Source organism: Podarcis bocagei (assembly GCF_964188305.1).
Source record: "Podarcis bocagei genome assembly, chromosome: 8".
Classification (NCBI taxonomy): Eukaryota; Metazoa; Chordata; class Lepidosauria; order Squamata; family Lacertidae; genus Podarcis; species Podarcis bocagei.
In genome coordinates, this window is record NC_138133.1 from 56,902,021 (window position 1) to 57,046,199 (window position 144,179).

Consider the following 144,179-nt stretch of genomic DNA (forward strand, 5'->3'; position numbering starts at 1 on the left):
CACAATGAGAGATGTGATCCATAGTAAAATATTGATAGAATTGTTTTAATATGATTGCCTAATTATGACCACATTGCCTCCTCCATATTTTTACCCAGTCATTCCTGGCATAGAATAAATGGTAAACTAGAAATTATAAAGCCTTTAAAAAGTGAAAAAATGATTTACCTGCTTGTATGACACATTTGACGGATGCTTATGTAAAGCCATCATTTTGAGGGAAATATGCTATAACTAGGAAACTTCCAACTCTTAAATAAAAATGCACGCAGTGTAAATATTTTATTTGCAGCATTGTAACCTATTTAGACCTTTAGTTTCAGTGAATGAAAGTAAAGCTATCTTGCACATAACGTATAATTTACTATACTTTGTATACATAATGTCAAGGCAAATATTAGCTATGGATATCATACAGGGAAATTACTATTATGTTTATTTCTGCCTTGGCTGTATGATTAGGATCTTGGCTGTATGATTAGGACCGAAATACATTGACTGTGTGAATAGGACCAAAATGTGCAGTTTATTTCATGCTTTAGTATAAAGTTACAGTGGTAGCTTAATGACTTGCTTAGTACTAAATGATTTTCAAAATGTAAGTCCATTTATTAAATGTTGCAAAGTTATGCATGCTGTTTGGCCACCAAATAATTTTTCTATCAACTCACCAGGCATGCACAAATGGTGTATTTTTAAATGGCTAAGTGAGATCTAGTCCTGCGTGCCTTGATCAGTAAAGGGTATATTTTATTACGGAGGTCACAAGATTACAGGCATGGGAGAGATTATGGAATGGCTCATCAATAGCTGGATTCTCACCATTTATTGTATGAAGCTACTTGGATTGAAGTAATCAGTCTATTAAAGTCAATGGGATTAAGCAGGCTGGAATCAGAACTATTCCCAACTGAATTAGTTTGTGGATTGTACAGGTATATATGTATACTTATAAGAACTGCAAGTAAATGTTATTTTTTCATTTTACTGACTTATATGGCAGAATGTAACACATGTACCATCAACAGCAAAATGTCCACAGGTAAAGGATGCAGAAAGATTACCTTTATATTGAAGTGATTCCTGGAAGGCAGAAGGCAGAAGCACATACTGAGATTTCTCTAAGTGGAAGATAGCTCAGCCAGCAGCCTTTGAACCTGCTCCTCCACCCAAACGGAGTACTTTTTTCTCATCCAAGGGCATACCAGTTGTTTATTTTTCAAAGTATTTTTCAATCTCCTCCTTACATCATATTCTCAGGGTAATTCACAAACATACTGCAAAATGATGGTCTCCAGCCATTTTTGGACTACAACTCCCATCTTTCCTCGCTAGCAGGAACAGTGGTCAGGGATGGTGGGAATTGTAGTCCAAATACAGCTGGAGACCCAAGTTTGGGAAACCAGGTGCTAGAGTATGATCACCATCACCACTGCCTCCAGAAACTGGTTATATTTCCTGCTATCTGCCTATATATTGACACATTAATAGTGGTATGGAGGAATCGATCAGTTAGCTGGCATTTTAAAATAGATAATTAGCATCTCAGATGTGTATGTCAGTTTCAGCCTAGTTTGTCAGAAATGTTCAAGTATACCTTTTTGTCATGATACAAATGAAAAGTAAAATCAAATGGTATTGTTTAGAAATGCCGGTTTGTGGTGGGGGTCTGTTAATGGCAGAACAGTTAATAATAATGAGGCAAACTTTTATGAGGTCAGAGATACTTTATTAGTAGAAAAAATAGTAAATCATTGATTGAGTTGGCTTTAAAGATTTGATACAACTTATGTCAGTTTGTAAGAACATCCTGGTAGGGATGTGGCAAACATAAACACATAAAACTCTAGGAAGATGCAGTCAAAGGAAGGCACTATTGAGTCCAATGAAAGCAAAGGCAAAGCATTTATTTGCTACATTCTCCTACTGAAATAAATTACTTAATACGTACTCTGCATTTTGTGCCTCTCAGTTTCATAAGACCAAGCGAATATTCCAAAATAAATTTGGGCTGTAATCCTATGCTCACATATCTGGGAGTAAGTACTGTTAAACACAGTGGGTCTCCAGAGTCGATGTGCTTAGAGTTATATTGCCTATGAAAAAATTTAGGAGAACTGTTTTGTTAGCATCTGTACATGCTTACTGTTTCAAAAAGTTTTACTTTACCTTACAGCGGACTTCTTGATTTTTGTGAATGCTCGAGGGAATGTTCATAATAATACATTTCTGTCATTTAGCTTCATTGCTCTGTAAGGCTGGCAGATGTTCACCCGGAATGTATTCCTGTATCCTTAAGAGGACACATATGCCAGGGAGTAGGGAACCCCCTTCCCCAAATCTCCTGTCATGAAACTCCTCTCCCATACCACCCCTTCATTCTGACAGGCTCTTGCCATGAACTGGCTGCCATGGGGGAAAAAACAGAAGACCAGTCCTGGAATTTAAGTTACAGAGAAAAGTTGCTGAAAGAATTTCCACAAACTTAGTAATTCATGAGCTGGTAAAGTGGCAGCAGTTATAAAAATACAAGACTCAGCCATAAGCACTTCAGCAAAATCTATTTTGAGATCTGATGAGTCTATTCTGTAGGGTTGGGGCTCTGTCTAGCACTTCCCAGTATGTTCTATGCGCAGAGAGGGTTTGAATGGCAGCTGGGCACCTAGCAGCCAATTGTGCTTTGAGAGATCTCTTCTCTAGTTTTCATTTGCGCATTTACAAATGCTCTACTATTGGTTCCCACAGAGGCACTTCAGCATCAGAGCTGTGATTAATCTGATGTATGCTTTGCCTTTGACAAAGTGCCATAACATCCTATCATATTATATTCCAACTCGTGATATTTAAAATTCAAAATCCTAAAAGCACAGCATGAATCAAAATATGGGTTGTGCTGAAAACAAATACCTGCTTTCATTTTTCACAGTTGCTAACAAAAAGGATGCCAAAGAAGGATTGATCATAATTCTAGTAAGAGACATCTTACAGCCCACACTGACACAAGAGTGTCTGTGCTCAACATAATAGGGTGTAACAGATGTGAGCTATTATCGGATATGTAGTGGTAGAACTTATTTGTCCATAGACTTACAACACCATCAGTGTCTAATATGATCATGAAAGTTATATGAAAAAAGCAAAGCCTATTTCAAAGTGCAAGCGTCTCAAAAGCCACAGATATATATAAACACTGCCCCCAAATATTTAGAGTAAAGCAAAACAAAACCCCCAGTCCCTCCACTATATTAATTTCCAACTAGAAAAGTGCTCAAAATCCCAAATGAGATTCTATGTGAATTTGATTCTTTGATGAATTTGAATGGGCATTAGAAGCAAGTTTTGTTGATGTTGAGTAGTGTTCTTACGGAAAATAGCAAGTGCCAAAATAAGAGAGACTTTGTGGAAGAGGTAGACAAAGGTACTTTGCCAGCCCAAGCAGCTATACCACACAATTCAATAAGTGTGCCTTCTGATCTCCTGCTCTGCCATACAGCATGTGCGTTAGGAGCTGTACTACAAAAAAGTAGCCACACTGAGGGCACTGATGCAGATAGAAAACTTGTAGAAATAGAATATTTCACCCATCCCATCAAAACTTTAACTTAAAATGGCAGCAATATGGGGGGGGGGGATCAAAATGTGGCAGGCCTCATCCACAATTGTTTATTTTTCAAAAAATTATTTGCTTTCTACATGTTGAAGAAAAATGGAACAAGGCTATCAGGTATTGTTGAATATCCATTGTCATTTAAATGTTGGTCTATAATGATCACAAATCAGAACCCTCATCCACAGTTGTAAGGACACCAGAAAGATATGGCAACTGTAGTGCAAAAAGACAGAACAAAACCTGAGTAAGTTATTTGTAATGTTGGAAACTGTATTAGAGTATTAATTTCTTAGTTTGTAACGAAAGGCAATGTCAGTGTCTGGCAAGAGTATACCAAGACCTATTCTACTCTTGTCTTGTCCAACTTGCTTTTCTTCTGTTATTTCCACATCAAAATATGTCAACAATAAAACCAAGAACAGCTTAATTTCATTCATTGCAAAGAACCTGCCAGGACACTTGCTGATTCCAGAGCCAAAAGGCATCAGAAAGTATTTCAGCTTCCTTCCCTGTTTGTAGAAAGTGGTTTTCTTCTTGCCATCCTCTACATAACGATCAAATTTATACCTCTGAAAAACAGAGAATGTGAGCATTAATATAGTTGTATAAATATAGTGATTACAACGATGTCAAGATTGATCTGAAAAGCAAAAAAGAATAAGCAGTGGATTTCTTTTTTATATGTGCTACTTTTAGAAGGCCAGGTGGTACCTCTGTCTTAAGCCCTGTGAAAATGCTCTGGGGAGACAGCTATGAGTTCAACTCTGGAATCACATCCAGAGGCTGCACATTTTGCCATATTACTTTCCCCACATATCTTAGACTCAACTCATGCACTTTTGTTTCCCAGAATGCGGTCAACACAAGTTGACTCTTACTGACTTTGCTCCTTCTGATCTTGAGTTGAGTGCGCACAAACAGTTGATGACAAGCTACATCCAGTGGCATAACTAGTCACTCGGGTGCCCAGTGCAGCGCACATACCCTGCAGGGCGAGCTGCCCATGGGGGTGGGGCCAGCTGCATAGAGCGTCTCTGCCTCTCTGCCGCCTCCCCCTCAGCTGTAGGGTGGCTCAGGGAGAGGCGGTGGGCAGATGCATGCCCCACACTGCTGTTTCAGGCAGCACAGAGCCTGCATGCGCCCAAGCCACCACGTCACTCCCAGGAGAGACGCATGGCTCGGGCAAGCTGCAGGCCCCGTGGTAAGTGTAGGCCCCTGTGGTGTGGTGCCCAGTGCCAGCCACGTTTCATTACATTTGTTGACTGAACTAAAAAGTTTCATGAGCCCATTTTAAAAAAACCAACTCATTTTGTCACACACACACACACACACCCACAGTGATGACATCCGGCATGGCCCACAACTTCCTGCACCCGCCTTCCTCCGCCACTGGCTACATCCTTTCATTTTTCCAACACAACCCTATGCATATCATTCCACAATTAAGCTGAATAGGACTTTCAGGAATGTGTGTATAGGACTGCAGCCCTAGTACACTATTTATAGGCTGCATTAGTCCATTCATGACAAACGGTGTCGGGCAGAAAGGCTATTGAACTGTGATGATCCTGGTTTTGTCAGATCCTTTCCAGAACTAAAAACTATGATTAGTATTCCAAAACTTATAATACATCCTTATAATAAAAAAGGAGAATTGACTCTACTTAATGTCACTAATTAGAATTCATTTCACATGAAACGATGGAACATAATACCTAAAGAAGTAATGGAAAACAATTACAATAGCTGTGCAACCCTGTAAACACACGTGTCCACAGACAATATTTTTTGTGTGAAAATGGTGTATTGTGAGTCTTGAAGTGTATCTCTGTAAAGTAGCTAGGAAAATCCAAAGTGGGACTAATTTCCCCTCAACAATCTAAGTTAGTTAATTTTAAATTAGAAAAGTAGTTACTGCAAAAACAGGAAAAAAAGGTCCAACAATTAAGGATTACGGGTGGAATATCATTGAGCATAAGGAACTGAGACTTTTGCCCAAATTAAGTAAAGGTTAGTACCTCTTTAGTGGAGAACTAAGTAACTTTCATGTTAAATAATCAGGAAGCAAAGTGGTAATCACAAATTATCAGAGACAGGACACAGAAGGAAGTTGACTTCTCTAGCTTCTTATGTCAGCGCCAGTTTGTGTGAAAAATGAGCTGCTGTAAATATATATAAAAGTAATAGCCCAGATTGAAGCACCATATTTCCCTCTATTGGAGCCTAAAGCCTACAAATACTAAATGGCTCTAGTCTGATCTCCATTTGTCTTGTTTTCAGGAACCTAATTTAAAGCAATTAAAGAATTAAAGAATAATTCAAATTTGATTGATTATACACAAATTCAACTTAAGCAGAAGTGGCAATGGTGTACCCCATCATAGTGGCTCTCACAGCAGAAGCTTTGAGAGATTTTTTTAAAAAATGTAAACAAAGCATATCCTTCAAGAAGTTCTGGAAGATGCAGACTTCCTCTGTCAAGGAAGTGCTTCTTTAGTGAGGAAAGTCGAATTCCCATTGCAATAAGCAAAAAATTTGTTTATTTATTATCAATTTTCAATTTTACTCACAGCTAGCTTTTGTAGGTTTATCCAGAAGTTGACTCTGGAAAGGTAGAATTGCATTTAAATCAAGTTTACCTACGGTATGTATGTGACATTTTGCACTACTATCTGAAGGCCGAGAACCAAAAGGTTCACATGGGCTTTGTACAATTGCAGGTAAGAATCAAGAATAAAACTTTTAGATATTCCAGTGGAAAGGCTTTGGAAGATCCAGCAGATCTTGGTGTCAGAGGACAAGAAAGTGGTATACATCCACCTTAATCCTTATACTATGGTTGCCAGATTTTTTTCAATGAATTGGGGGGACACTTTTTTTTTTTAAGCTGAGTAGCAACAGGGAGTCAATAGTGGGGATGGTGAGGCAAAAGACCCTGGGCCCAAAGGTGCAAAGCCCTTCTTTCACACCCTGTGAAACATAAATGCGCAGTTTTTAAAAAACTGGGCAACAGCGTGCCACGCGCCCGTGACTCCCAAGTCTCCCCTGATCTCCTGCCCCCTTCCCCCTTTGTTTTGACAGATTGGGGGAGGCTTGGGAGTCGCGGCCGGCCAACTGTTGCCCAGGAGGGGCGCAAGGTGCACGGTTTCTCTGCCGGGCAAGGTGCTAAGCCCTTTTGCACCTTGTGAAATATAAATGCCCAGAGTTTTTTAAAAAAACTGGGCAGTGGTGCACCACCCGTGGCTCCCAAGCCTCCCCCGTTCAGTCAAAACAAAGGGGGAAGGGGGCAGGAGATCTGTACCATTGGACGTCCCCAGTTCCCCTTTGGCAGTGGCGGCTGCAGCGACAGTCAGCAGCCCGGAGCCAGCCTGGTAGCGCAGTTCTGGCTTCAGGAGCTGCTCGCTGCTCTCTGCCGTGGCACCCACCATTTTTCCTCACTGGAAGTATCCATATGATGCGTTGCGACATATCATATGGGGACTTCCGGTGAGAGAAATGGTGGGCGCCACGGCAGCGAGCAGCTCCTGAAGCTAGCCAGAGCCAACTGCGCTACTAGGCTGGCTCCGGGCCGCTGAGGCTGCTGCTGCCATGTTTCCCGGGGACAGATTTACAAATCTGGGGACAGAATTTGTCCAGGGACAGATTTGCAAATCTGGCAACTGTCCCCGGAAACCTGGGACATCTGGTAACCCTACCTTATACCTGTGGTGCAGGGCTGGATTTAGGTTTGATGAGGCCCTAAGCTACTGAAGGTAATGGGGCCCATTATATCTCCAGCTGTCCTTTGTCAACAACAAATTGTCACTTTTTGTGCTGAATATATGCTATATTGTAATTTATGGACCTAATAAGTATTTAATGCCATTTGCACATAACAAAATATGTATCTTATCAAAGCAGGCGGGGCCCATTACTTACCTCATAGGAGCCTACACAACATAAACCACTGCTGCTGTATGCAGGTTTTATTTTATTTGTTTTTTATCTTATATTTTGGAAATTTACATCCAGTTTTTTCCCCTTTATTTTTTTGGGAGGTCCCCAAGAGAGTGGGGCCCTAAGCTATAGCTTGTTTAGCTTATACGTAAATCTGGCACTGCTGATGTGTGAATAAAGCTGACTGTTTTGTTATAAGGTCTGTTGCTTGGACAAAAATGGATCATTTAGTGTGGCAGAATGTACTCTGAAAGTCTGCCTATTGACACCAAGCAGGTGCCTTCACTGTACAGTCGTACCTTGGTTTTCAAACAGCTTAGTTCTCAAATGTTTTGGCTCCCAAACGCTGCAAACCCGGAAATGAGTGTTCTGGTTTGCAAACTATTTTTGTAAGCCGAACATCCGATGGGGCTTCCACGGCTTCCGATTGGCTGCAGGAGCTTCCTGCAGCCAATCAGAAGCCACGCTTTGGTTTCCAAATGTTGTAGAAGTTGAACGGACTTCTGGAACGGATTCTGTTTGACTTCCAAGGTACGACTGTACTCTTTTTGGCACCTGCTGAAAACATTTTTGTTTAGACAAGCCTCCCTAGACATGTAGAAGGTGGATGCAGGTTATGACAGTATCTGCTTTTATTTTATTGCTGATTTTAGCATTTGAATGTCTCAAAGTGTTCTTTTCCCCCTGATAATTTTATTGTTTTATTTTATTTGTATACCAGTTCAAGGTGGTTTTTGTTTTTACAGTTAAGCTGTGTCTTAATTTTATGAAATAAATAAATAAGTGTTAAGTAATGCTATGCTCATATGCCATAACTAGTGTGATTGCAGACTCAGTCAAAAAGCCACACAGAGGCAGTACAGTGGTGCCTCGCAAGACGAAATTAATCCGTTCCGCGAGTCTCTTCGTCTTGCGGTTTTTTTGTCTTGCGAAGCACGGCTATTAGCGGCTTAGCGGCTATTAGCGGCTTAGCGGCTATTAACGGCTTAGTGGCTTTAAGAAAAAGGAAACAAACTCGCAAGAACTCGCAAGACGTTTCGTCTTGTGAAGCAAGCCCATAGGGAAATTCATCTTGCGGAATGACTCAAAAAATGGAAAACTCTTTCGTCTTGCGCGTTTTTCGTCTCGCGAGGCATTCGTCTTGCGAGGTACCACTGTAGTACAAATGTAAGAAGGGCTTTTTTCTGCCTTCTGAGTTTAAGCAGGAACAATGGCTGAAAATAATAATAATTTAGTTACCATATTAAAACACATTAAAAACATTTTGAAACAACTTACAATGCTTGTTTTCAGATCAAAGACCTGTGATATTCTGTGTGATGCCACAAGTAAAATTTCCGCAGATAATCCAAGTGATTTTACAAGTCTATACAGTGGCAGGCAGTCTTTCAAGTAACCTGGTGCCAAGTTGTTTAGGGTTTTACATGTTAGTATAGTGTATATAATCAGTTATTTTATGTATCATAAAGGAAAAAAGCTCTTCAGAGTCATACATGACATATGTAAATCCACAGTAGTCATTTCATGGCTTTGTTTGTTTAATAAATACATAAATCTTTGTTTGCCTGTGGCCATCTTCCTCCAACTAGCAAGAATTTCTCAGTCAAAATCTAGGAAACATGACTATGTAATTTGCATGCAGGTGATGAACTTCTGGAGCTGTATTAAGGCTGAGCTAGGGTGGATTAATTTCCAGCCTTTGATATTCATTAACTTTTGCTTCAGATGGGGAAAAAATACAAGGAGATGACACAATTACCCTCAAAGCTTCACTGCCGAGCAACAGCTTTACAATCTTGAGTTCACAACGCCATACTAATTGACCACTAAAGGGCCAATCCCTATAAAGAGAGGTGAAAAAGCATAAGGCTCAAGAAGACACCGCTATTATAGGGGCTTTAGAGAGTCAATGATGCTTTGGGGGCACTTAGCTAAATGGCCCACATTATTTGCTCTTTAAGCCACCTTCTATTATCCAGCCTTCTTTGGGCATCCAATGATCCACTTCCAAACAAAGCCTAGATTTAGCCTCAAGTTTATGGTAGTCAAGGCACAATTGTCAGTCTCTCAAAGGGGTAGCAGTCACCCTCATCACCATATTTCTCTCTTCAGGCCAAGAATCCTTTGACCTGAAGGCACCTTGAAAAGATCAGAAAGTAGGAAGATTTGTTCCACAAGAAGGAACAACCCCCCCCCCCCGCTTTCTTTTTCTTCTTTTTTTAAAGCTCTCTATATTACAAAATGCCTGGCTGCTGAAATGTGCCTGAAGTGGTATGTCTAATAGCAGCTGAATGTTTACCTTGGGATCTTCGTAGACCTCGGGGTCCATGTGCAGAACTGGAGGATAAATTGCTACCAAATCTCCCTTTCTCAAGCTGACTTCCTGGTTCCCTTCAAGCTTGAGAATAAAATCTTCGCTGGCGATGCGGATGTTTGTGGAAGATGAGCAAAATCGGAAACTCTCGTTGATAGCACTTTCTGAATATAAATAAAGGGGAATTTGGGGGTGGGGGAGAGAGAAAGAACCCCAAAGCGTTAAAGATATAGAAGGAGATTGGAAGTTATAAGCTGCTACAGCTGCCAAAATTCGACAGGTCTACTAGAGCAGGCTGGCAAAGAAAGCAGTGTGTGTGTGTGTGTGTGTGTGTGTGTGTGTGTGTGTGTGTGTGTTAAAAAGAGGTAATAAACTTTCCCAGAGGGCTAGAGAAGAAGCTAAGCACTTCTGAACTTTAAAATATAATCTTTCCCGATAGAGTCAATGAATTTAGTTAGGCTCTAGGCAGTGCAGTGGGTTTTGGGTGGAAAAACCATTATTTGGGCATCATGTTGAAAACGCCACAATCAAAAGAGATGAATGCTTTTATGCATTTCCATACATTTCAGGGATTGGGAACAAATACCAGGCATAGCTTCAATGGCTCTATTCTGCCTGGTTGTTTTTTTAAAAAAACACAACCATGCAAGACTGCAGCCATGCATTACAAAACCATCTACTTGAATAACCCAACAGTCATATGCGAGGCAAGAATATTGGGAATTAAGGAAACCTTCATAATATCTACTGCTGGCTGAGCAAATTCAAATTAGGTGTGGAGCTTTGACAAGTTAATGGGGGGAAGCCCATATACAGCGCAACGTTTTGACACAAATCCCAAACCTTTTTCCAGAAGCCCACCTTAACTTGGAAGGCTCTAGAAGGCAAATGTCCTTGCTTTCCCAGTGGCCTTCACCTCTTGCTCCTAGCACGACAGATTTTATGGCTAATTTCCGGCAATTTATCCTGGCAGTTTGAGGAGGAATTCCTTTGGGAATAATATGCATAATTTGCATAAATCATTCTGATAGCATGCATACCAGCATGTAGCTGCTGTCTGGGCCTGCATCTCTGACTTTATAATCAAAACTGACTATCTTTCCACCAGCGAGGCTGGGCGCCGTAATAGGCGGCATGACTCCTTCAAGTCATCAGTGTGAAAATTAGTATTTACATAAAAAACAAAAACCCTATGAAAAGCCCCAAAGCAGAGCTTCCCTCTCACCAAAGAGTCAATAGATGGTTGCTTTCATTTTTTATTTGGAATATATGAGAAACCTAAGTGGTATGTGAAGCCCTGTGACCCACTCCCTCACTTAGCTTACTAGAGATGGTAGACCCAAACAGCTAGTTTACTAGAGAGAGTAGCATCCCCAGCATGGAAACATCTGAAAAAGATAATAACAAACGTTCTTTCACTAAAAATTAAATCTGTTGCAGGGCGCATAGCAAATAAAGTGGCCTTGGATGCTTTCTCGCAGGAGTTTTTTCCTTAAGCGTGCATTTGTCTAAAGAAATGAGGCTGCGGTCAGCTCTGTGTGGCCAGCGCCGTGATTCAATGTGACGTACTGTGAGGCTGTGCATATTCTTTTGGACTGCCTTCGTTACTATAATCAGGGAGAGTCAAATCGGCTTGTTGGTGACGAAGCCAGAAAAGAACTCTGGTTCCAGAACACGGCCTCTACTGCAGATAGCCACAAGGCACCTGACACGATAGATTTCAACTGGCAGCACTCTGGCAACAAAAAACTTTACGCAGTACAAAGGAAAAAAGGTCCAGACTCCACTCCTCGGCTGCCTCCCGCCGAGGAAATGCGAAGCCAAATAACACCCTTTTAAGTCGGCAGTGTGGAAATGGTAGCTGACATACGTAACGCCATTGTGCGCTGATGGATCCAAACCGGTGGGAGGGGAATGAAGAAAGCAGAGCGGTGACAACAACAGCCGTAGCAGCAGCGAACGAGCAAAACACAGCGAAAGTGCCGCCGCTAAAATAGGTTTATGCTGAGTAGCACGAGCAACACAGCCATGTCAGATTGGCCGACATGCTCCCAGGAAGTATGGCAAGTCGTGTTGCCCATTGCGGTATCGCAAATGACAATTGGGCAAGCACATCCGATGCGGGAGCTAATCACAATAATGGAGCTCAGAGTGTGGCTTAGTGGTCAGATCATAAATGACAAATCTGTTTTACCTTCCAGGACCAGCTATGTGGGGGAAGGCGAGCTTGGCTCTAGCTCTGAGCGATCATGCCGATAATCCTTAGATGACAAAAGTAATGAGTCACATTATGATCAACAAAGGAGGATGGAGCTTGTGTGGCTCTGCGGCAGCCTACCATTAAAATAAACAAACAAAAAGGACGTTTGTTTCGACGTTTCACCCCCCCCCCAAATAAAACCCCTTCCCCGATAGCCTCTGTACGGATGCCCAAAATCCACATCGAGAAGAATGACAACTGGATGATAAAACTACAGCCTGTACTTTCTGTTGTCATACTTCAGTAGCCACAAGCCAGTGCTCCTGTCAGACCAGCTGGGTAGCTGGGGAGGTCTTCCATTCTGCACCATGAGGTACAGTAAATTATCCAGCACGGTAGAGCAACATCTGTTTCTGTGCTAGTGCCGAACAAACAAGGCAATTTAAAGCATACCAAGGGATAACCAAGCAGCAAATGAACATGACCCTCGTTTTTCCCCCTTCCTACACGCGCGCGCACACACACACACACACTCGAGATGCTGAAACTTTCAATGCTCACAAAAAGGGGTTTTCAGGAAAGTCGACATTTTCTATGCATCGAGAGACCACAGGCACCTCACAGTAGTTTTGGAATTTTCCCACTTGTCTCTCCCCCCAAACTCCGCTCACTCTTATATACTCTTTCAATTTCACCCTGGATCTTTTTTTAAAAGTTGAAGCTGTTTCAATATACTTATAAATATTCAGTCTTTAAACCTAATTTGCTATACTTAGTTCACATGCCTTCAAGCATTTGTCTTCCAATTTCCACTGAATAAATGCGTACTAATGAGAAATAGAGCAAGCTGCTGAGGCAAAGCTGGGCGACTTGCGCCTGGCCTGCCACCAGCTTGTGATAGGCAGGCAAATTGAGTTAAAATGAAAAGTCTTGTCAGCTGAAATACAACACGGTAGCCAAACAGCAAGCTGTCAATCATCCAGCCAAAACAAGGGACTGCAGGTAATAAAAGGTCATTGTGAATCATTAGTGCATTTGGCTTTTGTAAGCAAGTTAATTTTAATTAAACATGATCTAGATCTGTAACTGTTTAATAATAACAATAATAAACCTTACAGTACATAATGGATAGTTAATTTTATACTAAGCATTCTGCAGGTAAATAGGAGGACCCTATACGTATCAGGAGTGGCATGGAAGAAAAAAAGTTGTCGGGGTATGCAGATATTCTAGATAGGTATTTTGTTCATCCAGGGTGATATGACTACATAATGTCTAGAGAAAGAAGTGATTCTGTAGCTGAGAACTGGAAAACCCTAAGTACATTATAGTATACAGATGTATCCCTATAACATGTCCGTTCAGGCTTTCTGGGGTGTTTGCACCCTGACATACCGGCTGGTTTTTGTTCTTCTGCATCTTGCTGAAAATAAAGTCATTATTGAAGTAGTTCTCTTTTTTTGATGGAAATGCCTGGAACGCAATAATGCTCCAGGGAAAGAATAATTTACAATAGGAATGTATGCAGCAATTAAAATTTATGCAAATAAAACATGACCCAAGCTAAATGCGCAGTGATGAGGCATAACTGTTTAATCTGTTTTGCTTCCTTAAATCTTGGTGGTAGTTGTAAAAAAAATTAGACCATTTCTGTTTATCAGTTTCTAAATTAAAGCTCTGCAGCAAGCCATAGTGGCCAATAATACATGTCACTGGGAATGCAAAAGTCATTTTCGGATTTCTTTGCAAAAGAACATGTAGCACCAAAAAAGTTGACTGGAGAGTTATGGAGATCCCTGAGGGAAGAAATGTAAGCTAGCAAATGGGATCTGGTGAAGTAATATTTTCCTGACACTTTTAATTCTGTGATAAAGCTGGCTACAGCGATTCCTAAGAAAGAAGGTTACCAGCACCTGGAAGATTTCTCCTGATCTGCTTCAAGAATATATATTATTTGTACCAAGAAGTAATTCTGTAGTGGCTCTCAAGCAATTTATAAACACTTGGGAGTAAATAATCAACAGAAAACTGCTCCCCCCTTTTTTTACTAGCTTTCAGCATCACCCATGTGGTGATTTGGTAGTTGACACACAGTACTCCTCACAGCTCAGTGGTGAGCATGGATTCACCATCTTTTTAGTCATAGACTGTTATGTCTAGAGGGACGGAATGGAGATGAAGGAATCACAGCATGGAAAACAAAAAACAAAGGGCAAAAATGCTGTTTGGATTTTTTATATATACATGTATGTAAGGAGGATTGTTCTGATAGAGGAAAAGCTTTGACTGAAGAGCTGTACGGTGTTTCTAACTGTTTTTATAAATGGTTACTTGTACACCACTTAAGAGATTGTCATAATTAAGTGGTAGATGAATTGTGAAAAACAACGACAAATGATCATCTGTACTGTTTTATTGTTTATTTATAAAAAATATTTGGATACCGCTGTGTCCTTAAAAAAAATAATCAAAGTGGTTTACAGCAATTAAAACATAAAACTATAAAATTCAAACCATAAAAAAGTTTGAAACAGACTTGTTTTATATGGGATTCGATATGGAATTGCTTTAAACTGCTTTTAATGGTTTTTACACTTTTCTTGTTTTATGGTTGTAGCTGTTTTATCATTGTTGTGACCTGCCCTGGGAACGTCTGGTAAAGGGGAAGTGAAAAATATAATCAATAAATAAATTATTAAGAATTTGTGCATTGAGGGTCTTGCAAAATGACAACACTGATTTAGGCAGCAATACCTGAGAGCTCTACAAGTTCTTCTGCAAACAAAGCAAACCTGACTCTATTTGTATGGTCAGGAACCTTGCTCCTGACAGTAGCTATACTGTGGAGCACAGAGGACTATCACTCATTAAGCTAGAGAAGCAAGATTGGTGTAATACAATTGCACTCATCTTAAGACACATACCCTTACACAGCTATTTGCATGTCCCAACAGTTATGCTTTATTTGATGCCAAAGGTCTTTGAATATAGAGAGGGTATATTACAAGTCCTGATGAGTAAAAGTATTAGATCACTTGCCCCATGAAGAATGTATCACCGTCCAGTCTCATTGCTTCCTCTCACATTTTTCACTCGTCTTCTCTTACAAATACAGTGGTACCTCAGGTTAAGAACTTAATTCGTTCTGGAGGTCCGTTCTTAACCTGAAACTGTTCTTAACCTGAAGCGCCACTTTAGCTAATGGGGCTTACCGCTGATTTCTGTTCTCATCCTGAAGCAAAGTTCTTAACCCGAGGTAATATTTCTGGGTTAGCGGAGTCTGTAACCTGAAGCGTATGTAACCTGAACCATCTGTAACCCGAAGTACCACTGTATAGTCTGATTACACTCTGGATTTAACCTTCATTAGCAGATTTCTTATAATCCTATGCACTTGCTCGAAATAATTTTATGTAAGCCCCCATATAAAGTATATTTTATCTTTAGCTAATCAAATACTTCAGTAATAGCTGGGATAGCATTCCCCATCTTTACCAGATGCAAAGAAGAAGCGTTTGTTTATTTATTTCAGGGCCAATACACTGTGGGAAAATCATTCCTTGAGGGCCTGTTATGAACAGCACTTCTCATCAAGTGCATAAAATATTATATTAGAGCCATTAAATCAAATCTTATTTGCATTGTAATAGAAAGCACAAACTATTTATTTATTAGAGTTAGCCTGTTTAGTATATATATTTAACAGGCTTACTCAAATAAATAAATAAACTGATTAACTCCTAAAAACAGAGAGAATGAGTTAATTCTTCAGTACATAAAGAATAGCATAGAATGAGTGAGAGTGATGTAAACTTGTTGCTAAGATGTCTCAGTCCAGAGGCGGCACTGAGTTGTGGAGTCAGCAAAGCACCCATGATCCATGGCTACAACACCAAGCATATTTACAAGTACCTAGGCATAACTGTCTTGAGCATCAGAGTTGCTGAGCTGTACTGAGATGACCAGGAAGGTTGTTTCTAGAGATATACCTGAGTACTTGAATTGAGGCTACATTCCTACGCTACTTACCTGCAATTGGTTCTTTGAACCAATTCAAATACTTGGAATGGGACTGCACTACTTCAGAATGCAAGAGGTCAGCGGCAGAGGAAGCTGCTCGGGCGCCTGGCGCGGGGCGCCCAGGGGCAGGCTGAGCTGCCCATAGGGGCAGGATGAGGGCGGGGTGCACCGTGGGGCCTCCGGAGTCTGCCTGCCTCCTCCCACTCAGCCGACCTACAGCTGGGGGGGGGAGCAGTGGGCGGACCGTTTGGGCAGTGTGGAGCCTGCGCGCACCCAAGCGCCCAGAAGAGACGCGTGGCTTGGGCACGCTGCAGGCCCTGCTGTGAGTGCCGCCCAACATTTTGTCACCCAAACCCTCCTTACTACTACTACTACTAATTTATTATTTGTACCCTGCCCATCTGGCTGGGCTTCCCCAGCCACTCTGGGCAGCTTCTAACAAAGATTAAAAATACATAAAAATGTCACACATTAAAAACTTCCCTAAACAGACCTCCTGACCTAGTTTTGTGCATCCTAAACATGGGTTTTCACATGCAGTGTGTGATATATATATATATATATATGGTTTTCATATTTCCATTGTGTCACATTTCATGCTAATTATTTATTGCTTAAAGACAGATGAGGATTGTACATAATCCATTTCTATCTAGAAAAGCTACTGAGCAAAAAACAAAACAAAAACTCTTCCCCTCCAAGTAACCATGCTTAAAAAAATGGGAGGCTAGTCAAGTTTCCTCACACACCTAATGTTTGTAAATAGCTATTTTTGTCCTGAAGATATTTCCTTCTCTTTCTGCTAAGCTAGCGAGCTGCCAATCTGTGGCTCAATTAGAAAACACACTTTCCTTTATGCCTTAAAAGCTATCATCATAAAATGTAATTATATTTTTGGGCTAAATTGATAATTCCAAATACTTCTTTTCAATTTGTCTTCCCAGTATAGCACTGATGTCTCTGAAATGCATTACCACTTCAGCAGATGTTTAGAATCAAACTTCATGTGCACAAACTTTTGGTAAATAACTGCAAAGCTTTGATTCAGCCTTTTCCATACCTTGCCTACTTAATTACCTGGGATTTTTATGTTTACATGCAGCAAGTGTATCTCCAGCTATAAACTACATAATTCATAATTGATGTAAATGGTTGTTATTATGTCAATTAAGCAGCTGTGTTCTCCACCTTCTCACTAAATAGAATGAGTGATAAACGGAGTTTACAGGGAAATACCTACTTTTCTTCAGGAGGGATAAAATAAATTACCTAGGTAGACCAGGTTGTCCAATTGTTCTCTGGTGAGGTGGATGCAGTTTCCAGGCTTCCTTTCTTGACCTGTTGACTGCAGCAAATGGTCAATTTCGTCACGCACCACTGCAAGAGCTTCTGGGTGCCGCAGAAGATAATACATGGCCCAGAATGTAGCTGGAATCGTGTTTCCTACAGAGGCCCACATGAAGGCAAAATGATGTGCTGGGAGAAAATAAGTGAAAAGGAAGATTAATAGCGTTTATTACACTGATTAGATTTGCAGTGTGCTAATTAAAAGATGTTAGGACACAGACCCAGCCAAGGATCAGTGAATGCTAATGAGGACCAATAGGCTTCTGAAGTCTAATTTTCTGCTTAATGAGAATAGTTTGAAATGTAATTTCAGGGTGGGGGCGAAATAAAGGGAGGAAATGCAGCTGAGTTATAATCTCTCTCATTATCACCATTAAGTATCTTGTTTTACCACCTCAGCCAAAAAGAGAGAGAGAAAGAAAGACAGAGAGAGAATCAATTATCATACAGGGTTGTTTAAGAGTAAAACATTTTATCATTAGCCAATTAGAAAAAACATTAAAAATGTTCAAGGTCGCCATTTTGCCATTTTATTTCAAAGGTCTCTAGTAAATTATCTGATTCTAGACAAGCAATCATTAAAAAGTTTGCTACCTGCTTTGTTGCGATCGCTGAGTCCTTCATACATATCAAATAAATCTTTTCTGAATTGGACCACTTCTGAAGCCCCCAACCATCTTGACATGTTTTCAGGTAAAAACACACGGATAAGTTCTTTCCGGATACTCTTGGCCGCGCCTAATAATTCAATGGGTACATTGGCAGCTAAATAGGAAAAGCTGGCATCAAACTTATTAAACTTGTCTCCAATTGCTTCCACAATGCTGTAGTCAGCTGCACTGGGATCCTTTCCGTACAGTGTTAAAAAACTGGCTTCGAACATTAAGGAGAAGCAGAACTTGTTCATGTTCCCCATTTCCCAGTCTGTTGCTTGTGAGTACATCTTCTCAAATAGACCCTGGAGGTTTTCCATCATGCTGTCAGAGAGCACGTCCAATGGCCTGCCCAGAAGATACTGATAAGCCTTGTGTACATTCTCATCCATGTCTGGGAGACTGAGGGTGGTTGGATGGTCAAATGCCTTGGTCGATATCTGATCAGCAAGTTCTTTAAATTGGAGATATTTTCCGGTTTTGGTCACATAAGCAAACTGCAGGGGGTTCATTATGAATGTAATATATTTGCCTGAATGAGAGAGAGAGAGAGAGAGAGAGAGAGAGAGAGAGAGAGAGAGAGAGAGAATGGTTAAACTCAGTGTGACAGTTTAAGGCAACAATTCTTGTTTGAGGATTTGCCTATGTGGCAGTGGTGGAATAATCACTATCTTCCACGTGTGAGAAGTGAGATTATTTGCAAGATATGCGCCACAGATACAGTGCATTCAAATAAAATACAGGAATTAATACAGAGGCTTACATCCACTAATAAATAAAACAGTATATACAAATGGATGCCTAATCAACAAACTAATGCGACAAACTATAAACCGTTCCTGAAAACAAATGCATATTAAGCATTTAAGTATTCCTCAGCAGTAATAAATAAATAAATAAATAAAAATTCGCCATATTGCCGCGGTAAATCTTGCCATTTAGCTAATTAGCCTGGATGATATGGTAAGCTAACCACTCATGACAGTGAAAAGTCTATGCACAAATAATAGTCATACTAGTATTAAGGAAAGCATTATTATAATGGTTGTACTCAGTCACATGTACTTTTAGAAAATCTTCCAAAGTTCTGTTTTCACATGCCAGCTATAGGCCTCAAAACATGACTTCATTACTTGCATGTTGCGCCTGCTGACAAGCTATGAATGGTTGTTCCAGGTTCTTTTCATACAATTATTTATTTTTATTAAACAATATAACCTGTATGGAGAATTCAAACACATCTATGATTTATTGACTAGACATGCCAATCCTAAACCCTATTTACACCAATAAGGTTTATTACCTAGTAAGGTTGGTTTGAGCAAAGATGGGGAACCTGGACTTCCATCAATCCAGACAACATGGCGTTGGTCAAGGATTATGGGAGTTCTAGTCCAACAACACCTGGAGGGCAGTTCTATGTATTCAGGAGGATGTTCAATGGATTGCATGAGTTTAGAGCCTAAATTATAATCAATCAGGCTCAAGATTCTAGGAATCTCATGATCATTGTAGCTGGTTGATGCTAGTTATTGATTCTACTCATACACGCACACTTGGAGTCAATTAATACCTTCAGACTGAGGAAAGGGGAAATTGCATGCCTGACCATTCATCTTCATAGAAAGATAGGCTTATTCTGTGGACACAATAGCTTTCCACATATGGGGAATTAAAAAAACCCAAACAAATCACAAATGAAAACAAGCATTCAACAATTTAAGCCCCTGAAGCCTTTATTTTTAAAATGATTTCAAAGTTCAAAGAGAGATGCTCTAAATGCTACTGCTGAACATACAGGTCATCTGTCTACCTCATCTTTGTGGTGCTGTCCATTAGGTTTGGAATATTTCAAAAAGTGAAAATCAGGACAAAAAAGTTGTTTAGCCTTTTTTTTATTATTTAGAAAATCTCAAATAAAAAGGTAATTCGCCAAAATATACCCAGAGAGAGTGCTACATGGCATAAAAGAGGTTTAGACTGTTCTGCCAGTAAGTAAGTGCTAAATTCTTATTTCTAAGTAAATAGCCCTCAGCAAGTACTGTGTGCCTTCAAGCAGGTAGTCCCCAGCAACACAATTTATTGCCTCCCCCTCCATTCCTTGTTTTCCTCCTAATTTTCTCTAAACCGTGTAATTATTTCTATCTTAAAATAATAAAGGTTTAATAATAATAATAATAATAATAATAATAATAATAATAATAAAGGTTCTGGTTGGTGTTGGTGTAAGATTTAGCACAGGATATTGGGACACCATTACAGTTTCCAGACATAGGATGAGAGGTGCAAAAAGAGAACCCCTGTATTCTACAATTTATACCTTTTCCTCCTGAAGTGCAAGGTATTCAGACTATTCCCTACCCCTCTTCTATGCAACCCTGGGATCCTGCCCACTAATTCTGTTGTGTAAAATGACTCAAACTGGTACAAGCAACCTTTCAAATACCATCTCAGTGCATCTGAACAATAAAAATAAATAAATACTCTGAACAGTTTGTATTCAGAAAAAAATAAAGAAGAAACGTCTTCAGAGTTTTGCCCAAAACTCTTGAGAGACTTGAGCATTATTTTTTTTCCTGGCTCCAACCCAATCTTTTACAATGAATTCATCCTGGAGTCGCTTTTTATTATAGGCATTAAAGTTGTGACCGAGAGACTGAAAATACTACATTCTGCTCTGGTATTTAACAAGCTGATTTTGAATGCTATTAACCTGAAGATGTCAGCTAGCTTCCCAACTTTGAGCATTCAGGGTAAACAATTTAAGATTTCTTTAAAAATTAATTAATATTAATTTAAACCATCTGTCCACCATCTGCTATTTTCAGATGAAAAAAAAAATGAGCTGCTTTTTTGTGATCTTCACTCCAACATTTTGCAAAACAATTCCCAATTCTTATATATTTAAATATCAACATAATTTCAAGTGAATAATCTTTCCAGGATGGGTGACTATTCTAGTATCACCCCTGTTTTGAATGCACTAGATTGGAATAAGGTCCTATATGATATTAATATGAGCCCCTAAACTGTACTCCCCTAGGAAATATCTGAAACAGGTTCCAAGTAAATTTGTTTAGGACAGAGCTTACAGTATCTTTATAAACACTTGTTCATTGCAAGTACATTCAAAAGCATGCAATACAATCCTGACAAATAAAGTGTCAGAACATCAACACCTCAATTACTCTGCTGCGTTTTTGGTTATCACATGCCAAAAAGTGAACCCCCAGTTTTTGCAAAGTCACTGCTGAAGTCAACACAGTCACTGAAATGGAAGAAATAAATTGAAAAATGTAGTTTGCTTATTAATTTAATATGGAAAAGTAATTGCATGCTGAATCAAATTTAGTTAATTTACAATAACAAAGCACCCACTAAAAACCATTTCCAAATCATTACTTTAAAGGAAGAATGGGGGGAAAGATAATACAACCCACAAGCATAGCATTTGGGGACAATCTCTCTGCACAAAGTTCCACAGATCAAATCCTTTATTATAAATGAATTACATGAAAAGGGTAAGGCTACAATCCCACATACTCCTCTGTAAATATGTCCAGGATATTGCTGCATGGTCAATTCATTTCAATTCATTTAAAGGCTTTGATCAGAATCATACCCATATGGTTTATAATTGTATTTGTTTTGACACTACCTGCCACAAAGAAGCAAACTTCACGTTACCCCAGCCCTAAATTTGAAAGCACAAGACATGTTAGGCGCAAGGCCTGCTGGACTGAACATGTGAATAATAATGCCCACTGAACTCTGTGAGTCCAGCCTGGCTCTCAGGATTGAAGCCAACACATTCTGGACTGGGCAAATCAGCCTGTTTAAAACAGTCCTTTATGTCAACCTGACCATTCTGCTTTGCATTACAGAATTGAGTGGGCATCACAATAATCTCATGATTGCTTTTATTTACACATAAAAACCTGTCACAGCAGACACTAGATACTGAATTTATTCCACCCCAAATAATTTAATTAAAAATAATTTAATTAATTTTAACAATTTTTAAAGCATTATAATACATTTATACATGCATTTTCCATAGCTCATGGTGATTCACATAAAAAGAAGTAACATAAAAATGAGCCCAGGCAATAAAAAGCTCACACAAGCATAACTTAGCTGTGCTTATTTCTGTTGGCTGAAAAGACTTTGTTCCACTCCCCACCAGTAAACATACATAGATGAAGATAGATTCTCTTTCTACATTTACTTGAAAATAAGCCCATTCCTTTCAAACTCATCCTGACACTTGGCCAGTCCAGTCTCAGCCACAAATACCTCAGAGGAGCTCTGTTTTGTGCTTTAAAACTCCAAAATCCATCACCGCAAGCTCACAAGCCGGAGTACCCGTCTGACTGGTTGTGGGAGCAGGTTCCCACATCTGCCAAGGAGTTCAAGGGATCAGAGCACAAGTCTTCCTAAAAGCAGCCTGCTTTCTGTATTAAATCCATTTATACTAGGTCCACAGTGACAGTTTAATGAAGTTCCCCTTACGAGTCTGGCAATGTCTGCTGATGCTAAAATCTCTTCTCCCCAGTGGAATATGAAGAGACATGTCTGTATGGGACAGCCATGTAGAAACTCCTTACTGCCTAATAAGCAGAGTCAGCTCTTCTATTTAATTGCATGAAAAGAAGTAAGAAAAAAAGAAAGAAAAGCCACTTCTAATCCTGGAGAGTAAAAGGTTCTTAAGGGGTTTTGTGGTGTTTTTGTTTGTTTGTTTGTTTCTGGTTATTGACGCTGCTTATTTGCTCCCAAACCTCCGACTTCTGCTACAGTTTCTATTACAAAGACTTCACAACCGCTAGTTTGTATTGTATCTTTGTAGCAAAAAAAGCATAGCATGCAAGATAGGAGGAACGAAGTCACTGGAGAATCCTGTCATTTTGGAAGTACAGTGGTGCCTCTCAAGACGAAATTAATTCGTTCCGCGAGTTTTTTCGTCTTGCGGTTTTTTTCGTCTTGCGAAGCACGGTGTCGGAAAAGTTTTGGAAAAGCTTCAAAAATCACCAAAGTCTTCAAAGACCTCAAAAAAGGCTACCACACCGCGTGCTATGAGTTGCTCCTCGAAGTCAAGTCGCAACTGTATTAACGGTTTTAAGAAAAAGGAAACAAACTTGCAAGATGTTTCCGTCTTGCGAAGCAAGCCCATAGGGAAAATCGTCTTGCGAAGCAACTCAAAAAACCAAAAACCCTTTCGTTTTGCGAGTTTTCCGTCTTGCGAGGCATTCGTCTTGCGAGGTACCACTGTAGTGCCGCAACACTGAGTATTTTAATACTGCTAAGAATAACACCACATATAGCATATAGCTGTAGATGATAGATGATAGATAGATGATAGATAGATAGATAGATAGATAGATAGATAGATAGATAGATAGATAGATAGATGATAGATGATGATAGATGATAGATTGATAGATAGATGATAGACACGACACTGGTATCAGAGCCTGCAATAAACCCAGATGCCAACTTTGTTGCCACATACACCTGGACAACACCATTACTGGCCCCAACAACATCAAACATACCATCTCGGGACTATTTAATTGCTCATCTTCTAACATTGTGTTTGCCATCAAATGCCAACAGTGCCCTTCAGCTCTCCATATTGGACAAACAGGCCAAACCCTATGCCAAAGGATAAGTGGATATAAAACTGACATCAGGAATCACAAGACAGAGAAACCAGTAGGAGAACACTTCAACCCCCCAGGACATTCTATACAAGATCTCAAAGTAGCTGTCTTATTACAAAAGAATTTCAGAAATAGACTGGAAAGAGAAGTTGCTGAATTGCAACTTATTACCAAACTTAAAACCATGGAGAGACCTGCTCTGAATAGAGACATTGGATTCTTATCTCATTATACATGATAAAGCTATTTTTAGCCATCTCACCCCTTGCTTTTTCCTGTAAGACCAATTGCAGTCTTCAACAGTCGTCAACAGGTTTACCACACCTATCAGCCAATCACCCATTCCCACCACCCTTCTGAGTAATACCCCTCCCCACCCTCTTACTATATATAAGGGTCTGGTGACTTCTGTTTCAGTGTATCTAAAGAAGTGCGCATGCACACGAAAGCTCATACCAATAACAAACTTAGTTGGTCTCTAAGGTGCTACTGGAAGGATTTTTTTTTATTTTGTTTTGACTACAGCAGACCAACACAGCTTCCTACCTGTAACTAACTAGATAGATAGATAGATAGATAGATGATAGATAGATAGATATAGATGATAGATGATAGATGTTGTTGTTGTTGTTCTTTAGTTGTGTCCAACTCTTCGTGACCCCATGGAGCAGAGCACGCCAGGCACTCCTGTTTTCCACTGCCTCCCGCAGTCAAACCCATGTTAGTAGCTTCGAGAACACTATCCAACCATCTTGTCCTCTGTCGTCCCCTTCTCCTTGTGCCCTTAATCTTTCCCAACAACAGGGTCTAGATATAATGGAATGTTTGGCATGGGCTACAGCATGATCAAGTAATATTATATACATTGATGGGGGTTTTACTGTTTTAAATGTTTTAGCAATGACTGTTTTAAATAGACTGACCCACAAGCAAATTATGCCGGTGTGTTCAAATTCAAGCTGGCCTATTCCTGAACAACTTGATAGGACCTGTTCCCTGGCACAAAGCAAGCTAACTTGGAAGTAAAGTCTCTATGGTTGCAGGAAGAGTTACACTTCAAGGGAAGAAGGACAAACACTCAGAGGATGAACTACAAAATGGCATCCTCCTCAAAATGGCATCCCCCCAGCAAAGAAGGGTTGGGTGAAGATCTACATCAGGAACAAGGAAGGAATAATTATCTACGTTGGGAACTGCTGACCCTGTGGATCCTGCCACCTGAGGCACACACACACACACACACACACACACACACACACACCTCATGACTGGGCCAACTCTGCTTCAGGCATATACAACAGCAAAGGTATTTTAAAAATATCAGCAGACAAAGCGCACTTTTGTCAAGGCTGTAATAAAAGGTTTGATTTATGCAAAATATGCAATAGGTTCATCACAAATACTGCATCTGAGAAAAGAGGCTCCAGTTCATGAATGCTTGTGCCAACATATATTTGTTACTCTTTTAACAAACCACAGAACTCTTCAGGAACGCCAGCTTGGCCCCGCAACTGTGGGTGCCCGGTGCTGTGGGTGTCATGCAACATGGATGGCCCAGGCACCAAAATTTGTGGGTGCCTGGCCCCTTCAAGGGGAATTTTGTGGGTGCTCAGGCACCTAGAGCCCCAGGGATTTGGCACCTATGGGGATCTTGGTTGCTTTTCTTATGACAGATTAACATGTCTTCCCCTTTGAGGTTCTTCGCAGCATTTCGATAGAGGCAGACATGGCATTATGACAAACAGAGCAAACTTTTAAGATTTGCAGCGCTGTCATCTACCTGGAGGATCAAGAAGTACAGGTTGAGTCTTTAAGTACCATTGTATAGAAATGACAGGGGTTTTTTGGAGGGGAGATAGGGAAGATGATCACATTTATGTAATAGTGGTCTTATTAGGAAGATTTTGCTGAACTGCTGACAATGATGTACAGTAGCGATTCGTTGGAATGACGTTTGGGGAAAACGATTCTGCTGCACCACCACACAAAACCAATTAGAGAACTATTTTCTGCGACAGGTCAGGAATTTACATTGTTTCTTGTGGAAAGATGTGCTTTTTAATTTCTTTATTAAGATGACATCCATGTCCCTTGAGACTTTTCGGGATGACAATCATTTGCTCATCACACGGGAAAGTACAATCAGTGAAATCATGTTACCAGTCCAGGGCAATGCCAGAAACTCCAAGCATCGTTCCACATTTTCCAAATGAACTACTCCGGGAACCAATAATTAGAACAATATATATTGGCAGTAATTTTTGACAGGACCTTTAGCTACACACCAAGCAGAGAAAGTAATGATAGAGCATACACATCAGAACTGCTGTAGATTATTTGATCGTTCTGTATATGTCAATTTTGCCAATTCAAAAAGACATCACGAGATGCTGCGTATATTGGTATTGGGGGTCACGATGCACAGTGCTTATTACGGCTTATTACTCTTTCTACTTTATGAGCTGCAGATATTCAGTATTAACAAAAACCAGGAAGTGTCATGAAGTAATAAAAACTCTGATGTTCCTGAGAAACAATACTATCTATAATTCAGTCTATTCTGCTTACTATCTCATGGTATCATAATGCAATACTTTAAAAAGTGACTTGGCTTAACAATGAGCTATTAAATAATTATGTTTGAAATTGTAACTATACAAAAAAAGGAGGAGGATGCTGTCACACCTATAGTGTGTTTACATCATTTCTTTCTCTCACTTGCCTATATTAAAAAGGAAATGCTACTCTTGGGGATTTGGGGAGGTGGAATTGAGTTTCTAAAACAAATTTACTGACCAACATTTCATAATTTGCAATTAAAATTAATTTAAAATAGTTTATGAAAAACATGTTCAGAAGTACAAAATGTTTTTGTTTTGTCCGGATGTCAGTTCTTATATTAGATACCTTGCTGGAGTGTTTATTTAGCAGCCTGATGAAAGTCTGACAAGCTGAACTTCGGCTTATATTTTGCAGATTTTTTCATTGCTTTTGCCCACAACATTATCTGCCCCCTTTTCCTCCCCACAATCTCTCCACAGGAAAACAGATGTGGAGCACCCAAGGGACCATTGCTGCCTCCCCCTTCTATCCACCAAGCCTGCTTCCTCTAAATCACTAAATTCCCCACCACCATCATTTTGTGCCCACCAAATCAAAGTACTGGATTAGTAGACTGCTTATTTTATGATGCATGCTGTATACAGAGTTCTGTGTTCCCTGTGTGATAAGCACTTCAGCTGCAACCCTGTGCAATGTTAGGATGCTTAAATTCCATCGTTGTCAGTAAATTTAAGCAGTTTTTTTTTATTGCAGCTCTGATCTTTAGAAATAATAAAAAAGCAAAGTCCCAGTTTGCAAACCTAGGTTCACCCTCGCTTAGACAGTAAAACCTGTGTAACTTTGATGCATGATGGTATGTAACTACAGAATTGTGTACAAAGTAAAGACTACAGAGATAGGAGCAGCTCCTGTTATTCTGCATTTATGAAGATGTGTGTTCAGAGCTATGGGTCATTGGAGAAGTAGTTTCACTGTTCTCATTCTAATGAAACAATGAATTAATGTGTCAGTCACTTTTCTGTGCTTCTGTCAACTCCACTGTAAAAAAATAGACAGAAAGACATTTTGCTTTTTTTTTTTAAAGCCATTGTCTAAATATGACCTAGCAATTTCTGCTGTAGATGATGTAATTTATCAGTTTAGCAGAGAGCAGAATGTAAAGAAAATACAGATAATTCATGTTTGGTAGACCAAGTATACAAAATATATTGTGTATCTATACATTTTATGCATATGTGGTGTATACATGCAAATACCCAACTATGCAGTTAGTTTTGCATATCCTATTGTGCTCTGCACTGATGTTCGTTAAAGAGTACAAGACAAAATAGACTCAGTGTAAAGGTAACTCATGGCAAAGAGCATAAAGCAGCCAAGGGCTCTATTCAAACTGACCTCAGCAAATCATACCTCCTCATCTTCAAAGGTCTAGTGCAGGTATGTCCAAAGGCCGGCCTAATCTGGCCCACCATTTGGTTTAATCTGGCCCCTTAAAAAAGCTCAGCAACTTTCAACTTTGGAGAAAAATCCCAGCAACTTCAATCCTAAAAAAAGGTCAACAACTTTAGTCGGCCCTCATGCATGTTCACTTCATCAAATCTGGCCCTCTTTGAAAAAAGTTTGGACACCCCTAGCCTAGTGGAAGAAGTACATCTGCCCCCGCCCTTGAAAGAGCACTGAGGAAAGATACTCCTCACTGAGGAGACTGGCATCTCAGTTAAGGTGATTACTCCCAAGGTTCTCACATACTTAAGCATATCTTCACACACTCTTAAAGAACTAAATGTCTTTCTCACCAGCAAGGTGGACGGTAAAAACATCTCCGTATTTCTGTTGCAAAGATAACAAAAACTTGGTAGGGTCGTTTCTAAAATTCAGGGCTTCTCCCAGGAAAGGAATCCAACCATTTATTAAGGGCGCCTCTCCTGGTCTCCTGTAAAATAAATAGATACATAGAAAGCATTGTTAATTCATTTGCCTAAGGAGATGAACATTTCACAATTTTCTGAGTTGGGTGTGGAGGATCTAGTCCAAAGCTCTTTGTGTTTCCAGGTGTGCATAGGAGAAGTCCTATGCAAGGAAGAAGCCTGTATAGGGCAGCCACACAGAGGAATTCCTATGTGCTTGTGGGAGTTGCATATACATCAAAGCTTCTAAGAGTGTCATAAATCCATGGATTGGGTCGATTAACTTCAGTGTAAAGTAAACATTGGAAGAAGAGAGAGCTTGATTCTCTAGGGGACAAATTCAAGGGGTTTGTGGGAAATATAACTGCAATTATCCCACAGCTCCTTTTAAAAATCTAAGGAAACTTTCCAAATTAAAGTAAAATATGCAAATGTAGACAATCAGGTTTCTTGATGATTTTTATCTGCATAGACATACAAACCATACGTTAGATTTTTAAAATATCTGAACATATAAATTTCAATGGGATTAAAACAAATATCCAACTTGAATACAATTAAAATAGAAATGTAATAGCTAAATAACACAATAGCTAACCATTCCAAGTCATTAACAAGTTCACAATGAAAGCAACATTTGTCTCCTGAGTAGCCCTGCTTAGCTTCCTGAACCTGATTTTTTACAAAGATGCCAAGTCTTTTATAGAAATGATTAAAACATATATATAATGCATTAAAAAGCCTCTGATACCATAGTCCCATCTGGAAAAGTGACTTACACTACATACAGAGCAACTCAATTTGATTAATCGCAAGATATTTACTAGCTTGAATCTAATCAAAGATCAAGGGATCACAAGCATTACTACTACCATACATGGCATGAAAATTTATGTGGCTGGATTAACCCTATCATAGCCTCTCATAAAATGAAAGATTTTTTAAAAAGAAAAAAGAAACTTTTTACTTACTATTACTATTATTTAGTTTAAAAAACCCTGGTGATTGAACAATATAGGTGAAAGATGAAACCCAATATTATTTCTATTTTGAAAACTTTGGTGATCACTTAACTAAAACAAAAATGATTTAATTCTGCATAAATTTGCATATGAAAAGCACAATAGTTCTAAGGAAACTGTACTTTGTAGATACAAATAATTATAGAAGATGCATTATTTCTTGTTCACACAATCCTCTTTTAAGATGGCATTTCACAATTAGAGTTTCAGTCAGTACTTGTAAAAATAGAATTTAAGCAAAATCTGTTACCCAATTAATTTGGGGCAGCTTTCTAGCTGAGCAAAATGGCTAAATGAATCAATAGCTCAAATCAAGCTATTGATTTAAACATTGCTGCCCTAAATATTTTATTAATATATAACTGTCAGTATACTGGATTTTCACAATGAAACAGAGAACAGCTCTGCCCCAGTAAGGTTACAATATATAGTCTTGAGAGATGGGAAAGATGGAACAGGAGAACAGAAGTGGGAGAGACACAGCTATTGAGATAAAAGTGAGCAAATTCTGTTACACAGACCTAGGTCTTGTCCATTACAGATGAAGACTAAATATTAAGAATAAGGATTCAAAGGGGTGTGGAGGGAGAACAAAAGAACTGGTAAACTAACTGCCAAGTTTGGCTCACCAAACATTTAGGGAGTACCTCAGAATATTTTTCATTTGGGTGGCTGTGCTTTAAAGCTGACTGCTGACTAGCAGATGCAGGGGAAAAACAAGCTGTTTTGTTGTTTTTGACACTCTGAGTTTATAGAGCTAGTATACTAGAAAATCTCTAGCAGTTACTGTCTGTTGATTTGGCACAAATATTGCCCTGGACACAGAAAACTTGCTAATGGTTAATTCTCCGTGAAATGACAAAATCGAGAGAAAAAGCAGAGAATAGATGGAATCATCTCTGCCGTGTTATGGCAGCCCACATCCGACCTACAATTAGTGTCTCACAGCTACTAACCTATTCAGATGGTATACCTGTTATTCCTTTTGGGGGGGCGCCAGTGGCCAACATTCGCTTTCGGACAATACATTGCTCAAGTAACATTGTGACAAATCCATTTAGATTGGCGGTTTGTCATATTCTAATTTAATGCACCTCGTTTCAACCTCCCTGCTCTGTCATCCGGTCAAAAGCTGTATTCTTCACGGGCTTTCCACCGGGTAGAAAAGACACAGCTCAGAAATCCAGGAGGAAATTAACTTAATGCTCCAAGTCTGGAAGATCACATCGGGGAGACATCTTGCCATTGCAAAGACGTGAGGGTCATCGTTTGCTTCAGACAAGTTTGGCTCAGCAGCGATAAGCTTAATACTGTAAAACAACGAGGGCCTGCAACAAAATATGGTAGTGTGTTGGACTCACTTTCAGTGCTCACATCCAGTAAGTCATACCCTCTCCCAGGACACTCCATTCTCCCCCACTTCCCTTCCCTGTTTCTGTATCCCACTACCACCACAGACACACAGCACTCTGTGGCCATTGTCCAGACTAGGTCCTCATGGGTCTTCTTTTCCTCAATAGTTTCCTCCTCTAAAATCTTTGGGGTTCTCTTGTGCATGCTGATATCCCTCTCTTATTTCTAGTACAGTGGTACCTCAGGTTAAGTACTTAATTCATTCCGGAGGTATTAACCTGAAACTGTTCTTAACCTGAGGTACCACTTTAGCTAATGGGGCCTCCCGCTGCTGCCGCACCACCAGAGCACGATTTCTGTTCTCATCCTGAAGCAAAGTTCTTAACCTGAAGCAATATTTCTGGGTTAGCGGAGTCTGTAACCTGAAGCGTATGTAACCTGAAGCGTATGTAACCCGAGGTACCACTGTAGCTCCATTTTTTGCTACAATCCTGGCAGCACTCACCGACCAAGATTCACTATTAGGTGGAGCAATACTATGACAAGGCTTTGCATATTTCAAGAGGAAAGTACAATACTGGTACCACTTATGACCCATAATATACTGATAACAGAAATGCATCTTCATTTCTGTCTTTGCTTAGGAGGATAGAGGTCATTTTGATGACTTATGGCTTCCTGCCAACTGAGCCGAGATGGCATGCTACTATATCAATAATATATTAATATATTAGCCTTCAAGTGTGCGCACTAGAATTAGATGTTTCACTCTACAAAACTTATAAAACACATCTGGACTGAGTTTCTTATGGCCTCCTCTTATTCTTATACTTCTTTTAAAGTATAACACAAAATCCATGCATTTAATTTAGAATTTAAGAGCTTGGCTGACAACATCTGCTGGCCTATGTTTTTGTTAATGTTGTGAAGGTGTTGGTTCTATAATGGGAAAATACTCTGAAGAAACAGCCGCAACATGTACCAGGTGCAATAATTTATTCCCAGGGAGCATTGACTAGAACATTTCTAAAACAGGCAATGCTAGCCTATGCATATTTACTCTCAAATAAGTGCCACAGTATTTAATGGGGATTTTCCCCTAGTAAATGTGTTCAGAGTTGCAGCCTTCCAATGCAATGCTTGCTTCTACTCAGATGTAAGTCTTACTGTATTGTGTGGGAATTACTCCCAGGTATTAAATTTATAAAATTTGTATACCACTCTTCAGCCAAATATCTCAGAGCAGTTCACAGAATAAAAATACAAGATAAAAACACAAAATACATAATAAAAACAAGAACAAAAAATTCCAGAACAATAACCTCCCACCACAGCACTTTATAAAGGTTAATAAGCAGGATGAATTGATCTATTTCAGTCGCTGGCCAGAGTGGATCAGCAGGTTAGGTACATACTTGCACCATAAAGCAATTTGGGAAATTCCTCTGCAGAACTATATTTTATTGATCTATTACAGAGTAGGTTGGGATTTTTTATCATGATGCAAGTACAGAAGTCACTACTCAATACAGTAATCCTCCAGATGCTTCAAACTCCATTGCCCATCAGCCCCAGCCAGCATGGCCAATAGCCAGGGATGATGGCAATTGTAGTCTAGCAAAATCGAAAGGTCACCAGACTGGAGGGGAAGGCTGTAACAGAGATAGAGACAGGACTTACAATATTTAGTACAATATAAACATGCATGTATTACCTTCTCAGAATTGATATGCCACATTTATTTATTTACAGAAGTATTTATATACAGTGGTACCTCGGGTTACAGATGCTTCAGGTTACAGACTCTGCTAACCCAGAAATAGTACCTCGGGTTAAGAACTTTGCTTCAGGATGAGAACAGAAATCGCACGGCGGTGGGTTATCGGCAGCGGGAGGCCCCATTAACTAAAGTGGCACCTCAGGTTAAGAACAGTTTCAGGTTAAGAACGAACCTCCGGAACGAATTAAGTTCTTAACCCGAGGTACCACTGTACTGACCTCTCATAAAACAGCAGGGCAGTGTGTTACAGTATGCATAAAATAAATAAAATAAAATAAAATATGAAAACCATTAAAATGTCTGGCTCGTGAGTCAAAGGCTGTAAACAGCTGCCTAGGCCTGTTGGCATATAGAAGACTTTAAGAAACACCTGAAAGTCAAAAGTGAAGATGCCTGGTGATTATTTGCTGGGAAAGTGTTCCATGGCTTGGGACTGGTGACACTAAATGCTGGACTTCTGCTTGAGGCCAGCCAGGTCTCTGTAACACAGGAGACAACTAACAGCCCTCTTCCAAATGATCTCAGTGATCAAGCTGGGATAGAAAAGCTCAGGAAGTCTTTAAGATATCCTGATCCAGATATGTCCGTATCTGCCATAGCAGCTGGTAAAAGACACTCCTAACCACACAGCTCACTTGGGCCTCTGACGACAACTATGCATCTAGCAGCTATGTACCTAGAATCATAGAACTGTAGAGTTGGAAGGGACCCTGAGGGTCATTTAGTCCAACCTGCAAATTTAGAGAGAGTGCAACTCCCTCCAACGCAGGCAACTAGCCAGTTTTCCAGTTGCTTTGATGCATGTCTAAGATGCTGAAGTATTTATAGCTCAGGGCTGCCCGGGCAAATGGTTTCATCAAAGATTTTAGAGCTTTATGGAAACTATTGATTTGATCTGTGTAGATGGGCCATAGCTTGGCAGGAAAGAATCTGTTTGCATGCAGAAGGTCTCAGGTTCAATCTCTGGTATCTCCAAATAGGAAAGACTCTGCTATCTTTCCTACTTAGGTTTCATCACAGAGGAAAAGGTGTTTGTAATTCACTTCCAATATACCGTATTTTTTGCTCTATAAGACTCACTTTTTCCCTCTTAAAAAGTAAGGGGAAATGTGGGTGTGTCTTATGGAGTGAATGCAGGCTGCACAGCTATCCCAGAAGCCAGAACAGCAAGAGGGATTGCTGCTTTCACTGCACAGCGATCCCTCTTGCTGTTCTGGCTTCTGAGATTCAGAATATTTTTTTTCTTGTTTTCCTCCTCCAAAAACTAGGTGCGTCTTGTGGTCTGGTGCATCTTACAGAGTGAAAAATACAGTAATTCTCAGAGCAGGAATTGAACAGGTGAATTCTTCTCATGGAATATAATACATCATAAATGCACAACACCTGTAGTTGCCATTCATGAACATAAACCTTCTGTTTAATAATGTCTGTTTACAACCAGAAACAGACATATAGTAATCTCTTGTTTGGGATAAACATTAATCCAGATCTGTCTGCAAATTGTCTACAATACATATACACACATTCTCTCTCTCTCTCTCTCTCTCTCTCTCTCTCTCACACACACACACACACACACACACGTTCATTACTTATGATAATCTCCGTTGTGGCCTGTTCTTAACCCTCCATTCTCCTGCCTGTCCTAAATCTAGCAAATCCACTTGTGGCGAGTGATGATTGACATCTGCTCTTAACATAACTTTTGCGGTATGAAAAATAATTGAAACAGCCCGCCATGGAGATGCCACCCTGATGGGGACCAGTGATATCTCTGAATAGTTTTCAGGAGGAAAAACAAGAATGCAAAGGGCCTGAAAAAGAGTCAGTAAGAAGGCATTTCCCTGGAGAATATCTTTTTCATTTTACAAAGTGGCACTGGCATCACACAGGCTGAAAAGAGCTGGTGGAAAAGAGCACTCTTGTGTAGAATTCCAGTTCAGGAGGCAGGCAAGGCATTTCCTCTCCTCATCAAAAAATGATGCAAACATAAATCTAGCAATCTAGAGGTTTTCCCCCTCTCTTTTAAAAGGGGTGTGTTTGGGGTGGGGGCAGTGCACTGGTACAGATGTATAGCAAAAGCTAATGCGAACATGTCAGAACAGTTTGCATACCTTCACTCACGATCATAATATTTAAACAGCTTCAACATGACATGCAGAAAGAGTCCCGAGGGCTTCTAACATTATTGAACACTTGGGACTGTAATGTGTACAATGAACCCAGAGGCTTTATGCCCCAGAAAGGTACGCTATAGAAACATGGTGCAGAGCCTTTCGTTTTTTAATATGATATTTTGGAAGCATGGACACTGAAGAGAATGGACAATGCTTTGTATTTTCTGAAATGTATCTGTTATGCAGTAGTCAAAAAGGACATAATATTATTTATGTTATTTTTCCTTTCCTATCTGCTAGTGTGTATCACAGAATCATAGAACTGTAGTGTTGGAAGGGACCCCATGAATCCAACCCCTTGCAATGCAGAAATCACAGCTGAAGAATCCCTGACAGATGGCCATTCAGCCTCTGTTTAAAGACTTCCGGTGAAGGAGGGCCCAAAGGAGTCTGTTCCAAACAGCTCTCAGCCATGGGTGTAGCCAAGGGGGCAGGCGGGGGGCAGCTCCCCCCCCCAGATCAAGTACAGTGGTACCTTGGTTCTCAAACGCCTTGGTACTCAAACGCCTTTCTTTTCTAATGCTGAAAACCCAGAAGTAAGCGTTCCAGTTTTCAAACGCTTTTCGGGAGCCAAACGTCCGATGTGGTTGTCGCCTATTATTTCCTGGACACCTGCACCAATCAGAAGTTGTGCCTTGGTTTTTGAACATTTCAGAAGTCAAATGGACTTCCGGAATGGATTCAGTTTGGTGCTTTTGTTTTTGCTATTTATTTTGCGTTTTTGTTTTTGAGGCTTTTTCCGTTACAGTCTTACCTCTTTTTGTGACCGCTTCATGTTGCATTTTTTCAGGTTAAGAACACGACAAACCCGGAAGTCTTTACTTCCAGGTTTCGCCGCACGTGCACGTGCAGAACCGTTCTGCGCGGTTCACACATGCGCAGAAGCCCCGCTCTGGTTGTGGACTTTTCGGGGTGTGAAGGGCACCCCAGAACGGATTGTGTCCGCAACCAGAGGTACCAATGTAATTTGTTTTTGTGGCTGTGTGAAACCCAGTTCAGCTACTGACTGATTGATTGATTGATTGATTGAGTGAGTTAGTGACTGTGGAAATGGATAAAAGCGCCCCCCCCCATCCAAACAATGACTGTCATCAGTGTAGGTAAGATTTTTTTAAAAAAAAGTTTTATCACCTACAATACTGTCTTATTTATTTTATAGTACAGTACATTGATTATTGCCTTTCATTTTATGGATCAATGGTCTCGTTAGATAGTAAAAGTCATGTTAAATTGCTGTTTTAGGGGTTGTTTTTGAAAGTCTGGAATGGATGGATCCGTTTTGCATTACTTTCTATGGGAAAGCGCGCCTTGATTTTGGAACAGACTTCTGGAACGATTAAGTTTGAGAACCAAGGTACCACTGTAGAACAACAGAAATACTTGACTAACTGATCAATCACATTGGTTCTCCCCACACACAAAAGTCCTGCCCCACCATCAAAGTCCTGCCCCCCTCCTCAACAAAAATCATGGCTACGCCCATGCTCTCAGCATCAGAAAGTTCTTCCTAATCTTTATTCAGAATCTCCGTTCTTGTAATTTGAAACCATTGGTTCAGGTCTTGTCCTTTGGATCAGTAGAAAACAATATTTTTAATCATTTGATATTATGAGAGATATTTTTTGTTGTGCATTTCCCTGAAATTCAAGTAGGATGAAGGATGGTATATAAATGTTTTAATGAATAAATGTGTTTTTTTAAAAGGGGGGAGGAAGACACACTGGTTAACACCTGATATTTTGACAAGACCCTGGAAAGCAGCTTGCTTGATCATTTGTACCTCAGAAGTGATAATCTCCCATCTATTGGTTAATTTTAGCATGTGTCTTGTCTAGTTGTATTAGAAGAAACGAGTTGGGGAGGAGGGGGAAGGGGGAATCTCAAGACAAACGTGAGGCTAAGAGAAATGGGCAATCCAATAATAATAACAAAGAGCAATGGGGGGGGGGGAGTGTAAGTTGCATTCATTGAGTTGGAGTTAACCTAAATTAGTCACACTTCAGTGTGAAATCATGGCTAATTGATTTCAGTGGGGATAAGTGTGATTAACTTAATAATTAGCAACTGATAATTATCTATATATATGCATCAAGGGCCAGCAGCATCACACAGATGGCAATAAAAGCTACAAACAATGCAACAAGTTGCGCACCCAAAATCCTACTGAATAGCGCAAGCACAGCACCTCCAACTAATATAGCAGAAAGTGGCATGTGTGAAAGTTTGTGCTATATTAGGAACAGGGGATTTCATTTTCTTGCCGTGTCTCAAGACATGGTCTGAGGATAAACAAGCAGGCAGTTTGCTGCAGTTAAGTATGGCATGCTCTGTACCTGCATGGGAGACCCCATGCATTAACCACCTTTAGTTCCATGATGGAAGAAAGGGTGGGAAATGATGTCCTAAATAAATATGAATATTTGCATCTGTAATTATTTATTATTTAGATTCATATTCCAGCCCTTACCTCAGCATCTTACAGTTAAGGTATTAGTAGAAAGAAAGAAAGAAAGAAAGAAAGAAAGAAAGAAAGAAAGAAAGAAAGAAAAGAAATAGGACTGTAATTTCTACTGGTTTAACCTGAGAATTAAGGACACACTTGTTTATTTGATTTTATTCTAGCCCATTTTTGTTTTGGTGTGTTAGGCCATTTTTAATCATTTATCATTTCCTATTGCACTAACAATGAGCATTAGCTTTTGGTAATATAATAATAATAATTTTTTATTTATACCCCGCCCTCCCCAGCCAATCCCGGGCTCAGAGCGGCTTAAAAGCAATAATAAAAACAAGATGAATGATTACAACTTAAAAACAAAAATAAAATACAACATTAAAATAATGGAACATTAAAATATTAAAATGTAGCCTCATTGCAGGAGGAGAAGGAAAAGAAAAAAGAAAGAGAGGGAGGGAGGGAATCAAATTGGCTCCAAGCCAAAGGCCAGGTGGAACAACTCTGTCTTACAGGCCCTGTGGAAAGAAATCAGATCCTGCAGGGCCCTGGTCTCATGAGGCAGAGCGTTCCACCAGGCCAGAGCCAGAGTTGAAAAGGCCCTGGCTCTGGTTGAAGCCAATCTAACTTCCTTAGGGCCCGGGACCACTAGGGTGTTGTTATTTATGGACCTTGAGGCTCTCCGTGGGGCATACCAGGAGAGGTGGTCCCTTAGGTACGAGGGTCCTAGGCCGTGAAGGGCTTTAAAGGTCAAAAGCAGCACCTTAAATCTGACCCTGTACTCCACCGGGAGCCAGTGCAGCTTGAAAAGCACTGGGTGAATATGCTCCCATGGCAAAGACCCCGTGAGGAGCCTCGCTGCAGCATTCTGTACCCGCTGGAGTTTCTGGGACAGCTTCAAGGGCAGCCCCGCGTAGAGCGAATTACAGTAGTCAAGCCTGGAGATGACCGTCGCATGGATCACTGTGGCCAGGTCGGGGCGGGAAAGGTAAGGGACCAACTGCTTGATGCGGCGAAGGTGGAAAAATGTCGCCTTGGCTGTTGCTGTAACTTGCACCTCCATGGAAAGGGAGGTGTCAAGGATTACACCCAAACTCTTAACGGAAGGCAATGGCACTAATTGGGCCCCCGCAAGAGAAGGGAGTTGGTCCCTCATCCCCATGCCATCCCGACCCAGCCATAGGACCTCTGTCTTCGAAGGATTTAGTTTCAATCGGCTCCCACGAAACCATCCAGCCACAGCTTCCAAGCATCTGGTCAGTGTGTTCGGGGCCGAGTCGGTGCGGCCATCCATCAGCAGATAGAGCTGAGTGTCATCAGCATATTGGTGACAGCCCAGCCCAAAGCTCCGGATAATCTGGGCAAGGGGGCGCATAAAGATGTTAAAAAGCATCAGGGAGAGAATTGCGCCCTGCGGCACTCCACACACTAAGGAGTGGCGCGACGACATTTCCCTCCCTAGTTCCACCCTCTGTCCCCGACCAGAGATAAAAGAGCACAACCAGTTACGGGCTATGCCCTGTATCCCCACGTCTGCGAGGCGGTGGTCCAGAAGATCATGATCGACCATGTCAAAGGCTGCTGACAAATCTAAAAGGATCAGCAGTCCTGACCCGCCTCAATCCAGTTGTCTACGGATATCATCTGTTAGGGCAACCAGAGCCGTCTCCATCCCAAAACCAGGACGGAAACCGGACTGAAATGGATCTAATGCCGATGTTTCCTCCAGAAGCCTACCAAGCTATTCAGCAACTGCTCTCTCAATTACCTTACCCAGGTATGGAAGATTTGAAACTGTGCGGTTATTGGATAGGTCTAAGGGATCTAATGAAGTTTTCTTTAAGAGTGGACACACCACTGCTTCCTTCAATTCCCATGGGAATGTCCCCGTGTCAAGGGACAAATTGATAATTTCAACCAGGGGGGTCCACGCAACATCTGGACACCCCCTAATCAGCCAAGACGGGCACAGATCAAGGAGGCAGATGGTGGGCCTACCAACTTGGAGGAATCTATCCACATCAGTAGGGAGTATCCGATCGAAATGGTCCAACACTGGACCTGAAGTCAGTCGAGGGGCCTCCAGTTCAGTCACTGTATCTAAATTGGCAGGGAGGTCACGGTGGAGCAACAGGACTTTCTCCGCAAAAAAGCTCGCGAATGCCTCACAGCTGTGGGTCGAATTTGTGCTTAAATTTGGTTGTCCTCCTAAGGACGTTATTGACCTAATTATTCTAAAAAGTTGTGCCGGGCGAGAGCTAGCAGATGCAATGGAAGCTGCAAAGTAAGATTTCTTAGCAGCTTTCATAGCCATCTCATAGGCTTTCATAAGCGTCCCATAAGATGTTCTTGAGGCTCCGTCACGAGTCCGTCGCCATACTCGCTCTAGCCATCTGAGATCCCACTTCATTTTCTGGAGCTCCTCAGTAAACCAAGGGGCCCGGTTTCGACGGGGTCGCAGAGGGCGCTTAGGCGTGATCTCATCAATGGCTGCCAATATGCCAATAATATGAAAAGATATTTAAATTTTGTTGATTTATCAGTTCATTAGTTTAAAAAAGTCAGCAATTTATTATCGTAAAATACTTCAGTCAGAAAATAGTCCCAATAAAAGTGAATGCCCAATCAGCAATGTTGCATCTATGCATGTTAATACCTGCCTGGGTTGTGGTTGATAGAACATATGATTATTTAATTCATACAATTTTCCAGAGGGCAGCAATGACAGGCGGCCTTTTAAATTTCCAACTATGCCTCTGGATGGAGTGTTGTTCCATATCATAACTGGAAATTAAAATGCTCACTTCCCATTGTTCAAATAAGTTTGAGGGGCAGGGGCCTACTAACTTAGAAAGGAGCTTGTCCAAGGGCACATTTTGAGGGTCCCCCTCAGATCTGAAACCACCCCTTTATTATAGTCTGTGAAACACAGCAGCACCTTCATTCATCTAGCTCCTGTTTTTCTAATCTAGGAACATTTATTTTGCTTATGCAGAAGAGCAATATATGTTTGAGAGTCTAACTCAATGTGTGCAACAAGATGCATTTCCAAGGATGCTTTTTTCAGTTTTCTCACTATTCGCTTCCTGAACCTTTACTTTCCCAATTGCCCTCTGGTGCCACTTTAAAAAGTTCTGTACTCATTTTTTTATTTCCACCCACGGCCACTTTATTTTTAGTCTGCACTCTTGTATGGTTTATAATTACTCCCATAGGAAAAGACAAACATTTTAAGTGTGTTCAGAAAATATGGATATACAGATACAGTGGTACCTCGGGTTACATATGCTTCAGGTTACATACACTTCAGGTTACAGACTCTGCTAACCTAGAAATAGTACCACAGGTTAAGAACTTTGCTTCAGGATGAGAACAGAAATCGTGTGGCGGTGGCGCAGCAGCAGCGGGAGGCCCCATTAGCTAAAGTGGTACCTCAGGTTAAGAACAGTTTCAGGTTAAGAACAGACCTCCAGAATGAATTAAGTACGTAACCAGAGGTACCACTGTATTGGTTCTAATATACAAGGCCCTATGCTGCTCAGGAAAACCAGGTTACTTGAGAGACCGCCTTATACTTTATATATCCAGTAGGTCACTGGTGGTCTGCCAGAGACCTTCTTAAGCTCCAAAGATCTCAGAAGCCTGTTCCACAGTAACTTGGAGCAGGGGTTTTAGCATAGCTGCCTCTGTTCTTTAGAACAGCATTCTTGCTGAGATTTGACAGGCCCCATTATCTGCATTTCCCAGAAACAACTGAAGACATTTCTCTTCTAACAGGCTTTTCCAAATGGATGACAAGGTCTCTGCTATGGGTGTCTACATGGCTCATTCCCTTCCCATAGGTTTCAATGGGAGACCAAAGACCGATTTCCAGGGCTGGTGCAATTTGTCTCCTTTCTTGGCAAATGGGAAGGATTTGAGGCCTCCCCTGATCCACCCAACACCATTTTTTAGAGCGCTGGTGGTGGCTGAACTTTCTGCTGCTGTGGTGAGGAGGCCTCTAGAATCAGGCCTCCTCCTCTGCCCACAGATTTCCTACTCAATCTGTAGAAAGGAGGAGTCTGCAGGATTCAACAACCTCTTTCCGGGAGCATAGGAATCCTCCCTAAATTACCAACAAGAGGTACTATCTTCATTGATGGTGGATGCATGCTCAATTAACAGTCAAAGAGTCGAGATGAAAGGTGAAAAGAAACCTACGACATGAACCACTTTGGACAAAATATGTGAGGAGCCAGAAAATGCACATTATGACTTTATGTAATAGTTTTATAGATACATGATGGCATGCTAAGCTAGCCTTGAGCCTGACACAGGTGCTAAATAATCAGTTCTTGCACCATCATCTCAATTTTTCCAATCAACTGCAAGGATGAAGAACATCTGTTCCACAGGCTGCATGCTTCCTTCAAATGCATGAAAATGGGGATAATTTTGACCATGAATTTAAAGAAGATTGGAAGGAATTTATTGCATATATACAGAAGCAATGTACACAGGTTAATACATTAGCAGATTTTAAAATAAAATAAAATAAAAATAATAACAATAACAATAATTTATTATTTGTACCCCGCCCATTTGGCTGGGTTTCCCCAGCCACTCTGGGTGGTTTCCAACAAATATTAAAAATACATTAAAATGTCACACATTAAAAGCTTCCCTAAACATACTTGTAAAGACATTATGACTGGACAATAAGTAATTTTAATGATTTTGTAATTTAAAATGGACATGCGGTATGATGATAAACAATGGAACCAGGGAAGGAAACAGGGGGAAGTCAACTCTATTTTTTTCTATGTATTTTTTATTTTTTGTTGTTTTTAGAAAATTAATAAAATATTTTAAAAAGAAAGGAACAAAAAGAAAATGGGGATGATTTAATAATTCCAGCTGGAATTACTAGTTAGTCAGCTTATGGATAGAGCCACAACTGGCTTGCCAGAAACAATGCAAACTAGAGAACTAAAATAATGCTAATGATGTATTGACTTGTCTCCATTCACGATCAAAGTGGCCTATAGTTATGTCATTCTAAAATATATCCTCTTCACAAACTTAATAATGATTTAGATCATCCCTGCTTTTATTTGATATGTGAGTTGCTCAGCGAGGGCTATATCCCAAACTCTACCAAACCAACAATCAACCAAGGGAGCTGACTTGTATCAGGTAAGGATATGAATCACCCTGTGATCTCGTGGCCAGGGTTGTTGGATCTCGTTCGATACACCTACTAGAGACAGGTGCCAAAGACATACTGTTAGAAGTTAAGAACGGGGGTGGGGTGGGCAGCTGAGTACATTCTGGAATTCATTTTGGGTTTCAGAACTCAACTGAGCCCCTAATTCTTTCACAAAAATCTCGCCTCCTGGTTAGCTCAAGCTTTCTTCATTTTACCATATTCAACAAGGCCAGCATCACTCCAAAGGAAGAGAGCTTGTTATCTTGAGTCCTATTGCACTTTCCAGATTGCTTGCAGACCTATACTGTCCCCTCTGAGATGGTTGGCTAACATCCCTGGCCCACTAACTCCACTCAGGGGCAAGTGATTAAGCACCCCACTGGCACATTTTCAGTATCAACTGTACTTTCAGAAGCAGGTTTCCATATTTAAGAAGGGGATAATGTGACCTATGCCAGCATGAACAGTCTAGTTTGCAAATTCTCTTTAAAAAAACAACAACAGCTATGACCGTCCTTAGCTGAGCAAGGTTTCTTTCAATTTAGATATCTCTTGCATTCTGACTATACATCAGAAAGCCATAGCAAAAGGGCCATCTGCACTCTTTTCTAAAAAAGCAATTGCTTTCCTAAACAACCTCACACCCATGCTACAATACTGGTAATATCTAAATTAATCTGCAGCAATAGGCAGCACTGAAAGGTTTATAATTTACAACACAGATAACACTGCTTCTCAGAAATCGTGGCTGTTTTTAAACGGTCCATGCTCCAAATATTTTTCTTTAACACATCAAGAATGATAGAAGCTTCTTTTTGCTGTCAAAGTGATCAAAGAGAGATTGAGAAAGCATCTATAAACAGATGCTGCCCAGTGACAAACCTTAAAGAACAAGATTGCGGGGCCAGATGTTTGAGTGACCTTCGGACTACAGAATATGTTGGCATGGTGTTGATTTAGATAGCTGTTGGCAGGGCCTTTCGATCTGGCAGATGAAAGGGGGGGGGGAAACGAAACCTAAATTATGGAAATATTTCCCCCCTTTTTCTCTTTTCTAACTACAAAACCTGAAACTACTGGTCAGTGGGGCTGATGGCTGTCAAAGAAGTTGAATTCACCACACAACTCTGCCAGTAGGTATCACATCAAAAAGGAGTTAGCTGAATGAACACGGACATCTCGAGGCTGTGCCATTTTACATCCCCCTCAACTTTCAACAGCTGTTTCTTGAGTGAATACAGATGCAAATTAATTATACAAAAATGTTTTACATTTTCAATATTGAAAACCATGTAAAGCAACAGACACTACATAATTGCAAATCACTATAATTAGTAAGTGGGTATCTACCAATAGTCAACATTAAAACAAAATCATACTCTTATGATGATTGTTGAATGATATATAAAACCTAAGCTGAACCTTCAGCAGGTCCTGATGAAGTGCATAAAATAAGAAATTTTACCTGCCAATAAAAGTTTTTGGGTTGCCTCACATATTTTACATCTTCATTCTATTTCAAAAAGGTTTCTGCTAGTTTTCAGTGCATTCAAAATTAATTTTTACATTTAATTTTGACCTTTCTGAACTCAGGTTCTGACATTCTCTCCAAGAACTAACTGCTACAAATTGCTTGAACAAATATAGAAAACAGGAAAGGTTTTGCTTTGTAACATTAAATGTGATGGAAGACTGTGCAGCTCTTCTTACGCTTTTAGACGTTTTGTCACTTTACCTGGAGAAATATACACTGCTTATTCTGAATTGCTGCTGATGTCCAGCACTTGTCAAAACTACTCTCTGTCAAGCATTTCACAAAGTGTTGCAAAATGACAGATCAGGATGTCTGAATAGATGGAGCCCCAGGAAAAACAGAACAGATAGAAAATTCATGACTCTAAACTACATCAAAGCGACTTCTGTCAACATCATGTCAAAAGAAGAAGGGGGGAAAATGAACTGTTCATTTTAGACAGTTTTAAAAAAATATTATATAAACACTTTTTCAAGTATGAGCTAAGTGTAAGGAAAAAATTAACTTCACATACAGTATGATATCCCATATGTGCCAAAAATACATTTGATATAATCTAGGAATAACAAAAATTTTACAAGTAGATACTGTCTGGCAGTTAAATCAGTGACATCCAAAAGAAATGTATGAAGTATCTATCAGTTTAAAATAGGACAAACCATCTGTCTATAACGAAACAGAAACTCTCTAGCCTGTGTGTTAGCTGGATTCTCAGAATCCCTTCTACAGGTTTGCTCTCAATGTGTCAATTTCCCCAGTGCTCTATTTAAGGAAACTAACTGAGCAATCTTTTGATATTAGCAGGACACATTACAGATATTTTTCTTTAAATTGTAGCATTCCCAAATTATTTTTGGTCCTGTTTATTTATTTAAAACAAAGTTTCCTAAAGAGCTCTCAACTATGTGTTAGCATGGCACAGGACCATTTAACTTCAGAGACTGGGCAGGATCAGGGCGTTCCATTTGTTTCTTTAGACAGCGCTCTCTTAAAATGTGCAGTCCTTCATATTTAATATCCCGTTAAAATTCAGTTCAATTAGAACTTGCAATTAACTCACAATCATAAAATAAAGCAACAGCAATATAGTAGCTTAACACAGAAAATAGGCTACAGCATTAATCAAACTGAGAGCTGATGAAAACATCATAAAGCCTGAAAGAACAATGAGGTTTTGGCTTGATGGCAAACAGACGTAAGATTATGTGCCAAGCAAGTGCTTCTGGAGAAAGAGTTCCACAGGTCGGTGGGAAAGCCCTCTCTCCCATCATCAGCTGCCTCAGCTCACAATTAAGAAAGGGGCTTCTGAAGATGACACATGTGGGAGTAGCTGTTCCTTTGAGTTAATCTAAAACCTTTGGGCCTCCAAATGTTGGAGGACTTGGATAACCTCAAGCTCCAGCCAACATAGCCAATGATCAAGGATGATGACACCTTGGAGTCCAGCAACATCCTGAGAACTACAAGGTTTCCTATCCCTGATTTAAGGAATCCTCTTTCCTTTTAATCCAGAATTCATATCCACATACGTGGATGAGAACCTTTGCCTCAAAATGGTAAAGGGTTGAAAAAGGGGGAGTAAAATTATTCTCACTCACCCCCCCCCTTAAATACCGCTCCTAGTTCTGCAGAAGCATCAGTGACAGGAAAAGTTCTTTCTGGTTGCCTACTTCTCCACAATTTCCCTTGGAACAATGCTCAATGATGACACAGCATCATTCCCAAAGAATTCAGTAGTGTGTGTGGCCATTAGGATAGCCTATATTAACACTACCCCATGTGAAACTCCTGGTTTCTCCTACATTTTTTCCTCTCTTCCTGAAAAATAGCAGAAATATCACCCCTCCCCAATTTTACTAGTTACCAATGGGCATGAGAAAAGCTAGATAATTTTTGTTCAGCCCTAAGGAGTACCGGATTTACGTATAAGCTAAACAAGCTATAGCTTAGGGCCCCACTCTCTTGGGTCCCCCAAAAAATTTAAATGAAAAAACCCCTGGATGTACCTTTCCAAAATATAAGATAATAAACAAATAAAAGAAAACCTGCATACAGCAACAGTGTTTTGTGTTGTGTAGGCTCCCATGATGTAAGTAATGGGCCCTGCCTGCTAGCCTGCTCCCTAAAATATCACTGGTTTGCTCATTTCTGTATATAGGGTGCCTACATTCTGCATGGATTGGTTGCATGGCAACATGTACAAATGGCTTTAGGTCCATAAATTACCATATAGCATATATTCAACACAAAAAACAGCGACAATTTGTTGTTAACAAGGACAGCTGGACATATAAAGGGCCCCATTACCTTCAGTTGCTTAGGGCCTCATCAAACCTAAATCCAGCCCTGGCCCTAAGATTTGTTATCAAAATTTGAAGCCTTTTATTTTGTAGCTGGGTCTTCTCTGATGAATGCAGGCTGTGATTTAAAGAGTTCCCTGCCAACATCTCAACATGCTCATTCATAATATGTTGATTTGCATCTCCAAGTAGCTGTGCTGATCGGGTTACAGGTAGATAGCCGTGTCGGTCTGCCGTAGTCGAAACAAAATAAAATAAATTTTTAAAAATTCCTTCCAGTAGCACCTTAGAGACCAACTAAGTTATTGGTATGAGCTTTTGTGTGCATGTTATCTGAAGAAGTGTGCATGCACACAAAAGCTCATACCAATAACTAACTTAGTTGGTCTCTAAGGTGCTACTGGAATGAATTTTTTATTTTTTATTTATTTTGTGCTGATCTGGAAAGCCTTGTGAGCTTCAGGAACAAATGAGGGTGGCAAATAAATGGGTGGAGAGGTTTTGAATAGCCCTAGTGTGAAAGCAAAAGACCACTTTTGTATCCCATCTCGCAATAAGCAGTTTAACTATCTCTTAAGGGTTATATATATATATATATATATATATATATATATATATATATATCTCCCAAATAACCTTTGGGATCCAGAAGAGCTTGGGACATGTTTCTAATCATGGGTTCACAGAACTCTGCTTGCTTCTAACAATACAGAAAATAAACCACCTTGTAAATCACTTTTGGGTTTGTTTTTTTAAAATCAAACATTTTATAAATTTCATTAAATAAAATAAGAAAGAAAATTGCAGAACCAAGACTATTATAGTGCCTATGGGACAGTGTAGACTTAACCACAGCTAAGAATGGGGAAACGGCTTGCATTCTCTTTAAAAAAACCAAAAACCCAACACAAAATGCCTGTTTTCAAGAAATCAGTCTCTTTATCAAATGATTTCCTCTAGGTGAGCTGTAGGAGAACGCTTCCCAAGAAGCACTGAAGAAAATCCCTTGCCCCAAAGAATAATTCTCTAAACCTTAAATAGCTACTTGCACAGCTGTTTGCATGTACGTGGCCTGGTTCTCCAGCTGTTTTTGATCCTCCTTTGTCTTCTTACATGCTCTTCCCCCTCCTTCCTTTTAATTCCCCTTTCAGAGAGAATGGAGGTTATCATTAGGCCAGCCTTGTGTCAGAGGCCAACTAACCATAGTCTGTTTCAGACAAGAGTTTGAACCTATGGTTGGAAAAGTGACTTTCAAACACAGGTTTTAAAATAGAAATGGAAACCTACTTCTAATCATGGTTTCAAACTCAGATTTAAAGCAGGAGCCTTTCACTCTACATATCATTGCAAAAGAGAGGGAGGGGATTTAAGTTGGGGAGAGGAGAAGGAGAACATGAGTGAGAGGGAGGGGGGGAAGGATGAAAGAGGAGGGGAAGAAGGAGGTGGGAGGAACGTGGAAGCCAGAAGACTTGAGAGGCCTCTTGGGGAATAGGAAGTCTGCAGAGAGCCAATGGCACGCACGTTTCCTAATTGCCATCTGAAATATGGGACCCATTAGCCGGAAAAGTTTCATTGGATTCAATACAGTGTGAAATATATGGTTCCAAGCTGTTGTTACTGTTTTAAAAAATGCTTTTTGGGTGCCCTGTTGAATGTGTAACATGTGCAAGCATTGCTGTCTGTTGATCCTTGAGTATGCTCGGAAGGACCACCGTTTTACTGTATGCAGAGCTCAATATATCTTGCTTCCTACTTATGAAAAGATGTTTATTACCTGTAACTGTACAGAGGTATGTGCTTCACAGCAGCAGAGATTGGTAATAAGCCTCCTTTTCTCATTTACATTGATAGCAAGCATTAGTGAAGATATATGCATTTCATTTCATGGTTCAGAAAGAACAAAGTATATGTATATGTGATAGCAGTGGGTGGTTAATGAAATGGTCTGACAAACATAAGCTAATACATAAGCATACCAGAATGCGGACAAGAACACCTGTTCCCACTTCCCAGACTTGCGTTTCTTAGAGAAAGTTACTGTATGCAGGAACTGAAACTGCTACTATTTAGACATCAATATGCTCCAAGGAAATTTTAAGCCTTATTTTTTCCAAAACACTAAAGGAACGGAGGGAGGGGGGATTTTTAATGATATGAAATCTCTTTTGCTTGTGTCCTAAGAGTAATGAAAACTTCACACATGCATGAAGCTCCAGTAATTATTTTAAACTGCCTTCTGTTGTCCCCCTGAGGAACACGGTGGTATTTGTTTGATGCAGTTTAATTAGTGTCAGGGTAATTAATGCTACGCTATCTACATGAGATCAAAACCCTTCCTTTGTAACGTTCTAGTAACTAAGAACCAAGGCAAGGCATAGATTTGAAAATAGGGAAGGTACGATAGGTAGGAGAGATTCAGAAGAGCCAGCATGTTAAAAACAACACTCTTGACTCAGACATCAGAAACTATCCATAGGGGGCGCAAACAGTCATGTACCGTTGCTGTGCAGGTATTCATTTCCATGGGGCCACCTACTCAAGCCCCACTGAAAATGGACAGGTTGCTTGTCGACATCCACATTCATTGCTTTCAAATCCATGGCTAAAATTCAAATGTACTCAAATCACAGTATTAAGATACAAGATCTACTGCTTTCAGCACAAGTTAAATTCTTTCTCTATGGCTGTAATCAAATTAAGTGAAACATTCATGGACACCATGCACCTTGTCAATTGTCAAAATCCTTTAATAATTAAATTATATACTTTTGCAGAGCCAGATCCCCACAGCTATTTATTAGAGACATGAGGAGCTATAGTGTTGAGCTGTGCGTTATTCTAGACAAAAGCAGTGTTTATTTTAACAATTTAGTGCATTTTTTCCTTAATGCCTGAAGAAAATCTGTCTTGCATGGTACACATGCACACACAACACACTTAAATGCCATCATGGTAGAAAAGTAAAGTAAATACGCACACACACCCCAACACACACACACACAAAATATGATCTTCATAAATTATCTTAAGCTTCCCCTTTCCTCTTGGTCACCAGCAACTGCAGTATAAATCTCACGAAATACAAACTCAGGCTGATTACAGGCTTAAGGAAATAGCTACAGCTATCTTTACTGGATAAATTATATCCTAAAGGTTGTTCCAGATTTTCTAATAAAGCTTCAGTTTGTGGACGGGGGCTAGGCGGGCAGTGAAGCAAAAGGGAGGGAGGGAAAATGCTTAAGAATTTCACTCTCTTTTGCAACCATGAAATTACAAGCTTGACATAATGCCTTTGTGATTGCTTTGACGTCAAAAGAAAGAGAGGGGAAAAACCTTGACATGTTTAAAGGAGAAGAGTCACTGATCTGGCACCGAATGATTATCCGTGAGAAATAAAATACTATCATTAATGCATTAATAATGGCTTCCTACAATATTAATTTGAGATGTGTAAACCTTATTTTAAAAGGGATGGTACCTATTACAGAAATGCCCTAGGATGAAAACAATAGCCATCCTGTTCAGATTTAGTGACTATCTTTCCCCAAAGCAAACAATATTAACTCTATGGCTTGTTTGAAAAACTGGACTAGTGCCCACTGCTATGAAATGAAGCCGTTGCTTTCTTGCAAAGAATTCCACTTAGGCTTGCAGCATATATCACCATCTACGAAGGAAGGTCTATCCTGAACACCTCCACCTTCAAGTCATTCATTACTAGGTGCCTGCTGGGATCAGCTGACTAGCAAAATATGCTTTTCCACATCTTTAGTTATGCTTCCTGCAACCCAGTTGTTTATCAATTAAAGTGATAAATATAAGTGACTTTGATAACACAAGCAACACATTATGGAGTAAAGGAAACCCTGCCATAAGAACTGTATGCAAAGTTCAACAACTGTGAAAGAACTATTAAAGAGGACACACAAACAAGTGACCTTGACTGACAAGCGCACTTCATTCCAGCAATAAACAGCGGCGGTGCTGATAAGTGTTCATTGGCGCAGAGAGTAATTACCTATCTGTCAGCATTGCTGGTGTATGCGAAATAGTATAAATGAAACATACATAATGTACAGCAATAATATCAGGCATGCAGAACCTAATGTATTATCATCATTCTCAGGGCCCAGGTTTATGTGGCTGCCACCACTGAGCAAATGGCTTCAAGCCATGATAATTTCATTCTAATCTCTGTTCCATATTATAATTTTCATAGCTAAAAGATACTGAGGAGCAATACGTTTCAATCAAGGACTAAATAGAACACAACCTGTAACCGGATATATTTTATACACCTATATCTTTTATCTATCTATACATATATTGTTTTATTTATTTATTTTTGCTTTAAAAAAAAACCAGTCAAGTTATGAATAGGGCAGAATAAGCTGTAAATTTATGGATGGCAAACACTGTCTACAGCAGTGAGTGTCACAACGTCTGGAGATGGGCTTTACATATCATGCGTGAGAAATTCTCTCTCAGATCTTTAGAATACAATTCAGTCTTTCAGGAAATTTCAGCTCCCTCTCCCACTATTGTACCCTGACCAGAAGAAATGCTGTTTTGGTTTTTAAAAGTGGGCTTAGAAATTAGGTGCACCCCTTTATTTAAGTGTGGCAAATTCATTATGAAAGAGTGACAGCTGCTCTGTTACTGCCATAAAGCAAATTTCCTTTTTTTTTTTTACAGCCAAGACACTTTAAAAGCAAAGTTACCTTTTAAGATTTCCACAGTTACCTGAGGAAGGAACAATTAATGGTTCAGTGGTGGAGAACATTTCTTTCAGACAGGGGACCCCAGGTCCAATGACATCCCACGTTGAAAGGTTCAGGCAGCAGGTGATGAAAAATACCCTGTGGCTGAGACCGTGGAGAGTTGTGGCCAGTAGACAATATTGGGATAGATGGACAAACACTTTGGAACAGCAATGTCCTACCTTTTTCTCCCTATTTTGTTGTTTAGAAAGTGCTATAGAAAAAGACTTTTTAGAAACAAAATGGTTATCACCAATACCAAACTATGTAGTATACTACAGCTTTCTGGTGACTTCAGAATTACATTTTAGAACACATAAATGACACCATTTGAAAGCTCTTATTTGGAGTCTATATGATAAATGTTTGACCTGTGGGAATCAAGGAGCCTACAGCAGACAAATATATGGAGATATAATGCCTATGCTTAGATCTTTACATATGCTGTAGGATGAAAAAGAGGCATCTGAAATGCTGCAGAAGGTAACACGTGTAACCTCCCAAGTCTGATTCCATCAGTGGCAAGACACGTGGGGCTTCAATGTAAAACCTACCACCCAAATCTGAGGCTAAGCTAAGGTATGAGCTACTGCACTGCCAAACAGATTTAGGGCAGTGCTATTTGCACCTGCATAATGCCATTATGATGATAATGATGATTATATTTATTTATTACCCGCACAACACCAGCAGGTCCCAGGGTGGGTTACAACTATTTAAAATTCAGAATTGAAAACATTTAAAACAAATTACAGTCACAGGAATAGGGTGGGTCCCCAAAACATACATCTCGTGCTGAAGGCCAGGGTAAAGAAATGTGTCTTCAATGTTTGCTAAAAGCTGCAGATGCGGATAAATCTCTGTGTGGAGGGACACAGAAAATGCCTTCTTCCAGGCCATCAGCATCCTAAACGTCTGAGGGTGGTGGAACTACCATGACATGTGCTGCCAACATTGACTGACCCAGAATGCCCTGAAGATGTCGTCAATTTGTGCAACTGTGCTTTTCTATCAAAGGAAATTGTTGCCAAAGTGCACAGAGCTCATTCACCTAAATGATCATGTGGAAACAGCAATAACCATATACAAAGGTAAAGGTAAAGGACCTCTGAACGGTTAAGTCCAATCAAAGGTGACTATGGGGTTGCGGCGCTCATCTCACTTTCAGGCTGAGGGAGACGGCGTTTATCCACAGACAGCTTTCCAGGTCATGTGGCCAGCATGACTAAACTGCTTCTGGCACAACGGAACACCGTGATGGAAAGCACAGCACACGGAAACGCCATTGAACTTCCTGCCACAGCGGTAACTTTTTATCTACTTGCACTGGCGTGCTTTTGAGCTGCTAGCTTGGCAGAAGCTGGGACAGAGCAACGGGAGCTCACCCCGTTGCAGGAATTCGAACCGCCAACCTTCTGATCGGCAAGCCCAAGAGGCTCAGTGGTTTAGACCACAGCACCACTGGAGTCCCTGATATACAAAGCATGACTGTAGAAATAAGTACTTTTTAGTTCTTACCATGTGAATCATTTGATATGATAAAATATATATCACCTTAACTTGTTTAGCGAATTAGCTCTTAGACTACAGACCATAGTTTCCAGCTGTACACAAAAATTGTGTTTTGGTTTCCACATACACACACACAAACCACCACATTAGTTTTTGACTTTGAACAGAAAAAAGCATGCTCTAGATCATGAATAGGGAAGCGGTGTCCTTCCAAACGTTGTTGGAATCTGACTCCCATCAGCCCCAGCCAGCATAAGCAATGGTCAGGGATGATGGGAGTTGGAGTCGAACAGGTTCCCCATTCCTGCTCTGTGTCTAAATTCAAATAAATTACCAGATCTGGATATCAGCTCAGTGCCACTGGCAGGTTCAAGAGCTGGACCAGATTTTAGTTTATACTGAAGCTTCAACATTGGTTGATTCTGCTTGGGTGGAAGTTTCATTATGAAGCTTTCACCACCCCAATTTATAGCTCAATGGCAATATTAACTTTGCTTAAATGCTTCAGAACATCACGTTTGACAGAAGACAACAGACTGGAAAATTGCTTATTCAAAATGCAAGAAGGAGTTGCAGTATTTTCTGGCTGCAGCATTTCTTTCTAACTCCACTGACATCCATATTACTTGCTGCATCATAAGTCCTGCTGCTCTCTCAATGAAGCTCAGCCACAAGGTGAGACTCTGTAATAGTAGTAATGCAAGGACCAGCCTTCTCATATTAGATAGGTAAGTTTGGGTACTTCCCCAGCTTAATACTTTGCATGCAGAACTAGCACAATAGTTGCCAATTTCGATTTAAAGCCCATCTTGGAAACCTGGGTGGGCAACAAATATGAAACATACAGAATCAGAACTGAAAAACTCTCATCAAAATCAGATTAAAATGAAAAGAGCTGCATTAAGAAACATACACCTTGCTAAACATTGCTTGCCTAGCAACCAAATAGCCAGTGAAGATTTGGTGGGTGGGGCGAGAGAACCTAATTATAAAACAGTTTGAATAGTTAACCAAGAAAGAAGATTGAAACAACGGAAGAAAACGTATTCTGCTAAACATAGTCTAAGATATTTATCTACTACCCAAGCCAACACTTAGCAGACCTCGCTTTCCATTCCTGGAGTCTGGATCTACTGTAGTCCTCTGGTTTCTGATTTCAGCTGTTCTTTCTCCAGCAGTATTCATACTCCATCTCTATGCCCTATTTGCCGGCTTTACCCCCCCCCCTCTCTCTCTCATCCACTGCTCTTTCAACATCTTGGCCAATCAGAACGACAAAAGAGTTTGGTCTGAGTTTCTTTCTTCCGGGGGGGGGGGGGAGGTTCTTCCTACCCCTTCCTTTTAGTCTTTAGGATTCATTTCCCCCTTCAGGGTCAAAATCCTGGGCAGAAACTTTGACCCTCCTATGCTCATTTTAACCTCCTGGTTGTAACAACTTCTGAAACGGAAAGGAACCACTGTACAATGAAGTACAGAACTTAAAATGGCGGATTATGTTTCTTCACAGTTGTAAAAGAAAAAATAAAGCAAACCATGGATTATGATGTATCCTAAGTATCCCAATGGTCACAAACCACACTGACGTGGCCTTGTGTCGAACTTACATAGGTGTGAATTAATCAGAGTACTAGAGCAAAAGCATAAAATATGCTTAAAGAATTAATGCTTTTACTTTATCCAATTTGATGCATAGGTTGTATATTTTGTGACAAGCTCTATTTATTTATTTTTTACATAGAAAACAAATCCTTTTACGGTATTTCACATTGTTCTTCTTAAACCCATGGACATCCTGCCATCTTACAACATGCTTTGGGAGTGGACTAGGGCAAATCATACTCAAGCCAAGAATATGCTTGTGCTGGCTATAAACTTCATATTTGAGGTCAAGGGCATTCTGCAGAGTAGCTGCAAGCTAGAAGGGAGATGCCAAACAACTGCATTTTGTCGAACATAAGAAAAAAATGCATGAGTATGCAAATAATTTGAGCTCTTGACTCCTCCACCACACCCCAAACAATACTTCACAACAGAAGGTAATCTACAGCCATATAGCAGTTTTCCTATGTTTAGAATAAACCCTATTTTTCCATCTACTCAAATTAAATTACTTGCAGAATCTGAAGCCTCTACATCGTTAACATTGACTTAACCTTTAGCATTATCACAGGCAGATCATTCCTATTTATTTATTTTCATTATTTCTGGAATTTAAATCATTGCAAGCGATCTCAGTGTGAGTCAAAAAATAATAATGCAATATGAACAATATTATAACAATTAAAACCACATGAACAGAACACTTTAACACTCAATTTGCTCCTTTATAAACAAAAAACAACAACGCTGAATATATCAGTTCTCACCTCCACGAAAGGCCTTGAGGAAGAGAGATGTTTTCAGCTAGTGCTGAGAGCTAAGCCACTTTGTTGCCAGCTGTACCTCTGATTCCACATCTAGGGCACCATTACTGAGAAGGCCCTATCATACCATTGGAATATTTTGACCATAGTCCAACACAAAGCTAAAGGCAACAAAGCCCAACAAAATCAATGTGATGTATTGTCACAATTATGATGGTTTCAGAAGAAGGCTGTGAAGGCCACTGGTTTCCCATCCTGATTTAGTTCTAGGTCTCCCAACTGCAGGTCTTGTCTATAGTCACTATACTACCAGTTCTAAAAATGTGCATAGTCCTCCAATACCTTTAGCATAACTCTCTTGTCCTTGGTGATTTTGATACCAGATTACTTGGGATTAATGTGGTTCGAACATCAAATGCAATTCAGAAGTGCTCCATCCACAAAAAGGAAACATCTGATTTATGTCATATTTAGCACAAGCACAACAGAGAAACTTGTGAATCACCCTGAAATCTTTGAATGAAGGGCAGTACAGTCGTACCCAGGTTGTCAAATGGAATCCATTCTGGAAGTCCATTCAACGTCCAAAAATATTTCACAACCAAGCTGAGGCTTCTGATTGGCTGCAGGAGCTTCCTGCAAGCAATCAGAAGCCATGGGAGCCACGTCGGACATTCAGCTTCCAAAGAACGTTCACAAACCGGAACACTCATTTCCGGGTTTGCGGTGTTCGGGAACCATAGTGTTCAACTCACAAGGCATCCAGCTTCCAAGGTATGACTGTATATAAATTTAATATACGATAAAACAACAATAACAACAACAACTCTTAGCATGCTCCACAACAATTTAGTTGTCTTCTTTGCGCAAAACCAGTAGAGAAGATAGCTGCAAATACAGATTCAAGCTCCACTTTAGCCGTCTTCAGGTACTTCAATGTGCTGAACAAATAGCATCATGTGGGGGAACTGGGAATAAAGGTGCTCAGTCTCACCCTCCTACCATAATCCTTGTAGCCTTCTATGTGATTTACAACCCTGATACTTTGGGGTTCTAATTTGTACAGGGACCCTCCATAAGTACAGCAGCATCCCTGCTTCAAATGTTTACCCTCCAGCTTGCAGAGGGCATGTGTTTATCCCCATTTTTCTCCACATAATGTTTCTCATTTGGGAGATTATTACACTTGAAGCAGGCTAGCAACACTAGATAATTCATTTCTTGGTTACAATGGCTAGATGAAAGTTCTTTAAAACAAAAACAAAGAAATAAAACACCTCCCCCCCACCAAAAGGTAGGTGAGCCAAAACAAATAAGAAGACATTCTGAAGAAAATACTAAAATGAAGTTTCATTCATAGGTTTTGGAGATATACAGATAGAAGATCCCAAACTTTTTCAATGACAACAAAATTAATAAATTAGGCATCAAAGTGTAAAATGCCTGTCTAATCCTTTTTGCCCCCTCATTGTATTGAGAGGCAAACCTTTCAAGCAAACATATTCTCAGAGGAGTGAGGATTTCAAGCCACTCTGAAGCTTTCAAATGAGCTATCGAGCCCTTTTCTGTTTGGGTAGAGTCTTCAGGGCCTTGTGTGCCTGCCAGATTGCAGTTTGCCTCTGGCTAGAAGGCCATTATTTGAAGTTGGGTAAAGTGTTTAGAAATAAACTGGGGTTTAGATGCAATCCATTTACAGTTCCTCCTAAGCTTACTCTTGCCTAATATCAAAAGTATCCTAAAGGTTAGTCTTATTGTGAGGGAGTAGTGACATGGACATTATGTGCTTTATTCAGAGAAAAATTAAATAAACTCAAATCAACGAGGAGAATGACAAATGCCTTGATCAAGACTCACCAGATGACACCACTCCTGACAGTCACCTGATCTTTGAGCTTTTGCTATGTGAAAAATGGGACAAACTCTACAAACATAGTACTGCAGTTTGCTAATCCAAAATGAAGAATTTTGCAGTGGACAGGTCAGATCCTTCAGCCACCAAATGCTGTTCACTTGGCAACCCAGTTTTCCTTTGACCATGCAGTTTGAAATCAAACCATGTGGGGAAAAGGCACAGGGTTTTGCAAGGACTGGTGATCAGCTGGTTGGCAGTGCCAGCAAACCTCGTTGCATTGGCCCAGTGCAGCTTGAAATCAAAACACATAGGCAAAGGCACAACGTTTTCCAGGGGTTTGGTGATCACCTGACTGGCAGTGCCTGGAAACCACACATCCGATGCCCTATGCAGACAGGTGGGCATGGCTTAGAGTCTGCTATTCTGTGCAATGAAAGTGGCGGGAACAATTGGAAAGCAAGTGCATACATCTTCACTTGTTAAAACACATGTATGGAAGCATTTTTTATCTTACATTGACACATGACATACCCTCCAAGTGTCCCAGTTTTTCAGTCCTAGATTTCTTAAAGCCATCCCGGCTTCTAATTTGATCCCTATTGTCTCTATTTACCCCACCATCAAGCTTGGATGTCTCTATTTACCACACAGTCAAGCTTGGAGAGCAAGATGAGCCAGAGCTTGTCTTGAGTGGCGGCTGTGAGGGAGCATCACGTTGCCTCTCCATGGCAGAAGAGGCTGTCGCTGCCAGTCTCCTTACTTGGGCAGCTTGGAGCAGCTGCTGGAGAGCAGGTGAGGAGGAGGAGAGGCTATTGCTGTTGAGGCCCTGCCCTGTGTGATGTGCCAGCTCTGAGGGGCAAGCAGAGGAAAGGGCTACCCTGGGCGCGAAGAAAGGGTGAGTAGAGGGGATCACAAGAAGTCTTGGTTTTTTGTTTTGGTTTTTTTTAATGCTATGTGTGTCCACGTCTAATCTTGCCCCTTTCTCAGATTTATTTATTGGTCTGTGTTCTTTTTGTAACTCTACCAAAGCATAAAATAAAATTGGAATTAAGGAGTGTTCTCAGGACGGCGGAGAGCATGTGTACTGTTTCCTGTTGGTGTAGTGGATGCGGGTGGCACTGTGGTCTGAACCACTGAGCCTCTTGGGCTTGGCGGTTCGAATCCCCGTGACGGGGTGAGCTCCCGTTGCTCTGACAAAGCTCCTGCCAACCTAGCAGTTTGAAAGCACACCAGTGCAAGCAGATAAATAGGTACAGCTGCAGCGGAAGGTAAACAGCATTTCCATGAGCTCTGGTTTCCGTCATGGTGTTATGTTGCACCGGAAGCAGTTTAGTCAGGCTGGTCACATGACCCAGAAAGCTGTCTGGCTCCCTCGCCTTGAAGCAAGATAAGTGCCACAGTCGCCTTTGACTGGACTCAACCATCCAGGGGCCCTTTACCTTTACCTAGTGCTGAAGCCACTCACTCTTCTTCTGATAGGAAATACTCTGTGCAGGGGATAGGAAGATAAAAATGGGGTGGGGGGTCAAGGAGGGTCAGTTGGAGGGGAGTGAAAAACATCCCTATTTTCACCTGAGGAATGTTGGAGGACATGACATGGCTTTTTTGGGATAGACAACACTGCCACCAGGAAAGGGAGAGAGAGCACTGCTGATAAAGGAAATTGCCAAATATGGACTGCAAATGAGTTTAGTACCATGGTGTGAAATCTGAGACCTTCCATGTTATTGTTGGATTCCCAACTCCCATCAGTCCCAGCCAGCATAGCCAAGGGTCAGGGATTTGGAAGCTGTAATCAAGCAACATCTGGAGGGCCACACACACTCCCCCCACCCCTGATTAAGGGAACCTGGGTGCTAAGACAGTATGATGGAAGTGTAACCCTGCACCTCAAACGCTGCCCCAAACAGATTAGTCAGGAGTCTGTCACCTGTCTAGCAACACTTGTTTCCACTTGCCGTGCCAATAACGTCTCTTCCAAATGAATCGAAATCAAGTGAGGTGGTGCCAAAAAAAGGTTGCCTGCCTGACTCTAATCACTCCAACTGTCACTCCCTGAACTGAAACGCTGCTTTGAAGAGGTCACGGCTAAGAGGATATTAATGCTCTTGTTTATTCCTGGGAGATGAATATGTGATTTCTCCTTGTGTTGCTGCTTCTCATTTAGCTTGTAAAATAAACCTCAAAAGTGTGGTGCAGTTTTGCTCTCCAAATTGAGAGCAAAGGAAAACAAACTCTGTCTTAGAAATTATGCTTCCTCCCCCACCCCAACTGATAGATTCAGTTTCAGGAGGGAAAGCAAAAAGCATTTTGCATTACTTTTAAGGCCTGGGGCAGAGCAGCTTGGAGCACTCCTCAAAAGACTGCAGAAATACACAAAGGGATAAAGAAAGTAAATGTAAGCAGACAAAAGTACCAAATGAACGAAACAAAAGTTGTAAAAGAATCCCTTGAAAACATAAACAAAAAGTTATACAAAGTGAGGAAAAAGTAGCTACAGGTAAAACTGCTACATAGTAAGTTAGAAGATAGGAGAAGTATACAAATGTTGTGAATGGTAGTTTCCGTCACCCAGGTCCCTTTATTTATCTGAATAAAAATACATGTGGTGTAAATTGATGATGACAAATCTTGAGATTAATGGCGGTTTTATCACTCAAGATTGTTGCATCTGAAACAGGTCCTTGCATGCTTGAGTTTGTAAGCAGTGATTAATCCACAGTTTCACAGTATGCACCTCATTCAACTGTAGTTTTACAATTCAGGTTAGAAGAGCACCAAAGCTGGGCATGTAAGGGAAGAGGTATGCAGGGAATGTGCAAATATCTAGCTCATTCTTAGGCTGGTAAATCATGGTCATGTCAGTGACTGGTTCTGCAACAGTTACATTTCATGAAGGGTTAAGGAGTTGCAATGCTCCTTGCTCTCTTATTTTTATTTCATTGATTTTGGTTGGAACGTTGGCAAAGCTGCACATAAGGAATTTCAAACAACAATGGGAGAAGCTACTATTTTACCCAGAGGTAAATTTTACCTATTTTACCACAAAGGATTATATGCTCCCAAAATGATCAAAAAGAAGAATGCATGACAGTTGAGTGATTAATGATTAAAATGATTAAAACCCATTTAGGTTGTAATCCTATCACTATTAACTAGGGACTAATCCCCAATGGGACGCAGGTGGTGCTGTGGGTTAAACCACAGAGCCTAGGGCTTGCCGATCAGAAGGTTGGAGGTTTGAATCCCTGTGATGGGGTGAGCTCCCGTTGCTCAGTCCCTGCTCCTGCCAACCTAGCAGTTCGAAAGCACGTCAAAGTGCAAGTAGATAAATATGGTAGGTACCGCTCCAGCAGGAAGGTAAACGGTGTTTCTGTGCGCTGCTCTGGTTCGCCAGAAGCAGCTTTGTCATGTTGGCCACATGACCCGGAAGCTGTACGCCGGCTCCCTCGGCCAATAAAGCGAGATGAACGCTGCAACCCCAGAGTTGGCCACGACTGGACCTAATGGTCAGGGGTCCCTTTACCTTTTAATCCCCAATAAACTCAATGGAATTTCCTTCTGAGCATGCACTCCAGATTAATTAGGCTGCAAAACTGTTTTTTAAATAAAAAAAATTATATTATTTTTATTAGTTGTTGTTGTTGTTGTTGTAATTTGTACTGTTACAATGTGGAGTGCCACAAAAGTGTGTCATGCATAAAGGAAAGAGATAACAGCAAAGGTTGTGATGGCATATTCAGGTCTCAATATGTGTCAACTCTGGGAACATATAAATACACGAAGGAAGGAAGAAATGAGCATATCTCAGAGCTGATGCAGAGTGCATTCCACTTATTACTAGGCAACTAAAATAGCCCCTAGAAGTTAAAAATTTACAGGAGGGATTGTGTTTCCGCACAGACTTGAATCCTGGTATTTATTTTTCTACAAATTATGCACTGGGAGTATTATTTACAAAGGCAAAGAAAAAGAGGAAACAAGCACTGGGGATATTACTTACAAAAGCAAAGAACAGCAGCGGGAGATGTGCCTGGCTACAAGGGGTTTAAATAATCAAGCAAAATGTACAATTAGGCAGACAGCTTGGGACTAAGAACATTTGACTTATGAGAAAACATGCCTAGGATTGCCTTGCTACTTTAGGAACAGACCTGTATTTCTCCCTGCTTTTCTAAAATACCCCAGTGGCCACAAGTCCCTGTTTACCTGTGATAAAACCTAGAATGATAGACTTTGGGAGGGTTCCTTTGAGATCCTCTAGTCCGGCCCCTGATCACTGCAGGAATCCTGGAACCCCAGTATCCTTGACAGATGACTGCCTATCCTCTGCTTAAATAGCTCCAGCAAAGGAAAACTCATGATGTTTCAAGGCAGTCTGGTCCACTGCAGAACAGTTCTTACCATTTAGCTCTTACTGCTTAGCCAAAGAGGGCAAGGCTATTGGTATTAATAGATGGCAGGCTCCAGTGGGCCTATTTTGCCTCTAAAGGCTTATAAGCTTTACCACAAATGACAGGTTACTGAATTGCAAAATAGCATCTGCTTTATGGAAGAGAACAAAATACATATCTAACCCTATGAACTGTTGTTTTGAAGCTGGTAAACCCATGTGAAGTCAGCTAATGTATCTATGTCTATATTTTACTGAAACATACCCCAAGTTAACCCCTTTACATCAGCAGTTGGGATCTTATACTTTCTGCTAGGAAAATTGGAACCAGTTGGTGCTGCATAGTTAAAATGGGGATAACAACAAAACTCCGCAGTTCTGTAGCCTCGAATTATATGAAAACACAGCCAAATGTTTCCCGACAATTCCATGACTCAAGTATATCAAGTATTCCTCATGGGCATAATAATGAATTCATACAAAGAATTAATTCTGCAGCACTGAGTTTCTCCCCAAATAATTATCACGCAAATCCTATCATGGAAATTCTGGGGGCATAAGAGAGTGTATGGTTGGAGATCATAGGGAAAAGGCGAAACAGGCAAATAGGGGTAAGTATAGACAGGCAATATGCAGTTTTGCAACCAGGCTGAGTTGCGGCTGACATATGCAGCCTCTGCTTGCCCTTTGTCATGTATGCATTTCACCTCAAAAACTGTCAGTGACTTGTCAGAATCAATCAGAAAATCTGATGCTGTTCTGCAGTGATGTACAAGGTTGGACAGCACGACACCAAATTTCTGGTGGTCTGTGTCAAGAACCATATGAAAACAGATGTCCCTGTTATTCCATTGCTTGGGTACAAAGGAGGACCAGTCTTACCTTTTTGACCCACATTTGGCATCAATAAGAGTCAAGTAGGAGAAAAGCAATATAGTACACAGGGGTGGGGTGGGCTATCACAGTCTAAACACACCAACATATAACTTTTTGTCTTTTCAGAGTGATCAGAAGAATGCCGTGGCTCCTGAAAGGATTTTCTAAACAAAATGATTATTATTTTCAGAAAAAGCAAAATGTAGTCTTTTGTGTTTATAAAAGAGGGGAGAAACTCAGATTATTTCCTTTCATTTGCAAGCACAAAATATCCCTCATATTACGCACATTTGACTTGCGCAGTTTCAACACTACACCGCCGAAAGGAGGCTGGTTGAAATTGCACAAGTTAGGTCCTAAGGAGGGCAGAGAGCTTAAAGGCTTTTTTTTGCGCCAGGTCTCTTTGGGGTTACCCAGCATATTCTCAAATAATGAGTGTTCATTGGCACTTTATGTAATTATACACAATTCCGCTGAGGTTGTGTTCTGAGGAGACAAAGGCCTTGTGGATGTGTTTCCTGGGTCCAGGAAATTGAGCTGTACAGTGGTACCTCGGGTTAAGTACTTAGTTCGTTCCGGAGGTCTGTTCTTAGCCTGAAACTGTACTTAACCTGAAGCACCACTTTAGCTAATGGGGCCTCCTGCTACCGCTGTGCCACCGGAGCACGGTTTCTGTTCTCATCCTAAAGCAAAGTTCTTAACCCGAGGTACTATTTCTGGGTTAGCAGAGTCTGTAACCTGAAGCGTCTGTAACCTGAAGCGTCTGTAACCTGAAGCGTATGTAACCCGAGGTACCACTGTATTTTAATTTGACCTTTCTAGATAAGGATGCACTCTCCATGGAGGAGCAGGTGCATACTTGGGGTAGGGAGAGAGATCCTTTGCCCAACATCGTCACTGGCAGCACCATTTCCCAGCTATGGCTAGATCTATTTGTGGGCAGGGGTAGCCTGGCAGCAGCGAGCAATGCATTAGAAGCTTCAGCAATGTAAAGCATTACATATGGGGCTGCCCTTCAGGTTGGTCCGGAAGTTGCACATATACCACTTCTGACAAACTCATCCTTGTCTCCATGCTTCTTTGGGTTCAAAGAAAAGCACAGGAGAACCTTCCTCTACTACTTCAAGGATGGCCAACATGGTGCTTTCCATGAGCACCCAGCCCCAGCCAGCATGACCAATGGTCAGGGATAGGAACTATAGTCCATTAACATCTGGAGAGTACCACATTGACTACCCCTGTTCTATGTCTTTTCCTCCTTGGCTTATAGACAGCTCTCCAAGCAACATGCTTTTCTGTTTCACCTTAATCTCCTACATGTGATTAGGCCCTCACTTACAAGCAGGCTACACTCACTCCTCACAGACAGTGTTTTTGTGGAATAGTTGATACTGAATGCATTTTAAAAACACTGTCTATATATCATTATCTATCTATCTATCTATCTATCTATCTATCTATCTATCTATCATCTATCTATCTATCATCTATCTATCTATCTATCTATCTATCTATCTATCATCTATCATCTATCATCTATCATTATCTATATCATCTATCTATTTATCATCTATCTATCTATCATCTATCTATCTATCTATCTATCTATCTATCATCTATCTATCTATCTATCATCTATCATCTAAACTCTGTTGTATGTCCACAGAGTCACAAAAAGGAATTGACATTTTGATATATTTTTTTTCCATGAGTTCCTTGTCATTAGTATGTGCGGGGGGGCTCTCCAAAACAACCGAAGGAGAAAACTTTCCCTGCTTAAACATTTTTCAAGGCTAGTTAAAGGTCTAAACAGTAGAGCTATTTATTCAAATTTAACTTGGAAGACTACTGGTTCAGAGCTAATGAATGTATGGTTTATTAATCAAATGTATGTAGCTGAAAGCAGCCAACCACTGTTCACTTACAATTGAGATTTAACCCCGTTTTTAACATATTTTAATGAGCTACAGATTTGAATGTGGGCTTTGTTCATCTGTTGCTTCCACTCAATTGCAGTCTCGCCCTAAGAAGACACAAGACAGATTGATCAGGCTTCCCTTCATTGTGAGACTTAAATGAAGTGAACAGGGCCTTATGTTTCAAAACTAAATGAGACAATTAAAAAAACACCCTATCTGTCTGATGTTCTTACATTTGATTAAGCTACTGGTACTAAATGTTTTTGCTATACTGTAAATAGTCTCTAGAAACACTTTTTTTGTTACCACTGCTGCCAATGAATAAGTGTGGCTGGGTAAAATTTGCACAATGAAGTGATTGCTTCACAATGGAAAAACTTATTTTTCCAAAGCAGAATTTGATAAAGATAGATGATTTCTCACACATACTTGTTGGAAGCTGTCATCAAGTGAGGATCAGTACCTGGAACGCACCTAGGAATTCAGAATTAAGTGACACTTCTGATTGGTTTGGTTTTGGAAACAAGAGTTGTTAAAGTTTCCTTCTGTAGAAAGTATTAATAGAAATAATGGTTATCCACTAGGAGAGGGATACCCAACATGGTGCCTTCCATTTTGATCTGTAAACCACCTTAAGTCCCATTAGGGAAAAAGATAGTATTATTACTAGCAGCAGCAGCAACAACAACAACAACAGTGTTGCACACCCACTCACCAGTCTCTGAGCAATAAAAACGTTTTCGATTCTAGTATTTATTCAGGGTTTGGTTCCTCTGGAATGAAGAGCAATGTAGACAGAGCATAAGATTAGGGGGCTCACTGCATTAACATTCCAGCAGATCTTGCCTCCCTATGTGGTTTTTAGGAAAGTCGCAAACTCGGCTTTAGGTCCAGAACAGAGTAAGACATGCCCCTGTGTCTCCAGTTCCCAGTATTAGCTAACACTTTGACTATTACCTATCAACTCAGTAAGGACAACATAAATGGCAGTATTTAACAAAGGAACTGCTTTGGGTTATTTCCTCTTATATATTCTACCCTCACCTACAAAGGATCACAGGTTTCGAAGGGATCCATGGATATCATCCAGACTGAATCCCAAATCTATAACTATCTTCCTTGACCTCAGTGCCTGAATTATTTTTTGCTCCATCCCCAGTTTACTGGGGATACTAATCTTGCCACCTTTTCCCTGTTCATTCTACCTGTACTAAGTATCTGAAAGGTACTCATGAAACAGAGTGCCTTAAATGAGTAGTAATCCAATTAAAGGAGTCTATTGGGACCTCCCTCTTTTATACATTTCCAAAATATCTCATGTTAACACCCAAACTTTGCTGCTGGGCTACATTCATGAACGGAACACAATATACAGCCTGGGCTGTCCAGAGACCTAGAGGCAAGTCCCCTGATTGTGATGTGCTTTTGTAATCATGGAATATTCCCTGGCCCTCTGTGACGCCCCGGACAAGCTGAGTTACATTCGTCATAGTAATAGGTCCCATGGGGCAAGTGATGTGCAATCCTGTTTTGTTTTTGCATATCTGAACCATTTTCTTCTAACTGTTGACGGAAGATTCTCTGTTACATGCTTGCTCCCACGCTGGCTATGGGCTATGATGAAACTCTTTCCTCCACATACATGAAATCCTGTGTACCCCCACCCTCTTTGATAAAGTTAGAAATATCTAAACCAGGGCTTTTTCTGTCTCCTACTTCTACCTCTACACTCTAGAGTACCATTTTATGGCTGAGACTGTACAATGCTAGACTGCTGGCAGGTTTACAGTTGTTTTAATACAGGTAAGAGAAACTGAGAAGCAGCCAAAAGCTTGATAATCATACAATCACAATTTAGCTGACCACAAACTGGGCTTCAACAACATAGCCGTTGAAGAAGAAAATGCAATCTTGGACTGCAGTAACAGAAGCTTAGTGTCCAGATCGTGAGAAGGAATCATTCCACTGGGTAATAGTTTGGAAAGAATCAAGAGCCTGGAACTTGGAGTCAGGATCCGAGGACAATCAGAATCCAAGGGAAAACCAGAAGGTAGGATCAGTAATACTAAGCCAGAAGTCAGAATCATATTCAGAGTCAGATGGCAAACCAGAAAGCCGGACGAGTATAACAAGTCAGGAGTCAGGACTGAAGAGCAAGGTCAGAAACACAAGACATGCTAGAAGACATTGATGCTTAAGCAAAGTTCCATTGAGTCAGGAAGTCATCTTCTACACCTTCCTGCCCAGAAGGAGCCAATGACAAGTCTGGGTGGAGTCAGTTTGGAATATATATTTTTTTCCTGAGAAGCAGTAGTGACACTTTTTGCCACCACACAGGGGAGTGGTAAGCAGTTCCTGGAGTGTTTACTTTTTTATTGACTCTTGTTCCTTTTTAGGAAATAATATATAGATTTATATTAAAATAGAATTGGAATATCCTATTAACCTTCCAGATCTATTTACTTTTGAAAATGTGTGTTGTACAGAGTACAGTATTTTATTTTGGCCTTGGAAGTTGTCAAAAAGTTGAATTTGCTGTATTATATTTTAGCAGTTTTGTGTCTTCAAAGTCAATGGCAATGTTACACAGCCGGCTGGTTAGCAAACCAGTTTGGTTCTGAATTCTTGATGAAGTCATTTTATAGCATTGCAGTGAACTGATCCTGCTGCCTAATAGTGTGTTTGGGCTGAGTATATTTTTATATAATGAGGTTTGAAAGCAAGACTTTGAAAAAGATTGTAATTGCTTACAATCTACTAGAAGTGGACTTAAGAGTCTGTATATTGAAAGGCATCTGAACACATAAGGACATGATGTAATGATTTTTAAATAATGTTTTTGGATTCATTTTCCTCCACTGTCAGGCTCTTTAGTAGCAGACTCAGTGAATATTTCTTTGTAGCTGCACAGTGTTAAACAAATTTCCCTTGACATTCAGTATATGTATGTAACTGAGAATATAGTTCATTTCATTTAGTGTTCAATCATCTCCTTCGAAGGCAATTGGAATATTATTACTTAGCTTTGATCATGCTTTGTAGATTGCACACTTACAGGCATGCTGTGTGTTAAATAAAAGTTTCCATGTAGCGCAGGTTACCAAGTGTGGTTTTTATATTATTATTGCCCTCATAATAAGTTCAAGGTGAGGTTTTCAGGCAGTAAGCTGCAAGTCAGTTTGCATATAAACACTTCAGAAAAGCTATCTTGACGTCTACCGCTTATGCAGTCTTCCATCTATAATGCAAATGACTACACCTGGGTTATGTTTAGCTTCCTCTACTATTTAGAGGGCATCCATCTAATTTGGAAGAATGTTTAAAAATCTGTACAAATACATGTGAAAGCAGCCCGTTGTTCTTTCCCCAGTCACCCAGATAAAAGAGATGTCGCCAAAATGATAAACATAAAAGGTCCCTGAGTTGTTGTTATAAGGTTTACACTGTCTGCAGTAAGGATTGAATTCTCATTGTGCTCTGAAAGCCTCAAAAAGACATGGGAAGGAACCAAAGTTTGAAGTCAAATAGAAAGCACTTAAGCCAAGACCACATGAATGTATAGCTGGGTAATGGACCTTTCATCTCCTAAATAAAAACAGTTCAATTCAATTGGAATGGAGGTTTTCCCCCCTTTTGAAAAAGTCCATTTTAATGAGTTTCCATTTTATGCGTGGGTTGCTCTTTAATCGATGCTGCTCCATTGAAGTTTTACCCCAATGAAGACACAAGACAGATTGTCCAAGCTTGCGGCTATTGTTGAGAGTTGATGAAGTGTGCGGGCCCTTATGGTTGATAACAGAAGTAGATGGTCAAAGCCAATAAATAAAACTTTAATTCAGATTGTTGGGAGCTTTCCACTGAAAAGCTTTCTATTAGCATGAATCTTTGGTTTTGAAGGACTTGTGAACCCAAAGGCAGCTCATAGCTCTGTCACACAAACTAAGTCGGTCAGACAAGCAGCAATCTGTCCCATCTGATAAACACCGTTTTGTCTTTTAAAAATTCTCGACTTCTCTTCAGGAATCAACATTGTTAATGTCTTGACAGACTATTAACTTCATAATACATGCCTGTTGGACTGTTGATTTTATCAGAAACGTGGTTGTTGTTTTTTATGCTTGCAGAAATAAAATTGTTTTGCCCTTGACAGGATCGTAATGCTGTAAATACAAAAATAAACAATTTAGCCATTGCCAGTTTGTCTAGTATTGGGGCACAAAATGTTAGCCTACCCTCAATGATGGCACTAACAAGTGTAACAAGTTCAGAGACCTCTTAGGAAACTATTTTTGCTGTGATTGCAGCAGGAAATCCTAAAGTTAACCTATTTTTTCAATGACAGATGCAGTTCATTCTGTGGAGGCAGCCATGCTAGAGCTGGTCAGTTTTGCTTGTCACTTGGATTGACTAGATCACTGCAGACAGGAGGGAAAATACAAATGCAGTTAAATACACTGCCACATTGATTGAAGAACTTTTCTAATTTAATTGCTCAACGAGTCAGTTTCTCAATTATTTGCTGCATATCAGCGTCTCCCCTTTGAAACAGCAGATAAGGTTTTGGTTATGGTTATTTCTGACTCACAATCAGAGTTGCTTTGGGAAACATTCAGCCCTTGAAAGGCACTGCACATCTGCTTTTGGTACCCTCTGATTGATATGGAAGAATGCCACTGTTGCAGCTCCCAAACCTGGTGACTGAAAGGAGAGGTGGGAGAAAAGAAAAGGCAAAAGGAAGCAGTGAGGGCCGCCAACTTAGATGGCTTTAAAAGAGAAATTCATGGACGATAAGGATATCAGGAGACAGTAGCCATGATGGCTCTGCTCTCCTCCAAGGTCAGAGGCAGAGGGGACTTTGCTTGTGGTGCGTCCTGCTTGCAGGTTCCTCACAGGCATCTAGTTGGCCTGTGTGAGAACAGGATGTTGGACTAGATGGGCTACTGGCCTGATCAGGAAGGCTTGTCTTACGTTTTTATGTCATTAAAATTATTTTTACTTCCTTCTGCCTGTTCACTCATGTAAAATAAATAATGCAATTGTGTATAGTAGCGACATTCTAAAACTAAGCTCTCTTAGTTGATTTTATATCTTGTTACATTCATGCTGTTGTTGTTATGCTATTTGAGACAGCAAGGAGTGTGTCTAGTTGTAGCAATATTTGAGACAACACATGGCATGTAAGAGACATTCTACAAAGGAAGTAGTCCTAGAACCCAAGGACCCTCCAGATGGGCCTCCAGATGTTATTGGATTACAACTCCCATCATTCCTGACCATTATTATCAATGCTAGCTAGGGCTGATGGAGTTTGGAGTCCCAAAACATCTGTGGGGCCATACGCTTCTCATTTCTGCTTCACCACAACTTGTTTCAGGGACCGCGCATCACATTTCACCACTAGAGGTGAAATGGGAAGTGCTACTCACTCCTCAGTTCTATGCTTACTGAATTATTTCTTGTATGCAAGGGCCAAGTAGATTTGTGGATATTATGTTGCTGTCTCCGATAGAGGGACGTGGGTGCTAACCCCAGAAAATGTGCTGTGCTCTTGTTCCAGTACTACTGGGACCCTTCCGTCCTACTTCATTATCTTCTTTACTAAGATCATTTGCCTACTATTGTTACTCTTATTTAGGCTGAGTAAGAATGCCATGAGGCAAAGCTACTATTGTGTCGGCCAGTTTAGCAGTGTGGTTGAGAATATTAGAATCTTCACTTGCATATTGGATGCATAAACAACAAATGTTTTGTAAGTGGAGAGAAATCCTTGGTGGCTAAATTTAAATAACTCCATAGCTGCAGGTCTTTCCCCCCATGAGTCACTTGCCTACCTCTGCTAGACACATCCAAGCTTTGGGGGAGACCTCATTCCTGATTAGTAGCTTGGTGGCTACAGGCATTTCCTTCTTAGTATACAATCTGACTAGAGCACTTGGAGATACAGTTTAATTTTGAGCTATTCCACTTTCCAGACAATCGACACACTAATGCTTATTTTGGGAAGCTTCATTTCATATCAGGTCCTATCTGTTGGCCACCCCCACTTTCCATTTGTACTTTCCATTGTGTATCATAAATTTCTGACAGGACATCCATTGTACCTTAAAATGTGTTGGGATGCTCTTCACGTAACAGCTTTTTTCTTCATATCAGAAATATTCTTAAAATATTCTTAAAACTTTGTTAAGAGTTAATTTCTCAGTTCAGAAACACTGAAAATCTGTGCAGATATAACATTGTAAATGTGTTTGGTCTATGTAAAATGAACTGCATGTTAGTTAATATCAAATGTTAGTTAATACCACTCAGTATACCACAAATGTTAGTTAATATCAAATGTTAGTTAATACCACTCAGTGGATTTGTAACTGGCTGACTGACCAAACCCAAAGGGTGCTCATCAATGGTTCCTCTTCATCCTGGAGAAGAGTGACTAGTGGGGTGCCACAGGGTTCTGTCTTGGGCCCGGTCTTATTCACCATCTTTATCAATGACTTGGATGATGGACTCAAGGGCATCCTGATCAAATTTGCAGATGACACCAAACTGGGAGGGGTGGCTAACACCCCAGAGGACAGGATCACACTTCAAAACGACCTTGACAGATTAGAGAACTGGGCCAAAACAAACAAGATGAATTTTAACGGGGAGAAATGTAAAGTATTGCACTTGGGCAAAAAAAATGAGAGGCACAAATACAATATGGGTGACACCTGGCTTGAGAGCAGTACATGTGAAAAGGATCTAGGAGTCTTGGTTGACCACAAACTTGACATGAGCCAACAGTGTGATGAGGCAGCTAAAAAAGCCAATGCAATTCTGGGCTGCATCAATAGGAGTATAGCATCTAGATCAAGGGAAGTAATAGTGCCACTGTATTCTGCTCTGGTCAGACCTCACCTGGAGTACTGTGTCCAGTTCTGGGCACCACAGTTCAAGAAGGACACTGACAAACTGGAACGTGTCCAGAGGAGGGCAACCAAAATGGTCAAAGGCCTGGAAACGATGCCTTATGAGGAACGGCTAAGGGAGCTGGGCATGTTTAGCCTGGAGAAGAGGAGCTTAAGGGGTGATATGATAGCCATGTTCAAATATATAAAAGGATGTCATATAGAGGAGGGAGAAAGGTTGTTTTCTGCTGCTCCAGAGAAGCGGACACGGAGCAATGGATCCAAACTAGAAGAAAGACGATTCCACCTAAACATTAGGAAGAACTTCCTGACAGTAAGAGCTGTTCGACAGTGGAATTTGCTGCCAAGGAGTGTGGTGGAGTCTCCTTCTTTGGAGGTCTTTAAGCAGAGGCTTGACAACCATATGTCAGGAGTGCTCTGATGGTGTTTCCTGCTTGGCAGGGGGTTGGACTCGATGGCCCTTGTGGTCTATTCCAACTCTATGATTCTATGAAATGTGTTTACCTGCTTATGTATGCCGATATCATCAAGTCCCTAGATGTTATTTCACTATGCCTGGATTTGTTCTTCGAAAAGCAGTGCTTCTTCATGAGTCTAAATCATATCCCACTGGCTAGGGAGCATTCCAGGAAATCTGAGCGATGTCAGGGTATGAGCAAGAGATGTGTTTATACATCTGGAATGAGTTTATACAGAATATAGTAGACTATATGTATTAGGATAATAACACTATATCAGTTTATGTAAGAATGTATGGGAGTATATTACGTGTGTGTGTGTGTGTGTGTGTGTGCATCTTTGTTCTTTTCCACCCTTACTTTATTTCTTTATAATTGTAATTCTTTCAATAAAAATATTAATAAAAACAAGCAAGCAAACGAAAATTAGGCCCTCTCAAAAACATTATTTGCAAGCCCCCTTCAAACAATGGCTTCAACATCCAATTTATGAAGATGCCAGGATATGTGTTCATGCATGTGCAACATGCAGCCATGATTTAGGCTGCAAGAGAAGACTCTCTAGATAAAGCAGGCCTGGGGAAACCTCAGCAGCTGGGGCCAAATGTGGACTTCTGGGCCTCTCTATGTAGCCTGTGGGACTCTTCTCAGGCCACACCTCCATTGTAGGTCACACCTCTCACTGGTTCTACTCTATGCTCTCCTCAAGAGTTTTTGCTTGGTTGGAATGTGTTCCTGAACTGAAATACTGCCTCTTGCTTGTTTGAATGAAGAATGGATGGATGTATGCATGTATCTCTATCTAAAAACCTCTAACTTTTGTCACATCTGTTGCTGTACCTGCTGGTATACAACCCTCAGAAGGTTGACCAGAAGGAGATGCAGCCCCTGGGGTAAAAAAAAAGTCCCTCACCCCTGAGTGTGAGTGAGAAAGGGCATGGTTCTTGACTTGCATCCGCCTGTTTTCTAAGCCATGGTGTGCATAAGTACTGTACTGCTTCACCTGACTTTCTGAAGCTGCTGTCTGCTTCTTCCAACCAGTGACTGCAGACAGATGGGACAGTGTGGTTACCAGAGTAATATACAGATAAAGGGATAGAGGACTGGCACCCTCTCCAACTTGGCTGGTTCTGGGCTTTTCTCTCTGCATCAGGCTGTTTGCTTCATTTGCTTTTCTAAAGCCAAAACTGGAGATCTCCTAGAAATATGGTGGCTGGTTTCACTAGACTTCTGGTGCATATTTTCCTACCATAATTTCCATTTAATTTCAATTTACAATTCAATTTCAGTGCATTCAATTCATGCACCACTGCCAGAAAGAATCTCAAAGCAAATTACAGAAACTACAACTTACAAGATATAATGTACAATAAAATGCATTAAAACAAAGCAAGAATACTGCAGGTGTTCATCCACTTTTGGTTAAAGTTGTAACCCGATATTTTTCTTACTTTTAAGTACAGAGCCGTTATTCTCCAAGTTTCCTTTTTCTTTTGGGATATTAGCTCTTCCAGGATGCACTGGGGGCAGGGGCAGGGCAGGGCAGGGAACACTAAGCAAGAGTTGGGATGGGGGAAGGGGTTGCTGAAGGGACTCTTTTGACAGTGGACAAGAAAATTCCCTAGGTAATGCACTAATGATGTTAAAATTGGCAGGAAAGGTGGGGGATATACACAGTGGCGTAGCAAGGTCAGGTGGTACCCAGTGCAGAAAATTTATTGTCACCCCCCTCACACACACATTGAATTATTATTATTTTTTGCCAGCAAAAATGGTGTGACTCTGGGGGAAACCAAAGTTGTTGAGGTTTTTTTTCTGCGATGAGGAGTCTGCCTGCTGCCCTATATCTGAGGGGGAGCTGGCGGGTGGACCGAAAGCCATGATCTCTCTCACAGACATTGAGTGCTGCACAGCAGTTTGTCACACACACCCTTGGAGGTGACACCCAGGGCAGACCACACCCACCTTGCTCTGCCCCTGGACATGCAAGAGGTGGGAGAATGGAACATCTCAGCTTGGAATGCTCCAATTATTTGATTGATTGATTGATTGGCTGTACTTATATACCAACTTTTTCTCTAGGTCCAAGTCAGAGGTTGAACCCCTGGCATCTCGAGGTAGCAGTGGGAATACCCCCCCCCCAGGTGAAACCTTGAAGTGCCATTGGGGGCAAGTGTAGACTAAAGGTAAAGGGACCCCTGACCATTAGGTCCAGTCATGACCGACTCTGGGGTTCTGGCCGACTCTGGGGTTGTGGCGCTCATCTCGCTTTATTGGCTGAGGGAGCCGGCGTACAGCTTCCGGGTCATGTGGCCAGCATGACTAAGCCGCTTCTGGCGAACCAGAGCTGCGCACAGAAACGCCGTTTACCTTCCCGCCAGAGCGGTACCTATTTATCTACTTGCACTTTGACATGCTTTGGAACTGCTAGGTTGGCAGGAGCTGGGACCGAGCAATGGGAGCTCACCCCGTCGCGGGGATTTGAACCGCCGACCTTCTGATCGGCAAGTCCTAGGCTCTGTGGTTTAACCCACAGCGCCACCCGCGTCCTAAGTGTAGACTATGATGAGCTTAATGTACCAATGGGTTGACTGGATACAAGGCAGTTTTATATGTTCCTATATCTCATATGAAGAACTACAAGATTATCAGTGACATTATCAAGTACCGTATTTTTCGCTCTATTGGACGCACCGGACCACAGGACGCACCTAGTTTTTAGAGGAGGAAATCAAGGAAAAAAATATTATCCCTCCCCCTAGCCCCAAAGAGCAACGGACAGGCTGCGCGCAGCCTGTCTGCTTCTCCCAGAGCTTCTTGGGGCTGCGGGGGAAGCCCGGGTTCCCCCACCAGCCCCAAAGAGCAAAGAAGCCAAGACAGCTCAGGGGATCCATAGCCGCGCAACCTCTCCAGCCAGGAGCTAAACCTCTCCAGCGCGGCTAAAGAAGAAGACAAGGCAGTCCAGGGCAGGCACTCACTGCCCTGGCTTCCTCTTTAGCCTTGCACAGCATCTTTAGTCTTGCACAAAGGAATGGATTGCGCCCGCTGTCCACCGGGGCTGGACTAGATGACTCCTGGGGTTCCCTTCCAACCTTGCAATTCTATGACCTCGGAAGGTGTTGGGGGTCTCCACCACTGGAGGCTTTTAAGCAGCGGTTGGGGGACCATCTCTCTGGCGTTCTTTAGCTGTGATTCCTACATTGTGAGGGGGCTGGGCTAGATGACCCTCAGGTGGCCCTCCCAACTCTATACAGTCCTACAGTTCTGCAGCAGGAGATCCACAGCCACTTAGAATCATAGAATCATAGAATTGGAATAGACCACAAGGGCCATCAAGTCCAACCCCCTGCCAAGCAGGAAACACCATCAGAGCACTTCACACAATGCCCACACCATCAGAGCACTTCACACAATGCCCACACCATCAGAGCACTTCACACAATGCCCACCATCAGACCACTTCATACAATGCCCACTCCCAATTTTCATCTGAGAGACATGTGGCTTCAGTGTCTAGGTAGGTACCCCCCTACTTGCCACACTTCCCCCACCCCACTTAAGCTGAGGGAATTCCTGCCCAGAGAAGCTCCCAGGTGAGGCAAGGGTTAAGATCTACCTCTGGTAGATCTCTTGCGGCTGGAGAGGCACGCAAGGCTAAAGAGGAAGCCAGGGCAGTGGGATGGATTTGCGAAGGAGGCTTTGCGAAGCCTCCTCCCCCCCCCCCCTGGAGAGGCGCGCAAGTCTAAAGAGGAAGCCAAGGCAGAGAACGGGATGGATCGCGTTCCCTGCTCTGGCTTCCTCTTTAGCCTTGCGAAGTCTCCCCCCCCCCCCCCAGGCGCGCAAGTCTAAAGGGGAAGCCAGGCAGCAAGCGCGATCCATCCCGTTTGCTGCCTGGCTTCCCCTTTAGACTTGCGAAGCCCCCCACCCCCCCCACCCCCGGAGAGGCGCGCAAGTCTAAAGGGGAAGCCAGGCAGCAAGCACGATCCATCCCGTTTGCTGCCTGGCTTCCCCTTTAGACTTGCGAAGCCCCCCACCCCCCCCACCCCCGGAGAGGCGCGCAAGTCTAAAGGGGAAGCCAGGCAGCAAGCACGATCCATCCCGTTTGCTGCCTGGCTTCCCCTTTAGACTTGCGAAGCCCCCCACCCCCCCCCACCCCCGGAGAGGCGCGCAAGTCTAAAGGGGAAGCCAGGCAGCGAACGGGATGGATCGCGCTCGCTGCCCTGGCTTCCTCTTTAGCCTTGCGAAGCCTCCCCCGGCTGGAGAGGTTGTGCAAGGCTTTTCTAGAGGAGGGAGAAGGGACTGACTGGCGGCGTCAGTCCCTTCTCCCTCTTGGGGAAAAGCCCGCAAGAGCCGCGCGAAGCTTGTGTGGGGCTCTTGAGGGCTTTTCCTGCCTGCCTCCTCCCTGCATTCGCTCCATAGGACGCACAGACTTTTCCCCTTAGTTTTTAAGACGGGAAAAGTGCGTCCTATGGTGCGAAAAATACGGTATCTCATCAGCTGGGAGCCCCACTGGTAACAGACGATGCTGGTGGGAAAACGAAGTACAACCAATGGCAACAGATAAAAGGATAACCCAAACAAATCTGCAAATCATGACACTCTCCCTACAGAAACTGATATAAACAGACTAGACAAGGCAGAAAGCATTAGCAAAGCTATTTTAATGCCATGTTAGTCAGTGCAGATGGTCATCATTTTAGTACATCCCACCTTCCTTATTTAGTGTTACCAACACAAAGTTGTTAGTACTTTAATTTTTTACTGCTGCACTTTTATTGTTTAGCTTTCAGTTCTTTATTGCTGGCAAGATACAGCCGATCTAGGCCATGTGACGCATGCTTCCTGATGGTCACTTGAACATACCATCCATTATCTGCATTCTGAGATGCTACCATTCAAATAAGAATTTGCCATGTGCTTTTCCCTAACTTAGCAGAACTGGGTACAGTGTGGCGAACAGTCCGCTACAATTTGGTTACATTGTAAATTGTTGGGGTACATTACCTAACTACAACTGGAGTCAGGTTTGTTGCACTCATTTCTGCCTTTGGATTTTCTTTCAACAACAAATAAAGTCTGGTAGTGGAAATCTGTGAGAAAACAACTAAGTTACAACTTGGGGTCATAATTGCATGATTATTTTGATTTTTGGTTTGGTAACTTAATCCATTCCAATGAAATTTGTTGATTTTTATGGTATAGTTATAGTTACCAAGTCACTACTGCCATTTTAATTGGAGCTTAAAATATGAAATATTCAGAACTAAATAAAAACAAGATGTCCTCATGTATAGTAATTGCCTGATCATACAAATACTTATTAAATATAAACACATATGCTTTTGTAGATTTGTTAGAAAGATTTGTTAATTGCTTAATGAAAGATGTCTTTCAGCCACTAATGTCTTCATTTAGTTCGACAGATTAAATTTTATATGAGGAGATATTAGTATGCAAGCAATGAAGTGACAAGGCCAACTGAAAAAGCTTAGATGTTAATGGATGAAGTGCAGCTATATTCTAAACTAAAATCTATAACCTTCAATGAATAAGCTGAAGATGATCTTTCATGGATTTTTATTTATTTATAAAAGCCATATTTAATATAGCAACGAACATGACAATATGTTTTGATTCAGTCGCTGTTTCTATCATAAATAAATTATGAAATCTTTAAATTGTGCATGAAACTGGAGTGAATGATTCTTAATGAGCAATAAAAAAATGTCATTTTCTGATGCTGCAAAAAAACCAAAAGAAACCCCACCACCCTCCACTTCGCTGACATTTAGAAGTCCAAGCAAATATATTTAGTAATTATCCTGCTTATTGCAATTCCAGTTTGCATTTAGCAAAACCAATCCGCTTTAATTGATTAATAAGTGCTAATGTCAACAATTTTTGCAAAGGGAAACTGCTGGCAATGCCAGCAGACCTGCATCTTCAGATTTTTTGCTTCGAGCTAGCGCTTAGTCTGGCATGATCTTTTCTCTCCCCCCCCCCCGCCCCCAGTAGGGTGCATGAGCCCTCTAGCTTCCAAGTGTGTTTCCTACTGCGGTTACATCTTGGCCAGGATACAGATGCTCTGAACAAGACTTTGCATCGACAATGGGGTCATCCCACCACCTTCTTTTCAGTTCGGTATGATCGGTACAAACAATAGTTTGATTTTGATTGCTCCATAGCACGCTTGGGTAGAGCCTCTGAATGCAAGAGAATTGCTCCGAAACAATGGTCTGGTTCATCATCCAAAGCGTCCCTTTTCAGACAGCTGCCTCTGCCACACTCACCCTGACAAACGTCCAGAAAAACAGATGGTTTCAGCATTCATGGGCAGTTTAGTGAAAACCCCAGAGTCAACTATTCAAGACATTGTATCACAAAGCTGAGAAAAAGAGCATTTTTGATGCAAAAAATAAAAAATGCATGTTAGAATTCTGCTCATACACAGTGACATCACAGAGTGGGGTTTTTAAAGTTTTTTTTTAAAGAAAGGTCATGTTGTAACAAAACCCTTTATACACTGAATAATGAATTTTGTTATAACGCAACCTGTTGTTGTTTTTTTAAAAAAAGAAGCCACTGTATGCGATCAGAATTTTTAAATGCATTTTTAGCATCAACCAATGACCCTTTTTAGCATCTTAATGATAATGCCTTGAGTAGCCGAGGTAGTGTTGTGAGCGCACTGCACACAAAGGCGTCCTGCCTAAAACATACAACCACAATGTTCAACTGCAAAACAGTGATACTGACAAGAAAAAAATTGTCTTAGCTTCAACTGCCCTGCTTGTGTGTTGCCTATTAAAAGGAAGAAGAAGAAGAAGAAGAAGAAGAAGAAGAAGAAGAAGAAGAAGAAGAAGAAGAAGAAGAAGAGTAGTAGTAGTAGTAGTAGTAGTAGTAGTAGTAGTTTGGATTTGATATCCTGCTTTATCACTACCCGAAGGAGTCTCAAAGAGGCTAACATTCTCCTTTCCCTTCCTCCCCCACAACAAACACTCTGTGAGGTGAGTGGGGCTGAGAGACTTCAGAGAAGTGTGACTGGCCCAAGGTCACCCAGCAGCTGCATGTGGAGGAGTGGAGACGCGAACCCGGTTCCCCAGATTGCAAGTCTATCGCTCTTAACCACTACACCACACTGGCTCAAGGAAGCTGGGTCCACTTATCATCTTTTATAAAAAGGTAAAGGGACCCCTGACCATTAGATCCAGTCGTGACCGACTCTGGGGTTGCGGCGCTCATCTCGCTTTACTGGCCGAGGGAGCCGGCGTACAGCTTCTGGGTCATGTAGCCAGCATGACTAAGCCGCTTCTGGCAAACCGTTTACCTTCCCGCCGGAGCGGTACCTATTTATCTACTTGCACTTTGACATGCTTTCGAACTGCTAGGTTGGCAGGAGCAGGGACCAAACATCGGGAGCTCACCCAGTCATGGGGATTCGAACCACCGACCTTCTGATCAGCAAGTCCTAGGCTCTGTGCCACAGTGCCACCCACATCCCTTCATCTTTTATAGATTTGCATTTAACTGACTCGACTGTTACACAAGTTGGCTAAATAGAAACATGTCCTCCAAGCAAGATTCTTCCCACTGCTGCTCTACAGAATTCTTTCTGCTGTGATGGGGGCTGCCTGTCCAGTATCTAGTGAGAGGGGAAGTGAACTCAGAGGACGCCCACCTTTGTCAGTCCAATGTCCTCTCTTTTCTCAGTTCATTCAACAGCAAAGGAATAGTTCCACTTCACTAGCAAAGGATGAAGTAGCTAGCACCCAAACAAACACCCGCCGACAAGAGAACCAACAAGCAAGAAGGCACTGCAAACATTGGTCCCATATCCCATGAGCTCTTGAAACATGGGTATTGCTAGCCCAGAGTTATTTCCACACTGCCCTCTGCTGCCAGGAGAGAACAGGATCTGTCAGGATGAGAAAGACTGCACGCAGCTGCCCCTTTTAGAAGTAGTTTGGGGGTAGCAGGAGGAAAGTTGTTTGGATTCTGCACCTCAGACTTCTTTCTCCAATATTCTTGCACACACAGAAGCCAGGCAGAATGAGAGACAGAGAGACAGACATTGTTCTCATTTAGGGGGATCTGAAATGGTGCTCCTTAAAATACCAACAAGGAAGGTCTTCACCCATACCAGCTCCTACTCCCAGTCTGGATGGGTGGCAGGGGGGGTTCAACACAGACTGTGCACTTCGATGGAAAATATACTTGCCTTTTATTGCAAAATCTCTTACACTTTCTCATATGCATTATCTTATTAAGGTTAAAAAAGCACATAAAACAGAATCATATTAAAATAAATGGTAATTCTTTTCTAACCAACTTAGTTCTACTGAAATCAGGGAGCCCTCCTTCCAAGGACCTTACTTCCTAATAATGTATATCTTTTAGTGTGTGGGGTTATATCTTTTAAAAATATTTTTTACTTAGGTATTTTAGATTGTTTTATACTTGGCTTTAAATGTGCATTTTTGTAGTTTTAGTTTCTTCTGGGGGGGAGTGACTAATAAGTACAACTAATAAGGCGCATACAAAGTTAAAGTACACTTATGAGGAAGTAACTTCAATGAAATCAGATGAGCCACTTCCTTTTAAGTGTGCTCAAATTCTTAAAAAATTTATTGGGAAGTAAAATACTTGGAGGAAAACATTCATTGATTTCAGCCAGCTTGTGTTTAGGAAAAGAAAACCCCGCCATTTCATTTTTTTAAAAAAAGAATATAACAAGACATGCCATTTACCTTCATTGCAAATGTGCATTCCCTGCCTAATGCCTCTTAATTTTTCTTAAGGAAATAATACATCATGCTTTAATTGAACCCACAAAGTTCTGCAGGAGTAAAAGGTGTGGGGTGTTCGCATTCAACAAGTGTACAATTTGTGTGCACAATAGGTGAGCTGTAGAAATCAGTATGTGTGAGGGTTTGCCATATTTCAAAATCCAGACAGAAAGGTTTTTGAGCTATTTCTGAGGGAAATCGGCAAAAACGACACTGCCGACATGGGCTTCCATACGTTTGGATTTTCCCAGACATTTAGCCGATTTCCGCCTGGACACTGCTTGCGGCTGCAGTATTCCGGAAATATCTGGGAAATTCCGGATGTATGGCAACCCTAATATCTGTGTCCTTTTTCACATAAACCCTTGTACATGCATAGACACAACTGTGTTCATTGTAACAGCTGAACAAGCCTACATCATCTTTCCAGGGATTGGGGGAAGCTCTCGGTCATCAGCAGCCATATGTTCCCTTTTCTGAAAAAGAGGGCTTCAAGGCTTGCTGGTAAGATGTCATGCAGCCAGCAGTTTTCTTCATCCTCATTCTGCAACTCCTGACAATCTTGAATCCCTTTCTTCGTTTCCCTAAAAAGACTGATAGTTGATAGTTCTTCTGTTGGTTTCTGGTGATCCTGTGTTTCTCCAGGCATGGAACACCCAACCCCCCTAAGTCTATCAGCTTCCCACCCTCTGTCTCTCACCCCCTTCAGCTCCTTTGACCTCTTTCTTTTTCTTGTACAGAGAAGTCTTGCACTTCCGCCTCTGGGGCCAAGATTTTCCACCTTTGTTACCCGCTCCCATAGGACTGCCTTCTCCACCTCTGGTTCCAGATTCTCTCGGGGGACACTGCCACCTCCTGTTGCTGTGAAGTCAAAGCAACAGCAGTCGCAGCCAAGACAGGTGGCTCCACCCCTAACAAGGGAGTAGAGTTGAGCTATAGCAAAGGCCAAGTTGCCCCTCACAGAACAGCCACGTAAATCCCCTCTTCAGGTCAAAAAAGAATGACTGATCAAAGGACATTCTGCTTTACTTAATAAGTGTGTGTGCCTTTGTGGGTGATTTTGAATTGCGACTGCAGCATGAGGGAAGGTTTAACCCTTCTCTCCTCACCTATGATTTCTGACCCCCAAAAGGACATATCTGCATTGCAGTTAGCAATGGGGCAGGGAGCTCCCATTGGTGCCAATGGGAGCCTCCCCACCCCCATCACTTTTTGCAGCACAGGGAGGTTTTTTTTCCTTTGCAGAAACTGCAGCTTGGAAGATAAGGTTAAATATTCCCTTGTGCTGCAGTCCCAATTAGAAATCATCCCTTCCCAGATAAGAGTCTGAAGCCTTGCCTACCAATCTCATGCCTTTTCAGTACCCCCAAACCCTGTCCTTTCAATAACTCATCCATGTGACCCTCTAGCACCAACTCATACACCAAAACCTTCTATGCCATAGGGGGCTAACCCTGTGCAGAAGTATTCACTGAATATTTACAGAGAAGCTGCCACTGGTAATAATCTGTAATAATTACCAGTATTACCAGTGGTAATAATCTGTGTCAAATTTCCATTCCTTATAACATTTGATGTGCTTATATGTTACCCTATTTCTGAAAAGTACTGCTTTTCCTTAACCATTGAAAATTAACAGGTAAATTTTGCCATCTAAAAATCCAGCTTCTTTATAAAAAAAATTTCCCAATAATTGGTAATATCCATTATAGAACCTTGGAAGACACAGATGTATGAATAATTATTTTCATAAAAGTTGTGATTCCTTATTTTTATTGATTGATTGATTGATTGATTGATTAGATTGGTATACCTCCCTTTATCCGTAGATCTCAGGGCAGTTCACAACATAAACATGCAAGATAAAAACTCAAAATACATAATAAGAACAAGGAAAAAACCACCACCACAAACCAATAAACCCCCTTACCCCACCCCCTGCCACAAACACATATATAAGTATTTTAATTTTTTTATTTAATTACTGAGTACTGCTTACCAGCAGAAAGCCAGGCCCAAAATCACAAATAACTTTTCTTTAGAAAAACAAGGTTCTTTAGATCTGTTGGCATGGGTAAGATGAGAGTCCTTAAAAAAGCAGTCTCCTTTTGATTTCTCAGGAAGAGAGAAAGTAGGGGAATTAAGAAGAATACTCCTTTAAACCTCCACCATTCCCCCCCCCCCCGGTTGAGTTAATCACATGTGACAATGATTTGAGCCTGTATTCAGAACCTGTTAAGTATTCTGTCCAGCTGAAATACAAACACTGTTTCAATTACTACAGGAGGCAGGTACGTATTAAAAAGACAGTGACTTCCTTCAGTTCAAAATAGACCCGTGAATTTACATGCGTCTATGCAAGCAAGGATGTATAGGCAGGCTGGTGATCAAGTGGTCATAAACAGTTTCTCCTATTGTGCCTAAGATTTAAACAAACAATCATGACTTTCCAGAATACAACTCCAACCCATTAGTGATATAGGAGTTCAGAGCAGGAAGAATGATGGCACGTTACAAAATTCAGCAGAGAGATAATAATTTTCACGCTACTCGATAGCTGCAGTTCAGGGTGGGTTTTTCTTTTATGCTGTGGGTTTTACAATCTAAACACAGAAATTAAATTCCCATAGTCATAACTCATATCCTCCAATTGCTCCAAAATGGACATTAAGCTCCTCAAAGGGGTTGACAATGTCCTTTTAAATTATAGCTGCTGATTTAGAAGACTGTAATATGACAAAATAGACCTCAAGTCCTCAAGCCTGGTGGAGACAGGGCAATTCCAAGGAGGAGGATTTCTGTATGATCTGCCCTCTGCCGTTCATTCAAGAAACAGCTGCCACTGCTCTACTCACCATTTATTTGGTGCTAAGAATGCTAGGGACGCAGGTGGCGCTGTGGGTTAAACCACAGAGCCTAGGACTTGCTGAGCAGAAGGTCGGCAGTTTGAATCCCCGTGACAGGGTGAGCCAGCATTGATCAGTCCCTGCTCCTGCCAACCTAGCAGTTCGAAAGCACGTCAAAGTGCAAATAGATAAATAGGTACCGCTCCGGCGGGAAGGTAAACGGTGTTTCCGTGCGCTGCACTGGTTCGCCAGAAGCTGCTTAGTCATGCTGGCCACATGACCCGGAAGCTGTGCACTGGCTCCCTCGGCCAATAAAGTGAGATGAGCACTGCAACCCCAGAGTCGGTCACGACTGGGCCTAATGGTCAGGGGTCGTTTTACCTTTACCTTTAAGAATGCGCTAGGTACACTGTATAGGACAAAGAAGTGGCGTGGTCAGGGATAGAGAGTTTGTGGCTTTCCAGAAAACGAACTACAGTACCCAGCATCCTTCAACATTGGCCATGGTGGCTGGGATTAATGGGAATGGGAGTACAACAACATCTGGAGGACCATATCACTGCAGTGGGTGAACAAGGAAGGAATGGGAAGAGAGGTTAGCTACTGACAACAAAGAACAAGGGATATCTTGGGAAGGTGAGGTGCACTGGCTGCCAATTCGTTTCCAGGCCCAATTCAAGGTGCTGGTTTTGACCTATACTGACTTACGTAGCTCAGAACCACAATACCTCGACTGCCTCTCCCCATAGGAACCAACCCAGACCCTGCTATCATCTTCTGAGGCCCTTCTTTGTGTGCCTCCTTCCCAAGTGGTCTGGAGTGTGGCAACACGAGAGCAGGTCTTTTCCCACTTGAGGAATGCTCTCCCCAGGGAGGGTCGCCTAGTGCCTTCATTATACACCTTTAGGCAGCAGGAAAAAATATTCCTCTTCAACCAGACCTTTGACTGATTAACATCCTCTATCATTTTTAATGTATTTGTGGGAGAGGAGAAATTGTTTCGCTTTGGTTTTATTATATATTTTATCTTGTATTTTTATGCTGTGAACAGCCTCGAGATTTTCAAATGAAGGGTGGCATACTATTTAACAAAACAAACAACAACAAGAAGCATCCATCCCGATTTGCTTGTCCAGTGCTTATATGTCTTCCCATTATGCACTTTTCAGTGCATTTTGCCAGCACTCTCCTAACCACAAAAGGTCTGGTTTGTTGGTTGGTTTTAAGTAGATTTGTTAGATTAAAGTAACTGAGTGCTTCAATTCACTTTAATTTCAGAAACTTAAGTTTCTGATATCTGCTTGAATCCCTCCTGCAAAATACAAACAACCTGGAGGTGACCCAAGACACAGCGGTGCAAACAGACACAAGGAAGCTGTTCCAGTATTGCACCAGGGAGGAAAACAGAGGGAGAGGTACAAAATCTTTTACTTGCGCCAAGGCTATAAGAGAAGACAAGGTAGGAAACACAGGGTGCAATTGAACACAACACCACTGTGGGGGTGTTGCAGGAATGGTAGCTGCAGATTGTTTCCCCTGTCTCTGTCCAACTCCAATCTAGCTTAGTAAGGGAAATGCGCAACATCCGGGTTTTTGCTCCACATCACTGGCTACTGTATAGAGGGAAGGAGGCAGGGAAGCAGACAGTGTGATGACATCATATCACACACTACTACTGCTAAACATTATTAGGAGATAAGAAGCATGTGGGAATTGCACTACTGTTTTCAACTGCAATGCTGCTATTTGTGCTGGGCTATGGGGAGCAGTCCCAGGTAACACAAGGGAAAAATCACTGTCGAGTCAATGAAAGTCAAGGACAAACCACAAAGCAGGGTCCAGCATCAAAAATCTGACTAAGGAATAAGCAAGGATGCGGGAACATATGAGAGCTCAATGTGTTGCTTAAGCAAAGCTCAGGTAGAACAAGAAGCCCCGTATATACTCTGTCCTGCCCATAAGAATCAATTGGCCAGCCTGGGTGGATGGGGGGAGTGAACCCAGTAAGTTCTTCACCAATCAAGTTGCCAGCTGCAATTCAGTGATCCATCACATTGGGCAGCTGCAGACTGGTCCAGCAGTTCCTGCACCCATGATCACACTATTTCTATCCACGACTGGAGAAAGGATATTGAAAGGTTTCAAAGCAGTAACTAAATGTGTCAGATTCAAACAGAGTATCAGGGAGCACATCTTTAAACAAAACAAAAAAAAATTCTGAAAGTTTTATGAATTATCCTGCCAATTGGAAATCACAGGTGGCCACTTGAAGGGGATGGTGTGGTCTTAATAAACTAAAGCATTTTATGTAGACAGTTTAAAAGCATATAGCATTTGATTTTCACCAAGACCATGGTGTTTGTGGGAGGTCTAGATAAGAGACATGCTATAAATGAACTATCAAGATTCTCTGTACTGTTCACCATTAATTGCTGCAGCACATATAGCCAGCTGGGATGCAATGCTCTCTTCCAGCAAAAGTCAATTTGAGACTCACCATCATTCTATTGTTTCCATGTCTTCTTCAGCAGGTCTCCATGCCATGTAGTGTAGGTTTGGATTTGCAGGTGGCATGGGGGTCAATTTCTTGGAGAAGATTTAAACTCCTGGCCAATACAATTTCTCCAAGTAGTTGGATGAAACCCCTCAAAATTCCTCACTTGCGCAAGTTGCTATATGCCTTAAAAGCAACTGTTGCTATAACAGTCCTCTGGGGAAAGTGGTTAGAGAGACTGTGTTGTTCCAAAGTTCAAAATCTGACTGCCTGCCCAGAATTTGTAATGTAAAATATCCTTTTGTTTGCAGCGGCTGTTACAAATCAAAAAGCAATTATGTTTGCAAGATATTCACTGTGTGACTTTTTATCCTTAGGGGAATCCACAAAAATAGCTGTGTTAGAGATTTGTTTGTGAGTGTGTTTTTCAAGGGGGTTTGTTTTGTTTTTGCAAACTTGCATGAGAAAACAAGATTGCCTGAAACAGTTTCCATCCTTTCAGCTGAAACTTTTACACATCTCACATAAGTGCAAAAAACCTGCTACATAGAAATATAGTGGCAATTGTGTTTCCTAGATGGTTACATTGTTCTCCTGACCCATTCTCACATTCGACCAAAAAAGATTCCATGGGCTTGGAGCCTCTTCTGCCATATGATACAAAGAGGACTTTTACTGTCCAGGAAATGCAACCTTGGATACCAACCAGAAACACAATTTAAGTGAATGGAACAATTTGTGCACAAGAGAATAACTATTTCTCTAATTGTGTTTTCCAGACTCCCCCCCCCCCCAACTTATTTTTTACTGTCTCAAGTACCAAGATCATCTGATTGCTCTACTTGCTGCTCAGAACTCCCAGGCACCATGCTGCTTATTGCTACTCTAAACACTCCAATATAGAAATCCTTAACCTGAGCAGAGACTCGCTTGACCTAAGACAGCAAGTTACATAGAGTTCCTGGCACTCTATATTGCTCCTGTGCAAGCTTTCACTTTTTTATTTGTCAGGACCATGTGCCACCATCCTGTAATGTAATGATAACCCATTGCATTCCTCCCAAGCCTGGAGCTGCAAGTGTGACATGTGTCAGCCTGACAGTTCTTATATAATCCCCAGCCTTTTAGGAAAAGGGCCATAGCTCAATAGGGCATCCGCATTGCATGCAGACAGTCCCAGATTTAATCTCTGACAGCTCCATGTTTGAAATCCTGAAGAGTCACTACCAGCCAGTGTAGACAATACTGGGCATGATGGACCAATGGTCTAATTCTGTATAAGGCAGCTTCTTGTTTTCCCTCCCCAGCTTCAAGGTTGGAAGGAAGGTTGAGGTTATGAGGTTCCTGCATTTTGCCAGGCACCAAAGCAGTACAGGGCCAATCTAAGCACCCACTGATTCCCCTTCCCCTTTCCTTGGTTGCACAGCAGCCAAACCAGCATGGGCCTCTACCATTTTTGGCTTTGCTTCCAAGAACAACCATAGATGTTGCTCCTACTCTTGTCTTGGATTGGCTAATCTTTCTTGACATTTCTGCTGATCATCAAAACACTATGAGGGAAAGAGACAGAAAGACTTACCTCTGTCTGCCTCACAACCAATGCTTCTTCTAATTCAGGTTCCGTTTTCTTCTTCTGAACTTTCTGCTTGAGGCTTATAATTGATCTTGAATGAATACCCTGTTCTCATCTCAAATCTCTTGACCTTCAAAGGCTCTTGCCTTTTCAACTTTGAAGACTGCTCTTTTCCTTCAGTTCCAGCCTTGGACTTTCAATATCTTTCTCTAACTGCCATGTCCAGGCTCCATCATAAGTCCCAAGTCCAACTCCATACTTGGTTAGATGGCCCATGTTGGGTTTTCCATCAGCCTCCTGATTCTGAGGATGGATCTGCTAGAAATGTCCTTGAATTCACACTAGGACTATTAAATAATTAAATACTTTAGCTGATTTATTTAGCCTCCAAAATGCAAATGTTTCATCAATTACATTTAAATAAAACTGTTCATTCTTGTTCCCTGTTCTCTTCCTTCCTTCATACACCCAAGGGAGACTTCATGGTTTGTTAAACCATAACTTCCCACGGCATCTAGACCAGCCAACTGTAGTTCGTCTGCTCCCTGAAAACCTGGTTTGCAATCCTGGGCATGAGAAGAGAGATTTGCTTGAGCAAATCATAAAATTACATCTGAACTGGGTCTCTATGTGTGTTTATGTATGTACATGTAACACACTATAAACTAGCCTTCCATTTTTGTTATGAGGAATAAATGAAAGACATCTGAAGCCAGAAAACACTTTTAAATTCAATTTCTTAAAGCCCCCAAATGAACATAATTTGAACAGATTTACTTCAGTGTGGAAATCAGATTTAAATTCATGTAGCTTCTTTTCTAAAATTATCACCATGCATTTAATAACCAGTGTTATGCCACAGAATTGTAAATAATCTGGGAAGGAGTAGCAAGTAAGATGCAGATAATGGCAAATATTTGAATCTACCATGTGGGATAAATTGCCCTTTCCAGCCTTCAGAGAGGTATATTTTCTAGATAATAGCTTTAAATAGCAACCCCAAGAGAAATGTGTTGGGCTGATGTCCATGGCTATCTAATGCCAATGCTGAGAACCCAAATGATCTACTAAAATTAAATATCTTATTGGATCAAGAAGAGGACATAAAGGAGAAGGCACCTTTGCTATTGTCATGAGCTGGAATATCAAAAGTAATTACAGTAAAACTTCAGATATATGGAAACATGTTCCCCAGAGGCAGAAGCTGGTTCATCATTATGCTCTTTTAAAGTCCCACAAATCCAAGATATAATTAACTGCAAGATCAGATCTTATGAATGTGTGGGGATCCAAGGACAGAAATAAAGGGGGGAAACCTTTCACAATGACTTCTTGGCTGTGCTGAGTGCACAGCATAATCCAACCACGTGCACTTTGAGCCTTGTTTCTGCATGCCTCAGAGGAGGCCTAGTACAATTGCATCTTTGTGCAAAGAATCCACCAAAATATTATATGGGCAATGCATCTGACTCCCTTGCAAACCTCTCCTCCAGAGTATGCCAAGTGGCTTGGCATTTGCTTTTTGTGCTGGAAGCATGACTTAAACCAAAAGTAAAAGGAGAAGGTTCTGAAAAGCCTGAAAGCGTATCAGAAGTAGTTTGGAGCAGCAAGCATACATTTCCCCCACCTTATCCAACAAAGTGACAAGGCGTGAAGTACAAAAAGGTATAGCAGCAGAAGGAACAGGAGAAGCAAAGGTTTATTGTTTTCATTGTTTTCATTATTTTCAATATATGCACGGCACCAATAATGCCAAGTTCACTGGGGGGTAGTCCCCAGTGTAGTCCCCCTCCCCTATGTGTAACTTAAGCACCTATCAATTATGGTTCCCAAAACTGGATGTGTGTGTGTGTGCACGCACGCGCGCACACACACACACACTTTAAATGTATGGTGCGCACACACCCTGGATTCAAGACAGCAAAGGACTTGTCATGGGTGCCAGGTGTGATTCTATCTAAAGGTAAAGGGTAAAAGGACCCCTTGTTGGGAAACTGTGTACGTGCAGCTACTCACACAGAGTCAATTAAGGTTTGGCAGACAGCTAGAAGTCTGCCTGGAGATAACAGAGACATGGAGACTGTTCCCTGATTGGTCAAGCTCTCTCAAGGGAGTGATAATGGCCTACTAACTGAGAGTTCTGAGTTCAGTGGTAGTGTGTCAGTGTAGGAGTTGTGAGTCGTGTCAGAGAGAGCTAGGATAAGATCCGTGTTCTGTTCCCGTAAATAGTCCACTGTATATAATAAACACCTAACTACAAGTTCCTGGTTCCTGCTTCATCTATCCTGTCTGCAGCCAAGTTGCCAATTACTTCCATGGATTCTGCATGTACTCTGCTAGGTCTGGCTAAGGTCCTGCAACTAGTCGGAAAGTTGCGAAACACCAAATTGGTTTTGCAAATACCCCTGACCGTTAGGTCCAGTCGCGGACGACTCTGGGGTTGCGGCGTTCATCTCGCTTTACTGGCCGAGGGAGTTGGCATACAGCTTCCGGGTCATGTGGCCAGCATGACTAAGTCACTTTCTGGAGAACCAGAGCAGCACACGGAAATGCCATTTACCTTCCCGCTGGAGCGGTACCTATTTATTTATTTGCACTTTGATGTGCTTTTGAACTGCTAGGTTGGCAGGAGCAGGGACCGAGCAACGGGAGCTCACTCCATCATGGGAATTCGAACCGCCAACCTTCTAATCGGCAAGCCCAAGAGGCTCTGTGGTTTAAATCTCCCAAAACTACCACCCAGGGATCATACTCCAAGATGATTTAAAATATGTTAATATGTTGTCTATTGTTTATGTTTCCCTTCTCATTTTGTACTTTAAGCAGAACCAGACAGCCATGCTCACTGGATCAACACACACTATGCTTCCTTTGCAATAACTGTTTTTTGTAAACCAGAAAATGTGCAGCATTTCTATACAAATTAAATTGTAATACATATGGATAAATTATCCAGAGTGCACATAAAGGAAAATTCACTAGACAGCAGTAACAGGGAATCTTCTTCCTTCTCCTGTTGGAGCCTGTTCATTCATTACCTCAGTGTTGTAGTAATGTTTGAAAGCCTGGCACCATCATGGCGGAACCAGTTTCACAGGTCTTGTCCAAGCAATTACTGTCTGATTTGAAATAGGAAATTGTCTTCTGCTAATCCAGACCATTGGTCTCTCTAGCTCAGTAATCTCTACATGGATTGGCAGTGGTTTTCCAGTATTTCAGACTGAGCGTCTTTTCTAATTCTCTTTGGGAATGACAGAAAGTGAACACAGGGAATTGCTTTATACTGAGCCAGGCCATTGGTCTAGTTAGCTTAGTATTGTCTCCACTGACTGGCAGCAGTCATCTTCTGCATGCCAAGCAGATATTCTGACACTGAGCTACAGCCATGTTCCCAGCTCCTCTAAAACATCACCATGAATGAGCTAGAAAGGTTTGTTTAGGGACAGAGTTACAGGATCAGTCTTATTATTGTTGTTAGTAGCATTTATTTATATACAGTGGTACCTCAGGTTAAGTATTTAATTCGTTCCGGAGGTCCATTCTTAACCTGAAACTGTTCTTAACCTGAAGCACCACTTTAGCTAATGGGGCCCCCCGCTGCTGCCACGCTGCTGGAGCACAATTTCTGTTCTCATCCTCAAGCAAAGTTCTTAACCCTGAGGTACTATTTCTGGGTCTTTAACCTGAAGTGTATGTAACCTGAGGTACCACTGCACTGCCTTAAAATATATTTCTCCTGCTCAAGGCAGCTCAGAGAACAAACACAATATCGAGCACTTAAAGCAGAGCTTTCCAAACTTTTCATGTTGGTGACACACTTGTTAGACATGCATCATTTTGCAATGCAGTAATTCAGTTTCACCCACAAACCAGAGATTAAACTTACCCCTTTCCAGCCCCAGGAGGAGCATAAGGAGCATTTGCGCAACACACTTACACACTGCAGCCGACACACTGAATATGTCATGACACACAGTTTGGAAAGCTCTGACTTGAAGCATAGAGAAAAAGATTGGTTCCACACACTCACAGATCTGGTCCCAAGGAAGAATATCCACTGACAGTATGACTGCAACTAGTGTTAAAACCCGTTCCAAGAGAATATTATCCTGCATAGGCACTGATGATGATGATGATAATTTATTTGCACCCTGCCCATCTGGCTGAGTTTCCCCAGCCACTCTGGGCAGCTTCCAACAAAGATTAAAAATACATTAAAATGTCACACATTAAAAACTTCCCTGAACAGGGCTACTTTCAGATGTCTTCTGAATGTCAGGTAGTTGTTTATCTCTTTGACATCTGATGGGAGGCCGTTCCATAGGGTGGGTGCCACTACCGAGAAGGCCCTCTGCCTGGTTCCCTGTAGGTTTGCTTCTCTCAGTGAGGGAACCGCCAGAAGACCCTCGGAGATGGACCTCAGTCTGAGGGAATTCACCGAAGACAATTTCTTGTTGAAACTCGTATTGAACCTGGCTCTTGCTCTTAACCCATTCACTTCTGTTTTAACCTCACTAAGATTTCAATTAAAATTAATGTTCACCTCAGAAAGAATTGGTGCTTAGAGCCAACATATCTTGCCCAGGAGAATAAGACAAATTTGTCTAAGCTCAAGTATTTCAGCAAGACAGCCTTCTTCAGACTAAGCACTCACCAAGGAAGAAGTAAATTATACATGGAGCTGGGTTTAAAAAAGACAATCAAAAGAGGAGGAGGAGTGTTAATAAATCTGCCCTCTGATGAGGATATTCTATTAGAAAATCATTTGTAAGTATATTAACCTGTAAAAACAAATTGCTGATGGGTTCATGGGTTGAATGAAAATATTATGGAGGCCATTAAATACTGAAGAGAATGAACAGGGCACACACCTTCCAGAGAGCAGAGTCAAAATTATTATTATATATATTTCTGCCATTACCAGTATCAGCAGTGTTCAGAAGACTGTACTAGCATCAATAGGTTTTTATATAACTCATGTCAGACTTTCAACATAGAGGGCAACCTGAACTTGAGTATTTCTACGTGCTTCCATATCTAAATAAATATAAAAATACAAATGAAAGTCTTAAAATAAGAATAAAATTATTTATACCAAACCTTACCCTACAAGAAGCTCAGAGAGAAGCCGAAGTGCCCCATGATGTACATTTGGGCCAAATGCTGGCTCTCAGACTAAGCCAACCAGTGAACTTCGTGGTTGACTGGGGATTGAAAGCTAGATTTCCCTGGTCCTATTTTGACTAACCACTATACCTCACTGCCTTGTTTTAATTTCACAGGAAAGTAAGAACATACAGCCTACCTATCATGCTAGCTGCAGGAAATAACAAGGGCCCTTCTCCCAAACAACTTTGTGAAGCATGAGAAGTGGCCATGGACAATTTGGCAACATCTCATGCAAGCATGCCTTCTCCTGATTAGCCACAAAAATATATAGGAAGCTTAGTAGACTCAGTGTCAGGCTCCGTAACTTCATCAGATCATAAACCATCCCTGTAGTTTGCATCTGAGACAAGAAGGAAATTTTGGGGCACCTCACTGATTGACACTTTGTGGGTTTCCCCTCTCTCCCCTGGGACCAGAGACTGGGAAGAACAGGATAATTTCTTTGTCACAACTTGTACCTTGTTTTGAAATAAAAATGCACCACTGACAAAAATGAGTAATTACGGAAGAGTGACAAGACTAGTAGAGCACACAGGATACATCAAGACAGAGATTATTATTTTCCTTTGCAAAGAAATTTCATTATAATATGGCTTGTAAATGCATTTACTTTGCATTTTTAGGGAGGAAGAAATATTAAAGGAATGTGTTTAAGGAAATCATGAGACACAGGATGTCCTCTTGGACAAAACTTTGCTGCTCCAAAATGCACACAAGTGCTAAAAATAATGCAAAAAGCCCACAAACATTTGGTCAAGAATCATCACCCTTCTTGAACCGACTGCTAGTTTCCTGTGTTCCCAGAATATTTTTATCAACTGGCATACAGCTCTGTACCATATGGCATGGCACACTAACGAGTAAAGAACTTGATTTAAATATACAGGGAAATAAAAATAAATGTTATACCTATACAGGCGCAAATAAAGCTACACATTCATAGGCCCCAAAGCTCTTCTTGCAGGGAGAATGTTGGGTTATTCCAAAATAAAACAAAAACAACGCAAATCTGTGGCACCTTACGAGGTGTCACCACTAAATATAACAGTCATTTTAATCACTATTTAAAGCTTCTTTCCCCTATCACCATAGTTATGTATGGATTGGTACATGTTCCTTAGGAGAAAAAGAAAAAGCAATGGAGGTTTCAGCTTGGGGTTCTAAAAAGCAGTGACCCAAGATTTAGTTTCTGTCAACCACTATCTCAGGTTATATTTTGTGACTGGAAAAGCTGGGTTAAATATTACCTTGTATTTATTTGTTAGTTAAAACATTCGTACACTACCCTTCAATCCAGTGAAAATAACACATAATGTATAGCATAAAATATACCATTTTAGCGTTTTGCCTTGCTAAATATTGTGAGCCACAAGGGATAGATTTGGTGCTTAGAGCCAACATATCTTGCCCACAAGGCAGGGGATGGATATTTCAGTCTTCAAGACAGCAGAGAACGCATTAACCATCTTACTGCCCTGCCTTGTAAGAATAAGATAAATTCAGAGAATCTAGAAAAGCCACATGCACAAAAATGCAGGCTAACTTGATGTTAGCACAGAGGAATTTTAAATGTATATTTTGTTTCCAATAGATGGTCTAAATGGTGAGCATCTCAAAAACGTGGTTCCAAAACATGGTCAGCATGTTTTAAAAGGTGCTTATCATAGACTCTAGTATGCCAGCATACCAGGGGACGCAGACTGCTGTCATATCAAGATGGCAAGACTATGAAGAAGATGATGATTTTGGATTTGATATCCCGCCTTTCACTCCCTTTAAGGAGTCTCAAAGCGGCTAACATTCTCCTTTCCCTTCCTCCCCCACAACAAACACTCTGTGAGGTGAGTGGGGCTGAGAGACTTCAAAGAAGTGTGACTGGCCCAAGATCACCCAGCAGCTGCATGTGGAGGAGCGGAGACACAAACCCGGTCCCTCAGATTACAAGACTACCGCTCTTAACCACTACACCACACCAGTGATGCTTAAATTTGACACTGACCACATGGTTTATGTGTGGTGACATCATGCCTATAGAGGGCAAAAGACCTCTTTAGGAAGACCAAGACCGCCAGGGTTTAAACCAGGACTCAAAGCCTTTGGAATTTACCCTTTCATGGATTAATAGTGCATTGTTATAAAAAGTGATCATCCTATCAACTCACTTTCCAGAAGCATTTAACAGGTCAAAACCTGAACCTACAATTCAAAATAAACAAAAGGATCTATTACAAACAATCCCACAGAAAATTGAATTCCTGGATTTGAATTCACAAGTACAAGTTAGTACTGCAAATCAACATTTCCCACCGCATCAAGCAGTTGGTCCCTTACCTTTCCCACCCCGACCTGGCCACAGTGATCCATGCGACAGTCACCTCCAGGCTTCACCAATGTAATTCGCTCTATGCGGGGCTGCCCTTGAAGCCGACCCAGAAACTCCAGCGGGTGCAGAATGCTGCAGCGAGGCTCCTCACGGGGTCTCTGCCATGGGAGCATATTCACCCAGTGATTCTCCAGCTGCACTGGCTCCCGGTGGAGTACAGGGTTAGATTTAAGGTGCTGGTTTTGACCTTTAAAGCCCTTCATGGCCTAGGACCCTCGTATCTACGGGACCGCCTCTCCCAGTATGCCCCAGGGAGAGCCTCAAGGTCCATAAATAGCAGCACTCTAGAGGTCCCGGGCCCTAAGGAAGACAGATTAGCCTCAACCAGAGCCAGGGCCTTTTCAACACTGGCTCTGGCCTGGTGGAACGCTGTCTCATGAGACCAGGGCCCTGCAGGATCTGATTTCTTGTTGTTCCACCTGGCCTTCAGCTTGGAATCAATTTGATTCCCTCCCCCTCTTCTTTTTTCCTTTCTCCTCCTGTGGATTTGAGTTTCCATTGAAATGAGGCTGTATTTTAATGTTTTAATGTTGTATTTCAATCTTGTTTATAAGCTGTGTTTCCATGAATTTGTTTTTATATCAGGTGTTAGCTGACCTGAGCCCAGTCTTCGCTGGGGAGGGCGGGATATAAAAAAAAAAATTAAAAAAAAGAAGAGGAAGAAAGAAACAGCACTCTTCTCAGTTTTGATTTGTGCAAACACAAAAGCATAGAATGCTAGATGTCAGCCAAGTAGTTTATTTAAATGTGAATTATTTTTATAGCTACTATTAAAAGCAAAATGGCAAGAGACATTTGTTTTCCTGCCATAAAAATAGGGTACCTTGAAAGATTCCTTTAAAAAAAATACAAAAAAAAGTCCAGAGAGAGAAAGAACCAGAGAACAGGTTGAATGGGAGATTCCCTGAAACTCAGCAGAAGAAAAACAATGAAGTCAGCTATGGACATGGATATGGCACTTCAAAGAACATTGCCCAACAGCATGTTTGTTTGCTACTCTATATGTGGTGTTTATAATTATATATATTGCAACATAATTAACCTACTTAGCATTAAGATTATAAAAGGTGTGGACAATATGTTATCAGAGAAGGAAGAAATTACAACTGGCATCGATTTCTAGATATAAATCACCTACCTTGTAGTTGTCAGTAGACATTAAAGCAAGCCACAATAGAAATATTTCTTAAATACATACTTTAATTAAATCATGGTAATATATGTGATCAGATTTGAGAAACATGTCTCAAGATGTTTACAAGCCCTTGGAGATGTTCTAATAATCCTACCAAAAATATCCCTTTTCCCAAATAATGGGTTATTTGGGGACGCCGTTTTGTCCCCCAGAAATTCCAAGTGGGTGCATCAGGGATGGGAGCCTGTGGCCATCCAGATGCTGCTGAACTACAACTTCCATCATCCCAGACCATTGGCCATGCTGGCTGGGAGTGATGGGAGTTGTGGTACAACACTATTTGGGGGGCTTCGGGTTCTCCACTGTTTATATAAGCAGGGCTAATTCCATACATGCTAATCTTGTAGCAGTGTAACAGACTAAGAAATATACTTTAACGTAACATTTCATGGGTCAGAACTCATTTTGTCAGTTGAATGAAAAGGCAGGTTCATTCAGAAGAGAGCCGGAGGAGAACTTGGCTGGCTGAACAGGAGAAACTATGAAGATGTCACTTAGCCCCCTGATTAAAGTGGGGGGGGGGAGAGAGAGAGATGGAGAGAGAACTGTTTTGTTAAAGAGGTTTGCAGCAGAGATTGTGTGTGAATAACACTTTTCAAGTTGTCACTCAAACTTCTAGTACACAATTATCCTGCAATCCACTGTGGGTTAAACCACAGAGCCTAGGACTTGCTGATTAGAAGGTCAGCGGTTCGAATCCCCATGACGGGGTGAGCTCCTGTTGCTCAGTCCCTGCTCCTGCCAACCTAGCAGTTCGAAAGCACGTCAAAGTGCAAGTAGATAAATAGGCACCACTCCGGCGGGAAGGTAAACAGCGTTTCCATGTGCTGCTCTGGTTTGCCAGAAGCTGCTTAGTCACGCTGGCCACATGACCCAGAAGCTGTACACCGGCTCCCTCGGCCAATAAAGCGAGATGAGCACCGCAACCCCAGAGTCGGCCACGACTGGACCTAATGGTCAGGGGTCCTTTTACCTTTACATCCAAGTGTCATAGAATATGTCTGCCTACATTAGCCACATTCTATTACAGCCCAGAGCACTCAGGATCCTTATTTAAATTTACTGAATATTTATACCTCATTTTTCTATGAAGACAATAATCAAAGCAGGTTACAATACACAAAACTTAACAAAGGAAAGCAAAACCTTAAATATTAAGGGACCATCAACAGTAAATCAGCATGTCTGAAACAGTATCTGCCTCTATTAGTAGAACTCTAAACCAGGGGTCACCAACCAAGTATCTGCAGGTGCCATGATGCCTATGAAGGCTTCCCTTGGAGAAATGCCCCAAACTCTGAGCTTCCATTTGTTTTTGTGGTTGTTGTTTTTTTGGGGGGGTTAAGTCTCCCAGAACAAATATTATGGGGCAAAGGATGCAGGCACCTTCTATGTGATTTCTGTGAAGTGAGAGTGGTGTGGCTATTTTCCCCCTGGTACTGAGGAATGTTCCTTGTTATTAGGCAGCAACAGCATCAGTGGGTGGTGTGGGGAGGTAGGTGTGATCTCCATAATCAAGACCAGCAGGGCATAGGCAACTTCTTGTGAATAAGGCTGTCAGGGCTGTTTATTTCTCTCATTTTGTGTTATGCTATGCTCCCCATAGGGATGAGGGTGGCACTGTGGGTTAAACCACAGAGCCTAGGACGAAAGCCCGTCAAAGTGCAAATAGATAAATAGGTACCACTCCGGCGGGAAGGTAAACGGCATTTCCGTGTGCTGCTGTGGTTCGCCAGAAGCGGCTTAGTCATGCTGGCCACATGACCCGGAAGCTGTATGCCGGCTCCCTCGGCCAACAAAGTGAGATGAGCGCAGCAACCCCAGAGTCAGCCACAACTGGACCTAATGGTCAGGGGTCCCTTTACCTTTTTTATACTCCCCATGGTTCTTCCCCCTTCATGGCACCCATTTTCTTTTACTGGCTACCCCAACCTTCTTCTGAAATTTAAAATGAGCTAGTCCAAACAGGTTGGCAACCCATCGTCTATCAAAGCAGATTAAGAATTTGTGGTCTTCCTACAGGAATCTGGTTGGGCACTGTGAGAAGTGGATGCTAGATTAGATGGGTCTTGGGCCTGATCTGACATGGCTCTTCTTATATTCTTAGCAGGGGGGGAAATGATGGTTGGATGGACCTATGTGGATAGTCAATGTGTTGCTTTCCATTTGTTGGACTCCAATTCTCATTGGTCCCTAGCAGTGCCTCTAGCAGTGTGCCTCTAAGGGTCACCAGCACCACATCCATGGACACTATGATGGCCTTGAGGACTTCCTTACTGCCAGCAAAGTCTCTGAGCATTCCCCTCACTGCCTCCTTTTTTCTTCCTTGGAAAGCGTGTAAAGCTGAAGGAGAAAGTTGAAAGAATGCTACTCAATCCCACTTCCTTTTTCAGTCTAATTGTTTTAAGGGTCAGACCAGTTGAACAGAGGGAAGAGTGACCAGGAAAAGGGGGCAGGGTGGAGTAGGAAGGAAAAGAGAGTGATCTTGGAGAAAATAATAATAATAATAATAATAATAATTATTATTATTATTATTATTATTATTATTATTATTATTATTATTATTATTATTTATACCCCGCCCATCTGGCTGGGTTTCTCACACCACTCTGGGTGGCTTCCAACAAAATATTAAAAATACAACAAAACATCAAACATTAAAAACTTCCCTAAACAGGGCTGCCTTCAGATGTCTTCTAAAAGTCAGATAGTTGTTTATTTCCTTGACATCTGATGGGAGGGAGTAATGAGAGTCTGGGAGTGGCAAAGGGAAGAAAGTGAGATGCTACGTGAGAGAGATTTGCATGTGTATGTACGCACACAAACTGGATTCAGTTAAATGAATCATCTTGAAGTTGTGTAGTTTTCACACACAAGCACACACATACATAGCCCAACTAACATTGAGCAAACATTTAAAAATTACTGATTTGGTACTTTTCAGTGTTGCCATGCAGCAAAAACATGGGTTCTTATGGATCATCAGGTCACCTCTTGACCCACAAATGTGTTCTGTGGCTTTTTGTGTATGGTTTTCTTGCCATCTTGTGTAAAAATCATGAATGTATGCCTTTTCTTAGTCTTTTAGTGGTGCTGGCAAGTTCTGCGATTTTTACTGTGCAATCTACCAATGTATAGTTTAATTTGATGGTATTCTTTTGGGTAGGGGATGGCTCTGTGTAAAATCATGCAAATTCAAGAGGATCCATTTTATTTCTCCTGGATCTCACTTCTCCCCATGCTTCATAAAATACTTAAATCATTTTTGTGTGCACATATGCATATACACTGTCTGGGTGGGGAGGGAAGAACCAGAGGGGGTGGTGCCCTCTCTCAAAATTCCAGCTGTGCCCTTTGGCTGAAAAATGTTGGAGGCCCCTTCTCTAGGTGGATGTTCCTACCAAAATCTAATCTCTCGAGCATAAACGACCTAGCATGAAAAGCAATAAGCTACTGAATGAGAATGATCATGAAAAAGGCAATAAGTAGTGTACATTACTATGGCATGGCAACGAAAATAGAGTGTTTTCAATGCTACACTCTCTTCTGCCGTTAACATTTTATAACCTAGTAAAACCTTCTTGCTATTTTCCTTTCAATTAAAAACATCTAACATCCTTTTAGGTATAGAATTAGTCATTTGCCATTCACATCCTTCCTCTAAATGGGCCATTTGAGCCTCTGAAGATATTAAAAGACACAATTTGAAAGGTAAAAATGGCAGAAGCGTTCTTGGCTCAAAAGTAATACCAATAGCCCAGACGCTCTCCAAAGACTGCAAAAATATACAAACAGGATTTCCAAATGTGTGCACTAAACCAGAATGAGGCAATAGTTTATCTAACTCACTCTAATACATCCTGAAACAATTATATATTCATAGATGGATTTTTTTAAAAAAAATTAGAGTCCCTGGCATGTGCAGAACAGAAAAAAGTAAGCAGAAAACATGGCAATCTCCCTTTAAGAATAAGACCATAAACAGAACATCCACAACGTATTTGCTGGATAAATGCTCATAGCTGAGAACACAGAACGGTGTTTTCACTGAGCTGGTACACAACTCTACGATCTCAAAAATACAGTGTTATGTTTTTGGTTCCAAGCTTTATAGCCAAAGCTATTGAGGCAATGATATCTATGAATAAAGTTGGAGGGGTTGCAGTATTCCTACCTATGGTAGGATTCTGATGTTCTTCAAGAGCCACCATCAGTGATGTCAAAAAGTACTTCTTCACACAAAGAGGAGTAGACAAATTCAGAGAGGCTATCAATGGCCACAAACCATATATTTACATTTGCTATTCTGGCAATAAAAATGAAGGCATAAAAATGAAAAGACAGAAGGCTACATCTTTCCATGCTTTCTGAGACTGGATCAAAGCAGAAAAACTATCATATATGGATACAGACACAGATGTTTTACATAAGCGGAGTTCGACTTTTGGCTCATTTGGTTTAAAAGAGATGTTAGTAGACCTATAATTTGTCACAAAGAAGGAAATGATGTTCTCTTGTTGTTGGATATCACCAGCTCCAGAGATCATAGCTAATAGCAGGGATGAGAGGAGCTACAGTCCAATGACATCTGAAGGACCACAGAATCCCTGCCTTTGTTTTAGAAATATAGCTTAGTTCAGGGAAATGGTTTCCTGTAGAATAATGTTAGGTAATTATTATCTGGAAGCAAACTTACACAACATTGTTCTTCATATGGCAAACATTACTGGTACATTTAATCTCTAGCCTGTGTGCTGGGATTCCCTATAAACAGGAGCCTTTATACAAGCACTTCAAAACTGCATGGTAAAAACACCAAAGCAAGTGAACGTGAAAATATGCACATACTCTTATTTATTTCAGTGCAGATTTGTGTGTGTGTGTTGTACAACAGCCACATAATGAGGGAACAAGAAGACTTCTCCAAAGAATGGGCTAGTTTATAGGTTTTAGCAAAGTTTCACCTCTCACCATGCCCACTTTCAATTACTCTGGTGCCACCACTGTTTCCAACTAATCACTGAGTTTTGTGAGGTGTGGCATTGTGTCTTGGAAGGCCCCCACCCTAAGGAGATCCAAGAGGCCCACTCTGTGATCCCGTACAACACCAACTGATAATTTCTGATTTCTGCCAACCTTCCATAAAGAAAGCATAAACATAAAACTGCCTAAAGGTATGATTCAAAATAATAATAAAAAACTAAAAGGCCAAAACGTGTGACTCCTCAATGCACCATCCCACTCCCTCAAAGGCCTGGGCAAAGATGCACATCTTTACTTCAGTTTACATATTGCATTTTAATCAAAAGGCTGTGTATCTACAGACACAGCAGATGCAGACTCACGCCATTAAATAAGACTTTGCCATGTAAGAGTAACACCTCCTTCTCCCGCTCTTCCTGCTCAGGCTGAGAGGGCAAGTGGCACAAGGCGAGTGGAAGCTACAAGAAACAACCTCTGCTACCTCCCTTCTTGCTCTCAGAGGTGCGGAGGTAAAGATTGAGCCTGCCACAACCACCACCCAGAAAGTATGTGAGCGAGAGAAGGCAATAGCTATTCCTGCAGTCCCACCACTTCTTGCTCTCTCCCTCTCCCTCTCTCTCTGGGCCACGTAGAGAAAGAGAGCGAGCAACAGTTGTTGGGACTGCAGGAATAGCCATTGCCTTCTCTCACTCACATGCTTTCTGTGAGCCGTGGCTGTGGCAGGCTCAGTCTGTGGTGCTGCTGGAGACCACAATCCACCACATCTGCCTGCCCTGCCTCTCTCTGGATGGTGCAGCAAAGAAGGTTGGTCCCACAGGGCCAAATCCCCACCACTACTCTGACCAGAGGGAGACAGAAGCAGCTGCTCATGCAAGGAGCAAACCTCTCATCTTTTCTCATCCTCTGGGCAAGAGCACAGAGGAAGAAGCAGAGCCACCTCTGTAGCATGGAGATGTGGACATGGCCTATTCTCATTTGCCCACTCTGGGATGAGTGCAGGGACAACTCTGGCTCCAATCCTTTCCCCTCTGCAGCCCCACAACAGAAGGTAACAAGCAGAGTCAAGTACGCTACCAGAAGCAAAACTTCCTTTAGAAAATGGAATGGGGACGAAAAGAAGCTAACACTGGCAAAAGAAATTCAGGCAGGCTTCCAGGGACAGGGAGTGGCATGTTGTGAAGATAGCATGGGGAATGCCCTCACACACTCACAGTAGTGTGATAAAAGGCTGGCAGGCGGGCATGGGGGCGTGTGATAGCAGCAGGAGCAAAAACACAAGGAGGTAGGTGAGGCGAAAGAAAGGAGAGACAAGTAGCTAGGAGAAGGAGAACCTTTGCCCCAGGGAGAGACGAGAAAAACAAGGGAAACGCCTGTGAGAGGCAAGCCGGGGAAGTAGAGCAAAGTTATAAGTGCTGCTTATAATAAAAGGGATCCTGTGATCACACAGGCAGAACCTGGACTAAGGAACCATTCCGGGTACCCAAGGCTTCTCAGGGGGGTGAGGTGTTATAGGGAAGAAGAATCCTGACACAAACAATAATGAATGCTAATTAGGAATATGAAGAGCACATTGCTAAAATCATAAAAGCCCAAGCCAAAAAAAAAAATGCTTTAAATACATCAGCAATAGATTATCAGCTAGGAAGGGAACTGGGCCTTTGGATGACAAGAGTCAAAGGTGTGATAGAGGAGGATAAGGAGAATGCCGAGAAGCATTTGTCAGGTTGCTGTGCCTGAACTAACTTTTGCAGAGAGGGAGTCTGAGGAACTGCAAAAAAAAGTGGTGACAAGGAATGATGTTCTAGGCCTCATAGATGAATTGTTAAAGATAAAATAACCAAGCACACAGAGAACAAGCTTTGCCAATTTTACTTTCAAAAAGTAAAATTCCTGACACCCATGAAATTGTTCAGCTTTTTTTGGGGGGGGGACCTAAGCTTTTTGAACTGCTTTTTCCATTGTGTTGCCATATATCCAGGTTTTCCATGACATTTTGCCAGTTCAGCAAATGACACCTTTTTTACACCCGAAAGCAAGGACACGTCAAGAATTTTCGTAATGTATGGCAAGCCTACCAAAGCACAGCCAAGATGGCTTCTGCAAGTCCTGCCTCACTATCTTGTAGAATGCTTTAATAATGTCAACAGGCATATAGCTAAGTGTGACTCAGTTGACATAGTGTATTAGAACTTCTGAAAAGCTTTTGACAAAATGTCTCATCAAAGATCCTGAGTAATCTTGGCAGTCATGGAATATGAGGAGAGGTCCTATTGTAGATCAGGAAGTAGTTAAGAAACAGGAAGCACAGAATAGAACCATATAGACAGTTCTCCCAATGAAGAGGTGTAGAAAGAGGAGTCCCACAAGTATTGGTAGACAAGTACCGGGATATGAATGATAAGGCCATCTGTGGCCACAATAGCTATGTTCTACCTCAGAGACAGTATGCATTTGAATGGCAGTTGCTGAGAATCACAAGTAGGGAGAGCACTGTAACACTGATGCCCTGTTTGTGGGATTCCCATGGGCATCCAATGATTGGTATTAGGACATGTGTTTTATACCTTGTCCATAAATTATGTAGATTTCAAGGTGAACAGGGTGAGCAATGAGGCAGCCAAGTTTGTTGATGAAATTGTTCAGGATGATTAAAACAAAAGGATCTCTTCAACCCAGGTGAATGGACACGAAAATGGCAAATGCAATTCAATGTAAACAAATGCACGTGGGATCTGAACTGGCAGTGACTGACCAGGAACAAGATCATGGGGTCACAGCAGATAGACTGATGAAGAGGCCAATCCAGTGTGCAGCAGATGTGAAGAAGGCAAATTCCATGCTAGGAGTCATCAGGAAAGGAATTGAAATAAAAAGACCAGAGGAGGGGCACACAAGCAAGAGGCCCACTACAGCTTCACTTGGGGATGGGTGCTTATTTTGGGGTAGTTGTCTCTCATGCATCCACCAACTTTGTTGCAGCAACATTGCTGGCATCAAAATGCCAGGTTGCATTCGCCCGCACTCCATCCAGTTTTGCCCTTTCATGGGGAAATCAGATATGTGAAAGAAAACCTGTTTGCAATGCCCCCGTTGCCCATTGAGCAACCGTCTGGAATGTCTCTCATTCACTCTCCCACGGCGGTGTGGCTCTGGGGATTTGTGGAAAGGTGAATGCTCGAGGGGCCACCCAAATCATGTTGCCAAGTCCCCAGAACCTACAACACTCCCTGGTAAAACCTGACGCCTCTCGTGTAGGAAACGTCCCAGAGAGATCGCCCCCGGTCGTTGCAGCAAACTCAAAATAAGAGAGAGTATGCATGTGTGGTGCCAGTTTAACAAGATAACAGCGTTAAGTGGATCTATAAATCTGCTAATCGTTAAGGGACACAATCGCTCTCTTTCCCCCTTCGTTTTCTGCAAAGTTAACCTTGGTGCATCAGAGCCAACTTTGAAACGGGATCCACTTCCCTTTGACTCTGCCGGGTCTTCCAGTCCTGCAGGTTCTCAACAACCCTGCTGCGATCTCCTGCAGCTAGCAGAGCGACGGCACTGCAGCCAGGCGATCTCTCTCCTCCTTTCTTACCTTTTCCGCCTGCAGAAAACACAGAGCGCCCAGAGCGCCAGAGCAGTAGCGAGCGCCAGGCCGTAGGTGCGAGGGGACAGCAGCTCGAGGAGGCCCATTTTGGGGGAGCTCGGCTCCTTCGACGTGCTTCTGTCGCTCTTCCCGCAGCAGAGACCTCCCTCTCTGCCAGCAAACTTCAGGCATCTCCCGCCAGGGAACTCCCGCTCCCGGTTCCCTCCCGCAGCGTTACAGGAAGTTTGGACAGCGACGGGGAAAAGAAAAAAAACCGAGCAACAACGGCGTTCCGATTGGAAGGAGAGCGCAGTGGGGCGGCCCCAGGGAAAATCCCAGCCCCGCCCCACCGTCGAAGGAGAGCGACTGGAAGAGCCGCTTGGGAAGCGCGGAAGAGACGGGCAAAGACCCCGCGCGCCCGCCTCGCCCGCTCCCCGCGCGCTCCCTTCCCCAGGGAAGTTGGATCTCAGGGTCCGGCTTCCCATTGGAGGAGAGAAGGGAGGAAGCTGGGGGAGAGCTGGCCGCGAGGAGCGAAGGAGGATGATTATTATTCCACAGAAGCTGCTCCAGAAAGCAAAGAAGGCAGATCGTCGCCCTGATGTCTGGGGAAAGCGGCGGCCTGAGAAAGAATCAGTTTCTGGGTGTATGTTTTTACGGGATTTTGTTGAATCTCGCCTGTTGTATTCAGGCTCCGTAGCGCATCTGTTGATCTAGTAATTTATTTACCAGACTACTAACAGATCCTGACAGAGCTCCTAATTCAGACCTGCGATTGTTTTCAGCGCAAGGAAAAGGGAAGAGAGAAGGCTGGTGTTCTGCGTCAATATAACACAATGCATCACTATTTGAAAGTAAAATAAGTTCCGTTCAGTGTAGCTGAAGTTGGATTTTAGCTTTACTGTTCACCACCACCACCACCCCCACACACACCAAAAGGACATCAGATAAGGCTCCAGACCTGAGCACTGGAAAGTAACTAATGTAACACCCCTCTTTTAAAAAGGAATCTTTATATTACAGGCTGCTCAGCTTAATGTCTGTCCCAGAAATCTGGTGGAAAGTAGGGGTACATATAAAATAACCAAGCATATAAAAGAAGTCTTTCTGAAGCAGAACCAGGACTGCTTCTGCAAGGGCAAGTCGTGTCTCACAAACTTCTTAAAGAGTTCTTTGAGAGTGTTAACAAGCAGGGCCGTCTTTCGGGAGGTGCAAAGGGTGTAGGGCATCCAGGCGCCGAATTCTGGGGTGTGTCAGGCGCCCACCACTGAAGCCGCCTAAGCTCTTAACTATCTACCTGTTATGAAATAATAAATAATTTTGATCAAGCTAGAAAAACAAAATACATATATACCTAGGTATTACCGAAATGTATACCTACTGTTTCACTGAAGGACTTTCGACTTTGTGCACCCATTTACCAAAGATGCACAGCGCCAGCAGCGGCACTTGTCATTCACAATAGTGGTGCTTGAATCAATGACAGCGCGTGTCATTCACAATGGCACCGTGCATGCAAAATTAACTTACATCAAAATATTATGTTACATATTGTACTGAGGTGCAATATGGCAGCGGGGTCAGCGGCACCTTTGACACGACTGATGTTCCTCCTAAGTAGGTGCCTAAACAATACTTATAAGTTTGTGTGGTGGTGTTGCATACTTAAGTACAGTCATACTTCAGGTTATAGACGCTTCAGGTTGCGGGTTTTCGGGTTACGGACGTGCCAAAACCTGGAAGTACCAGAACAGGTTACAGTGGTACCTCAGGTTACATATGCTTCAGGTTACATACGCTTCAGGTTACAGACTCCGCTAACCCAGAAATAGTGCTTCAGGTTAAGAAATCGTGCTCCGGTGGCACAGCAGCAGCAGGAGGCCCCATTAGCTAAAGTGGTGCTTCAGGTTAAGAACAGTTTCAGGTTAAGAACGGACCTCCGGAACAAATTAAGTACTTAACCCAAGGTACCACTGTACTTCTGGGTTTCGGTGCTCACGCATGCACTAAATCGCGCTTTGCGCATCTGCAGAAGTGCCAAATCTCAACCTGTACGTGCGCAGATGCGGCACTGCAGGTTGCGGATGCTGCGGGTTGCAAATGTGCCTCCCGTATGGATCACGTTCACAACCTGAGCGTCCACTGCATAAGTGTATTGTAAATAAATGAGCAAATAAAAAAGTTTGTTTCTTTTTCCTCCCTTCTTTTGTAAACAAGAGATAAGGCGTAAGCGTGGTATCTGACATATGCATAATAAAAGTTAATTGGGGGACTAAATTAAATTTGGGGGCACTGGGCAGATCTTCGCACCCCAACGGCGCATATGCTAAAGACTGCGCTGTCAACAAGCATGTATATAAGAGGTGATCTGGCCGACATAGCATACTTGGACTTTCAAAAAGCTTTTAACAAGGTACAGTTTGATATACCACTTAACATGAGTTAAGTGGAGTCTGAACTGGCAGGGACTGACCAGGAGCGAGACCTGGGGGTCATAGCAGAGAGTTCAGTGAACATCTCAACCTCGTGTGCAGAAAGAGGGATAAAATCATTTCTCTGGCCACTTTCTCAATGCCTTGCATAATCTTATACATGTCACCTCTGACTCATTTTTTCTCTAAACTAAAAAAAGTTCCAAAAACTGCAACCTTTCCTCATGGAGGATTCACTTCAACTATTTGATCATTTTGGTTGCCCCTTTCTGAACCCTTTCCAGCTCTACAATGTCGTTTTAGAGTTGAAGTGAGCAGAAATATACACTGTATCCCAAACACCATGGCACTCCTATTTTCCCTTAGCATAGAAAGAGTCCATACTTTTGGTAAGTTGAAAAAGGTTTACTTACAATCTCATCAAAGGTCAGATTCACGTGCTTTCCCATATAGCAGCAAGAAAAGACAGGCAGTACAACTTAGTTTCCAAAAATGCTAGGAGCTTCTATATTATTTGTGTAGATACACAGAGATGGCTTTCGAAAGCCATGTGGGCTAAGCTTAGAGCATCTAACTTAGACATCCTCAGTGAAAGGGATCACATTGTAGAAGGAAAGTGATGGTGGAAAGTGAGAGAACAGAGTTTGGTAACTCTTTCTCCAACAGTGAGGGGGTGTGACCTAGCTAAGCCTGGCAGGACAGCTTACTCTATGGTCTTAATCCTTTCGTGCATTAATTAGAGTTTTGCATGTTGGTTATATGAGGCCGAATATTTCCCACAGTTACATCAGTTCTGCACCTGCTAACTAGCTATCTAGTTCTGTGCTCTGATCTGGATGTGTTGGAGCAACAGCACGGTCAGCTTACTTAATGCCCCCTCCCCATTGTCTGACATAGTGCGTGCAAGCACCTTATGACTCCTCCTGACCAGCAGCTCCAGCTGCTCCATCACTTTAAACACCTACTTGTGCATGGAGACAGCAGAAGGGAGGACGGGATATTCCAAAGGGACTATTCTGTCTGGGACCTTCACTGCCTCTTCCACCTCTGAGACTCACTGCAACCCTTCTCCTGCCTCCCACACTCCCTTCTCTGGCTGCCATGTCTCTTCAACTTGACTCCCCTCTTCCACCACCCTTACAGGTGGCACAGAACCCCACAAATTGTTGGCCCCTTTCCTGGATCCTGCTCCTGCTCCCTTGCCACCTCTGCCTGCACATCTGCCCACTCCTCAGACTCCTGCCCATCCCTGACAAACTGCTGCAGTTATCATTAGATTCAATATGGATGACATTGCTCTCCCCCATCCCTCATACCACTTAGAGCAAAGATCACATTGAGTGTGTGTCTTGCCTGGTGTCATAGAATCATAGAATCATAGAGTTGGAAGAGACCACAAGGGCCATCAAGTCCAACCCCCTGCCAAGGTGTGACCATCTAAGAGAGACCCATAGTTGTTATGGAGGCCATGAAGTCTCAAGCTGCCCCCACAGCCATCATGTGGATACTGAAGTCATGCAGGACTATCTTTTTGGGGTCCTGCAACCCAGACACTATCTCTGCCAGCTTGGTTAGGGATGCCACTGGGCAACAGTGTGCTTGGTAGACCAGCAGCATGCTTGATCCGTCTCTCTGGCCAAGTACCAGGTTTGATTCCTCATTGCTCTTTATCTCCAGGACTATTCACTATTCACATTGACAGCCAGTACACTCAGTAGGAGTTGCAGCTGCTCCTAATTCTGTAGTGAGCACACCTATATGATACACAGGTTTGCATGCACATCAGGGTTTACCAGCCTTTCAGGTTCTGCAAACATATTTACAAACTAAAGAAGCCTTCTATTGGCTACAGAAGGTTTTTTCAAGCCTAATTTTGGGGTGAGAGGGGGCTGAGTGCACCAGGGAAGGATTCCCCTCAGGGACCACATTTTCAGGTGCATTGAAGAGATTGAGTTAAAGGGTAAGGAGCAGCAATCAGATTTTCTTCTTATGAAATGATCTAGATCTAGCAGATAACCTTCACATATCTGTGTAGAAATAATTTGCTCTGTTATGAGATTAAGATGTCACTCTTTAGAGGTCAGGCCTAATGCATTTTTCTTGTTTTGTAGCTTAAAATGTAACCTGTCTTGCATAAGTAGCCAGAATACTGACCATCTGTCCCCCCCCCCCAATTGTGTAGCATTTCCAGTTTATGTTTAGCATAGGAAAACTGATCACCTCTGCAAATATTTCCATCTCCTAAAATCAGAGTTAATAATTTGCCTTTGAGTGAGGAATGTAGAAATATTTCTCCTTCAACTGCTCTTCTGTGTTTGCCTGCCTTTCATCATTTTGCTGAGGAAAGAGGGCAACTGGGGCCCAGACAGCATTCCTCAGTGGGCTAGATTTGGCCTGTGGGCTACCAGCTGCAGACCCCTATGCATAAATATGTGCAACATTGGATATTGCTATGGTTCTTTTTGGCTGCAATCCTCTTTGAAAGAGCCAAATACAGGCTCTGTGTAAATTGATAGTTTTGCTTTAATTAGACTTGAATTAGGATATGGCTCTTGTTGATACAATTTAAACACTGGGAACCATCTATATCAGAGACAGTGAATCTGTAGTTCTCTATGCAGATAGGTAGCCGTGTTGGTCTGCCATAGTCAAAATAAAAAAATTCCTTCCAGTAGCACCTTAAAGACCAACTAAGTTAGTTCTTGGTATGAGCTTTCGTGTGCATGCACACTTCTTCAGATACACTGAAACAGAAGTTGCCAGATCCTTCTATATAGTGAGAAGGTGGGGAGGGGTATTACTCAGAAGGGTGGTGGGAATGGGAGATTGGCAGAGACCACAATGCCAACAGTGCCAACACAATGCCAACAGTGTCCTTCAGCTCTCTATATTGGGCAAACAGGCCAAACCTTACGCCAAAGAATAAACGGACATAAATCTGACATCAAGAATCACAAAACAGAGAAACCAGTAGGAGAACACTTCAATCTCCCAGGACATTCTATACAAGATCTCAAAGTAGCTGTTTTACTACAAAGGAATTTCAGAAATAGACTGGAAAGAGAAGCTGCTGAATTGCAACTCATTACCAAACTTAAAACCATGGAGAGACCTGGTTTGAACAAAGACATTGGATTCTTATTCCATTATACATGACTAAGCCATTTCTCACCTTCTCACCCCTTGCCTTTTCCTGTAAGACCTATTACAGTCGTTAAGAGTCGTCAACAGGCTCATCTCAGCTATCTGCCAATCTCCCATTCCCACCACCCTTCTGAGTAATACCCCTCCCCACCTTCTCACTATATAGAAGGATCTGGCAACTTCTGTTTCAGTGTATCTGAAGAAGTGTGCATGCACACGAAAGCTCATACCAAGAACTAACTTAGTTGGTCTTTAAGGTGCTACTGGAAGGAATTTTTTTATTTTGACTGTAGTTCTCTAGATATTGTTGGACTACAACTCCCAGAATTCCTATGCATTGCTCCTTCTTGCTGGGGCTTAAGGGAGTCCAACAACATCTGGAGAGCCAGAAGTTCCCCATCCCTAATCTATATGCTGCAACTTCAGTTTCAAAGGTAAAATTTGAAATAACTTGAAGTGAGATGGCAGGCGAAAGAAGCTCTCTAGCTGTCTTTCCTGTCTTGTCTCTCACATTAGATGACCACCTGTGCTTCCTGCATAAAAGCAAAGAGGTTGGGATGTCCCTTTCATCCAATTGTCTTTGTGGGGGCAGTTTTCTTAATCTGGCCCCTAATTTCTTCCTTTTGTAAGCTGATCTTACTTTGGCAGTATTCTTTTTGTGTGGATATAACGTGCTTGAAGTTAGGTTAAGATGCTGAATTGTTCAGAGGCAGTGTGCAAAAGGACTGGTTTGGGGAATCAAGCAACAGAAAGCAAAACCATATTTACATGCACAACTGGATGATTTTAAACATGAATCTGAATAATATATTTATATGCTTTTAGGTAGATTTTCAGGTTTTGTTATTCTAGATTATCTGGATACAGAGGGAACATATTTAAGTATAATAAGTAACATTATTGTCACAGTATAACATTTATACTGTATAATACAGTATATCATACTATACATTGTTATTATATCTTACACACATATACTGTATTTAAAATGTATGATTGAAAATATAAATGTATATAGAAATTATATGTATAAATATATAGAAAACTGGAAAAAGCCTTCCATGAAATGCCAACAGTGTTGACACCAGTCCATCTTAAAGCAGATGATTGGCTGCTGCTAAATTGTTCTCATTTGGAAGCAACCTCAGCCACTGTGACAACATCCTCCTAAAAGAACATCCACACTATTGAAAGTTTGTCAAACTATTAAAACCTAAATGAGAAGAGAATTACTTTGTTATTTTGTATTATTTGAAATATCCTGTTGCTAAAACTAATGTTATATTCTAAACTAGACTCTTGCCCTGAAGTCCAAAATAATATTCTGAGGATGCTTAATTTTTTTAAAAAAATAATTACTGGTACATGGAACCTGTTACATGCATTAAGCCAGGCTTCCTCAACCTTGGCCCTCCACATGTTTTTGGCCTACAGCTCCCATGATCCCTAGCTAGCAGGACCAATGGTCAGGGATGATGGAAATTGTAGTCTCAAAACATCTGGAGGGCCGAGGTTGAGGAAGCCTGCATTAAGCAAACAGCTTGTTTGCTATAGCACTTCCTCCAAATGATAGTTGGGAGTAATCAAAATGAAATTTTATTTCAACATTTTGTAAATGAACAGTTCTGGAAATTATTGCCTTTATGAGTACAACCACAATTATTCAAAGTTATTTCACACCTCACCTGGGACCTTCCTGCACCTTCCAAGGCTGATGCATCCCATCACACTTTGAGATGTTTAACATTTGAATCCAGTGCCAGATTTACGTATAAGCTAAACAAGCTATAGCTTAGGGCCCCACTCTCTTGGGGACCCCCCAAAAAATTAAAGAAAAAAAAACACCTGGATGTACATTTCCAAAATATAAGAGAAAAAAACAAATAAAATAAAACCTACATACAGCAACAGTGTTTTGTGTTGTGTATGGACCTATTAGGTCCATAAATTACCATCTAGCATATATTGAACACAAAAAACAGCAACAGCTTGTTGTTGACAAAGGACAGCTAGACGTATAAAGGGCCCCATTACCTTCTGTAGCTTAGGGCCTTATCAAACCTAACTCCGGCCATTTTCAAATCCCAGGGAACTTGGAGAATTGTAGTACTGTGAGGGTGATAGGAGTCTCCCAACATATCCCCACACCTTCAACGAATGACACTTCCCAGAATTATTTGGGTAAAACGATGACTGTTAAAGTGCTGTAGTGTGGGTCAGGCCCAACTCCCATCAGCTGCAGCCAGAGATTTCAGTACTATCTGTAGGGCTACAGCTTCAGTATCTGTCCCATAGATCAAACCACTGACCAGGTGAACCCAAAGTATGACAGTGATTTCTGTGCTTCTGGGTCAAGGAAAGCCCAGTTCATCCTACTTCTCCCCTTCTTGCTGAATATATTTTTGGCAGCTCCACTCATGTAATGGCAGCAGAAGTGGCTGCTAGGGCTGAACATGTGGAGGCGGGTGGGAGGTGAGGTTGGGACCTGCAGCTCTTTGGAATGTTTTTGGTTCATTGAATATTTTAGCAGGCTGCCAACATCCCCCTGGGGAATGCAAGAGAGAGAGAGAGCAAAGGGAAATGGAGGTTTTAACACCTCACACTCAATGCAAACCTGAATGAAATGTTAACTTTGTGTCAAATGCAGAATGTCAGCTGCAAATAACAAGCAAGAGTTTCAAGGATGTAAGGAGAATTTTTTTATTTTATTTTTTTGGCTAGTCTGCATTCAAGTGTGGCTTTTGCACTTCCTGTTCCAGTTGACTTTTTCAGTTGAATTGTGTAACATAGTCTGCATTGAGCCAAGTCACTGGTGATGTATAACTGATTTAAACTTACGTGACCCATTCTGCAAAATAGCTAATGATATTTCCATACTAGGCAGAAGAAAAGGAAGACAACAGAAAAGATATTTTTAAAATACAACTAATGTTTGCCCTGTAATTGTCACACCATGTTTGCAACAGATGAAGAAATAATGAATCACCTATGGAAAAGTTTTCACTTAGACTTTGGCAGTTCTCCAAAGGGAAGCATTAAACACTGAAACACTCCACATCCTGCTTTACAGTGGTGCCTTGGGTTACAAACACTTCGGGTTACAGACTCTGCTAACCCAGAAGTACAGTGGTACCTCAGTTAAGAACTTACCGTATTTTTCGCCCCATAGGACGCACTTTTTCCCCTCCAAAAATGAAGGGGAAATCTGGGTGCATCCTATGGGGCGAATGCAGGCTTTCGCTGAAGCTTGGAGAGCGAGAGGGGTCGGTGCGCACCGACCCCTCTCGCTCTCCAGGCTTCAGGAAGACACCCGCAGCCTTGCCAGCCCTGTGGGAGGTCCTGCAGGGCTCCCTACGCTGCGGATAGCAGCCTGCCACCCGGCGCGCAGGGCACCCTGAAGCAGAGTGCCCCGCACGCTGGACAGACATCGGCCAGCCCCACAAGCTCGGGGGACAGCAAGGAGGCACAGCACCGCCATCCTGCTGTTCCTCGACCTGGTTCGGTTTCCCCGACCTGGTTTTGAGGGGGAAATAAAGGGATAATTTTTTTCCTTTATTTCCCCCCCAAAAAACTAGGTGCGTCCTATGGGACGGAGCGTCCTATGGGACGAAAAATACGGTAATTCGTTCTGGAGGTCCGTTCTTAACCTGAAACTGTTCTTTAACCTGAGGTGCCACCAAACTGCGGGAGGCAGTGGAAGACAGGAGTGCCTGGCGTGCTCTGGTCCATGGGGTCACGAAGAGTCGGACACGACTAAACAACAACAACCACTTTAGCTAATGGGGCCTCCCGCTGCTGCTGTGTCGCCGGAGCATGATTTCTGTTCTCATCCTGAAGCAAAGTTCTTAACCCGAGGTACTATTTCTGGGTTAGCGGAGTCTGTAACCTGAAGTGTCTGTAACTCAAGGTACCACTGTAGTACCTCGGGTTAAGAACTTTGCCCCAGGATGAGAACAGAAACTGTATGGCGGCGGCAGCAGGAGGCCCCATTAGCTAAAGTGGTACCTCAGGTTAAGAACAGTTTTGTTAGATATCATTCATCAAGAAAGAGTAAAAGGGTGCAGACAGCTTTAAGAACCTTTTTCTGTGAGTTCTGGGTGTGGTTTTCTAGGCTGATTAGACACAGCTGGTGATAGGTATAAAAGAAAAGAAGTCACAGTTTGAATTTTGCCTGCAGAGAGAGAACACCCACATGCTTTGTGTTTGTTGTTTTTGTATAGCTGTAATAAAACCTTTGTTTGAGTGTTTTACACTGGTCTCGTGGTCTTGTCATCTGCCACCAGAAGAAAAACTGCCTCTAACAGCTTTCAGGTTAAGAACAGACCTCCGGAACGAATTAAGTTTGTAACCAGAGATACCACTGTATATGGCAATAATAGGACAGATGCATAACAATAAATGTATAGAAATTGGGGGGGGGGTGTTTGTTTTAAAAAAATCATGATAAATTTTAAATTTTGATTTCCTGGTACCACAAATTAATAGGAGCTGCTCACAAAGCAAGGTAAGTAGTATTATAATAAACCTGCCATAATACAGTACTGGTCTTCAAGAGGGAGGAAAAAACAGAAATATTTCCCTTGTAAAGCTAGCATCCAGGAACTAAAACAGGTGTCTTTTCTATAGTATCAGAGGGGAAACCAGCTGAAAACACTGTTGCCCTCCAGATTACCTTGTACATCATGGAATTTTTAAAGCAATGTTCATACAAATTTATGGTGAGGCTAGAACATGACTAGGGAAGCCACATCTCTTGTGTGTCTGTGCTTTCAGACCCTGCAATCAGCAGATGAGGCCTTGTGACTGGTGCCACTGCTAGGGGCTCCCTGGTTGGTGTTGACCTGTGACAGGCAGAGGTGTTAACTTGAATGAAATATTGTGGGGAAGGTAAGTCCCATCCCACATAATCGTTCACATGACATGCTGCACATACAACATTTGAATGGCAATGTCCATCAACCTTGGGGGGGGGGGCAACCCTCTTGGCCCCTATGAGTTGGCTCCTGAGGTGACAGGGATGATTCTCTCCTTCTGGAATGGCCTCCTTCCCTGGTGAGGTATTTCTGTCTCCCTCATTCTTGACTTTCAGGAAGAATTTAAAAAACATTCCTGTTTAACAAGGCATTTGATGGCTGAAAGATTTTGTTCCAGCAACACTGAATTCATTGACTGAGATGATTAAACATTAAACTGTTTCTAGAATGTTTTTTTTTAAGGATAATTGCTGTCCTGGGATCGTCTGAGGGGAAGGCTGGAATATAGGGAAGAAGTTAAAAGCCATGACTTCCTCCATATTATCCTGGGAACTATAGTTTATTAAGAACTACAGTTCCCAGCATGCTTTTGGGGAAGCCACAACCTTAGAGTGGCATAAGGGGGCTTTGAATATACGATGTGGGTGAGGAATTTTCACCAAATGGAGGCTTCCCTGGCACCAATGGTGTGGTCATTCCAGTGCCAGATGAAGGAGACTTCCCCCCCCCCAAGCATTGCAGCACATTGTGTGGCCTGCTCGCATTACATTTTTCTGCTATTTTATTTTAGAATAAAAATAACAGTCAAACAAATCCAAACTGCAATTATCAATGAAAACACAACTCATCCTTCAGTGAGCAGTTGCTACACTTTATCTGTTTGTACAAAGTTACACTTCATCTGTTTATTTGTTTTTAATTTAAGTCCCAGTCCCATGCCTGGCATTTTTGTGTAACATTTTCATTCTGCTACTTTTGTTCCACTTTTGCATTTAAATTTATATTGACCTTTTAATTATGAAACCAGTCTGAACACACACACACACACACACACACACACACACACACACACACACACACACTTTTATTTGTGCACTTTGCTTCGAGACCAGTTCTAGCACTAGGAAGGAGGACAGATTTGAAAAGTTCTCAAGACAAAGGAGTATAGGAACATAAGGTTGACCTTAAGGTCACCGTCCCCTCACCTGTTCACTTCTCTTGATGTTAAAGCCCCACTCCTCATTCCCATCCTATACATTACATGCAATTAAACAAATATGGATGCCCCCAGCACAGCAACTTTGGCTCTTGTGAGTGCTATGCTTGGCCAAGTGTAAGCATATCTATATGCATTATGAGCTTCTGCCAGCCTTCATTTCAGCCTCGCCAGTTGCTGAAGTTTCATGCCTATTTTTAATGGTAGCACATAAATTGTCTGAGATTTTGAATTACATTCTCTCCTCCCCCCCCCCAAAAAAAAACACCCCACCATGTGCCTTTTGGCTACTCTCCTAGAGCTACTTGTTCTGCTGGAACCTCATAAGTATCAGTAGGATTCTGTCAGCTGAAGTGCTTTTAGGCCAGCAGTTGTAGCATTCAACACTTTTTTTTTAAAAAAAAAGGTAGTGCATACTATAAAATGATCAATGCTGTTTTGAAACATTCAGATGAAACTATGCACTGCAGGAATCAATGAGTTACAATAGGAATCTGTAAGCCCTTTAGGGCTACACACATACGGTCTCTCCCTCTGCACTGTTTTGAAACTTTACCATAAAATTTGCAAAAAAAAAAAAAAAAAAAAGTGTTTTGTGTTTTGGGATGCTCATTCATTTTGAGAAACTTTTTTTTTTTCATCAACTGCTGAAAATGGGCTGGAGCCAGTTGTGTCTGAAATGAAACCAAAAGCCTCCAGAGCAGATGGCATAGCATGTTCAGCAAAAGCACTGTCTGGAAATGTGATGCATTCTTTGCTAATGAAGAACCTCAAGGACTAGCCCCTCTGCTTATCATCAACCTTTGAATTTGCCCCGTTCCCTTATTCTCACAGGCGCTACGGCAAATGAGAAAGAACAAGAGCCAAAGTGATATGAAAGTCACATCGCAGCTACATTTTTTATGTCCTCTATTGTTAACACTTGCCTTTGCAAAGATTCAGTAGTTTGAGCTTTTAAACAGTGCAATACAAGACATAGTCACTCAGAAATAAGTCTCATTGAGTGCAGTGGGATTTATCCTCAGGTGATTGTGGCAATCACCTCAGCACTGCAGCATAAAAGTAATTTACCAGTTTACATGCTGGAAGATGGATACTTTCAGTCTCTATCTTTCCTATTTTGAAAGTGGAAATAAAGGCACCCCCATCAGCTATGGGGTACACACAGTGCTCTTTTTCTTTAAAAAAATGTTTAGGGGTACTCTCATTTTCATACTCATATTGAAATACTGTCCCTCAATGAGGCCAGACTTAGATTCACAAAATGTTTAGGGGTATGCATACTCCTGTGTCCCCCCAGAAAAAAGCACTGGGTACACATATAATGCTGCACATGAGGACTTCTGTACATGCTGCTGAAAAGCAGAATATTGTTGCTGTAAGAGGTGGCAGCACCAGTTCTCTCTCTCTCCCTCTCTCTCTCTCTGTGTGTGTGTGGGGGGGGGGGGGAGAGAGAAAAATACACAGTCCAGTATTATTATTATTATTATTATTATTATTATTATTATTATTATTAATTACCTCTGCAACCACTGTGGCTTTCATCTTGCTTTATTCTAGGCTATCCTTCTGGCTCTTTCACTCAGTCCCCAACTGCTATCTCATATACTTGCATGGAACAGGGAAAATCAGGCCTATTGTCTTTCTTTGGGAATTTTTTCTTCTAGTGTTAAGGTCATCTCTAGCACATGTCCTCTTGAGGCTGCATGTGCTTGCTGACTCCTGTAACTTTCATTGCATCTGCAGCAAAGCCAGTGTGGGTTCTTCTTCCAGTATCTCATCAAAACTGCACTCTTCTGTTCCCCCTACAGCTAAAAGATTTGTTTATGCCTGGGTAAATTCCACCTTGTGTTCCTCTTCTCAATATGATAGAAAAGGAAAAGACACCAGATGCCCTTGCTAGCCATATGCATATATAACTCATACTCAATGCAACATTCTGTTCTTTCTTATTTGCATGTGATGCATGCTCTCTCACCTTAGTTTGTTTCTTCAGTATAAATTTCTCCAGTTTTCAAAATGGGTAACTTAGAGCCAGTCCATATGGTCATCTTTGTACATGGTGAAATTAGTATGTAGTGGCTTTTTCAGCGCATGAAAGTGAGGTGAGCTGGTTCTGTCAACACTACAGCATGTGCCTTGATTGAATCTCATCATCTTGCAGTTTGGCTTCCTTTTCAAAGATTTTTTTGAGTTGTGTTGATAGGTTCATGTGCCAATAGTCAGAAAAGGGATAGTGTGAATTTGCTTCTTCAAATTGGTTTTCCACACCCCCTTTTCCACCATTCACCTTTTTTTCTCTGCTGCTTCCTCCCTCTTCCTCCTCACCTTTCTCAGAGAGTTTTTCTCTCCACATAGACATGTATCCTCCTTCTCCAACTCAAATGGAAATGTCTCCCACATGAACTATAAGGAAGGGTAGGAGTGGGGGAGGACATTTTCTATGAAGGTCCACTGACCCACATGAAAAGTCAATTGCTTTCATGTGGCCCCAGAGCAAGAGACAGACAGATAGACAGATAGACAGAGCAAGCATGGAAGAGGAATTGGTTCCCAGAGTAGTGTTCCAAAGAACAAGAATGGGCCCAGTGTTCAGATGCATGAAATTAGGCCACAGGTTCCCCATCTGTACTGCAGGTGGTAGGATACTTTCCTTTCATGAAGATTTGTGACTAACCCATAGAACAACTGCTTTAACTGCTGTTATTGCCACTGGTGCCTAAGCCCACCAATCCTCCATCATCTGGATGACTCCAATCACAGCAGGACATAACTGCTCCCATGTATGTTTCAAAACTGCTTAGCGCATACTCCAAACAAGGCACAGTTATGGCTATGCTTTGCTCTATTATCACTTAGGTTTGGGGGATCATGTCTGGATATTAGATTCTACCTGACTCCTGCATGTCAGAAAAACCCACACAATTAATCAGCTGAGTCAAGAAATTTCCCACACAGATGCCACCATAAGAATCATTCCAAAGAGAGGAAGAACTGTGAAGAGAGAAAGACTCTGTCCTGGCCAGCAGGTAATGGCTTTTTCCACCTGCCTTGCCCCACCCTCCAGAGCTAAGAACCTTCAGAAGGAAGCTGCTGCCACAGGGAATTATGTGTATGTGTATTTTAATGAGCTGAAAAGAGTGAAGGATTATGAGTCGGGTGTGTGTGTGGAGAATGTGTTAAGAACTTAAACAGTACTCAGTTGCTTTTTGGCTGCTATTTTCTTAATGACTTTCACTTTGACTGTGATGATTAGTTGCTGCTTTGTGAACAGCATTTTTATATTAACAAAATGGGAGATCAATCTTAGGTGTTGTAGTAGGCAAAAACAAACAAACCGAAACAAAAAACCAATACAAGCTAAATTGAGTAGATTTACCTAGCAGTCAGAGTGAATATTCCCTCAGAAAATAAAACCCCATTTGCAGATGGTATACCAACCTGTTCTTCCATCGTAGGTGCCTTCTGCTGATTGGCTAAACGATGGTGGAAGAGGCTCTTGGACCCTACTTTGGCTCAAGTTGAATTGGTTTGGATGTAATTGAAATCAGAAATCTGCTTCTGCACTCGTCTCGTTGGCAAGGTCAGCCATATTGACCTAAAGCTTATGGAGGTAAGCAAAACCTGTCACAAAGGGTGTGCTCACAATGGAACAGACGCAAATGCCTGACTTTAAGCAGACTTTAAAAAACTGCATCTCTTACTAAACCTTTTGGTTCTTTCAGTATCTCAGGGCATAGCTAGTTAAGCAAGGTAAGTTATCTTGACACAAACCCTAGAGCAGCTTATCTTTGGGGGGGGGGCAAGTAAACAAAAACTGGCTTGTTATCAGTTAGATCACACAATGCATCCTTGAAAAGTACAACTGAGGTTAGGGGAAGTTCTGGAGACAGCTTTTTATGTATTTATAGCCCTCCAAAGGCAAAGCAGTTGCATTATTTTAGAGCATATGGGCTGTGATCACAAACCACTTAAGTGGGCACATTTGCTTTTAAACTGATGGACAAATCAGTCCTCTCAAATGGCTGGTGTGGGTCCTGGCTAGGAATGGGGGGCAATTTCCCATTGGTTCACATTTTAATATGAACTCACCTAATTTGCATCTAACCAAACAATGCACAAAGCGAAGCACAGATATCCTTTGAAATGTGAATCTCTATGTTCCCCATTCACAGTAACAGGCAATCTAAAAAGCACCATAAATTTAGAGGCACAAGAACCCCCTCCAGAGGATGCTGATCTCACTTGAGGGGGGAATTGACATCTCTCTTTGATTCAGAAAGGTAGGGAAGACCACCAAATCCCCTCAATTTGCCACACAGAGCTGATGTACACCTGCAGTATATACACTGTCAAGCCGCGGGTGGCGCTGTGGGTAAAACCTCAGTGCCTAGGACTTGCCGATCGTATGGTCGGCGGTTCGAATCCCCGTGGCGGGGTGAGCTCCCGTCGTTCGGTCCCAGCTCCTGCCCACCTAGCAGTTTGAAAGGACCCCCAAGTGCAAGTAGATAAATAGGTACCGCTTTATAACGGGAAGGTAAACGGCATTTCCGTGTGCTGCGCTGGCTCGCCAGAGCAGCTTTGTCACGCTGGCCCCGTGACCCGGAAGTGTCTCCGGACAGCGCTGGCCCCCGGCCTCTTAAGCGAGATGGGCGCGCAACCCCAGAGTCGGACACGACTGGCCCGTACGGGCAGGGGTACCTTTACCTTTACCTTTAAGCTGCATTAAGCAGCTTACAAATTGGCAAGAGTTTCTTGAATACATGCTCTGATCGCCACAAAGTGAGCACTATTAAATGTACAATGCAAAACCTAAGAAATAACAAAGATACTATCTCTTCAGGAATCTTTATTTCCAGTTCTGTATAATTCATCACCTGAACAGTAGCAACCAAACCTACCCTGATTTGAAACGTACACATATGTAGTCAGTATATACTGTAACCCGCAAAACTTAGGATATTCATTGCATCCCAGCATAATTGCTGTGACACCCCTGCAGTCACATGTCTGAATCGAAACAATACCCCAGTTGACCAGATGGCCAAGAGAAATAAATCTGTATTGCAACTAGGGAAACAAAGACTTTTTATCTCTGAGTTCTGATTTCTCATTAAATAGTAAGTTGCTTTTGACAGATGTGCTGTAGTTGTATTCATTTTTAATCTCAGCCATATGGTGGCATAGTCTAATGATATTTCAGACATCTTTCTGATTTGTTATTAAAGATTGGATAGCTCAACAGCCATGAAAATTGATAAGAACTGGAAGGGGGAGATTTTCTACAAATCAGACTGAAAAACCAAACCAGATTGCCCCTGGTCCATAAATTGCAGAAGAAAATGGCTTCCAAATTGCTATAGCACAAAGAAACATGGAGAGCTCTGGTTTTTTACAATGTAAGATAGAAAGACCTGCTATACGAGTCAGACCACTGGTCCATTTAACTCAATATTATCTATTAACTGACTGGCAATAGCATTCAAATGTCTCAAGAGGAGTTTCATTCTTGATCCGCAGCCACCATCCTCTAATCCATGACAGCCTAGATCTTCTTTACTACACAGTGATCTAGCTAAGGGTGCTCCTGGCCAAGAAGAGTTTGATTAATAGTGGCTGCTATGTGCTGCCTTCATTGGATCTCTTGTCTCCATGTTGTCCCCAAAATAGTAGAACCAGGACTGCTGAATTGCTCACATCTTGGACATGTGCTAGCCATCTAATCCTGAAAAAAGCAGGCTGCAGAATTTTGGGATGAATGGTTTCACCAAGTAATTTTACCCTGCTTCACAAGAATAGGCTCACTTCTCCATCTCAGTGATGCAAGTGATTGCTAACAATGAGTGTTTTACCTTAAGTGGACTGCTAAGCCAGGGTTTTTCTGTTTCATGAGCATGAGAGTTTTTGTACAGGTTTGCAATGGATAGAAGAAACCCTGTATTCCCCATTAGAAGCCACTCAAACCCCAGGATTAATTTATAAACTCAGTGAGTTAAAGTGCTTGCCAAAAAAGGGGGTGAAATGTATTGCTGAGAAAGATGCTTTTAAGACACAACAGGAGTGGAGTGCGCATTCATGTGCTCCCATGCCTCATCACAGCCCACACAGCAGTGCAATTGCACGAGTCCCAACAATTTTAAATCAAAATTTTTCCTGTTTGTTTACTGCATCCAAGAGAGCAGTTTTCTCAGTTGTTTGTTAAACGAAACAGCTGTCTACCAAACAGCTGTTCTCCCCCCTCCCCAAATTAGCAGATTGTGCAATAAAGGATAGGGGAAGCTATTTAAATGTAGAAGGAGTTAGTGAGTCAGTGTTGTTAAAGGAAGGAAGTGGCAGACAGACTCTTACGTTCACTGTTTATTCAACATGTTGTGCCTCAAGATGATTGGGGTGAAATATGTCAATTTCACTTCACCACAATAACTGCTGTGAAAGGTGTTGTGCAATCTTGACATGAGGTTTATATTCTATCTGTGGTAGGAAAACGAGGGGCATTCACATGAACCCCCTCATGTGCTGCAAGCATGCATGCATAGCTAGTCCTGTCCCATCCCGATAATGGCATGGATCAGCAATACTCATGGCTGCACATTTGCAAGCCATGTCAAGGGGATCAACATGATGTACTCATGTATGTACATAGGACAAATCCTGACCCAATTAGGATTTTCCCCTCATGTAGAGGAACCCTATGGAGCAGTGGTAGGACAAGGCTACCCCTTACACCATTTTGCACCATCAAGAGACACCAGGCTAGGGGGCTTCTGTATTCAGTCCCATATCACAATGAAATTAATACAACTGAATTGGGAGCTATCATATGTAAAGTGGTTGTCTGTACTAACTGCTTTTAAGCAGAGAGACTAAACATATTTTAAGAATTTAGATTTAAGTGTGTGTCTGTGTTTAAATACACTGCATTCTATATTGAAATTATTACTCTGCTCCAAATCAATGGAATCTGGGAATTTTACACACTTCCACATCCACCCATATTCATATTAAACTTGCTGTTACTCTTTCGTGTCTTTTTCCAGTGCTAAAGGAAGACTGCTGACTAACCACAAAGCCAGGCTTATTTTCTGTAAAAAACAAACTTAGCTCTTTTGTCATGGAAAATCCCCTAAAATCCACACTTCCCAGGGGGATTTTGAGACATGTCAAGTGAACATTCTTCAAAAGAACACCTGTTTATTCATACTAATGGAACAAAAACATCTTCATAGTCATATAAATTTGGAGTATATACTTTTGTGCTTTCCAGCCATTAATTACAGAGTATATTACAGTCTCATTTTACCCTGCATTAAACATCTGGTGCCAACAGAAGAAACAAGGGAAACTGCATGATTATATTGTCAGACTTAATAATTCAGAAATATTAATCAGCTCTCATAATCGTCAGTAATATTTCACATGCAAATGGCTCTTGATATTCATTTCTCCCCTTGATGTTCTCCTTTCATAAAACAATAAACACATTTAACGAACAAATATTAAATCATATTGGCAGATTTTTATTAGTCTCCAGGAATTTCTACCAGATGTACTTTTGCAGCATACATGTGAAACATGATCCAAAGGAGCTGCTTATACAAATAGAATGAAACTATGCAAGCAGCCAGATTTCGTGAGTACATATGTCTGCATTAGGGGTGTGCACTGGTCACAGAATTCAGTACACACTGCAATTCAGTGGTTTTTGAAAACAGTCCACAGGCTTCCTGATTTTACTCAGGGTTCATCGAAGCCTTCTTGGGTTGCCACACACACATTGAGAAATTCAGAAAACAGCTATCACCCTTCTTCCTTTGGCCAAAAGTGGATGAAATTTGCATAATAGTTCCTCAGTTGATGAAATTGCCAAATTATGCCAAAAGCACCTCTTTCCTTTGACCTTTGACACTTGATGTGTATAATTTTTGGGCCATCTTATTTTTGTGATTGTAAGTTGTTGTAAACTGATTTAAATGTTTTGTTTTAATGTTGTAACCTTCCCAGGGACCTGAGGGTTAAGGTCAGGTAGACAACAACATACAGGCAAATAGATATAGGAGTTTTTGGACTGTGATGATTCAGTTGTAATTATGTATATTTTGCATTAGTATTTAGTGTGATGATGGTTTAAAAGAGAGAGTGGGGGTGGTTGGAGGAAGAGAGAGAGGGATTTGGTTTTATTTGACTTGGTTTCAATGAAACTAAAGCTATCTTGTGACCTCTTTGTGAATGACAGACTATATGCAAATTAATCAATATGAAAACATGCACATTAATTTCATTCACACAATTTATGGCATATCTAATTTAACATCAAACTATTTGAGTAGTGGGCTGACCAGAGATTAATCACATGAATTATCACCAAACTTAAGCTAAATTGTGAACTCTAATTTCCTGAAAACCTGCTAAAACCGAAGCTAATCCTATGGTGAATCTTTTCTAAGAGCCTTCTTTAATCTTGCACCCCAGAATTCAGCAAGTACAGAAGTCACCACTCAGTAGGAATAAATTGGTGGCCTGGATGTATCCATGGCGAAATATCAATGCAGCCATACGTATCCGGAAAGACCACAAGCATTTTGCTACACAAAGCTGCCCCTTTATTGGAATCCAGCATCTGCTTTTCTACATTTGGAGTTACCCAAAGCAGTTTCTGTTCCATTCTGCAGAACGGTGCTACCTTAAAATGTCTTCTATTATGCTGTTACATTCTGCTGTGCATTCAACATCTGGTATCAACAGCCTAAACAACAAAAAGGCATGATTATGCTGTCAGACTTAATAATTCAGAAATATTAACCAGCTCTCATACCATCAGCGGTTTTTCATGTGTAATTGGCCCTTGATGTGTATTTTGTACTTAGGAGACTCTGCATACCAGCGTAAGAGAATAAGTGTTCCATCTTTCATGTAACTAACAGGGATCATTTTGAGCTAAATGAAATCACTTCATCAGCAATAGCTTTTTGCCTTGAGGGGGAAGAGAAAGAAAGTTCTAACCAGCCAAACACTGAGTTGGAAAACAACAGGGGGCAGGATGCTCTGAGGAAGCCACTTTGTGGGCAATTGCAGATTAGGAAACCTATTTCATTTTAAGCAAACTTGAGATCTACAAAGAATGAACCGTGTATAAGGTAGACAGGAAACAGCACCTTTCATAATGCCTTGCCTTTTCAGTAATCCAATGACTACTGTTCAGTTAGCTGCAGGTTTCCAGTTTACCCCTCCCACTTTAATTCTAATATTATTGTCACCACCTGTGTGTATTGAGCTAGAATATCATATGCTTATTCTCAGTGCTTTTTTCAGGGGGAATTCACAGGAACTCAGTTCCGGCACCTCTCAGGTGGGTGCCATTGCCTTTCTTATAGAATGACGCAGGTATTCATCGTGAGTTCTGGCACCTCTTTTTCTAGAGAAATAGCACTGCTTATTCTAGAGCTTCCCCTTCGCTGGTATTAAATAGGTTAATGACAATTCTAAGTGGAAAGTAAGATGCCTGGATAGAAAGCCTATATGTGTGCACAATTGGAGACCTTACCATTTTATAGATTTTTGTTTATTTTGTCTTCTCCATAGTCATTCTGAATTCACAGATTGCTCTCACATGCATTCTTCACTGACACATAACCTGTTGTTCACCAGTGTGGTAGTGCTGCCTGTCTCTCTGTAATAGTAACAGTGTCAATACCTCTTGCTATCAAATGCACATCACCTCTTCAGGTGTGTATGAACATCCCAATACATTCTAAGTGTCTCAGCCTTCAATTCAACTCTGTTATGTCTGTGGCACTAAGTCTGCTACCTATTTGTAGACAAGACTGTAGACAACCTTCCTTTGCTGGACCTGGTTTGAAGTGGGTAGGTAGAACCATGAGTAGGTATGTTGATAGCTACCTCAATCATTCATTCATTTTATTTGTAATGCCTCTTTTCCACCAAAAATATATGTGCTTAAAGTGACTTACAACAAAGAAACAAAGATGTATGTCAAACAAATACTACAATAACAATTTCATAATGAGAAAGCAAATCAATAGCATAGTAACGTAGCATAATAACATAGCAAAGAAAATTACAATAACATTAAAAAATTCAATATTACAGATATAACAAGATTACTTAAACAACATGCAGCATCCAAGAACAAACATGACAAGGGAATTTCAAAGTTTCCCCCTTAGTCTTAGGAAGACCCTCAGTTGCTCTTCTTACAAGAATTCCAAGGACTTGGCTGAGTGTGTGAGAGTCCAAAGTTTGGGACACACCAGTCACCCAGGCCCGGGGTCAGCTTGGTATGGAGATGGCAAGAATATTAGGTTTTAGAGCAGGGCTCGGAAATTTGTGTTCTACCAGATGTTGTCGGAGTCACCAGCCCCAACCGACTGGTCAAACATTATGGAAGTTGTAGTTCAGCAACATCTAGAAGAGCCACTCATGTTTCAGAAGCTCAGTCTTGCCTCATTTATTGTTTTGTTTTATTTGATCTCTCCTGCCAATATGGAGGATGTGTTTGAGACATGAGAATCACTCTGTTTGAGCTGGGCCCAGCCTGGGTCTGTCTAGCAGAAGTCAGTCAAGTAATGCTGGGGCCTTTGTAACCCTTGGCATTTAACATTCAGTTCAGGGAGATAAGATGCTGCTTGGCTTCAAAGCGGTGCCTGTTTGGTTTGTTTTAACAAAACAAAACAAAAATGATTTGGGTACAGATTTTCCTGTTACTTGTTACATTGTCTTTGCCAGTTTGTCTCCAGCCTTTCATTTGTGGGGTAAGGGTTGCTGAGTAGTTGTTTACCACTTGGCTCCAAGCACACCAGGAAAATAGCCTGCTGAACTCCTGCCACTGTGACTTTTCACCTGGGTCTGGCTGAAGTTATAGCCTTGGTTGATAAGAGTTTTAGAGCAAATTAAAGGTATATAGAAGCAATTGCAGCATACCAGCCCTGTTAGATTGCTTTTTAACCTTTGATACCGTTGACAATGAGACCTGGATGATGTGACTACACAATCTTGTGGGTATTTATGGGGCGGCTCTCAGATAATTCGGCTCATGATAAGGATAAAAGGCAGCTCTCCTCAACTTGGTGCTCTTCAGATGGTGTTGGATTCCAACTCCCATCAGCCCAAGTTAGAATGGTCTATGGTCAGGGATGATGGGAGATGCAGTTCAACATCTGCAGAAGGCCAGGCTGAGGAAGGGTTATCAAATATCTATCATATTAGGTTTCATTTATTTATTGAGGACACACAGGTGTCATTCTTCCCACATCCTTCAATCTTTCTAGGCTTCTTCAGGCATCACAGCCATGGAGGGGCTACATGTGTAGGAAAATAATAATAATGATAATGATGATGATGATGATGATGATAATAATAATAATAATAATAATAATAATAATAATAATAATAATAATAATATTTATTTATACCCCACCCTCCCTGGCCAAAACCGGGTTCAGAGCAGCTAACATCAGATATATAACATATCAATATAAAATCAAGCAATCAATTAAAATACAGCTTTAAGGGCAGCCCCACATAGAGTGAATTACAATAATCAAGCCTGGAGGTGACCGTTGCATGGGTCACAGTGGCAAGATCACGGCAAGAGAGGTAAGGGACCAACTGTTTAACACGGTAGAGATTGAAAAATGCCGCCTTTGTTGTAACTGTAACATGCACCTCCATAGAAAGGGAGGCATCAAAGATTACACTCAAACTCTTGACAGAAGGTGCTGGCACTAATTGTGCCCTCGCAAGCTCTCATAATCATGTAGCTTGTGTTGGCTTCTTCATGTTCTAGTGTGAGTTTTTCAGTTTTTTTTCTATTCATGGAGGCTCCCCACATGATCTTCCAGGGTTCTTCATGGTGCAGGGAAGCTCCACAAGTAGAAAAGGCTTCCCACAGCAGAAGGTACACTAGAACACAGGAAAGCCAGCAAAAGCCTTGAAACAATGGAGTGGGACTATAAATGTGCAGTTGACTCATTGCGTCACCTCCCCCTGCTCAGTTGGCAGCTGCAGTACCCAGTGATGGAGGAAGGGGGTGCAGGGCGTGCAGTCCGCCCCAGGTGTCATCACTGGGGGTGTGTGACAAAATGAGTTTTTTAAAAAAAATAAAAAATTGGGCTCATGAAACTTTTTAGGATGTGGTGGCTTAGGCACCTGCAGGTTCCGCGCTGCCTGAAATGGCAGTGTGGGACTTGCATCTGCCTACTGCTTCTCCCTCAACTGCCCTACAGCTGAGGGGGATGCGGCGGAGAGGCTTCAAGTGTCGTAGAGGCTCCCCCCCATGGGCGGATTGCCCCACCCTCATGGGCAGCTCATCCTGCCCCTATGGGCAGATTGCCCTGTCCCCAGCTGCAGGACATGCCCCCGCACCAGGCACCTAAGTGGCTAGCTACACCACTGGCAGTACCACCCTCTTGAATTATGCAATAGTAGCACTGCTGAACCCCATGCACCCCCTAAATCTGTTCAAGTATCTCCTCCCAGCATTCCAAAGCAGATTTGGGGAGCACACAGAGAGAGAGGAGTGGGGAGTTCCACTGCACAACTAGAAATATTAGTACTGATGGAACACATTAGTTGGATACCACCCTTTGTAAGGCCTAACTGCTTACATCAGTTTTTGGAAGCCTAAGGTAAGTTGACCAAGAGATGTGTGGTGTAGTGGTTAAGAGCGATAGACTCGTAATCTGGTGAACCGGGTTCGTGTCCCTGCTCCTCCACATGCACCTGCTGGGTGACCTTGGTCCAGGCACACGTCTGTGAAGTCTCTCAGCCTCACTCACCTCAGAGAGGATTTGTTGTGGGGGAGAAAGGGGAAGGAGGTTGTTAGCTGCTTTGAGACTCCTTAGGGTAGTGATAAAGTGGGATATCAAATCCAAACTACTACTACTACTACTACTACTACTACTACTACTCCTCTTCATCCATTTTAATAGGTTTTAAAGGTGTTTTTTTTAAAAAAAATAATCCATCACCAAACCTTATCTTTGGCACGGTGCTGATTATTCAGTTAAATGGAAGTGGATATGCTTGTGTATGTATATGAAGGTCTTACAAACAAGATCAACTTGCAAGAAAGGGTTTTCCTTTGAAGGAGCCAAAGCTAACTTTTAATTAATCACAGTTCACAGAGTGTGCAAAAGTGTTAAAAACACTGTGGGCTATAGCATGGGATGTGCTTGTAGCCTATAGCAAAGCTGCTGTCCCCTAGAACTCTCCAAAGTGCCAACTGAGCACATGCTCATGGCTCTCTGCCTTGAGGGCATGCAGCTCACTCATTGCTCCAGCACTCAAAGAGGAATTAAGCCACACATCTTCAAAGCTCGTGGAAAGGCTTTTTCAAAGTCTGTGGATGTGGATTTATGATACGCTGCAACACCAAGGGAGATCTGTCAATAAGAAGTCTCTTGAAATGGAAAACAAATCCCAAGTGTCATCAACAACATCATATTGTCCTCCTCTTCTGGGCTGGCCCTACCTTGAGGCATAGTAAGGCAACTGCCTCAGGTGGTAGATGCTGAGGGTCAGCACTAAGAGCTCCACAGTTGTTCCTCCTGAGCTCTCTGACCATATCCTTTTTGTGGAAGGACAGAGCTCTGTGTACCACGCGGTCTACCTTGTACTGAACTACTCCTATACCTAACCTATTGCTCTTAGATGCTGTGAATGAAATAATCCCTTTGTCAGTACTGGAATAAGATTCAGCTGCCAACCCACTTAGTATTCTATATATGAAATATTAGGAAGGCACCATCTTACCCTTCGCCTAAGGCAACAAAATGCCTTGAGCCACTCCTGTTTCTTCGCCATTGTTGTCTTTTTCTCTGGCTGTTACTAGTTGTTTGACCAACAGGAAAATGTGGGCCTGCCTTCAAAATGTCAAGCTACCTTTTGAACTGGTCAAGGAACTGAGCTTGCACTTACTGAAGAAGCCTTGGGAAGTATTTACAGTGGTACCTCGCAAGACGAAAAACTCGCAAGACGAAATAGTTTTTCGTTTTTTGAGTTGCTTCGCAAGACGAATTTCCCTATGGGCTTGCTTCGCAAGACGAAAACGTCTTGCAAGTTTGTTTCCTTTTTCTTAAAACCGTTAATACCCAGGGTGCATTGCTTGAAGAGGTGCTTCGCAAGACAAAAAATTCGCAAGACGAAAAAACTCGCAGAACGAATTAATTTCGTCTTGCGAGGCACCACTGTATGAACACACTTACGTTTTTAGTACACTTAAGTTGTGCTGGGCCTGGTGCTCTGGAATGAAAAAGTTAAATAAGTAAGCAGCTTAGTCTGTTTCTCAGTAACAAGTTACTCAGATGGAGGGGCCAGTTCAAAGTCAGCCCCTGTACAGAACACAGTGGAACCCTGTTGATTCATTGTGTTACCTGCCCCTTCCTCAGTTGGGAGCTTCCCTACCACCCTCTGGAATTATGCAGCAGTGGCACTGCTGAACAGCAGAGAGCAATCTAGTGCAGTGTTCCTTTGCCTTGAGTTGGATCATCCCTGACCATTGGCTAAGCTAGCTAGGGATGATGGGAGTTCTAGTCCAAAAACATTGGAGGACACAAGCTTGAAGAACAATGATCTATTGGATCCTTTCTTAAGCAAGTTGCTCTGGTGGCATAGAAAGTCTTGGGCCCTACTGCTAGAGTTCCTAGCTGGAGAGCACTGGTGCCTTACAACTTGTTTTTAATTGCACTGCTACTATTGCTACTACTATTACTATTATGACGTGATATTATTTGCTTATGCTGCTATTGCCAAAGTTGACACAGCATTGTGACTGGTACTGATAAACTCCAAATACTATTACTTTATCTTTCCTTTCCCCAAAGCTTTGCAGGTGGGATGTTACCCTTAACTAAGAGGACCTGCAAATCTTAGGTAACAAGACCTTTGAAGCAAATTATCTAGAAGGACTATGGCCGACAGCAGAGACACTGCAGAGAGAATCGAGAATTATAGTTGAACACTATGGTGATAGTTACTTCCATTGTTGACTGTTTAAAAATATATGCCTAATATATTACTTAGATGGAGACCATAGTTACATAATCTTCAGAGAGTCAAAGCAATTAAAACATTGAAGATACAGATTTCACATTAATGTTTAAAAAAGATCTGCATTTTTAATCCGCTTAGCCTGACATCTTCTGGAGCTGACATGCACATGTCATGAGCCCCATGGAGACATTGTGGAGAGGGCAGTCAGATGATGAGGATGAGCTGTAGATCAGGGAATTGGAGGAGTCCAGCCTGGGGGAAGGTCCTAGCAGGTTAGGGTATGGGAATTCTGGACACCAGGAAGAGTCTGATCCTAGGGAGGTCCCCAGTGGATTAGGAGGTGGAGATCTGGATCCAGGGAAGTTCCAAGCAGGTTGTCAGAGGAACAGTCCACTTCCGTGTCATTCAGTACCTGAGTGCTATGTTACTGCCAGTGGAGATGACTTGCATGCCTTCCCATGTCAGTGTAAAGCCATCCCCTTCCAGGAAAGTACAAGGGGATACATATGACAACAAGCCACTCCTTTCAACTCTGCCTCCATCTATAAGATGCAGAGGTAACAGCACTGGTGTGAACATTCCTTGCATGCCCAATGTCTACAAAAAAGTGCCCTTTCTGTTTGCCCAGTTCCAAGGCTTGGGACATCACCCACATGAAAGCTGTCTTCAAAAGGAGAGCACAGGATGTGTGTCAACTGTTGTAACAATGTATTAGCTTTCCTTTTTGCAAAAGCCTGATCTTTTTGTGAAGTGGGTTTGTTTTGCAAGCACTCCAAATCAGCTTTAATTGTGCAGCCTGCTAGCATGTTGTTGAATCCCACCTAAAATAGTGACAGTCTGGAAGTGCCATGGCCAAGGAAGACCCAATTCAAATGCCGATTTGGCCATGACATTTATTGGGTGACTTTGGACCAGTCTCTCTCTCCCTCTCCCCAGCTCTGCCTAACCTGTCTCAGGGGGTTGGGGGAAGCATAAGCTGGTGGAGTTACATCATAGCAGACTTGCAAGAAGGATGGAATGACGGTAATAACCCTACATTGCTTGTTTAAAAAATAAACTTAACAAGAGCTTTGCAAATACAAATAAACTAGCACTAATGTAAGTTCCCAATAATAGTTTTTTTTCCTAATTTTGCATGAAATGGATAATGTTAAATAGTCTGTAGTTTGCTTTAATGGATAGCATTAGAATTTACTTATACAGAATGAAAAACTTAAGCAAGTGACAAAAACATTTCATGGATGTGTTTCTACCAACTGCTTGCAGCAACAACATAAAAGCACAAACAAATGCCCAGGAACTTGAGCAGAACTGCAAAGAGCCTCTTTTGGAAGCTTTCTGGAGAAAACTTACTGTTGCATGCTTTGTATCTGAGGATTCTGTGCCATATTATTCCCCACATCTGGGTTTTGGCAGGTGGAGAGGTATGCTTAACTTCCTCCATCTCAGTGCCATTATGTTGCATTCGTTTTCCGTGTTTGCACAGATGTAACTGTAAAAACCTGATTCAAATGAGAGCTGTGAGAGCTTGGGAAAACCCACCTGGAAAGGCAGCTTGGAGATGTGTGTGTTTGTGTGTATACAAGATTGCAGTGGAATTTTTTTTTAAAGAAGAAGAAGAAGAATGGCATCAAAAAATCATTATAAAAATAAAATGACTGAGGCCAGTTACCATTATTTAGTGCATAAATTCAAGAATAGTGCAAAAAGCGTGAAGTCTATTCCCTGGCTATTAGTAATTGAAAAGTTTGAACAAGGATGTCTGCAGTTGCTTGATTACTGTGGAGATTTGAGATCCATGGTGGCTATAATGCTCATAAGGATATAACTAGGAAGACCTAGGCTTATGCCGCTCCTTTTTTGGTCTTCTGGTAGGGAAGTGGTCAAGTCCAGAAAGGTTTTGTGAATAACTGACAGGTAGATGTTGCCCAGCAATGTCAGAAAGTCAGGGGGCTGGCCAAGAGCAAAGCAGAAGTCGAGCTGTCCAGAAGGCAGCTGAAAGGCATTGACATGGAAAATGTTGAACCAGTTCATAGCAGGGGTTGGCCAATGTGGTGCCCTCCAGATGTTGCTGGACTACAGCGCCCATCAGCCCACCAGCCCCAGCCAATGTTACTAATATTCAGGGAGGATGGGAGTTGTAGTCCAATAACATCTGGAGGACACCATGTTTATGGAGTCAAACCTGGTTGCCTCATCATGCAAGTGGGTTCCCAAACTTGATCATTATTAAGGTAGGGGTGGTTCTTCTTTCTGATATGGGATGCGTCATGAACATTGTGCAGTTGGGCTTGTTACTGCTCTGAGAATTGGTATGACCAAATATACATTACAAGTGCAGCCCTATTTCTACCTGTGAAATGCTGGCTAGCATGCCCTGCCCAACCATGAATCCTCTCTTGGGAATGGTGGTTTCACCCTTAGTATGGATGCATTTGCTCCAACATGATCACCCTTACCTAAAGGGGACTCTCCAAAAGGAGAGGGGATGAGAAGATCTCTTGAGAAGAGGTGACCAATCATAGGGAAACAGACTTGGCCAATTTAGGGTCACTTCAACCCCTCCTTGTACTGTGTTCTGCAGTGAAGGTAGAAGGTCTAGGGTGTATGATGCAGGTGGGCTTTTCACTCCACATGGCTTTGAAGCAGTGGGGGGGGTCCCTCCCATTATTCCATCCTTCAGCACAGAGACTCTCCATAGATCACCTGTACTTCTCCCCCATCTACCTTATTTGGGGGTGGCTGAAGCTTCTGCTTGGGACTGAAGAGCAGAGGCAGTGACAGTAGATATTCTCCTTCTGCCAGCCCAGAAGTAGAATTTAGCAGTCACATCTATGGCACAAAATGACAATGCAATTAGTAGAGAGATTTGCTTATAAGCCCTTTCGTTAGAGTCAAGGGGCACCCATTGCAGAGCCTTTTCTACACTGACCATACTGTAGGTATTTCACTGGTGCCGTAATAGACTCCTGTACAGGGGTGTGGGTGGGTGGTTTATTGCTGAATAATATCTTGTATTGTTGTAAGATATGGCTTGCATTGTTCTCAAGTAGAGCAATCAGGGTGATGAAAATGAAATAGATATTCCCGTTAAATTATTTGGTGGGTGCCCTCTCTTTGATTAACATCCAATGAAGGAGCTAATCCATCTCTAAGTAAAATGTGGATCATTACGGAAAACAACAAATAGACATAGGAGAAAATGCAAGAAAGACATGGAAAATGTTCTTTAAGGCTCCAAAGGCATCCACATTGTTGTAACTTTTAAAACGCTGTTTGCTTGCAAAAGGCTTTTCAGCCCGATCTGTCTTTGTTGATTGCTGATATCAGTTGACATTTTAACATGATTCTGTGTTTGCCAAAGCATCTTACGGTGCCACTTTCAATATCAGAGTCGATCTCGATGAACATTTGAACGCTTTTGCAAACAAACTTTCTCCCAATGAATAATTGAAGAGAGGAACAGCTTGTGGTGTATGCTTGGAACTAATTTTACTATATATAGTTGGAGCGAATGAAGATGCAACCAAAGGCCGCTACCATTTAAATACTCAGTACTTCGTCTGTTACCTTGACTAGTGTAAAGTTGGTTCCCAAGGTAAAAACTAAGTGGTCTGCTGGCATATGGTATAGCCTCCATTTGAGCGCTAAAAGCTGGATACTGTTTTTGTGAAACAGATGTTGTTGAGTGCAGCAATGCACAACTGACTCTATCTAACAGCTGGGAATCCTCCGTGACCCATATAGCTGGAAATAAACATGGTCCTATGCTTGGCAAAAGGAGAAGGAGGCAAATTTTCATTTGTTAAAAGGGCTTCTCAAAATGAAGAATAAACGTTTCCCGCTCTAACCTGATTTTTATTCACCAGAGCCATCTCTCCGGCAGTTTCATGCAATGGCCTCATATTATTAGAGGCCCCCTTTGCCAGATGAAGGCTGCAGTTGCACTGACATATAGTGCAGATGGAAAATAAACATCTGCCTCAATCAAGAGAGGAGACCAACAGACAAGGCTGACGAATATTCTCTGGCATGCCTCTCTTTTTCAGGGAAGCACATAAATGCTACAGGACCAAAACCACTGGCATCGTCTGGTGCTGTCCTTATGTGGTTACTGACCATGAAGAGAGATGATTAGTATGCGCTCTCCAAGGAGGAGTGGTGCAGATGCTCAGAGTGATACGCTTCCAACTCGCTAGGATGGGGTTTGCTGTAGCCATGTATGCTAAGCTGCAGAGCAGCTTGGGTTTGTTTTTTGCAATGTTTTTCAATGACATTTAGCACCCATAAATCCTCTCTGTTGTTGGGATAGGGAGGGGGGAGAGAAGGCATTCCATAAAAAAGAGATTGCACACACACACTATATATATATATAGAGAGAGAGAGAGTTAGTATAGCTTTTCCTCCATAGCACCCAGGAAAAATGTCATGTTACAATTTATTTCTATCCTTCCTTTTGGCCAAAGATCCCAAAGTGGCTCACAAAGGGTTATATACAAATGCAAAGCTCAGGCAGCATATTAAAATACAACCTAATAACAAAATTTACCGTACTTTTACGTGTATAAGACTATTTCCCCCCCCCTTAGAAATCATGCTAAAATGTTGGGGTCGTCTTATACATGGGTAGTGCATTTATATTGGTTGCTGCCGTGCTGTCAGAGGCTATTGTGCATGTCATTGGTTGCTGCATCAATGGGTGGTGTTGATTGGCCGATACTGCAGCAATTGGGTGGGCAATTTGCTGCTTCTGGCGGCGAGGGGACATACGGGGGTCAGATTTAGCGATGGATGTGGGTGAACATTCCTCCCTAGAAAAAGCTCTACAACCCTCGGAAATCCCTCCCCCCAAAGCTCAACAACTCCGCAAAAAAAGCTCAACAACTTTGGGCCAGCTCCCCCCATTTTCATAAATTCCAGTCCCCCAAAATAGGGGGCATCTTATACATTACAGACGGAAAAGTACAGTAAATAGGAATAGCCCAATGGAGTATACAAGACCTGAACTCAAAAGAACTGAAACTCAAACACATACTCTCCCATGCTTAAGAGCAGAAATATGATTCCCCCACAATGGCCAAAAGAGAACCAGAATTGGTGCATCCCATTTCAACACTTCAGGCAAAATAGGAGCTGCCGCCTTGCCCTGCCCTGCCATGGCCATTGCTGCCATACCTGCTGCCGCTGGCACTGTTTCTCTGCCTGCCCTGCTGCCTCCACCACTGGCAGCAAGGCAGCAGTGGTATTGGTGCTAATTTAGGGTGAGATTTTGCCCAATTTGGGCAAGGTCTCCCCAAAACTGCATGAGATCTTGCATGTTCTGCAAGATCTCGTGCGATTTCAGATGTGATTTCAGTCCAAATCAGCGCCAGTACTGGTGTCACTTCTGCACTGGTGGCAGAGGCGGCAGAGCAGGTGGGCCCCCACAGGCTGCCACTGTGGGGGCTCCTGCCAGCTCAATCTGTCTAAAGGCTGAGCTGACTCTGACTTACTCCCACTTCCTCTCCTTCGTACTGTAGCAGAGCTACTACAGACATTCACACACTTCTAAATACTCCACCCAGGCAAGTAAAAGGCAATATTCAGTTCAGGTTCATTGCCCTGGCAAGTTCAAATACATGCTTCAGCCAGGTAAACAAAAAACACTGAATGAGAGTGCAAAATAGGGCTGGGAGTGAGGATGGTGTGAAGTGGGGATGAGGTTTGGAGAAAGTCTTGAGGGCCAGATAGAGAAAAGTTGAACCTAGTCATAAATTGTTTAAAATTTGTATTTTGGGGTGTGTGTGTGTGTGTGTGTAAAAGCAATATATATATATATATATATATATATATATATATATATATATATATATATCTTTTACTTTTAATGTTCATCTTTTTCCCATTTATCATTTGCAATAAAAAGACATTCATTGGCATTAGGACTATCAGGTTTGTAGGTTAAAAATATAGTATAGCCATTATTTATACTTTGTTCACCTCAACATTGGTGATTTACATGGTTGTTTAAATAGTCAGAGATATTTTCTCCCTGCTTTGGCTTGTTTTAGTAACATGACACATCCGTATGAAAATATGTTGCACCCCAACCTGAGCACCAATTTTCCAACACATGCAAGTGAAATTATCTGATGGTCCTGCTGTTGGAAATTTATGTTTTCTAGCATGTTAGGGAAAGTTGGGTGCCTGTAAAAAAAGATTCTGTTTGTTATAATTTGTCGCTTCCTTCCCACTCCAAGTTTAAATAACCGGCTGCTTTGTTTAGAGAATCTCCCTGATGACATTTCAATTTCCTGATCTCCCTACTGCTGCTTACATTCTGTAATGCATCAGTGTTTTTTTGTTTTTTTGTTTAATTCACAATCTATGACTAAAGTAAGTTTGAAAATCTGGAGCCAGTCCAGCGAGTGACTTAAACCTTCTGGAAAATAAATTTGGAAAATTATTTTTTCTCTCCATTTGTAGCAGAATGTCAGCAGTAAATAGCTCATGTCTTCTGCATAAGAATTTAAGAAGAGCCTTGGTGGTTCAGAATGAGACCAAAATCTTATTTAGTCTGACATTCTGTTCTTACAGGAGCCAGCCAGTTGCTGATGGGAAGCAATAGCTCACTTCCCACTTGTGGTGGTAATGATGATTTCTTTTTTGATGGTAGATCCACCTTCCAAAACAAACATTCTAGCAAGGCTAGTATATCTCTTTGAGATGTACAGATCTTTGGGGTTTGATAGCTATGAGCTAGTAAAGGTAAAGGGACCCCTGACCATTAGGTCCAGTCATGACCGACTCTGGGGTTGCGGCGCTCATCTCACTTTATTGGCCGAGGGAGCCAGCGTTTGTACGCAGACAGCTTCTGGGTCATGTGGCCAGCATGACTAAGTCACTTCTGGCGAACCAGAGCAGCGCACAGAAACACCGTTTACCTTCCCACCAGAGCGGTACCTATTTATCTACTTGCACTTTCACGTGCTTTTGAACTGCTAGGTTGGCAGAAGCTGGGACCGAGCAACAGGAGCTCACCCCGTCACAGGGATTCGAACTGCCGACCTTCTGATCGGCAAGTCCCACTCTGTGGTTTAACCCACAGTGCCACCCGTGTCCCTTTTAGCTATGAGCTACACAGGGATTAATACATTTTGTTCCAATGAAGGCCAATACGCATGGAATTCTATGAAAAGGATTCCAAAACTTTATCAGATTTCAAAAGAAAAGTACCATGTAAAATGTATATTCTTTTTTCACCTTAAAAGGAAGTGCCATACATCTTCTCATGCAACATTTGATTAAGTGTACTTATTGAATAAGGTCTATTATGCTTGCTTGAAAAAGCTATAAGTTGAAACGTTTTTTAGCATAATCAAATTATAAAACTGCACTAAATCTTCACATTTAAGTGACTGTGTCTTCATTGAATCCCAAATTTTCATTATACCTAATCATATTCTAAGCAAAGTAAAAATAATGCAGCCACATGGAACTAGGAGGGCAAAGTCTACTGTCATTAGCAGTAATGGAATTAACATATACACTGATTTAAAATAAGAGGGGTAAATCCAGAACCCTCTTACGCATCGTAGAAGTTACAGCTAGCCATTGGTCCACAGAAAGATCACAAAGGTTGTAACACTGGTTTACTAGTCATTAATATTACTTGTAGATTACAGAACATTTTAAATAGAATATAAAATAAAATTGTGTCTATGTTCCTACAAGCTTTCTGAAATGCAAATTCATGGGAAACATGAACATGAACATTGACTTCCCTTTAATTCTGAACAATAATGATTACAGATGGAAAACAGTACTCAAGAACACAGAGGAGTTTCTCCCTTTTATAATGCTGTCTGTACATAATTCTACCTTCGCTTCCCCATCTGCCATCATCAGTCTTCCTGGGGTCCTTGTTTTCATAAGTGTTTCTGGTGATAGCCTTTTATGCGCTTTGTTTCCTCTTGAAGTATGTGGCATTCTTCTTTAAACTATCAAGATGTGTCTTTTTGATTTCCATGGGCACTTTCCATGATGGAGCCTCAGCTCTGGAATTTCTGCCCTCCTGAGATACCACTGGTGCCAACACTATTTGCTTTTCATCTTCATTTAAATACACATCTCTTCACCCAGGATTTGGAGGAGGGAGTTGGTTAGATGTTCAGACTTCACAGTAGTAATTGCTGCTGTATTATTGAACTGCTATTTTGTATATTTTACACTCAGTTAATTATTGAGAGTTATTTTATTTTTCAGTTTTTCTAATGGTACCAGGGGTGAAATACATTGGGGGAATCGGTGTGATAACCATACTGCTATTTCTCCTTGTTAAAACTGATCTGTGTTTTATATATATATATATATATATATATATATATATATATATATATATATATGAATGAGAAAAGCTCCTCATTGTCTCTCCACCACTACTTTACTCAAACTTCTGTCAGTACTAAGTACAGCAAGAAATGAAAGACACTGAAAGGGGGGGGAAATGCTGTTTTAAACTTCCATACCTCAGCTGCCTCATGTGAGAAAGTTAAAGGATACAGAGCTCTCAAATTCTCCATAAGACTTCACTTTAACCTCTGCCATTGGTTAAAAACACCATTTCCCTTTCAGTTCATCCCATTCTTGTTTTACTCCTGTTTTCTTTCAAACTACGACTTTCCCCTTCTCAGTGTCTCTCCATTCTTGCTCCCATGCTATGGTCCCTGCTGTTGTGCAACCTGCCCTCTCTTTTGCTCCCCTCCCCAGGATTGTGATGCAGCAGCACAAATTCTCCACTCTGGGCTACACAATGACTGCATCTCTAGACCACCACTCTAGGAATCAAAACCTCTTCCACATTTTGTGTGTGAGAGAGACAGAGAAGCCTGGGAGTGATCCATAGGGTGAAGTGAGCCCAGGTGGAGTGAACAGAAATAGACTGAACAAAGGAAGGTGGGGAGGGCAGTATGCAGAGGTGGAGAAAGGATGGGGAAACACATAGCTCAGGTGGTAGGGATAAAGAGAAAGTAAGATGTGCTGTCGTGTAATGCTGCAAGCTACCCAAATTTGACTCTGGTCCTGCCTACAGACAGCATGTATTTTCCAAAAGATTTCCCCAAGGAATGCAACTCTCACCAGAAAAAATGTTTATACCCTTATTTAAGAGAAGCATACAAATGAAAAGACAAGCTATCTGCCCTAAGGCAATCAATATTACAAACAAAGTATAGAATCAATTTACACTTGAAATCTACAGTGGGTAATATCCAAAACAAGGCTGAACATTTTAGTAATTGATTTTTATTTTTTTTACCAGGAAATAGAAAAGTTTATTTCACCACTTTCCCCATGAATTAGGCAATGAAAGTTATGCACGGATGTTGCCCAGGAGGCAATTTCAATGCAGAGCCATGCAAAATGCATAACTTAAAGCAGGAGAGAATTGTCCTCCAACTGGGCCTCAGCTCAAATAGTTGGAAGTGTATTGGATATTGTTCATATTTGCAGATGTTCCAGAGGAAGTATTGAAACCATATTTGCTACACAATTAGTTGTCAAAAATAAGTGATTTGTTTCTAAATTGACTTTGTTTGCACACACAGATGAATGGGTGGTCAGTGATGTCCGAATTATAAAAGATTCACAGACTTAACGAAGGAGAGATGCAGAAAGCTTGGTTTGCTTCAATTATAGCTTGGCATTATGCGTGAACCCACTACCAGCTCTATTACCGTGGCTCATTTGACCACCCCACCAAGATGATCTGGAAAGCCAGCCAAACTTTCAAGAAATAGGCCAACAACAACAAATTTATTTATACCCCACCCATCTGGCTAGGTTTTCCCCAGCCACTACTCACAGCTCCCAACAGAATATTAAACAGAATAAAGCATGAAACATTAAAAACTTCCCTAAACAGGGCTGCCTTCAGATGTCTTCTAAAAGTCAGATAGATGTTTATTTCCATGACATCTGATGAGAGGGCGTTCCACAGGGCAGGCGCCACTACCGAGAAGGCCCTCTGCCTGATTCCCTGTAACCTCACTTCTGGCAGTGAGAGAACCGCCATAAGGCCCTCGGAGCTGGACCTCTGTGTCTGTGCTGAACGATGTGGGTGGAGACTCTCCTTCAGGTATACTGGGGCAAGGCTGTTTAGGGCTTTAAAGGGCAGCACCAACACTTTGAATTGTGCTCAGAAACATACTGGGAGCCAGTGTAGGTCTTTCAGGACTGCTGTTATGTGGTCTCGGTGGCCACTCCCAGTCACCAGTCTAGTTGCCGCATTCTGGATTAGTTGTAGTTTCCGGGTCATCTTCAAAGGTAGCCCCACGTAGAGCATATTGCAGTAAACTAAGTAGGCTAAGGTTTGTTTGATCATCCGTCAGTCAACTCACGGTGAGCTGGTCATTTATTAAACAAGCCATTACTTAGACAAACCATAATTTAGCATTATTGGCGAACCTGGCTAGTATTGGACTTCAGCTAAAGAGACCTCTCTTTGAATCTGTACTCAGCCAAGATACTAAGATCAATGCCATAGCCTGTCAATGCCTAACTGTCTCTCTAGCTAACCTAGCTTGTAGCATAGTCTTGAGGATAAACTGAGACTTTCGGAGGAAGGTTGGAGTACAAATGTGATAAATAAAGTACATAAAATCAACTAAGCCCCCATATACCCAATTAATTTTAAATATGACACCTAAAACATCCCGGGATAGCACTCCATGTTGTAGTGGTTTTAATAAGATGCCAGGCATGTGGAATGTCACACATATTTGTGTGTGTGCCTGATCACTGTCCTGCATAAATCAAGCCTTGGTTTATTCCGTGAACGGCCTCTGCCTGTATGGTAGAGGGAACTGGTGAGATTGGATTTTAGCAGTGATCTGTGAGATTTGTGAAACCGGCAAAGCTTAAAACCCATTTGCCATGTTGTTCCCTAGAGTCTATGACTCTGGCAGGCAGTGTCTTAGTACATTAGTACCTCCTGTAAGTCTTCCAGCTATTGGGAATGGCCTCATTATTATTTAATAATATTTTGGCTCAAATTGCAATTATCCCTCAGCTGTGGAAAATATAAAAAAAAATCAAAATGAGATCACATGCCCTCTGACTGTTGAGCCACAGAAAAGAAATAGGCACACACATCTACTTTACACTTTCTCCCTATCCCTTATTCACCCCACACCCACCAATTAACAAGAAGGGAACTAAAAATGGAGAAACAGAAACTCCCCCTCTCTTATATAATAAAATATAGTATGAACAGGCAATGAAAGGAGAGGCAAGCTATTTCATTATACAGTGGTACCTTGGGTTAAGTTCTTAATTCATTCCGGAGGTCCGTTCTTACCCTGTTTTTAACCTGAAGCACCACTTTAATTAATGGGGCCTCCTGCTGCTGCTGCGCCACCGGAGCATGATTTCTGTTCTCATCCTGAAGCAAAGTTCTTAACCCGAGGTAGTATTTCTGGGCTAGCGGAGTCTGTAACCTGAAGCGTCTGTAACCTGAAGCATATGTAACCCGAGGTACCACTGTATTGCAGAAACAACCCATAATTCCTAAAAGGTGGTCTGGTGGAAAAATGATGATAATAATGGGCCATTTAGAGGGTTAAAGCAGCACTCAATCTTCCCAGAATGCTTTTCTCAAATGTGGGGCTCTGGAGAATGGAAGTCTTGTTTGTTCCAAACACTTGTTTTGTGGTGCAAGATGCAGCAGCAGTCATGCTCCCTGTTGCTGTTGGATATTGTCCACCCATCCACAAAGAGCCACATAGTATCAGCAGAAAGCATTGCCCGCAATCTGATGTGGCTTCATTAAGGCACAACGTCATCACTGGGTGTCATGAAGCAAACTATAAGGTGTGACCGGAAAGTTCGATGAATGGTCACAGAAACCGGACAGCGAGAAATATTTGAACATACAATCGGCATCGGAAAGCCATGAAATGCTCACAATTGTGTACAGAGATGAAGCTGTACCTTGAAGAACAGTGTATGAGTGGTTTAAGCATTTCTTTGAAGGGCGGCAAACCATTGAAGATGACCGTCCGTCTGGCAGACTGTCAACGAGCAGAACGCCGGCAAATGTCAGCAGAGTTAGGAGTTATTGATGCGGGATCGGCATTTGTCTGTCCGAAGGATGGCGGAAGAATTGGATATTCTGCGTGAAATCATTACTGAGGTTACTGAGTTGTCCCACCCTTTGTATTCTCCCCATCTGGCCCTACCGGATTTCTTTCTTTTTCCAAAACTGAAATCTGCACTGAAAGGGCACAGCTTTTCCAACATTTCATACGTCCAAGCTGCTGTGACAAGGGAACCGAAAGCAGTACAAAAAGAGGACTTCTCCAGAAGTTTCCAACAGTTCTACGAACATTGTCAGTGGTGCATATTGGAGGGGGCCTACTTTGAAGGCCTGTAAACAGGGGCGTAGGAAGGGGGGCAGTGGGGGCAGTGGGGGCAGACCACCCTGGGTGCCCTCACTGAGGGGGGTGACATTCAGCGCGCTGCCCACCCGTGACTCCCAAGCCTACCCTGAGCCATTGTGGTAAGGGGGGAGCTGCGCTGCTTTGCCGGTGGCATTCCTCCCTCCCCCCTTTGTTTTGACAGCTTGGGGGAGGCTTGGGAATCATGGGCAGGTGGCGTGCCAAATGTCTGCCATGGGTGGCTTGCTCCGCCCCCGTGGGCGACTCGCTCTGCCCCTGGCTGCAGGGCGTGCGCACCACTCCAGGCACCCGAGTGGCTATCCCGTGCTGGGGGGGGCACCCTCCTCACCACATCCCCCTCTGGAGCGCGCCCACCTTGGGAAGGGTGGGCATATGCTCCACCGCTGCTTGTAAAGCATGTATATTCGAATATTTCTCGCTGTCCAATTTCTGTGACCATTCACCAAACTTTCTGGTCTCACCTTGTAGTTCTGGCTATGGTTCCTGTCCTCACCCTGCTCCTGGTTGGCAGAAAAACAGTGACTGTCAGCAACTTAGAGACAGGGTCAGTTCAAGAAATAATAGCAATAATAATAATAGTAATCATCATCATCTGGTGTGGGCACTGATTCATTGCCTCTTCTAAACCAGCATATGAAATAAGAGGCTCATCTTGAATAATGGCTCGGCTGACTCTGCTTAGGGAGCAATTATAGCTGCTGTCCTGTTTGTCCCATGCTTCACCCTTATTTGCACTCCATCTACAAAATTGCCCAAATGGCCTCCTGACTTCGTATCCTGTAAACAGGTTGGTGTAGTTGAGAAGAGGACACTCCAGCTGAACACGAAAGACTGCATGATCCCCATAGTCTTTACAAGCAGGAAAGTATACCGTATTTTTTGCTCTATAAGACTCACTTTTCCCCTCCTAAAAAGTAAGGGGAAATGTGTGTGCGTCTTATGGAGCGAATGCAGGCTGCGCAGCTATCCCATAAGCCAGAACAGCAAGAGGGATCACTGCTTTCACCGCACAGCGATCCCTCTTGCTGTTCTGGCTTCTGAGATTCAGAATATTTTTTTTCTTGTTTTCCTCCTCCAAAAACTAGGTGCGTCTTGTGGTCTGCTGCGTCTTATAGAGCGAAAAATACG

At 41.8% G+C, this 144,179-nt stretch overlaps 1 protein-coding gene and 1 long non-coding RNA gene across 3 annotated transcripts; both read right to left on the reverse strand.

The window, feature by feature from the left end:
• Positions 1-1,707: 1,707 nt before the first annotated feature.
• On the reverse strand, positions 1,708-104,326 carry CYP7B1 (cytochrome P450 family 7 subfamily B member 1). Its single transcript, XM_081204658.1, has 6 exons — positions 104,075-104,326; positions 28,099-28,235; positions 18,022-18,612; positions 17,350-17,556; positions 9,846-10,024; positions 1,708-4,179 (listed from the first exon to the last, which is right to left on the reverse strand). The coding sequence occupies exons 1-6, from the start codon at positions 104,170-104,172 to the stop codon at positions 3,892-3,894; spliced, it is 1,500 nt and encodes a 499-aa protein (XP_081060784.1). The 5' UTR covers positions 104,173-104,326; the 3' UTR covers positions 1,708-3,891.
• On the reverse strand, positions 63,552-66,127 carry LOC308593165. 2 transcript variants are annotated; one of them, XR_014010802.1, is made up of 3 exons: positions 64,939-66,127; positions 64,123-64,238; positions 63,552-63,797 (listed from the first exon to the last, which is right to left on the reverse strand). It is a non-coding gene; the product is annotated as an uncharacterized lncRNA (long non-coding RNA). The 2 variants fall into 2 exon arrangements; XR_014010803.1 differs by lacking the exon at positions 64,939-66,127 and adding an exon at positions 64,409-64,454 and having other exon boundaries at positions 64,123-64,167.
• Positions 104,327-144,179: the final 39,853 nt, after the last annotated feature.

What these genes read in the sequence shown, in the direction of transcription:
- CYP7B1 (XM_081204658.1), bottom strand. Translation starts at nt 104,172, where the DNA reads ATGGGCCTCCTCGAGCTGCTGTCCCCTCGCACCTACGGCCTGGCGCTC. An exon ending in GTTTTCTGCAGGCGGAAAAG is followed by an intron (nt 28,236 to 104,074) that starts GTAAGAAAGGAG and finishes TTTATTTTACAG; the next exon opens with GAGACCAGGAGAGGCGCCCT. An exon ending in TTTTACCGTCCACCTTGCTG is followed by an intron (nt 18,613 to 28,098) that starts GTGAGAAAGACA and finishes TCTCTCATTCAG; the next exon opens with GCAAATATATTACATTCATA.